This window comes from Notamacropus eugenii, chromosome 1 (genome assembly GCF_028372415.1).
Source record: "Notamacropus eugenii isolate mMacEug1 chromosome 1, mMacEug1.pri_v2, whole genome shotgun sequence".
In the NCBI taxonomy this organism is placed as follows: domain Eukaryota; kingdom Metazoa; phylum Chordata; class Mammalia; order Diprotodontia; family Macropodidae; genus Notamacropus; species Notamacropus eugenii.
The window spans coordinates 57,036,828-57,181,006 of record NC_092872.1 but is presented as its reverse complement, the minus strand read 5'-3'; the positions used below and the strand labels follow the sequence as shown (position 1 = coordinate 57,181,006).

Here is a 144,179-nt window from a genome sequence, read left to right as displayed (position 1 = left end):
CCGCCTCCGAGAGACTGCCTCCCCTCTGCCTACGCCTCTTTAGGCTCCTCCCCCTGCTCCCACCCCGCCCCCGAGAGACTGCCTCCCCTCTGCCTACGCCTCTTTAGGCTCCTCCCCCTGCTCTCACCCCGCCCCCGAGAGACTGCCTCCCCTCTGCCTACGCCTCTTTAGGCTCCTCCCCCTGCTCTCACCCCGCCCCCGAGAGACTGCCTCCCCTCTGCCTACGCCTCTTTAGGCTCCTCCCCCTGCTCCCACCCCGCCCCCAATAGACTGCCTCCCCTCCGCCTACGCCCCTTTAGGCTCCTCCTCCTGCTCTCGCCCCGCCCCTAAGGAAACCGCTCCTCTCGGTCCCGCCCCTTTAGATCCCGCCTCTTCCTGCTCTCGCCCCGCCTCTGGTGGTCTTATGCCCTCTGGTCCCGCGCCTTAGGCTTCTTTCTTTCACCCCGCTACCAGGAGAAAGATTCTTTTGGGTTTTACCAGGAGCGCGGAGGAATCCCCTTCCTTGAATGATAAGCAGGAAAGGATCTCCGAAATCACCTAGTTCTACCCGGCTCTGAACAAGAATCCCTCCCTTTTGTGCTCCCCCCGCCTCCCGGGCGTCTATCCTCGCCAGTGAAAGGGCACGTCGCCCCCTCCCTCCCAGAGCAGCGCGGGCTTCTCTGAGCAGCTTCCACCCCCCCTCGCGTGGGCTCCTCCGGCCCGTCCCGAAGGGTTCCTCCTGCGGCCCCCTCCTGTGAGATCCCTCTCCCCCTAAACTCCGACCTGACCCTCGTACTGCCTGGAGACCGCCCCCAAACTTCCATTTCCTTCCCTCCTTGCGGAGCCGTCTCCGACTCTCCGTGACCCCATTTGGGACCGTCCTCCTGGAGTGGTTTTCCATTTCCTTCTCCAACACATTTTACAGATGAGGAAACTGAGGTCAACAGGATTAAGTGACAGCCAGTGCGTGTCTGAGACCAGAAAGGTGTGTCTGGGCCCAGCACGCGGTGCCCTCAGCCATCTCCTCTCTCTGTAGTTGGGGGAGGGGAGGAGGATCGTGGTAAAAGGCAGTGGTGAAGTGGATGTGGCTTCTCCCCTGGGCCTTCCAACCCCACCCCACCCTCTAAAGCAGGCCTGCCTTCATTCAGGCCTCGCCTCTTCCACCCCTGAGCTGTGCCCAGCTGTGGCCTGGCCTTCTGTCACGGGGCTCTTAAAATAGGGAGGGACATTGAATCAACTGGCAGGACCTTAGAGCTTATCTAATGTATCTGATGATGTCAGCTGTCTGGCGTTTAAAAACAAAAAGGCTGTTGAATTTCTATGATTTTTTTCTCCCAAAACTGATACCCTGATCACTCTAGCCTTGGGAGACACCAGGGCTCCTTAGTGCCAATTCTCCAGACATGTTTATTCCTTGCAAACCTTTTCATCCTTCCTCAAACCTCCCTTTGCTCCCCTCACCCCCGCTTCATCCTCTCAACTGAGAATCTTGCCTCATGTATAGAAAAAGGCCATTCCCAGTGAGTTCTGTCTTCTCCCTCCTTCCTCATCTCAGATGCCCTCTACCGCTATTACCTCCTCTCTTGTCTTACAAGAAGTAACCTTACTCCTTACCAAGGCCCACTCTTTCACCTACAAAAGTCATCCCATTTCTTCCCATCTCCTCTGAAAGATTGCCCCCTCTATCATCCCAACTCTGCCACTTGTCTTCCATCCCTCCCTGTTTATTGGCTCCTTCCCTGGGGCATAAAAACATGCCCCTGCTTCTTCATCCTCTAAACACACTCACTTGATCCATCCATCCCTGATAACTGTTGTCATGTATCTCATCTACCATTTGTGCCTAAAGTAAAAAGGCTATCTATGCACAATATTCCTTTACTTTCTCTCCTCTCTCTCTTCTTGATCTCTTACAATCAGATTTGCTGCCTCCTCATTCCACTGAAACTCCTCTCTCCAAAGTTACTAATGATCTCTTAATTGACAAATCTAATGGCTTTTTCTCAAGCCTCATTCTTCTTGACCTCCCTGTAGCCATTGATACTTGATCACCCTCTTCCCCAACTACCTTTCGGACTTCTCAAACTATATGTCTGGTAGACATCTTAAACTCAACATGCCCCAAACCAAACTCATTATCTTTCCCCCTGAATTTGTTCCCTTTTAACTTCCCTATGGCTATAGAGGGCAACACCATTAAACTCAGTCCCTAAGGCTCACTTCCTAGGTGCCATGCTTGACTTCCAGCTATTACTCCCCATATCCAAACTGTTGCCAATGCCTGTCGGTTTCACTCTGCAATATCTCTCAAGTATGTCTACTTCTCTCTGATACTTTTACCACTTTGGTACAAATCCTCATCACCTCACTCTTGGACTATGGCAATAGCCTGTTGGTGAATCTTCCTGCCCTAAGTCTCTCCCACCCTCCATTCAGCCACTAAAATAGCTTTCCTAAAGCAAAGGCCAGGCCATATCATCTCCTTATGCAATAAACTTCAGTGGTTCCCTGTCACCTCTGGAATCAAATACCAAATCCCTTGTTTGCTATTCAAAGCCCTTCATAACCTAGACATCCCTCTCCTACTTTTCCAGTCTTCTTACACTTTGCTCCCCTGTATATACTTTTTGATCTAGTGACACTGGCCTCCTTGTTGTCCCATGAACAAAACACCCCATGTCTTGTTTCTGGGAATCTTTTTTGTCTGTCCCTCCCCTCTTCTCTGCTTATTGGCTTTGCTGGCTTCCTTCGAAACCCTATCAGAGGGAAACCTTTCTTGATCCTTGTTAATTCTAGTGCTTTCTATTCTGTTATTTCTCTTGTATATAGTTGTTTGCATATCTTCTCCCCCATTAGACTGTGAGCTCCTTGAGGTCAGATATTGTCTTTTTTGCCTCTTTTTGTATCTCCTACTCTTAGCACAGTGCCTGACACATAATAGGTATTTAATAAATCAATTTTGCTTTTTTCAGTGGAGAAGTATGGGTAGTAAGACTAATCACCAGATATATGGGGAAGCTGTGTTGTGAGGAGGAGAGAGTTAAATGTGGTTATTAACCTTAATCTATTCACTTAATGAAGGGCCTTCCCATAGGCCCCCCATTTCATCCTGACCTGTTATTTCTTTTTTCCCCAGCAGCTTTCCCCCAGAATATGGAAAGGGCATTAGAAAAATATTTAATATTTTTAATTTTATGTATTAGAAAATGGGTTTTAAATCCTCCTACATGGTACATATGTTATTTTTCTCTTTCTTTGATGTGAGTCAAAAGGTATGCACACTTTAGTAACTTTGGGGGCATAGTTCCAAATTATTTTTCAGAATGACTAGGCCTATTCACAGCTCTACCAACAGTTAGATTATTATTTCCCCAAAGCTCCTGCAACAGTTGTCATTTTCTCCTTTTGTCACCTTTGCCAGTTTGATTGAGCGTGAACTCTGAAGTTGCTTTGATTTTAAATTCTCTAATTATTCGTGACTTAGAGAATTTTAAAAATATAGCTGTCAATAGCTTAGATTTCTTCTTTTTAAAAATTGTCTGTTAATGTACTTCACCATACCTATTAGATAGTGGCTCTAACTCATATATTTAAGTCAGTTCCTTATATATCTTAGAAATGAGACTTTTATCAGAGAGACTTCCTGCAAAGATTTTCCCCATTTATATTTCCCTTCTAATTTTACTCATTAGATTTGTGTAAAAAAATGTAAAATATTATATAATCAAAATGGTTTATTTTATCTTCTATGACCTCATCATTTGTTTAGTCATGAATCCTTCCCCTGTCCATAGATCTGAATGACCATTCTTTATTCCTTTAATTTGCTTATGATGTGACCTTCTGTGTCCAGATTATATATCCATTTAGAATTAATCTTAGTACATGATATGAAATATTGGTATGAAGAAGAAGAAGAAAGCAATAAAAAGAAAGAGAAGAAAATAAGCTTCAATTCACACTGAATTCCATCAGCTTTCTATCTGGAGATAGACAGCATGTTATATAATGGGTCTTTTGGAATGGTGTTTGGTTATTGTGTTAATCAGAGTTTCTAAGTCTTTTAAGTTTTATTATCTTTATAATGGGGTATTTGGGGTGTTTAGGAGGTCTAGCACTTCCGGCATGAGGACTTGCCGAACCTTTGGTGTCCACTTGGTTCACTTAATTCTCACCTGTGGTTCCAAGAAACCATAGCATGCGCAGTGGCCATACCACTGTAAAATCTTTGCAGACAGGCTAAACCAGGCTAAGCATAACTGGTAGGCCTCAAACCTGTTGGTGAGTTAGGGGGATGTCTATCCCAAGCATGTGAGAAATGGGCAGATGAGAACAATTTGTTGCAATGGCCATGAAGGCAGCTGAAGCAGGCAGTATGTAGGTTTTAGAGTTTGATCAGACATCCAAGATGCCAAGGTCAACCACTGCATCCCAGGCCATCACCAGCCATCTTGATTTTGGTCTTGCCGCTGGGCTTCTTTGACTCTGGAAGAAAGAATGAGGCTGATGACTTTGTTCAGCTTTGACTCACTTCATTCCAATTCACATATAAGTAAAGACATCACCTTGTAACATCATTGGTCATTTTTGGAAATGAAGGACAAACAACAACTTTATATAATCGCTGTTATTGTATTAATTATTCTCCTGGTTCTACTTACTTCATTTTGCATTGGTTCATACAGGTCTCCTGGGTTTTTCTGAAATCATCCCCTTCATCATTTCTTATAATATAATTGTATTCCATTATATCCATATGAACTATAATTTATTCAGCTATTACTCAGTTTCTAATTCTTTCCCATCACAAAAAGAGCTACTACAAATAATTTTGTACATATGGATCCTTTTCCTCTTTCTTGGATCTCTGAGAGGTATAGACCTAGTAACAGTATTGCTAAGTTGAAGGGCATGCTGATTTATTAAAAGCTTTTGGGGCATAGTTCTAAGTTGCTTTCTAGAATGATTGGACTATTACACACTTCCATGATCTGTACCTGTTTTGAACAGAATTCCTCTTTCTAACTCTTCCTGCTAGGATTTGTTGGTAGTAAGGAAAGATTCTAATAATTTGTGTGGATAATTTTATATCCCACAACTTTGTTAAAGTTATTGATTATTTCAATTAATTTTTAGTTTTTTTCTAAGGGTTTTCTAAGCAAATCATCAGATCACCTGCAAAAAAATTATAATTTTCTTTCCTCTTTGCTTATGTTTATTCTCTGGATTTCTCTTTTTTGTCTTACTAATACAACTTTAGCAGTATGTTAATCAGTAGTGGTGATAATGAATTATCCTTGCTTTATCCCTAATCTTACTGGAAAAGCCTCTAACTCCTTTCCATTACATATAATTTTTGCTGTTGGAATTAGATTGTATTTACAATATTAGGAAAAGATCCATTTGTTCCTGTGCTTTTACTTGAAACAGGTTTTGACAAAAACCTTTTTAGCATCTCCTGATATAGTTACATGATTTTTATTGTTTGTATTCTTAATATGATCTATTATATTTATCTTGTGTTGAACTAATCCTACCTTCTTAGTATAAACACAATCTGATCATACTTTATAATTTTTCTAATATTTTGTTATTCCCTACCTCCTAATACTTGATTTAAAATTTGGAGATTGATATTAATATGCTGTTCTGTAGTTTTCTTTCGCTACTTGGTCTCTTCCTGGCTTGGGTATTAAGACTATTTTTGTATCATAGGAGGAGATTTGAAGGGTATCTACTTTTCTTATTACTACAGTTTATGCAGTATTAGAATTACTTGTTCTTTGAATATCACTTGTTAATTTGCTAGGTCCTGGAGTGCTTTTCTTTGGGGGTTAATTTATGGCTTATTTAATTTCTTTCTGATATTGAGTTCTTTAAATAGTCTATTTCTGCTTTTGTTAATCTGGATAGCTTATATTTCTGTAAATAGTTGTCTGTTCTAAAATACCTGTTTTCTTAAAATGTGATTGGGCAAAATAGTTTCTGATAATATACTTTGTTCCTTTTTCTGAGTTCTCCTCTTTCATTATTGATAACAGCAGTTTGTTTTCCTTTCTTTTTATAAACTATATTAACTACCTGTTTATTTTATTTTATTTTTTAAAAAAACAGCTTAGTTGTATTGGTCAATTCAATTATTATCTTTTTGCTCTCAATTTTATTAATTTCATCTTTAATTTTCAGAATTTCTTGGGGGTTCCATGCTCAATTCATAAATTTGTCCTTCCTCTCTTTTGGTGATGAAAGTATTTAGAGATAATTTCCCCCTAAGAATAGTTTTACATTGTACCAAAAGTTTTGATGTGTTGGGTAGCTATTGTCACTTCTTTTGATGAAATTTTCTATTAATTTTTATGATTTGTTATTTGAGCTAGTTCTTTAGAATTAAGTCATTTCACATCCAATCACTTTTCATTTCTTTCCTTAAGGTTCCTTTATTGACCATCATTTTTGTTTCATTGCAGTCAGTAAATTATGTACGAAGCATTTCTGCTTATCTAGATTTTGGAGAGGATTTTATGTCTCAATACATGATCATATTTTGTAAAAGTGTCATACTTTGCATAGAGTGTGCTATTTCTTTTCTATTGCCATTCAGTAATCACCAAAGACCTATCATCACTAATTTTCCTAAAGTTCTGTTTGTGTCCGTAAGTTCTTTCTTGTTCATTGTCCTTTCCTTATCTTTTGTTTAGATTTTTGTAAGTGTGAAAGTAATTCATTAAGATTTCCCATTATTGTAATTTTATTCTCTATTTATCTTGCCAGGTCAGTTAATTTTATTTTTAAATATTTAAGTACTATGCTAGTTGGTTTGCATATACTGAGTAATGATATTGATTCATTATCTATGGTTGCTTATCTCTTTTAATTCTATCTATATCTGAAACCATAATTGCTGCCACTGTTTTTTTTTTCTGAGATCAGCTGATGCATAATAAATTTTGTTTCAACTTCTCATTTCTACTTTATGTTAACCTTTTTTGTTTTAGAAATTTTTTGTAAATGACACATTATCAGATTCTGTTCTCTAATCTGTTCTGCTATACTCTTCCATTGTGGGGGTGAGTTTCTCCCATTCACATTTATGGTTATGATGATTAATTTTCTATTTCCTTCTTGAAATTTTTCTTCTCTTTGCTCCCATCCACTTCTTTGCAAATAAGAATATGGTGGGGGGTGGAGCCAAGATGGTGGAGTAGAAAGACAAAAAAATGCAGGCTCTCCCCACACAGCCCATAAAATACCTGTAGAGAGGGACTCTCAACAAATTTTGGAGCAGCAGAAGTGGAGAACAACAGAGTGGAAGAGGTTTCCAGCACAGGGTGACCTGAAAGGCCCACAGGAAAGGTCAGTTGCACCAGATGTGGAGCTGAGCATGGAGCCCAGCCCAGCCTTGGCCGTGCGGTGCGACGAGACTCTGGGAGGAGGACACCTTGGGAGAAGAATTTCCAGTCACAGCAGGGGGTCCTCAGATCCCTCAAGCCACAGACACCAAAGGTCAGTGACAGGATCTTTTCAGCTGGCCAGGAAGGGAGAAGGGCCTTCCCATAGCTCCGGCCTTTGGCCACATCGGGCAGGCGGCAGCAGATCTCACGGCAGCCCCTACAGCAGCCCAAGACCATTGCTGGATCATAAAAACCCCTGGGGGCACTGAGGGAGCTGGTCTTTGTCTTGCACTGAATGGTGGCCCTGCCCCCACAGCTTGACTGAATCCCACCCCCCCAGTGCTAGCTTGGCGGAACTGGAGGTCAGATGCCTGTGGAGAGGAAACTCTGCTAAGATTTTGGGCACAAAAATCCTTCCCTGCACCCAGACCAGTACATGCTTTATTGTGCCACCTTGGAGGAACTGATATCTTACAGGTCCCCAAAGTATACCCTACTCTTGACAAAGGACCCAAAAGCCAAATAACTGGTTGGGCAAATGCCCAAAAAAGGGAAAAAAAATAAGACCATAGAAGGTTACTTTCTTGCTGAACAGATATCTCCTCCTTTCAGATGAGGAAGAACAATGCTTACTATCAGGGAAAGATGTAAAAGACAAGGCTTCTGTATCCCAAACATCCAAAATAAATATTCAATGGTCTCAGACCATGGAAGAGCTCAAAAAGGATTTTGAAAATCAAGTTAGAGAGGTGGAGGAAAAACTGGGAAGAGAAATGAGAGAGATGAAAGAGAAGTGTGAAAAGCAGGTCAACACCTTGCTAAAGGAGACCCAAAAAAATGCTGAAGAAAATAATACCTTTAAAAATAGGCTAACTCAGTTGGCAAAAGAGGTTCAAAAAGCCAATGAGGAGAAGAATGCTTTCAAAAGCAGAATTAGCCAAATGGAAAAGAAGGTTCAAAAGCTCACTGAAGAAAATAGTTCTTTCAAAATTAGAATGGAACAGATGGAGGCTAATGACTTTATGAGAAACCAAGAAATCACAGAACAAAACCAAAAGGATGAAAAAATAGAAGATAATGTGAAATATCTCATTGGAAAAACAACTGACATGGAAAATAGATCCAGGAGAGACAATTTAAAAATTATGGGACTGCCTGAAAGCCTTGATCAAGAAAAGAGCCTAGACATCATCTTTCATGAAATTATCAAGGAAAACTGCCCTGATATTCTAGAACCAGGGGGCAAAATAAATATTGAAAGAATCCACAGATCACCTCCTGAAAGGAGATCCAAAAAGAGAAACTCCTAGGAACACTGTGGCCAAATTCCAGAGTTCCCAGGTCAAGGAGAAAATATTGGAAGCAGCTAGAAAGAAACAATTCAAGTATTGTGGAAATACAATTAGGATAACACAAGATCTAGCAGCTTCTACATTAAGGGATCGAAGGGTGTGGAATAGGATATTCCAGAGATCAAAGGAACTAGGACTAAAACCAAGAATCACCTACCCAGCAGAAATGAGTATAATACTTTAGGGGAAAAAAAAGGTCTTTCAGTGAAATAGAGGACTTTCAAGCATTCTTGATGAAAAGACCAGAACTGAAAAGAAAATTTGACCTTCAAACACAAGAATCAAGAGAAGCATGAAAAGGTAAACAGCAAAGAGAAATCATAAGGGACTTACTAAAGTTGAACTATTTACATTCCTACATGGAAAGACAATATTTGTAACTCTTGAAACTTTTTTCAGTATCTGGGTAGTTGGTGGGATTGCACACACACACACACACACACACACACACACACACACACGGTGAATTGCATAAGAGATATCTTAAAAAATGAAATTAAGCAGTGAGAGAGAAATATATTGGGAGGAGAAAGGGAGGAAATGGAATGGGGAAAATTATCTCTCAGAAAAGAGGCAAGTTAAAGACTTTTCAATGGAGGGAAAAAGAGGGGAGGTGAGTGAAAAAAACATGAAGCTTATTCTCATCACATTCGACTAAAGGAAGGAGTAAAATGCACACTCATTTTGGTATGAAAACCTATCTTGCAATACAGGAAAGTGGGGGAGAAGGGGATAAGCAGGGTAGGGGAATGATGGAAGGGAGGGCAGTGGGAGGAGGGAGCAATTTGAAGTGAACACTCTTGGGGAGGGACAGGATCAAAAGAGAGAATAGAAGCAATGGGGGGCAGGATAGGATGGAGGGAATTATAGTTAGTCTTACACAACACTACTATTATGGAAGTGATTTGCAAAACTACACAGATATGGTCTATATTGAATTGCCTGCCCTCCCAAAGGGAATGGGTGGGGAGGGAGGGATAGATGGGGAGAAGTTGGAACTCAAAGTTTTAGGAACAACTGTTGAGTATTGTTCTTGCAACTAGGAAATAGAAATACAGGTAATGGGGTATAGAAAGTTTTCTTGCCCTACAGGACAAAAGAGAAGATGGGGATAAGGGAAGGGAGGAATGTCAGAAGAGAGGGCAGATTGGTGACAGGGGCAATTCGAATGCTTGGTGTTTTGGGGTGGGGGGAGGGGAGAAATGGGGAGAAAATTTGGAACCCAAAATTTTGTGGAAATGTGTGTTGAAAAGTTAAATTAAAAAAATTTTAAAAAAAAGAATATGTGGTAAAAGTTAGGAAGATTCGCTGACACTTAAAATCTATAAATACAACAGCCAGTTTCCCTTGTGTTCTAGCTCTTCTCTTCCCTTTGCCTTACCTTAGATATAATGTTTTAACTTATTTCACCTTTCATTTTAATGCCCGTTTCATTTTCCTCTCTCTAATTTTTAAGTTTGTTTTGCTTATGACTATTTCCTTACCTATTCTGTCCTTTCTTTTAGACTTCTCTCTAACCTTCCCTTAACTCTGTCCCCTCCTATTTCTTTTTTTAAATTTACCCTATTTAAATACTGAAATCTCTGTATGTTTTTGTGTGTGCATGTGTAATTGTGTTCAATCTTCCTTTACCTGATTCACCTGAAAGTGAGGTTCATGGAATGCTTGTTGTCCCCACCCACCCTCCATGATTAAATAATCTTCATCTTATGGGCCTCTGTTATGTGACTAATTTCTGTACTCTTTCTTTTCCAGTTTAGTCCCCTGTCCTTCCTTTTTTTTGTAATCTTCTCCTGAGACCATCAAAAGAGAACATAACTACTTACAGGCCTTCAGTCATATTTACCTTTCTCCTTGACTTTTAAAGATAGTAAGGTTTTGAGAAGGTATTGTTCTTTTTATGCCTCTATTAGCATATAAACAGCGTATTCCCACATATTCGTTACCAATAAAACAAATGTGTATGTTTTTCTATTTCTTTTGGTGCCAGTATTTCCATTTTCAAATGTCTACTCATTTCTTTCCTTTTATCAGGATTGCTCACAAATTATCTATTCCATTAAAGGTCCTTTTCCAGCCCACCCCACCAGCCTTATGCAATTATTATAACTCAGTTTTCCTGGATAGGTTATCTATGGTAATAAACCTTTATCTTTTGTTTTTCTGGAATATCATATTCCAAGCTTTTTTCTAAGTAGAAACTGCCAAGTGTTGTGTGATCCTTGCTGTGTGACTCCATGATACTTGAACTCTTTCTTTTTCACTGCTTGTGCTATTTTTTTTTTCTTGGACTCAGAAGCTCTTGATTTTGGCTATTCTGTTTCTAGAAGTTTTCATTTCAAGGTTTCTTTCTGGAGGTAACTGGTAGATTCTTTTCATTTCTACTTTGTCTTGTGATTCGAAGAGTTCTAGGCAGATTTCCATGGTCATTTCTTGAGAAATTGTATTCCAACTTTTTTTTTTCCTAGCTAATCTCTCTTTCTATAAGAAGCTTTTCCCAAGTTTCCCTTCATGCTAGTGCCTTCCTTCTCTAAGACTACCTTCATCCTTCTCTGTGTGTGTCTTCTATGAACCTACATGTTGTCTTTTCTAGCACTTTGAGGGCAAGCTCTGTCTTTGCTTTTCTTTGTCTCCCCAGTTCTTAACAGAGGGTATAGCAAATAGCAAGTGCCTAATATATGTTTATTGACTAATTGATGCTAATTTGAAGTGATCTCTCATTCTTTATCCCTTTAGCAATGCAGTTACCATATTCTGCCTGGTTGTATCTATTCTACTGTGTTTTTGAACTTAAATCTTAATGCTATTTTTAGTTTTCTGGTATTTATTGTATCTTCACAATGATTAAATATTAAGTACTATCAGCTTTGTAAGGGCAGAGATCTCTTACTGTTCTTATAGGGTCTTATAGTGTCTAGCATATCAGTTTGCCATTTAAGGAAAATCAATTTGGTGTGATCTTTATAGTTTTTAAGTATGAAATTCCTGGTTTTATCACCTGTTTTCTAGGTGCCCAGGAATCCCTTTATTTTAAATTTTTTTCTGTTTTATCATGAACTTAACAATTATCAACAAACATGAACATTTCAGTCCAATAAAAAAGATCATTGCATGTGAAATGGAATTTCTTTTACATTGCTGTTGTTTATTTTTTCCACTGCATCATGCCACAAAAGTGCTCTATTGACAACTTATAGAAAAACAGCTTATCCAAAACAATGCAATAATAAAATGGAAGCTTTGAACAAAATGGAGTCAGTTCTGCTGTTGGCAAATTTATTCTGTTATTTTAAAGTAATAAAACTTATTCTTACCACATGGTTCACAGGTTTCACCAGTCTACAAAAGTGGTCCATATTAGAAAAAAGGTTAAGAATGCTTGACATAAATGAAGACAGTACTGAAAGTCAGTTTGACTCTGAATAAGTGAAATGATCAATTTTGGTCTTATAGAATTATGAGAAATATTTCCTGCCTCTTTGAAGAAAGGTAGGAGCGACAAGCTGTATGCTGTACACTCTGACAAAGTTTTTTAAAGCAGTATTTTATTTTTTCAAATTATATGCAAAATCAATTTTAGCATTCATTTTTGGAAAATTTTGAGTTCCAAATTTTTCTCCCTCCTTTTTCTTTAGCTCTTCCTAAAACGGTAAACAGTTTGAAAGAGACCAAAAGGAAAAAACATACACAAAAAAGTGAAAATAACATGCTTTGATCTACAGAGTCCATCAGTTCTTTCTCTGGATGTGAATAGCATTTTCCATCATGAGCTCTTTGTAATTGTCTTAAAGCATTGTATTGCTGAGAAGAGCTAAGTCATTCATAGTTGTTCACTATACAGTGTTGCTGTTACTGTGTATAATGTTTTCCTGGCTTTGCTCATTTCACTGTGAATCAATTCATACAAATCTTTCCAGGTTTTTCTGAAATCCACCTGTTTATCATTTCTTATTGCACAATAGTATTTCATTACATTCATGTGCCACAGCTTGTTTACCCATTCCCTGATTGATGGACATCCCCTCAGTTTCCAATTTTTTGCCACCACAAAAATACCTGTTATAAATATTTTTGTACAAATTGGTCCTTTTCTCTTTTGAAAGAAAACTCTGAGATACAGACTTCATAGTGGTATTGCTGGATTAAAGGATAAGCACAGTTTGGTTGCCCTTTGGGCGTAGTTCCAAATTGCTTTCCAGAATGGTTGGATTAGTTCACAACTCCACTAACAGTACATTAGTGTCCAATTTTCCCATATCTTCTCCAACATTTATCATTTTCTGTTTCTGTCACATTAGCCAATTTGATAGGTATGAGGTGGTACCTCAGATTTGTTTTCATTTGCATTTCTCTAATCAAAAGTGATTTAGAGCATTTTTTCATATGACTGTAGATAGATCTGATTTCTTCATCTGAAAACTGCCTGTTTATATCCTTTGACCATTTATCAGTAGGGGAATGACTTGTATTCTTATAGATTTGACTCAGTTCTCTATATATTTGAGAAATGAAGCCTTTATCAGAGACACTTGCTGTAAAGATTATTTCCCAGCTTTCTGCTTTCCTTCTAATCTTGGTTGCATTGGTTTTGTTTGTGCAAAACCTTTTTAATTTAATATAATCAAAATCATGTGTTTTACATTTTGTAGTGCTCTTTATCTCTTGTTTGGTCATAAATTCCTCCCTTCTCAATAGATTGACAAACAGACTATTCTTTGCTCTCCTAATTTGCTTATAGTATCACCCTTTATGTCTAAATCATATACCCATTTTGATCTTATCTTGGTAGATTGTGTGAGTTGTTGGTCTATACCTTATTTCTGTCATATTGTTTTCTGGTTTTCCCAGAAGTTTTTAGCAAAAAAAGTTCTTATCCCAGAGGCTGGGTTTTTTGTGATTATTAAACACTAGGTTACTATGGTCATTCACTAATGTGTCTTGTGTACCTAATCTATTCCATTGATTCACCATCCTGTTTCTTAGCCAGCACCAGATACTTTTAATGATTACTGCTTTATAATATAGTTTGAGATCTGGTATTGCTAGGCCAACTTCCTTTGCATTTTTTTCATTAATTTCCTTGATATTCTTGACCCTTTGTTCTTCCAGTTGAACTTTGTTGTTATTTTTTAGCTCTATAAAATTTTTTTGGTAGTCTGATTGGTATGACATTAAATAAGTAAATTAGTTTAGGCAGAATTGTCATTTTTATTATATTAGTTTGCCCTATGCATGAGCAATTGATATTTTTCCAGTTGTTTAGATGTGACTTTATTTGTGTGAAAAGTGTTTTGTAATTGTCTTCATATGGTTCCTGGGTTTGTCTTGGGTGGTACTCTCCCAAACATTTTTTCATAGTGCCTGCAATTGTTTTAAGTAGAATTTCTCTTTCTATCTCTTGCTGGTTGTAAATTGAAATGCTGGTGAATTATATAGGTTTATTTTATATCCCTGCAACTTTGCTAAAGTTGTTATATATTCTAAGTAGTTTTTTAGTTGATTATCTAGGATTCTCTACATATACCATCATATCATTTGCAAAGAGTGAAATTTTTTTTACTTTCTTGCCTATTCTAATTCCTTCCATTTATTTTTCTTCTCTAATTGCTAAAGTTAACATTTCTGGTACGATAGTGAGTAATAGTGATGATGATGGGCATCCTTACTTCATTCTCATCATATTGGAAAGGCATCTAGCTTCTTCCCATCACACATAATGCTTGCTAATGGTTTTAGATAGATACTACTTACTATTAAAATTAAAATTACTTAAAAGTAATGCTCCCTTTATTCCTTTGCTCTGTAATGCTTTTAATAGGAATGGGTGCTGTATTTTCTCAGAAGCTTTTTCAGCATCTACTGAGATAATCATATGATTTCTGTTGGTTTTGTTATTGATATGGTCAACTATATTGATAGCTTTCCTAATATTGAACCAATCCTGCATTCCTGGTATAAATCCGACCTGGTTATAGTGTACGATCCTTGTGATATATTGCTGTAATCTTCTTGCTAGTGTTGCATTTAAAATTTTGTCTTAATATTCATTATTTAAGTTGATCTATAGTTTTCTTTCTCTGTTTTTGCTCTTCTTGGTTTAGGTGTCAGCAAGTTATTTGTATTGTAAAAGGAATTTGGTAGGAATCCTTCTTCACCTACTTTTCCCAAATAGTTTATATGGTTTTAAAACTAGTTGTTCTTTAAATATTTGGTAAGCTTCACTTGTGAGTCCATCTGGTCCTGGAAATTTTTTCTTAAGGAGCTCATTTATGGCTTGTTCAATTTCTTTTTCTAAGATAGGGTTATTTAAGTATTCTATTTACTCTTCTGTTAATCTGGGCAATTTATATTTTTGTAAAATAAAGTCATCCATTTCAATTAGATTGTTAGATTTATTGGCATATAATTTGGTAAAATATTTCATAATATTTGCTTTAATTTCCTGTTCATTGGTGTTGATTTCACCTTTTTTATTTTTGATACTGGATGTATGGTTTTCTTCTTTCTTTTTTGGTTTGTCTATCTTGTTCCATAAAACCAACTCCCAATTTTACTTATTAGCTCAATAGTTTTCTTTCAGTTTTATTAATCTTACCTTTGGTTTTCAGGATTTCTAATTTAGTGTTCAATTGGAGATTTTTAATTTGTTTTTTTTCTAGTTCCTTTAGTTGCTTGCCCAATTCATTGAACTGCTTTATTATATTGATGTAAGAATTTGACAAATAAAATTCCCTCTAAGTATTGCATTGACTGCATCCCATAAATTTTGGTATGTTGTCTCATTGTTGCCATTCTCTTAAGGAATTTATTGATTCCATGATTTGTTCTTTGACTCATTTATTCTTTAGAATTAGATTATTTAGTTTCTCATTAATTTTTAATCTATCTTTCCACTGCCCTTTGTTGAATGTAATTTTTATTGCATTATGATCCAAAAAGGATGTATTTAATATTTCTGCCTTTCTACATTTGATTTTGAGATTTTTATGCCCTAATACATGGTCACTTTTTGTGTAACTGCCATGTATAGCTGAGTAAAAGATATATTCTTTTCTGTACCCGTTCAGTTTTCTCCAAAAGATCTGTCTTATCTAACATTTCTAAAAGTCTATTCACGTCCTTAATTTCTTTCCTGTTTATTTTTTGGTTGGATTTATCAAGTTCTGAGAGGAAACAAAAAGAACACCCCTCTATCCCCATATAGTTTTGCTGTCTATTTCTTCCTGTAACTCACTTAACTTCTCCTTTAGGAATCTGGATGCTATACTATTTGGTGCATATATGTTTCCTCCTACTTCTCTGTAAGGTAAGATAGATTTCTATACTCAATTGATTCTAAGTTATTCCCTCTTTGAGCCAATTCTGGTGAAAGTAAGGTTCAGGCAATGCCTACCACCTATTCTCCCATTTTCCCCTCCACTGTAATAGGTCTTTTGCACCTCTTTGTGTGGGTCAGAGATCACCAACTCAAATAAAAATCAGAGACTTCTCAAGGTAGAAGCAAAGCAGCAAGATTTTATTACAATCTCGTGAGAAAGGGCATCTCCTGTCTGATAAGTAATCAGTAGTGTGAGTCAATTACAGAAGGCAAAAATAGGGATTATATAGCCCTAACACAAATCCCATCCCCCTGCTGGCCTTTTATTGCCATTGGCTGGGAGGCAGGTTCACAATCTAAACTCAACAGTCTACCCTGTGAATAGGGGACAAGGAAGCAGTGGAATAACCAATAGGCATTATGTTGATGTGGATATTGATGTGGCAACCCAAGGAGGGGGTTGTGTTATACTGATATAGCAACCCAAGGGGGAAAGAGGGGTTGAGTTATGCTGATATGGCAACCCAAGGGGGGTTGTGTTATGTTGATGTGGCAACCCAAGGTGGGAAGGGTGGAGTTTAAGTCTCCTATTCCCAAAAGTAACATGATTTCTGGGAAACCAAAACTTAGGCCTAACCATCTACTAAAAGCCTTTTGTAAAGCACTGAGAAGTCTTCACTAACTTCATTCCATTTATCTTTAATTTACCCTGTTCTATCTCTCCTTTCCTTCTGCTCCCAATTTAATCCTCTTTCTTAACCTTTAATTAATTTTTTATGCCATTCCCTCAAATTCACCTTATACCTGTACCCTCTGTCTATGTAAACTCCTTCTAACTGCACTATTAGTGATAGAGTTCTTAAGAATTACAAGTATCATCTTCCCATGTTGAGAATAGTTTAACCCTATTGAATCACTTATGTTTTTGCTTTCATTTTTACCTTTTTATACTTCTCTTGAGTCTTTATATTGGAAATCAAATTTTTTTTTGTTCAGGTGTGGTCTTCTCCTTTTGAGAACTTGAAAGCCTTCTGTGTCATTGAATGACCATTTTCTTTCCCTTGAAGGATTTCAATTTCACCTGGTAGGTGATTCTTGGTTATAGTCCTAGCTTCTTTGCCTTCTGGAATATCATGTGTTCTAAGATCTCTGGTTTTTTAATGTTGCAACTGCTAAGTCCTAAGTAATCCTCACTATGGCTCCCCAATATTTGAATTGTTTATTTCTTACTTCTTGTAATATTTTTTCCTTGGCCTGCAAGTTCTGGAATTTGGCTATGATGTTCCTTGGAGTTTTCATTTTGGAATCTCTTTCTGGAAGTGATCAATGGATTCTTTCAATATCTTTTATCCCTCTGGTTCTAGGATGTCAGGGCAGTTTTCTTAGATAATTTCTTTAAGTGTGATCCCCATGTCCTTCTTTTGATTTTAGCTTTCAGGTAGTCCAGTGATTCTTAAATTATCTCTCCTGAATCTATTTTCCAGGTCATTTGTTTTTCCAATGAAGTATTTTACATTTAATTCAGTTTTTTCATTCTTTTGAATTTGTTTGACTGATTCTTGCTGTCTCATAGAGTCATTCGCTTACACTTGCCCAATTCTGAGTTTTAAGGAATTATTTTCCTCAGTTAGCTTTTGTACCTCCTTTTGCATTTGGCAGATTCTGCTTTTTAGAGAGTTGTTTTCCTTTTTCCAAGCTCTTGACTCTTTTTTCATGATTCTCTTGTATCACTCTCATTTCTTTTTCCAATTTTTCTTATTTGATTTTTAAACTCCTTTATGAGCTCTTTCATGAGTTCTTTCCGTACTTGAGACCAATTTTCATTTTTCTTTGGGGTTTTCCTTGCAGGTGTTTTGACATTGTTGTCCTCTTCTGAGTTTGTATCTTGATCTCCTCTGTCATCATAATAACATTCTATGGTCAGAGGTTTTTTGTTTTGTTTTGCTCACTTTTTCCAGCTCTTTTCCTTACTTTTAAATTTGAGCTCTGCTTCTGGGGTGAAAGGGGCATTGTTCTAATCTTCTTGTGCTACAGGTTGCAGGTCCTGACTGCCTAGTGCTACCATGAGGCCTATAGGCGACCCTTGTGCCTGGTGCTGCATTGAGGGGATGGGGGATAGCTGGTGCTGCTGGAGGTTTCAAGGGTCTGGTAGCTTACCTGGTGCTTCCCTGAGACATGTTGAAGGGAATCCTGGTGCTGGTGGCTGCCCATTTGCCCAGGGTTTTACTGAGGCTTGTGGGAGATACTGATATTGGCATTTGCCTGCAGGGCTAACAACCCTCTGTTGGCTTGCTGAGGCAGGGCCTGCTTCTGGCTTACTGAATGCTTCCTGTCCTAGACTGTGCTTCCCTTTCCCCCAAGTGAGACAGATGTTTCTTGCTGACCTTCCAAGTTTCTTGTGCTGGAAGATTGTTTCACCCTATTTTTTTGCTGGTTTTTTATAGTTGTTTAGAAGTAAATATGGGAGAGTTTGGGCAATTTTTTGCCTTTTCTGCTGTCTTGGCTCCCAGAAGTCTCAAAGTTAATTTAAGTTCCTTTTCTCTAATTGTTAGTTATTTAAAGCATTTTTTTCATATAGCTAGAGATAGCTTGAATTTCTTCCCTTTTCATATACTCTGGCCATCTCTAAGTTGAGGAATGGTTTTTAGTCTTCTAAATTTGAATCAGTTCTTTATATATCTGGGAAATGCAAACTTTATCAGAAAAATTTGCTGTAAAAATTTTTTCCCTGTTAACTGTTTCTCTTGTAATCTCTTACAATGGTTTTGTTTGTGTAAAACCTTTTAAATTTGATGTAATCAAAATTTCCCATTTTATCTTCTATGATTCTTCTATCCCTTGTTTGATCATTTCCCCTATTCATAGATCTGAAAGGCTATTTCTTCCATATTCTTCTATTTTTTTTTTAATGACTAGGTCTCCCTATCTCACCAGGCTGGAAATGGGACATCCTCTTACAGGCCTGATTCCATAGCTCCTGGCAGGGGAGCTTTGATCTGCTACATTTCTGACCCATCTAGTTTATCTCCTCCTTAGGAAGCCTGGTGACCTTCATTGTATTGGTATTGTATTTAGTGCCTACACCTGATTGGCTTAGCCAACTGAAACTCTAAATACATGAGTTTGGTCTACCAGCCTCAGCCTTCCCAGTTGCAGGAATTATAGATTTTTGATACCACACCTGGCCTCAAATTTCTTTCTGATATGACCTTTTATGTTTAGATCATATGTCCATTTGGAGCTTATCTTGGTATATCATGTGAGGTGTCTAATCTTCTTTCCAATATACCAGCCTGCCTGCCCTGACATGGCACAGGACTAAATGTTACTAGTTTCACCAATCTCAAGGAGAGAACATAATATATAATAAAATATAATCAACAGCTTTAAAAAATATCTTCTAATTTCCTATATGGAGCTAGGACACTGAGGGCAACTCAGGATCCAAATGAGAACAAAAACACTGCTGTCTCATCTACCCCAAGAAACATATTTGTTGAGGGTCATTCACCTAGGACTAATCCTAGGTAACATAATGAATTGGATGAAACTGTGGTCAGTTTCTCTTACTGAGATCAGGCACCCATTTTCCAGGCTTACCCTGTCCTTTCTAAGGTATCAAATGCTAATATATAAACTCATCTTAGCTAGTGGAAATGTATACTTTAAAAATAGCTTTATAATTTCCCAATATATAGTATTATGTGAAATAATGGTCTAAGGTTCTACAGTGCTTTATGGTTTATAAAGTACTTTCCTCATCTTGGAGTTAGGTAGTAGGACAAATATCATTCCCATCTGATTGATGATACTCAGAGAAGTGATATGCCTTGCTAACATCCATCAGTCAGTAAGTGTCTGAGCCAGAACTTGAAGCTAGATTTCTCTCTATCCTGAGTGCTCATTCCATAGCATCATGCACCTGGTGTTTCATGGACTTTCATTGATTGTCCCTTGGTAGCACCATCAGATTCAAAACCCTAAGTGGAATAGAACATTGGTGTGACCTAGAATCCTAGAAGAGTTGATTTTGCGGGGAGGGGGGCCCAAAAGATAAATCTCTGGCACTAATTTTACCGACTTTATGGCAAAGAGAAGCTCTCTTTCCCTCACAGAACCTCTCCCTGAGTGGCACATCTGGAGCTCTTCACTCTTGCATCCCTTTTGTTCCAGATCTTGTTCTTTTATCCCCAGACTTCTCCACCATCTTTTAGATTCAATCTCTATTCTGTCTTTTCAACCACTCCTAAAAATCTTCCTTTTGGATAGACTCAATGAAGTTGTTAATGATGAGGGCTAGAGAGACGGAGGTACAGGAACTCCAAGACTGGAGATGACTGGAAAAGAATTCACGGACTCAAACATTGTTGAGGTCAAAGTGATAAAAACTATGCTTTTATGCTTTTTTCACTTTTTCCAAAGTGATAAAGACTATGCTTTTTTATGCTTTTCAGGGGGCAAGAGTTCTTAGGGAACCTGCAACCTTAAGAGGGGTACAGGTAAAGTTTATATAGAATATTCTATAGTAAAACATGTGAAATATGCTAATTAGGTGATTTGGGACAGAATTAGGGAGTGATTAAGGAGTGATTAGTTCTTAAAGGAACATGCACTTTTGGTATCCACTGTGCAGGATTTTACCCAGAGTTCATTGAGAAATAGCCCAAGGTGGGGCTACATGGTTTTAGGCCTGAAACATCACGAAGTCAACTAGCAGTCAGACTAAGAAATATCAGCTTGCTCTCAACAATGTCTTGTTAGACAAGATAAATGTAAGGGAGTATACATATGTTTAAGTCTACGATACACATGATTGTTCAGTGAGTAGAAAATGTAATTATGACCCAGTACACAGCCAATTCAGCCAGTATACAGATGGTTCAAACTAATAGATTATATAGGTGCAACTGGCTACTGTATCAGAAAAAGAGATAATGATTGTTGCTAGGGCAGCATGTATCCTTGGGCTGGGGAGAAACTGCCTGGGATAGTGTTTTGAGGCTAGGGAGAAATGTGATTTTTAGAGAGAAATGTGATTTTAGAATTGGGGTCCAAGTACATGCACCCAAGCACCCCATCAGTTAAGATGAGCCATGCCTATCAGATCAGTAGAGTGATGGCTCATCTAGCAATCCTTAATCTCTCCATCTTCTCTTTTGGCCCCTTCTTTCTGCCTCCTAGACACTACTGCTCTTTTTTGATTTCCTCTCTACCTTACCTGTAGTGTTCCTCAATTGACTTCTCCTTGCTCATTAAATATTGTTATCATAAAATCAGTGAACTAATTTCCTCTTTCAGATATGGTTTCTTTCTTCTTCCTCTCTTTTCAAACTCACTTCTGTGACTCATTTAGTATTCAGTTCTTCTTCCCTTTCATTAAACTGCTGCTTATATTTGAGTAGAAGGCCCCTCACAAAAAGTAGAGGGAATGGTTTTGAGTAGGTACTACTCTCAAAATGTAGAGCTCTTGCCTGAAAAGAAAAGAAATGCCCAGGTTTGTAAATGAAGGAAAGAGGAAGTTGGATGTGTGACAGGAGTATTTCATCTCACTTTGGGAAAATCCTTTTAGTGACTGCTTGATGATTAAGGCAGATATCATTATTGAAGTTTCATGAGAAAGGAAAGTTAGGAATTTCCTCAAAGTATCTGTTTTTAATATGCTCATCCCTCATCTACTTCCTGTGAAAGGCAAGTGAGTATGTGTGAGAATATTTGATGTCTTTGTGAATGTGTGGAGAAGGGGAGACACTTTGGTCACAAGCCATTGTTATTTGTTTTGGAGATCTGAAAGGAAGTGAGGAAGTAAGTAGAAAAGAAACCTTCCTAGAGGAGATTCTATAGAGAATCAAATAGAAATTAACTGAAACAATAACTTCACCAAAGTTGCAGGATAGAAAAATAAATCCATATTAATTATCAGAACGTCTGTATATTATCATAAAACCCAGTAGAATAAGATAGAAAATAAACTCTTATTTTAAATTACTATAGAATGCGTATAATACTTGGGAGTCTACCTACCAAGACACACACAGGAGCTGTATGAATAGAACTATAAAACACTGTTTACAGAAATAAAGGCAGACCTAAATGAGGGAAGGAATATTAGCTGCTCATGGGTAGACCGTACCAATATAATGAAAATGACAATACTACCCAAGTTAATATATTCATTAAATGCCATATTGGTCAAATTTCCAAAGGATTACTTTATAGAGTAACAAAATTGATCTGAAGGAACAAAAGGTCAAACATCTCAAAGGAATTAATGCCAAAAGTGGGAAGGAAGGGGGCTTAGTCATACCAGATCTTAATGTATACTACAGAACAGTAATCATTAAGATAATTTGAGATTGGCTAAGAAATAGGTTTTTCAGTGGAACAGATTAGATACATAGCATATACAAGCAAATTAATCTAGTAGTTTGATGTTTGATAAAGCCCCCTCCACCCCACTCCAGCAACTAGGGGTAAAAAATTCACTATTTGACATAAACTGCTGAAAAAATTGGAAAGCAGTTTGTCAGAAATTAGGCTTAGACCAATATCTCATACTATGTACCAAAATTAGCTCAAAATGAATACGTGACTTAGATATAAAAGGTCAGATTATAAACAAATTAGGGAAACAAGTAAGAAATTTCCTTGCAGAGCCATAGTCAGGGAAAGAGTTCAAGGGATGGAGAAGATGGCAAAAGATAAAATAGGTAATTTTGATTACATAAAATTCAAAAGATTTTGCACAAAGCAAAACAATGCAGCTAGAAGGGAGCAGGTAAATGGGGGGAAACTATGATAGGCTTTATTTAATACATATACATATATATGGTATTGATTGAAATTTTTAAGAATAAACTCAGTCTCTCAGTTGATAAATGTTTAAGAGATATGAATTAGTAGGGAGGGAGGGAGAGAAAGAAACAAACAAACAAAGAAAAAGAAAGAGAAGGAAGAGTATTATTACTATGGCTATTTTCATTTTAGAGATGAGGAAACCAAGGTTCGTAGAGGCAAAGTGAGTTGCCTATGGGTACATAAGCAGTAAATATTGGAGCTGAACTAGTTGGAGCCTCTATGACTAGTATTCCCTCCAGTACAACACATTGCATCCAAATCTTCTGCATTTAGGATATAGCTCCAGGACTATCTCCAGCATGAAATCTTACCTGACCAATAAAGTCTACTATGTTGTCTTTCTTCTTTGAACTCCTAAAACACGGTCTGTTCTGTGGAATAGAATTAATCATTCACTGTTTTGCATGTGATTGATTTGCATGTGATTTTTCTTCTTGATGAGATTCTAAGCTCCCTGAGGGCATGGGCATTGTCATCTAGTTCTCTAGGCCTCACATTCCTAACATAGGGCTAGGAAAAGAGTAGGTTTGGGGTAGATTTTGAATTGAAATTCTACCTGCAAAATACTTACTGAGTTGATGCTGGGGGCCATGGTATCTCATTTTGGCAGCTTAGAGCTCAGGCACTGGTAACCTAAACATATCATAACTGTTATCAGATCCCAAAGCAAATGTTATCCCTGCCTACATCCTAGGGCTTCTCATTGGCCCCTTATGTTCCTAGTGCCCTCAAGATGCTTTCTGGTTGTCTGATTCTGTCTCCCCACACTATATACCTACTTTGGCACTCTACTTGTATATGCCTTCCTGAGAAAGGTACCAAGTGCTAGAATTACCCTATGATCTATGACCTCCAGCAGCACCAGCCACCTCCCACCCAATCCTATCAGCACAGCACAAGAATCCCCCATGGGAACAAAATCAGTGTAGTGCCAGGCAAACAGCTAGGCCTGCAGCTCCTGGCACAAGAAACCTGAAATAGTGCCCCTTCCACCCCAGGAGCAGAGAGTAAATTTAAAAGAAAGGAAAAATGCCCAAAACAAATGTTCAAAATAAAACAAAAAAGAATCTGACCATAGAAAGTTCTTGTGGTGACAGAGGAGATCAAGACACAAATTCAGAAGAGGACAACAATGTCAATATATCTATGTGCAAAACCTCAAAGAAAAACAGGAAGTGGTCTTATGCCCAGAAAGAACTTATTGAAGGGTTCAAAAAGGAGCTTTAAAATCAGATAAGGTAAAATGCAAATTGGGTAAAGAAATGAGAATGATGCAAGAGAATTATGAAAAGAGTCAACAGCTTGGAAAAAGAAAATGATGGCTTAAAAAGTAGAATTGGCCAAATGGAAAAGGAGATACAAAAAAAAGTGTCCTTAAAAAGTAGAAGTGGCCAAATTGAAAAGGAGGTTTGAAAGCTGACTGAAGAAAATAACTCCTTAAAAGTTAGAATTGGGTAAGTGGAAGCTACTGATTCTATAAGACATCAAGAATCAAATAAATTCAAAAGAATGAAAAAAATAGAAGAAAATATAAAATATCTCATTGGAAAAACAACTGATCTGGAAAATAGATCCAGGAGAGACAATGTCAGAATCATTAGACAACCTGAAAGCCATAAGCAGAAGGAGCATGTAGACAGCATCTTTCATGAAATTATGAAGGAAAACTGTCCTGATATCCTGGAACCAGAGGGCAAAATAGGTATTGAAAGAATTGACCAATCACGTCAGGAAAGAAATCCTAAAATAAAAACGCTAAAGAACATTATAGCCAAATTACAGAATTATCAGGTCAAGGAAAAAATTACTACAAGTGGCCAAAAAGAGACAATTCAGATATCAGGAAGTAACAATCAGGATTACACAGGACTTAGCAGCTGCACCATTAAAGTATTGGAGGTCATAGAACATGATATTCCAAAAGGCAAAGGAGCTAGGACTACAACCAAGAATCACCTACCCAGCAAAATTAAGTGTTACTTCAATGGAAAAAGTGGCTATTCAATGAAATAGGCTTCAAGTTTTCATAATAAGAAGATCAGAATTGAACAAAAAATTTGATCTCCAATATCAAGACCCAAGAAAAGCCAAAAAACAAAGGTGAGGGGGGAAAAGAACGTAAGGGATTTAATGGAGCAAAATTGTTTACATTCCTGCGTCGGAAGACTATACTTGTAATTCTTAAAAATTGTACCACTAATAGTACAGCTAGAAAAAATGTCCATAGACAGAGGGTAGGGGTATAAGGTGAATTTGAGGAAATGACATAAAAAACATAATTAAGAGATGAGAAAGAGGAGTATACTGGGTGCAGAAGAAAAGGAGAGGTAAAACAGGGTAAATTATTTCACATGAAGAGTCATGAAGAGGGAAGGATGGGAGGGTAGGTGGTAAGCATTGCTTGAACCTTACTCTCATCAGTATTGGCTCAAAGAGGGAATAATATACACAATCAGTTGAATATAGAAATCTGTCTTACCCAAAAAGGGGAGATTAAGTAAGGGATGGGGGGAACTGACAGAAGAGAGGGCAGACTGGGAGAGGCAGTAAACAAACGCAAAACACTGTTGAGAAGGGAAATGGTGAAAGGAAAGAGAGGACAAACGGGGAGAAATAGGATGGAGAGATACATAGTAAATAATCATAGTTGTGAATAGAATGAACTGTTCCATAAAATGGAAGTATATGGCTGAGTGGATTAGAAACCAAAATCCTACAGTATGCTGTTTATAAGAAACACTTGAAGCAGAAAGACATGCATAAAGTAATGGTAAGGGACTGAAGCAGAATCTATTATAATTCAAATATAATTCAATCCTCATCTCAGACATAGCAAAAACAAAACTAGACCAAATTAAAAGAGATAAGGAAGGAAATTGCATCATGCTAAAAGGTTCCATAGACAATGAAGTAGTATCAATACTAAACACATATGCACCAAGTGGTATAGCATCCAGATTCTTAAAGGAGAAGTTAAGTGAGTTATGGATTATGAGATAGAGAATACTATGAAATATAAAATATATAATTTTGATTATATTATATTAAAAAGGTTTTGCACAAACAAAACCAATGCAACCAAGATTAGAAGGAAAGCAGAAATCTGGGAAACAATCTTTACAGCAAGTATCTCTGATAAAAGTCTCATTTCTCAAATATATAGAGCTGAGTCAAAGTCATAAGAATACAAGCCATTTCCCAATTGATAAATGGCCCACAGATATGAACAAGCATGAAACTTATCTATAGGTACATGAAGAAGTGTTCTAAATCATCTTTGAATAGAGAAATGCAAATTAAAACAACTCTGAAGTACCCACCTCACACCTATCAGATTGACTAATATGACAAGGAAAATGATAAATGTTGGAGAGAAGGTGGGAAAATTGGAACACTAATGCACTGTTTTTGAAGTTTGAACTGATACAACTATTCTGGAGAACAATTTGGAACTATGCTCAAAGGGCAACCAAACTGTGCATACCATTTGATCCAGCAATACCACTACTAGGTCTGTATCCCAAAGAGATTCCTTTAAAAAAAGGGGAAAAGATATACATGTGCAAAAATATTTATAGGAGCTCTTTTCATGGTGGCAAAAAATTGGAAATTGAGGGGATATCCATCAATTGGGGAACGGCTGAACAAGCTGTAGTATATGAATGGAATGGAATTCTATTGTGCAATAAGAAATGGTGAACAGATAGTTTTCAGAAAAACCTGAAAAGACTTGTACAAACTGATACAAAATGAAATGAGCAGAACCAGGAAAACACTCTACACAGTATCAACAACATTGTGTGATGATCAACTATGAATGACTCAGCTCTTCTCAGCAACACCATGATCCAAGACAAGTACAAAGGACTCATGAAGGAAAATGCTGTTCCCATCCAGATAAAGAACTGATGGGCTCTGAGTGCCTATGTAAGCATACATTTTTTTACTTATTCTTTTTCATGGTTTAGTTTCCTTTTGATCTGTTCCTTCTTTCACAACTGTGACTAATATGGAAATATGTTTTGCATGATAACATACGTATAACTTATATCAAACTGCCTGCCATTATACTTAGAAAATCAACTTAAAAACTACTTGAAATAATTAACAACTTTAGCAAAGTAGCAGGACATAAAATAAAACCCACATAAATCATTGTCATATCTATATATTATTAACAAAGCCCAGCAGCAAGAGATAGAAAGAGAAATTCCATTTAAAGTAATTGTATAAAATATTTGGGAGTCTACCTGCCAAGACAAACCCAGGAACTATGTGAACACAATTACAAAACACTTTTCACACAAATAGAGTAAGATCTGAATAATTGGAAAAATATCAGTTGCTCATCGGTAGGCTGAACTAATATAATAATATGACAATGCTACCAAAATTAATTTACTTATTCAGTGCAAGCATCAAAACTACTTGGTACTACTGGCTAAGAAATAGAATGTTGGATCAGTGGAATAGATTTGTTACACAAGACACAGTAGTCAATGACTATAGTAATCCACTGGTAAACTCAAAGACCGCAGCTTCTGGGATAAGAACTCACTATTTGACAAAAGCTACTGGGAAAACTAGAAAATGGTATGGCATAAACCAGGCATAGACCAATATCTTACACTGTATACCAAGATAAAGTCAAAATGGGTATATGATTGAGATATGAAGGGCTATATTATAAGCAAAGTAGGAGAGCAAGGAATAGTTTATGTGTCAGATCTACGGAAAATGAATGAATTTATGACCAAATAAGAGATAGAAAAATTATGTAATTTTGATTACATTAAATGAAAAAGGGTTTCCAAGAACAAAGCCAATGCAACCAAGATTAGAAACGAAGCAAAAAGTTGGGAAACAATTTTTGCAGCAGTGTCTCTGACAAAGGCCTCATTTCTATAATATATAAAGAATTGAGTCAAATTTATAAGAATACAAGTCATTCCCCAATTAATAAATGGTCAACAGTCAGCAAATGGTGAACAGGCAGTTTTCAGATGAAGAAATTCAAGGTATCCAGTCATATGAAAAACATTTTCTAAATCACTATTGATTAGAGAAATGCAAATTAAAACAACTCTGAAGTACCATATTACACCATATTACAAGGCTAACATGGCAAAACAGGAAAATGATGAATGTTAGAGAGGATATGGGAAAATTGGAACACTAATGCATTATTAGGGAAATTGTGATCCAGCCAATTCTGGAGAACAATTTGGAACTATGTCCAAAGGGCTATAAAACTGCACACCCACTATTATGTCTATATACCAAAGGGATCATAAAAAAGGGGAAAGGACCCCCATGAACAAAAATATTTTTAGTCACTCTTTGTAGTGGCCAAGAATTGGAAATTGAGGGGATGCCCACCAATTGGGGAATGGCTGAAGAAGCTGTGGTATATGAATGTAATGGAAGATACTATTGTTCCATAAGAAATAATGAGCAGGCAGACTTCAGAAAAACCTGGAAAGACTTACATGAATTGATGCTGAGTGAAGTGAGCAGTACCAGGAAAACATTGCACACGTTGTGTGATAACTAACTTTGATAGACTTAGCTCTTCTCAGCAATGCAAGGATCTAAGACAACTCCAAAAGACTCATAATGGAAAATGCTATCCACATCCAGAGAAAGTACTATGGAGTCTGAATATAAATCGAAGCACACTATTTTCTCTCTCTTTTTTTCTTTCTCTTGGTTTTTCCCTTGTGTTCTAATTCTTCTTTACAACATGACTAATGTGGAAATATGTTTAATATGATTGTACATGTTCCAAAATTGTTTTAAGGAATGGCTCTGTGGGAGGGGCAAAAGGAGCAACACGGAAATATAGGTGATTAAAAAAAAAAGTCTGTTTTTAAGGGAAAAAATGCCTGCCATTTTTGGAAGAGGGGAAAGGAGTGGTAAGGGAGAAAAATCTGGAACTCAAAATCTTGTAAAAATGAATGCTAAAAATTTTCTTGACTTGTAATTGGGAAAAAAATACTATTAAATGACATCCTGAAATAAAACCTGTATTACCTTCCTCAGGGGATTGTTACTGTGTGGAAAGCACTTTGTAGAATCAAAAAATGTCATATAAATGTTAATTATTTTTTTTCTTATTATTATTCCTTTGGCCTATCTATTACCAGTTGGCTAAAATAGCAAGGGTAGTGGTCTCCCTTGCACCTATTGGTTTCTTTCACACTTAATTTACTAGAGGTCACCCTTCCCTAAAATCCTTCATGATATTTTGATACCTATGGAACTGTGATTGATCAGCTGGTGGTTGGGAGGAGGTAGCCAGACCTCTGGCATGATAAAAGAGCTCATATGTTGATGGGAATAGGAGGAGTCTGGTATGCCACTGGTCCTCCCTCTCCTTCCTGTTTTCCTTCCTTTATTTCACAACCTGTCACTTCCCTGTATATCTTTCACTGACCCAGGGCTGGAGATTTCTGTTCCCTTACTGATGCCTGACTGATTGACTCAAACAGCATTGACTTGGTCTTATGGCAAAGACCCTGAGTGACCACCTGCTGCACACCTTGGAGAGCCTGGTGGCCTATGATCTGGAGAGGTTCAAGTTCAAACTACAAAATGCCAAGCTGGATAAAGATAGAGATCGCATTCCCCAAGGCAGGCTTCAAGATGCTACTGGTCCAGTGAAGCTTGCTGCCCTTCTGGTCAACTTTTATGGGGAAAAATATGCTGTGAAGTTGACCTTGCAGGTGTTGCGAGGTATCAACCAAAATTTCCTGTTGGAGGAGCTCAGCAAAGCAACTAACCTAGGTAAGTCTAGCAGCTATGAGAAGCAGCCTCTTTTTTTTTTCCTTCCAAAATAACACTAATGTTTCTTTACATTTCTTTACATCAGACTTTCAAAATACCCTCACATCTGTTATCTAGGAGGTAAGAAACTAGAAAGGGACTTATTTTTAGAACTTAAAACATAGCATGTCAGTGTTAGAAGTCCCTGACACACACAGAAAGTTAAGAACTTTTGCCCTAGAGCATTGTGTGTGTGTGTTCATCCTTCATTGCTACAGAAGACCATGCCATCAGAGAAATGATGACATGACTTGCACTTGACTTTTGTTGTTTTGAGTGAGGGAGGACTGTGCAGGTCACCAGTCTCACTTCTCCTCCAGAGCCATCTGAATCCAGTGACCAGTTATTCATCAGGATGACTGGAGGTGACCCAGGATGAGGCAATTGGGATTAAGTGACTTGCCCAAGGTCACACAGCTAGTGAGTGTCAAGTATCTGAGGTGAGATTTGAACTCAGGTCCTCCTGACTCCTGCATTGGTGGTCTATCCACTGTACCACCTAGCTGCCCGCCCTAGAACATATGTTAGAAGTGGAAGGGAATCTGAAATATAGAATATTAGAGCTAGGAGGAACCTTAGGATATATACCATAGAATATACTATAAAAGGGATCTTATAACATAAACCACAAAATTCTAGAACTAGAAGAGACATTAGAACATAGACCATAAAATGGCAGTGCTGGAAAGGACTTTGGAGAGCATTTTGCAAAAGAGGAAACCATTAAAGTATCAAGTTTACAGAACTGGTTAGTAAAGCTAGGTCTTCTGATCCCTAATCCAACATTCTCTGTACTACAGAGTATACTTTACACTGATCCTTTGAGGCAGTTAGGGCAAGAAACGAATAAGCCTGTTTTATAGACGAGGAAACTGAGAGATGCAGAGCTGGTGACTTGTACAAAGTCCAAAGTTAATAGCTGAACCAGAGTGAAAACCTAACCCATAAGCTGCTTTTTTCATTAGATGAAAGTGCTGGTTTCTCTTCATCACCTCTTGAGTTTCTTCATAGCTGGGTAGTTTTCAAGTGTTCCGCCTTCTCAGAGGCAGAAGGATGATCTCTGGCTGTGTGGAAAGTCTCAGGCCCAGATCATTGTATTTCTGGAAACTTCTTGTTTCGCTTCCTCTTTGGTTTCTCATTTTTTTTCCTTTTGTTCCTGTATACTACCCTACCACACAGTGGATAAAATTCCAGGCCTGCAATCAGGAAGACTCTTCTTCCTGAGTTGAAATTTCAGCCTCTAACATTTGCTATATGAACCTGGGCAAGTCACTTAATCCTATTTGTCTCAGTTTCTTCTTCTATAAAATGAGCTGGAGAAGGACATGGCAAACCACTCCACTATCTTTGCCAAATGGAGTCATAAAGAGTCAGACTTGACAATACCACCCACCCTACTGCTTATCAGTACCTTCCTTCCCCCTTTTCTGAAAACAACCCCATGAATAAGGCAGACATACACAAAGCCCAGCTAGGGAAACTGTATTTGTTCACCAAGTCTAGAGTTCCCATTCCTAAAGGCTGAATGGCCATCCAAGATAGCTGGGATTTTGTATGACTCTTCCACCTTAGCCTTTTCCTTGTCTCATAAAGATCCTTGGTGGAAACTACCAGTCTTCTAGCTACATATTCCGTTCTATACTGAATCCCATGCTCCCTTTTATCACTACTTGTGCCTTGCTATGCTCCTTCTATCACTTCTCATGCCTTGCTATGCTCTAACCCTGGATTACCTCCACTATATACCTATCTTCTCTACTTCTCCTTGCCTACTTATTGCTGGATGCTGCTAGAGAAAGTTATTCAGCTATACTAACTGGATGCACTACAAATTTATGTTATCTAATATCAGTTGACTGTTCATAACTGTATACCAATCCTTTTAACCTTCCACATCTATAAGTAGCAGGTTGTCACTGTTACTTGCCCCTACCTTATATGGACTGGACATCTTCATCACCATGGGAGGGGTTTTCCTCTTGATCCAAGCATAGAAAATTGGAAAGAAAATGGCAAAGGCTCTTCCTCCAATACCATCCCAATTTATCACCTTCCTGCCATATTACTGACTCATTGTTTAGAGAGATTCTGGTATTGAAATTGAAGAAGATAAAAAGAATCAATATTTCTTTTTCTTTCAGCTCCAAGCCCTCAACAAGAGCATTGATCTGGTAAAATAATTCACTTAGAATTTTTTCTTTCCCTTCTATATACTCCCTTCTGGCCCCTCTCTGCTATATTTGAGCAGAGAGACCTATAGATTGGCAATGAAATAGTTAAAAACACTTATCACAATAGCCAACTTTTACTCAGAGTAAAACAAAAAGGTAAACAAACTTTTAAGGAGGAAAGATAAGTTTTGGGAAACAGGTATACAACTTCTCAGAAGGGAGAGAAGGAAAGGAAAGTGCAGAACCATTTGTATCAGTTCTGTAGTCATGGGTAGGTTTCAGTGACCCAGCATCAGGCCTGATACATCTTGTACACGACATGCCCAGAAAGCCCTGGAAGTGGAGCCTGATACTGAGGATATCAAGTCAAGACTGTTTACCTACATGGCTACTAATGTCCTGGCTCCAGCTCTTCTGCTTTCCGGATACTGGCCCCATCCCACCCCCCTACTGCTAGTGCCAGTGAGCTCTAAAATAACTTTAACTACCCACAAGTCCTTTAGCTGAGAGGCTGGAGGTACATCAACCCCTATCTACCAATCTCCAGGTTAGAGCAAATTCTCCAGGGAGATTGAGGAAGAGTGGGGAATGGGGGCAGACCTCTATGCAAAACCAGTAGGCATCTATCTCCAGCATCCTGATCTCTGCTGCAATGCTGAAACAGGTCTTCAGCTCATTGAATATCATAATTCTTGTAATGGAAGCCTTTTCTTTTCAAACCACCTATACCACTTTCCCCCTCTCCTTTTTAGCAAAGGAACTCACCTCTTATTTTACTGGGCAAATTGAGATCATCCATTATGAAGTACCTCTCTCCCCTGTTCCATACCTCAAATCCCTTCAACATCATTTTCCATTCTCTTTCCTTGTTCAAGTGTTTGAGAAGCAGTAGCCTTTTTCCTTGCCCTTCTATGTGTGCCCTTGATCACATCTCCTGGTTTCTCCAGGAATTTGTCCCTTTGATTAGTTTTCTACTCCTGTCTCCACAAGCATCTTTAAGCATCTTAATTGTGTTGGTGCTCCCTAATAGAGGTCTTCAGTCTAGAAGAGGAGTTTTCAGTTTCCTTTCTAGAAGAAATACAGATCTTTCTCCCTGTTCTTTGATTCTTTTCTTTCCTGTGGAAAATTGGCTTGTAAACATGATGAAAGTCAGAATGTTACAGAATATTGTAGCTGCAAAAGAGAGGACAAATGCTATGAGAAATCTGGGAAAATTCCCTTTCAGCTCTGGGAGTCAAGGAAGGTCTTGTGAAGGAAGTGGTACCCAAGTCATACCTTATAGGTTGGGAATAGGGATGGTGGCCATTTAAGTAGCTGATAACAGCTACCCTACCTACTTCACAGGGCTGATAGGAGGACCAAATGAAAAAAAAACTTAAAGTACTCTACAAATACAAGGTATTCTCATTCTAATGCAGTTGTGATTGTGTGAGATGGTACAGATACATTGTATCTTAACAAAGTCAAGTGCAAATCATGTCATCATTTCTGTGATGTCATGGTCTTCTTCGAAAACGAAGGATGACTACAACAACAATTTGAAATTAAGTATTACCAGGACCTCTTCTAGTCCTTCTGGAGACTAGAGAGCTGAAATTCAAATAAATAGCAAGACATTCATAATCTGCAAATTTGGGTTCTAGTTTCAGCTATTACCACTAAGAAAATCTGTGACCATGAGCAGCTCTTCTCTTCTCTGGGTGTTTATTTGTTCCACTTTCAAGTCTTTTCCAGCTCAAATGTTGTGTGATTCTTACTCTAACAAAGTTAGGAGACGAGTGAGCCAGGAATATTTGTCTTAGAATTCTTTAATGAGTAGATAAGAATCAATGAAATTATTATATTGAGCATATGTATATATATATATATATATATACCAAGAAATTTGTATTTCTTTTCTTTTTCTTTTTTTTTTTGGAGGCAATTGGGATTAAGTGACTTGCCCAGGGTCACACAACTAGTAAGTGTCTGAGGCCAAATTTGAACTCTGGTCCTCCTGACTACAGGGCCCATGTTCTATCCATAGCTACCTAGCTTTCCCCTACTTTTTAAAACAAAAGAAATGCAAATAACAACAATAATAGCTTACATAATAAAGCGCTTTTAGAGACACTGTGATATATTAAATATAGGATGCTAATCTTGAAGTCAGGAAGACCTGGATTTAATTGCCACATCTGGCACTTTTTAACTGCATGACCATGGACAAGTCAATTAAACTTCAGGCAAACCTTAGGTAATTCTCTAAAACATATCTACTAAGTTATAAACAGATTGCAGTATGATGTGATGGAAGGGAGTGCCCATACCTTCCAAATCACAGATCCTTATTTAATATTTACGAAGCACTTCTTTCCTCAGAACACCTCTTATTTTTTAAAATACATTTTATTGATATCTTTTGCTTTTTAGATTACCAGAATTTATCCCAGTTTCTTATAACAAAGAGCCACCTCATGTAACAAGTAGTGTTTTTTTTTTAAAGAAGGAAGGAATGAAACAAAAAGAAATCAGCAAAACTGATTAATGTATGGGGAAAAAATCTGAAAATAAATGCAATTTCCCACACCCATGGACCTTTGCAAAATAATAAGGTAGTAGTGAAAGTATTATTATCCCTGTTTTACACATGAGAAAACTGAGGTTTCAAGAGATCTAGTGATTTAATTATGGTTACACAGCTAGTAAGGCAGAGCTGTATTGCCTGTTTTCTGATTCCCACTCTAGTTTTTTTTTTAACTTAATTGAAAGTGTCAGCAAATTGTTTAAAACACTCTAAAAGTCATTTTAACCAAAATTCTTTGCATACCAAAAATTAGGGTGTTGATTACAAATTACTTTTAAAGGTAGAAAATAAAGCAAATAAATTAAATGTATCTGCATGCTTGGTTTAAGAGCAAAATTTAAACTTCATTCTCAAATGTATTTCCCAATTTAGACTTTAGCCAATTTTGACAAGTGGTTCTCTCCCATCTTCTTCCTTTACTCCCAAATCTTCATTTTGAACTTATGAATTTTTAACGATTTGGTATTTGGATATCCTTTCAGAATGTTTGACTCAACAGTGTGTCACAGAAATCTCAAGAAGCTCTCTTTTCTCATGGGAAACGGTATCTAAGAACCTGATCACAGAGAATCCAGCTGCTGATTTGCAGGGCCCAAATGAAGTTGACACAGCTGGGCTTCAGGTTCCAGTACCATCCATCCAATTGTATCCTCACCAAGAATGTCAGAAGAAATCCCAGGAGGAATGGGAAGTTCAGAGGACTTTAAAAGGCTCACATCTGGATGGGGTTCAGGGGAGACAAAGAAACCACACTGTGAATGGACCTCCCCCAAGGACCCAGCTGACAATCCATACTGTTTCTTCAGGAGACGAAGAGCCTTCATCTCCAGAAGATGCTATGACTTTACAGGATGAGAGAGATGGGATTCTAGAAACAAATGTTACCTTAAAGACAGTGGAAACTAGAAATCCAGATGCAACTCTGGTTCCAGAGAACAGCAGTAATGAGAATTCAGAAAGTGCTGTCACTTTAGGGCAAAAAGCAAACAGGAATCAAAAACTCTTTTTCTTGGAAGAGAAGAAAATAGAGAAGCAAGGATTTGGTGCATCTTTGGGAAAGCAAAACCACCCAAATAAAAAGTCCACTGATAATGTCCAAGTCCCTGGGTCCCAGGAGGAAAAGATACCTGGGAATAAGAATACTGCCATGTCTTCAGGAAAGAAAGAACCTAAGGATCCTGGAAACCAGTATTTAAAAGAACCTTGTGAAGGTATTTTTCACAGTATTTATTTTCAGTCCCATAAGTACTATAGTGTTATTTTCTCTTAATAACTTTTCATATCCTTAGAGGAATGCTTTGTAAAATGTTCATCTGATGCAATAACTTTATGCTTTTAAATTATGCTACTTGAGTGCTATTCTTTGAGAAGCCTCTTTGCTCTAAAATTTAGGCTCAGAATCAGAAGCTTACGTTTTTGTTCTGGCTCTGACTGACATTTATTAACTATATAGCAATGGAACATATACATTTTCCTCTCTTAATTTCAATTATCTTATTGATAAAATGAAGGAAATAATACTGGCCTCACAGAGCTCTTGGGAGGAAAGTGCTTTGAGAGAACTGTAAGATGTCTCACAAGTGTTTTGTTGTTGTTGTTACTGACCTCTTTTAGGACAGGAGTGGGGGAGGGGCAAGGTAAGAGGTCTTAAGACAGTGCCTTTCTATTTGGTTCCTAAATGACTTCCCAGGAAATGATGCAGAAAGCTTAGAAAGGTGAAGAGCCAGGGGAGATGAGAGATCATAAGATTATAATTTCATTGTGAGATCCTGATTTAGATCTGGAAATGACCTTAGAGGTCATTGTGTCCAACTATGTCACTTTTACCAAAGAAGAAATTGAGTCCTATTAAGGTAAGTGACTTGATGGAGCTCACATAGGTAACAATTGGCAAAAACTGACTCGAAATCCAGATGAGAGTGAAATCACATGGATGGACAGGCTAGAGAAAGCGTTTGGAACTTGACATACAGAATACAGAGTTGGCGGGGGGGGGGGGGGGGGGGAAGGCCAAGGAATCATAAAATCAAAAAAGTTGTAGAGCTAAAGGGTCATGGAGCCCAACCTATAACCTAATGGTGAACCTCCCTACACCATCCCTACCAAGTGATCATCCAGCCTCCACTTGAAGACCTCCAGTTCTGGAGGACTAATTACAGTCCAGTTGGACAATTCAAATTATTAGGAAACTTGACATTACGTTAAGCTGAAATTTTCCTCTGCAACTTAACTCCAGTTGGCAGAGCTGTGATCAATGAGTGGAAGACAAACAGATCTAATCCCTTTTCCATATGATAACTCTTCAAGTATTTGAAGATAGTGATAAGTCCCCACTTCTGTTTCTCTTCTCCATGGAAAGCATCCTCAGTTCTATCAAATGGCTCGCCTATGGCATGGTTTCCAATTTCTTCACTGTTCTCTAGCTGTACTCCAATTTCTTAATGTTCTTCCTAACCCATAATATCCAGAACTAAACACAAGACACCATATGTGTTTAACCAGTCAAATCTACAACCTTCATTTCCCTCCCTTTGGATGCTTTGCTTCTCTTTCTTCAGCTTTTGGTTCAGATTTCATACTGTTGATTCATATTGATAAAAATACTGGGTATAACAGAACAAAAGACAGATCCCTAGACTTTCCCCTGGTGAATTTCCTCTAGCTGACATCACTCCACTAGTCACCATTCTTGAGTCCAGTCACTCAGCCAGTTTCAAATACATCTAAATGTACCCATCCAGCCCACATTTCTCCACCCTGTCTGTGAAGACATAATGAGAGACATTATTTGGTGCCTTGCTGCAATCTAGGGTAGGCTATTTCCATTATATTTCATGTAACTATCAATTTGGCAAACTATATTAAAAATAAAATCAATTTAGCTTGATGTGATATGTTCTTACTGAGTCCACACTGAATTTTAGTGACATTTGCTTCCATTTTTTAATGATACATCCTAGAATTTTAGCAGAAATTGAGGTCAAGTTCACTAGTTTGATTAATCTACCATCTTTTAAAAATTTAGCTTAACATTTGCCTGTATTTATACTATCTTCCTGCACTCCATGACTTTTCAGACTTCACTTTAAGGCACACATCCATGAGTTCTTTCAGGATACTATACTTTAGTAAGTCTGGGACTAAGGACTTAAATACATTGAGGGCAGTTGGGTACTCTCTCACCATCTTCAATATCATATTACACATTTTTGTTCTTTATTTTCCACTCAACATGTTTTTTTTTTTACTTTTAAAAATTTTGGTTTTTTTAACATTCTTTTCTTCTAAAATTTTGGGTTCCGATTTCTTTCCCTTCCGTCACCCCTCATCCACTCGTTGAGAAGGCAAGCAATATTATATCAATATACATGTGAAATCATGTAAAACATATTTCTACATTAGCCATATTTATAAAAAAAAGCAAGAAAAATAAAGAAAGTGAGAATATTATATATCAGTTTGTACTCAGAGTTCATCAGTTGTCTCTCTGGAAGTGGATAACATTTTTCCCATCATGAATCCTTTGGAATTATCTTGGATCATTATATTGACCAAATAGCTAAGTGTTTCACAGTTGATCATCATTACAATATTGCTGTTACTATGCACAATGATCTCCCAGTTCTTACTTCAGTTTGCATCATTTCTTATAGGTCTTGCCATGTTTTTCTGAAACCCCATCATTTCCCAACAGAATAGTAGGATTCCAAAACAATCATATGCCACAACTTTCGACATACATTCGTTAAACACTCATTATGTGCCAGGCATTCTGCTAAGTTCTGAGGGTACAAAAAAGGGCAAAAATAGCCCCTTGTTCTCCATAAGTAGAAACAAAATAAGAATTGAAGTTATGTTTTTTCACTGTCATCTGTTATTGTTGTTTCATCCATCTAAAGTAGCTGACATGCCATTCTTTGATCCTATCCCTTATTTTACTTTAATTTGGCTCCAGCTTCAGCTTTAAAATATCTTCTTTTAATTGTGTCTTTAAAATTCAGGACAAGGCTTAGTTCACTTTGGTCTTTAGCATTCCTGACATTTGTAGTGGACCGTATCACTTGTATTCTTTTGATTCCCTACCATTGCTTTTATCTTCTGTATATGTCTCTTAAGTTGGTCAGTTATTTCACTGTGCAACTATACAGTTCTCTTTAGACAACCTCCTCTTCCATCCTCATCAAAATGATTTGTTTGTACTGTCATAATTTTGTTTTTGAGACTATCCCATCCGTCTTGTACCAACTTCCCTGGTAGAATTTCAGACCGTGGGATCCAATCTATTGTTTTTCTGGATTCCTTGAAACTCACTCTGCCAAAACATAGGGCACACATTGACTTTTCTTCCTTATCAATCATAAATGCTAAGATGGGGTAGTAACTTCTTCCCAAGACTGTCATTTTTATTTCAGCTCAGAATCAGTTATAGAATATTTCTTTTCATTGCTTTCTCCATATTTTCAAGAATGAAATCAAATTAAAACAGGTCAGTGATTTACAAACTGTTCTGCTTTTAGCCAAAATAAAGCTCTAGAAGATGTTTAAATAGATGAAATTACTCCCACATTACTACATTGTATTGCCATGTTAGGTTTTGGATGTTTCCAGAACTTACGGTCTATTTTGTTCTTCTCGTTGTTGATGTCTAGTGTGCTCCAGACCATCACTATTATTACTATTACCACCTCTAAAGATGGAAGAGATCCTAATAATGATAATAATAATATCTAACATTTATATAGCACTTCAAGGTTTGTAAATACTTTACATATGTTATTTCATTTGATCCTTACAACAACCTTGTGAGGTAGGGGCTAGCATCATCTAGTCCAGCCCCTCCTTTCCATAATGATATCACTTCAGTTTCTTTCTCTGTGGATATCCAAATGCTCTTCACTGTGCTTTCCCCATAAATTACCGGACTTGGGTAATGGTGATCATGTTAGACAGTACTCAGAGAGCTCCGAATCACTGCCCTGAGACGATGATAAGTCACTCATCTCTTCTTCCTGTGACCAAACTTGGATGTCCTCCTCTCCAGGATAATGTGCAGATCCTCATTATTATTCCACTGAATATGAGGAACTACTTCCTCTTCAAGAGACTAGCTCTACTTTCACTATGAGAGCTTCACATCTACAAGACAGCTGAAATTTCTGTGGTCTTTCCTCCTCTGTGTTTCCTCTTCCACCCTAGAACTTACGTAAGTTTGGGTTCTCTTTTGCTTCTTTAGGTTTCTTCCCCTTTTTCTTCCTCTATCAAAGCATTTTTTCTCCCAAGAAACATTTAATTGTTCCTGATAATCTGAAGAGGAGAGACCTTTCATCTTTTCTTTCAGCAGGAAGCAGCTGCTTTTTATGCATAGGCATTTTTTTTTGGTTCTGACAGAAATGCCAACATTTTTGAAGGTCACTTTAATATTCTCCTTGCCTTCTGTATTTGCTGAAAATGAGATCCTCAGTTCTTTTGCTAATTCCTATTGTAGTCTTCTGTAGCAAATATCCTATTTTGCCATGGGAATCCACTCTATTGGGAGGTTCTGTCTCCAGGGTCATCTGAATCAAAGTTTGGTTTTGTTGGGAGGTTTTTTAATAGTAAGCTTTGCCACTTTTTCCTAGTACTTCACACTTTGCCAGGTGCAGTAGACCTACCAACACCTAAATCTACATAGTAAATATGTTTAGCTATTGCCTCCAAGAATGTATTCTTTATGTAAAAAAAAAATTAATACTGTACCCTACACCAAAGAATAATTTGTAAGAAATTATTTTATTTATTTAATATTAATATAAAGGCAAGTCATTTCTAACTTGGAGAGATGTCCAAACTGGTAGAGACCCCTCTGCCCTCTGGCATGACTCTCTGTCCCAAGATTTCAAATAAAATTTATAGGAACCTTGAACAAGGAAAAGATATCTTAAAATGCAGTTTGGGTTAACGTTCCAGAGTTGAGTAATCAAGTCACTCACTATCCTATTCCTCCTGAACCTCACTCTCAGAGTTGAGCAAAGGGACTTCCTCTCTTTCATGTTCTATTAATCTTTTCTTAATGGAAAAAGTCCACCAAAACACTTACTAGCTGTGTAACCCCAGGCAAGCTGCTTAACCCTGTTTGCCTCAGTTCCTCATTTATAAAATGATTTGAGGAAGGACATGGCAAATCAGTCGAGTATCTTTTCCAAGAAAATCCCAAATGGGATGAAGAAGAGTCAGACATGACTGAAAGGACTCAGCAATAATAAAAGAAGGGATTTCCCTTAGATGGGTCAGATATTCAGTAACTTCAGGGCTGGAGAAAGCAATGATGTAAGTAAGAAAAGAGCTCTTTGTTTAAAAGTTTAGTATCAACATTAATTCATTTCTCTAAAGAGTCCCCACTCCCCACTTTTTTTTATCTTAACTCACCTTCCAAGGGATTTTTCCTAGGGGTCTGGAAAGGGATTTACAGAAAAAAATTTTTTTTAAAAAATTTCTAAAGAAACTCAAAAGGAGGCTTTTAATATACTTTCACAATTCCCCATTTGTGCTTCTCACACAATTATTTGAAGTATAATCTGTATTTATTAATTAAAGAATTTCAATTGCATAACTGACTAATCAATAGCAAAATATGTTATTTTAACTAGTCCAAAATATGGAGTTTTCTGTGTTCTGCTTTTTTGAATGCAGCAAAACAAGAGATGACAAAGACTCTTCTTAATGCTCTAATATAGTATATACTACATGGCATAATAGGATTAGATCATTGCTTCAAATTGAGATACAGAAACCACTCTAGATGGAGATAAAGCTCAATATTCAAACATACTTGTGTCTGTAGCTAGCCCTTTAATTTCTGAACAATAGTCAGACAGCTTTGCAGATTAATAATTGTTCCCTGGGATCAAGGTAATCCAGTTTAAAGGCAATTGGAACTTCATTCTGCTACTCAGCTGACCGATAGATAGTCTGATCTCCTTAGTCATAGCTACTCCAGAAGATTCTGAATCTGTATACCGATTGTTCTAGTAGAGTTCTAACTCTCATCCAGAGAGTGTATTTGCTATTTGTTGAATTCAATGAATCCTACAAAGGACTATAACTACCCCCTCATCTCTGAATTTTGTATGCATTGTAAATGGATGGCTGTAAAGGTCCACTGATTTCCATGCCAAAAAGGCATTGATCCTGGCATTATTCTAGAACCAATTACTATGAAACAACAAGACTCTTTTGGGGGTTTACAAACTTCTGAGGGTCCTGAGTTAGGCCTCAGATTCTCTTCATGGGACCATAGAAGGTCTACTCTTAGTGGCTATGCTCCCAAATTGAAATTTTCCAATCATAACCCCATGGCTATAGATCAGAAGAATTCTTAAGGCCCAGCCAGCCTTGTTGAGTGAGATCACAATATATGACCCATAGCTGGTCATTCAAGAAATTCTGGGCCTTAGAGCCCAGAGCATTGTCCAACCCATCAGAGTATTCCTGCCTATTAGATAATCTCATTAACTAATGAGGAGAGTTCTCATGTGGTTTTCCTACTCATAAATTTTGGTGGCTCCTTATCTACTCCAGGATCAAATATAAAAATCCTTTGTTTGGTGTTCAAAGCTCTTCCTAATCTGGGCTGTTCCTACCTTTTTAGTCTTGTTACAACTTACCTCCAAGTAATCTGCTAAGTACTTGGCCTTCTTAAGATTCTTTGTACAAGTCCCTCCATCTCTCAGTTCCAGACGTTTTCCCTGGCTTTCACGCATGTTTAGAACTTTCTACTTTCTCCTCCGCTTCCTGGCTCCCTTGGCTCCTTTCAAGTCCCATCTTTTACAAGAAGCCTTTCTTGATACCATTAATGCTGGTGTCTTCTCTCTGTTGATTATCTCTAACTTACTCTGTGTATATCTAGTTTGTAAATAGCTCTTTGCATGTTGTCTCCCCCTGTGAGACTTAGTTTCTTGAGAGGCTGTTTTTTTTTTTTTGCCTTTCTCTATAGCCCTACTGTTTGGCACAGTGCCTGGCACATATCATGTGTTTAATAGATGTTCATTAACTATCTGACTGGCACTTTTTCCAAACTGACCTAGAGCTGATTCAGTTAGGCTCCTGTCCATAATAACAGTGGTTTTTCTTATTGTGCCAATTTCTCATCTCTTTCTGGGCCTTTATGTACTCCAGACTGAAATTTTAGTGTTGATTTTATCCAGAATTGTCCAGTTAAAATTGGATTAGCTTTTCTTGGTGGCAAAAGCACTCAGGTACTAGTTCGTTTTAATCAGATTATATAAATAAGACAGTTATAGTCTTAGAGCAGTAAGAATATTGGGCAGCAATTGTTAAAGAACATTATAAAGTCATTATAAAATCACTAGTGAAGCAATATTACCTTCTTTCCTAATTTAAAGCCTATAATAACATATCCTCAGAACAAGGGAGCCAAAACCCAGGCTATGTAAATTACCTTACAAAATTCTGTGCTATCAATATGAGGAACAGGAGGAGCATCAGAGTTAACAATTTGTGTGTCAGGCGCTATATAGCAAGAATTCTCTTATTAAGAACAGTTAATTCCGTGAAGTAATCACTATTCAAAGTTATGATTTTGTAAAATATGGTAATGCATTCCAACATAATGGAAATATGCAGTATGAATTTGAAATAGTGATCATTTCATGAGATTCATTATTCACATTAATCAGACCAAGCTGTATAGACGTTTTATGTGTCAGTATGCACATTGAACAAATACCTTCTTGAAGAATACATTTCTGGCCCCTGAGGTAAGAAGCATCATTAAATGCAGCTAGCTGTTCCACACAATATATTTTACAATCCCAGTTAAAGATTTCACAGTTAAAGTTTGCCAAGCCTAGAGGCCTGTATTGGGCTACCCGAGTCTTCCTTACCTCACCTCCCGAGGTCTTCGGCTGGCCACGCCGGATGCACGTATGAGAGAAAGGACGTTCCAGAGTCAAACAGGGGTTGAGCTTTATTACAGGGTTTCGGTTACAAGTGCAGGGGGATCTTCTTTCTTAGGACGAAGAGGGGGAGATTTCCTAAGGAGGCTAAGCTTAAGGGATTGGAAGTAGAAGTACAAGCGGGGAGAGAGGGGGAGGGGAGAGAGGAAAGAAAAGAAACGGAGCCCTACTTTTCTCTTTGGCTCCACACGTGCTAAGAGAGCTTTTAGGCTTCCTCAATCCTACTTAACCTTTAGCCACACAGTTTGCATCTCAATACCATGCTGTTAGGTAACTAGGTGTGCTCCAATCCGGGATGACCTCGAGGGCAGGGAGACTCCACCCATCAGGTATCTCCGGGGGAGAGGCGGAAATACCTGAGCTAGCCGAGCTAGCTCAGTCTGACCTTCTCGAATCCCCGCTGTTCATGGAGGGCCTCGTAAGACTCTAAGATTTAGAAGTCCCACTTTTACCTGCCCGAGACTGTCCACACGGAATTGAGCTTCCAGTCCCAACAAAAGTTGACGTTCATTACATTCCCAGTTAAAGTTCTTTCCAGAAAGACATTCGTTAGGAATTGATGTGTAGCATTTTGTCTTAGAGATAACAGACATTCTATCAGAAGATACAGTCTCTGTGTTCTAGAATGGCACATTTTCTTCTTTGGACCAGGAAAAGTTCATTAGTGTAGTCACCCTGCTCCTTTGTCTCCAGCTCCATAGAAGGGAATATTAATTTACACTGGGATATGCATGATCTCAGTATTGAAGATCTTGACTTCGTGCAGTTGTTTGGTGGTTTACAACAATCTGGTTATAAAAGTTTTTCAGTAGTTTTCATTGTGACTGCCCTATAGCAGTGAAACTTCAAATTCATCCGAAAAACATACATACTATGACAAGAACATGTTCATCATTATAGCACTTACTCTTTTGGAAAAAATCAACTTATATGAAACGAAAGAAAAAGAGCATTCTGTATGTTTCTCTTGTGCTTAACAGGTAGCATCTATATAGTCCTTTTGAGGTTTTAAAAACATTTTATCCTCACAATAGTCTTGAGAAGTGGATGCCACTATTATTACCCATATTTCACAGATAAGGACACTGAGGCTTAGAATAATTAAGTACTGATAGGATCATAGTGCTAAGTTCCTATGGCCAGATCTATACTTAGTCTCTAAGTCCAGTGTTCTATCTACTGAGCCATCCAGATGCCTCTTTGTCTCAGTTTGAATTCCTAATAGATGAGGCAGATATAATAACTATTGGAAAAAAATATCAACCATTTTTTTCAACCAAAATTTGTACTGTAGCAACAATAGCAATTTACACAAACTCCCCGCTTTGCTTAAATGTACTATGCCAATCACTGGGGCAAAGTGTGGCTCATTTCTAGAGACTGGCTAACAGAAACTGAGAAGGAAAATTAAGTCATAATTGCTCTGCTATAGGAGTGAAAAGATACAGATTTTGGCTGTGGAGTCAGCCTAGATCTTCTTTTTCTAAATTGCTTGGCCACTTCCAGGATGGCTTTAGATTGTATTTCTGAAAAATCCCTCTATGTAGGCTTTATGCAGTCTTCAAAGAGGTCAAAGATAATTCATGGCCTGATTTTTCTGTTCCATTTATTATTATTCTTTGAAACTCTCCTGAACTATCTCCTGGGAACAAGTTGATATTCACTTAGGAAGGGGTCATCTGGTTGACAAACACTTCCAACTTTCCAAATCTGCCTTACTAATTACCAAATTCAAATGAACACTTGGACAGACCAGAATATACACACTGGAATACTCTGGATTGTTGTTAACCAAAAGTGCACTCTGTATTCCAAAGGCTCTGACTATGAAATAGTACTGATTCATAAATCTATCACATCATTTTGATTAAGAAAGATCTAATCTAATTTTGCAAACAAATCATACTGTGTATAATTCCAAAATTAAAAGTATTTATATGTAATAGTTTCCAAAGTCACAATGTTAAACACATATAGACTTAACACTAACCTAAGATGATCTCATGGACTTAGAATATAATAAACAAAGCTTATTGCTAGTCTAATATTCCAAACGAATGTATCTCTAAATCAGCTACATGGAAAAACCATTTCATTTCTTTATGAATTTTGACATTCTATACTAGTTGTATTCAGAAAAATTATCATTTTGGTTCTCATAGCTACAAAGGTATGGCACCAGCATTTCCTATTCAGAACATAACTCAGCTATGCTGTAAATAATAGTTATTCCAAATTAATCTATCCATTACAGTATAAATCCAAATTTTAAATTGTTCAGTGTTAAAACTTGCTAGATGATTCTAACTACATTTCCATATCAATAAGAATTCCAAAATCTATACCATCAATCTTGGAAATCAATAGCAGAAGTTAACTCCAACTCCTCAAGGAAGAACTTAAGCATTTCTTTAAATAGAGTTTCACAGTTTTTACCCATGGAAACCTTACTATTCTCTTATCTTAGTTTATCTCCAAAATTCTTTTAAACTAGCGCTGCTTTCTGAAATCAGGGGATTCCTTTCCTTGCATTTTTTAAAATAAGCCCTTGCTGGAGATTCTGATGGCTGGCAAAAATGAGGACACTGTATTGGAAACCAAAAATTGAAGTTACTAGTCTGTGTTCTAGTTAAGTTAATACTATTTTAAACAAAGTTACATTTTGAAAATTTTCAACTTTTAAGAATACCTTTACATATTCCTCATTGACTACTAATTGAGTAAGTCTATAATGTGTCAGTATAAACTATTTCTAATTTTCTTGGAACATACCCATTTCAAAAGTAACATTACTATTGATTAGATTACTCTGTCCCACGTGAGAGGTGGAAAATAAGAAGGGTCAGGATGAGAAGATAAATACAGAATGGAAAAGGAGATGGATGGTGGAATGTGATGCATAATCTTGTCTCCTCTGGCGTCAGCTAGATTTTGTAGAGTAGCTAAGTTTGCACTCACTTAGTCACCAATTAAGATGACTTAGTTCCAAGGTGGCAGTTCCAAAGCAGAGTAGAATAACTTCTCCAGGGACTAGTAGAGTAGATTCTAGAAGTCTTGTGTTTAGGGTATTGGTGCAGATAGGGAGAAGTGAGGCTGCAGAGGTAGCAGATCAAATGGCAAGATGGATGACTGAAAAAAATAGGAAGCACCTCATTATATGACATAATAATAACCTTTGGTTCTTTGGCTACACAAATGCCCAGGTGTCCAATAGAATGTGAAAAAAGGTCATGTTATATCAAGGGCCTAGGCCCAGGTAGCCCAATATTCAACTCTGATAGTAGCACATTGGGATGTGCTGTAAGGGAGTGTGGGTATCTTCCTCAAAGGTTGAAGGTGTCCTTCAAAATCCCAGCTTCCCTTAATAACCCTCTGTGGTTTGTTATACATAAATTTATCTTTTAAATCTGTCTGTATGTTCAGCCTGTATCAGATATTAGGACAATGAGCTCCAGAAGTTTGACTATTGATATGTGCAGTAGGAACTTCTTTTTATTTGTTCTAAACTTACTTCTTTCAAGCTTTAACATTCACATTCTTCTGGTCTATATTTGGCCAGCAAATCTGTGTTTACCTTATTCATAACTTTCATGATTTGATTTATTTTTTTTGTCTAGACTTCTGACTTTATTATTATAGGGGAACTCCCAGTGAGAAAGCTCCTTCTACCAATGCAAAGAATAACTGTTCTGCAACTTATAGTCTTAGAGAGTTGCCTATATCATTGAGAGTTTAAATGATTTTCCAAGGGCCACACATCAAGTAGGGGAACTTGCACCCGGGTCTTCATGACATAGACTACTATATAGAGCTAGCTCTCTATCCATGACATCATGCTATCTCTCTCCATAATTTTATAAATCTTGACCTATAGGAAGATTCACAGACTTTGAGAGAGAGAGAGAGAACGAAAGAGAGAGAGAGAGAGAGAGAGAGAGAGAGAGAGAGAGAGAGAGAGAGAGAATGCTCATTTAGTTCAGGAGTTCATGACTGGTAGAGATTTCAAGGTATTTGTGAACTTGGATAGGAAAAAAAATCCATCTTTATTTTTACTTAACCTTTAACAAATTTAGCACTTCCTTTAATTATGAATGTAGATGATAATTTTGAGGAGAGGTCATGGGTTTTACCAGACTAGTAAAGAGAGCCATGAAATAAAAATGAGAAAGAAGCCCTGATTAAAGCAAACCATTCATTTTTATAGATTTAGTAAACTCAGGCCTAGAGAGGAAGCCAAGGTGCTTCTTGTCTAAGTAGCTGATATGATTGAGTTAGCTGCAAAGTCAGCACCAGTTTGTTTTTGTGGCTGTTATGACTGTTCAGTTATTTTACCTAAACTTTGTTGCCTCATCTCTTTTCTCAGCTTTCATGTTTCTAGATTGTAAATATCTTGTCTTTTTCATCTGTTCTCATCTCCTATAGCATCATAGACAATAGAAGTCAGAGTTAGAAGGAACCTTAAGAACTTGAAATGTGAGACCTGGAAAGGACACTGGAGTGTAACAAGTAGAAAGTTTGAGCTGACAAGGACATTAGAATATAGACTACAGGTGTCAGAGCTGGAAGAGACTTAGAACATAGTGAAAAAGGGCTATCTTTCAAGTCAGACAACCTGGGTTCAAAACCTGGCTCTTTTATTACTTGTTTGACTTTGGACAAGTCACTTCATTAACCTCTTTGACCCTTTAGTTCCTGATTTGTAAAGTTAAGTTGGCCTAGGAGTTCGTAACCTAGGGTTAAATATTTTAATTATTGTATTTAAATATAGTTGGTCTCCTTTATAATTTTGTATTTTATTTTATACATTTTAAAATATTATTCTGAGAAGAGGTCCATAGGTCTCACCAGATTGCTAAAGGGGTCCATAACACAAAAGTGTTTAGAAACCTCTGGGATAGATGATCTCTAAGGGTGTTTACTAGTTCCAAATCCCATGATGCTACAAACATGGACCATGGAATATTAGAGCTAGGAGAAAACTTAAGGAGAAAACAGCAGTTCCTATAGCCCTTGGATCTACTTCTTTCAGATGAAGTGACCCTGAGCAAGACTCCCATCAAAGCCTTCAACATCATGAAGATCACAAATGCCCCTGTCAGGGCAGTGTCGCTGAGGAGAATGCAGGAGTCATGTTCCATATGTCAGGATATGGTGGGAGAACCATCGAGAAGTTCCTGTACACACCACATCAGATATCATCGCAATGTTGGGCATAACGTCTGTCTCCAATGCCAGGCCATGTTTCCTAAGAATTTCCAACACAGCAAGAGCCTAGGAAACATACCCACTAACTTCCAGGAGCCAGTGCTAAGCCCTGGATCCATACCTTGTTGTGAATACCACCCAAAGCAGCTCCAACTGCTTTTCTGCAAAGATCATGGAAAAACCATTTGTCTCAGCTGCAGTATGTCCTTGGAGCACAAAGGTCACCGAATACTCTCCATAGAGGAGGCTGCTCAAAACTACAAGGTAGGAACCTCTACAAGGTTGGATAACCTTCCACATAGTTAGCTGGGTCCTGGACACCCACTAGATGGATGTTTGTGGGGTGAGTGTGTGTATGGCAAGTGGATATTTATCCTTTTTTTTTTTCTGCAACCACTTTGGAAAAGGGCCTAATATTCCAGTTAGTGACTGAATAGAGCTGACCCTCAGCAAATCTGGGGAATAGGTCAAGCTTGTCTTTGGTGCTCTCCCACCTTCCTTTTTAAAAAATATTTATTTTATTTTTAAAAATTAATGAGCACTTATTTTGTCTCTCTCCTATCTCCCTTCCTCCACTAGAAAAAAAAAAGAAAAAAAATTCTTGATCATGATCTGTACTTCGACCCACCAATTCTTTAGGAATGTTATTTAAGTCTCCAATTATTTCTAATTTATTCATTAATTATTCTAATTATTTCTTCAAAGACTTTTCAAAAAATAAAACTTTATTTTTTATTTATCGATCATCTATTTTGCCTTCCTCCCACTCTGAAAAAATTCTTGTAACAAATATACCTTCTATACTGGCCATGCATGTTGAAAATATGTGTCTCATTTTATTCTGGTTAATTAGTCCATTATTTCTGTGTCAGAAGATAGCATTCATTATTAGTGTTCTGGGATCATTGCTAGTTATTACATTGATCAGAGTTCTTAAGTCTTTCAGAATGATTTAGTTTGACAATATTATTGTTATAATATAACTTGTCCTGATTTTGTTGACATTACTCTGCATTGCTCCATATCAGTCTTCTCAGATGTCTCTGAAACCACTCCTTTCATGATTTCTTATAGAACAATAGTATTCTATTACATGAACATATTACTTTCCCTTTAGAATCACAGAACATAGGATGTTCTAAAGTGGAAGGGAATTTACAAATGGGAAACATAGAATGTTACAATTAGAAGGGAGCTTAGAATCTAGAATAGTAGAACATAGAATATTAACATTAGAACGGAACTTAGAATTCCTTTAATATAGCACTGTCACTATATATTTGAGGAAAATGAAGCCCCAGGAACATAATTGATTTACCCATAGTCCCTAAGCTAATGGGTAGTAGAACCAGTACTAAATCCTAGGTCCCCTGGCTTTTAGCCCAAGGCTCATCCTATTACATCATATTTTCTCCCTTTATTTTTGTGGCTGTTCTGTTGCAACACTGCATCTCCTAACTTCCCCATAGCTACCTAGATCACATGGTTTGGGCACCACCATACATATCTAGAAGTGTCACATTCTCCAAACTTATTCTCCCTTATAAACTCTGATACTTCCCCATTTGTAATTAAAATGTTTGATGGCTATCTCTAAGAAATCAAGTAGAAAGGATTTATGGAATTTTGACTATATGCTTAGCATAGTGGTATATGTAAGAGAAATATGGAATATAGTCTTTTCCCTCATGGAGCTCATCATTTCAATCAGGAGACAAAAACAACAAACACAAAACAATTAGAGAACAACACAGGACAATCTATAATCAAATGCCAAGTTGTATAAATGCAGAGTACAAGTGTGATAGATCAGAAAAGGGAGAAGAAAAGATCAGAGTATGCAAATTTACTTGAGGTGGTAAATAGAGCTAGGATTTATATTGGTAGACAGTGTTGTGGTGGAGAGGGAAATACACCCCATGCCTTAACAGTAGAGCAATCAGGGACACAGAGTGGAATGAGAATGACCTGTGCTGAGGACAGTGAGGAGACCTCTAACTGAAAAAAGGGTATATTGAGAAGCAGTGGACAATCAGGTTGGACAAGCTTATGGCAACCATATGAATACAGCTACATAACATGCTTTACACAAATAAAGATGGGTCTAAATAATTGGAGAAATATTGATTGCTTATGGGTAGGTTGAGCCAATGTAAGAAAAATTACCTTACTGACTTAATTTACTTATTCATACCAATCAAACTACCAAATGATTACTTTTCAGAAATAGCAAAAAATAATAATGAAACTTATCTGGAGAAACAGAAAGTTACAAATCTAAAAGGAGATAATGAAAAAATGGAAAAAAGGGGACCTAATAGTACCAGATCTTACACTGTATCCTACAAATCAGCAGTCATCAAATCAATTTATACTGGTTAAGAAATAGAGAGGTCAATCATTGGAAAAGCAAATAAGCAAATAGCCTCATGTTTTATGTACTCAAAGATACTAACTACTGGGACAGGAACCCACTATTCACCAAAAACTGTTGGGAAAACTGGAAAGCAGTGTGGCGGAAACTAGGTGTAAACCAACATCTCACCCCACATGCCAGAATAAATTCCAAATAGACTTAGACATGAAGGGAGAAATCATAAAGTAGAGAAGCAAAAAGGAAATAACCTGTCAGATCTATGGATATAAAAAGAATTCATGACCAAATAAAGAGGGTCACAGAAGATAAAATGGACATTTTGATTACATAAAATTAAAAGATTTTTGTACAAATAAAACCAAAGCAGCTAAAATTAGAACAAACTGGGACTCAATTATAAATTATAGAAGGTCTTAAAAGGCAGGTATAGAAATTTGGATATGATGAATAAGCAGTGGGGAACATGAGATGAACTATTCCACGCTCAGGTCCTAATGACTGACAACAACTTGGTATACCACTGTTCCCTTGACCAGCAAGGTCTAAAAGAGAGCAGTGACACTAATTGGGTGTCAGAATAGGTTGGAGGGGCAGATTGTTTGCTGTAAGAGCCTTCTGGCTGCCCCTCAAGTCATATTCCATAGGTGGCTGCTCACCCTTCCTTTATACTAAGACCACCCCTTCCCTCAAATAATTGAGCAAATGCCTTTTTCCCTTTTAGGGTAGATGTGCCCTAGATATATTGAACCTTTGAGGAATGCCCTCTGGAATCTTTGAAAACCTGTATCATATTCTTAAGGATTTCATCTAGAGAAAACAGCATAGATTGTGCCAAGGTAGGATTGTAGAGATGGCATGGTATTGTAGAAAGAAACGTGAATTGATAGTCAGAAGACCTAGGTTTGAATCCTGGCTTTGCCACTTACTGGTCATGTGATTTTGGACAATTCACCTGATCTCTCCGAGTCTCAATTTTGTCATCTGTCAAGTGGGCATAATAATACTTGGACTTCCTACCTTACAATGATGTTGGAAGTGAGTACTCTGTACTTAGTAAGGCAGTACGGAAATAGTCAATTCAACAAATCTTTCAGTCCAACATATACTAAATACCTACCATGCACAATACTCAAATGAAATAAGATACAGTCCTTACATAGTTTAATAGAACTTAATAAAAACAAATACATAAATACCCACAATAAAAATTATAATGTTGTTAATCAAATGCTATGAGAAATTGGAAGACGGAAGAGATAACTTCTGCCTTGGAAGGTCAGGAAAGGCTTCATGCAGGAGCTTGGCACTAAAGATGGACTTTGAAGGAAGCAAAAGACTTTAATTGGTGGAGATGAAGTGGAGGTGGAGAACAATTCCAGGCATATGGGACAGTGCTCAAAGACAAGGAGGTGGAAACAGATCCAGCAAGATTGGAATACAGCTTGTTTGCTTTGGTAGGAACACAGAGGGGTAAAGGAGAGTGATATTAGACAATACTGAAACAGTAGATGAGTCAGATTCCAGAGGGTGTTTAAAACCAGGGTAAGGGGTTTGTAGTTTTATTTGGTAAGTAATCAAGACACACTAAAAGTTTTCGAGTGGGGAAGTGAAGGGTTTTGATTTGTATATTGGAAAAATTAGGAAGTTTTGTGAAGTATGACTTTTATTGGTTATGAATTCTAGACTCTTGCCCTTAAGTTATCCAAAAACCCATCTCTGGATATTTCTAAGAACAGAACTTGAGGTCAGTGCAGTCCAGCATGGAGGCAGAGGAATGAATGGGAGCAGTGTTTCCTGATTGTTGCTAAAGTACCACATATTTTTTGACGAGTTCATACAACTTCTTAACACAACTTCTCCTTATTTCTTAAAACATACTTAAAAAAACTAAATCCTTATTATTCCTTCATATTCTTCCCAGGCCCTGTCTCTCTCAGGATGACTTGGTGGGAAAAGAACTAGATTTAAAGCAAGAGGAGCTGGAATCTGGTTCTGGCCCAGCCAATTAATGTCTATGTGACTTAACCTTTCTGGGTCTGTTTCCTTATATGGAAAATAAGGGATCTGTACCAGATAACCTGTAAGGGCCCTTTCTAACCAGCCATCCTTCTCTTTGGTTCCTAGTCCTTCATCTTTTTCCTTTCTATAAAAACTTTTGCCCTTATCTTTATCTTTCAAGGGTCATTCCCACTCACCCTACTCCCCTATCATGGCATATATTTTGTCCTAGGTCCCTTGGGCCTAGTGGGTCTTGGGCTATTGTGGACTTGACAGTCTTAATCTTTGCTCCACTAATACATTATATGAAATGATTGCTTTGGCATTGATCTGCTTAGGGCCTCACATATTGAAGATATGTCCTTATCCCTGCTTATTTAAGTGGCACCTATATATATTGCAGCAAGTTAAGGAGTAAGGCCTTTATTCTGATCCTTGACATTTTAAAAAATTCAAACCAGGAACAACTTCAGAGCCGTCTGGAGCATCTTAAGAAAGTAAGAGAAATAGCTGAAGAGAAGAAATCACAAGGAAATGAGACGATGGCAGCCTTCCTGGTAAGGATAGTGACATCCTGCAGACACTACTCTCTGGGGAACTACAGGAAGAGAAGTTTGCTACTGGATCAGCATAGGACTAGGGCCTGAGCACTCCTGAGACTCTCGATTCCTGGGGAAATAGAAAGAGCTTAGAAATTTAAATGGCTTTCACTGGTGGTCAAGAAGGATGGGGAAAACTGCTAAAAGTGGCTTCTTTTCCTTTTAGTTATCCCTTCCACATCTCAGGGGTTAGGAGCATGGTGCCCTGACAATTTGCAAAATCCTCAAAAAAAAATGTGACCCTCCTTTTGTACCAGACAAGAAGTCTGATTTTTTTTTTCATTTTCTTTTTATAGGGTATTTACAGTACGTTATTGTAAAATTTGGGTTAAAAATTTAGTCATAGTTTCTTGTCATCTCTTGGCCTTGGAGTGTCACCTGCAGCTTCCACAAAACTCCCCCCAAATTCCCATTTAATTTCTTATGCTGACCTGCAATATATCAAAACCTCAGTAGGGAAAGTCTTGATGTGGAAGGAATTACTATATATTATCATCAAGTGGATGGATCACTCAGAATGATGGAGTGAGCCATGAGAACTCTATTCGTTAATGGCTAGGAAGTTCATGGTGTCACTGCATTCTTGTGGTCTACCCTAGCTTTACCCAAGAGACTTCCTATAGGAATAGGGAGGGCAATGAAAGAATTTAGACCCCTCCCATCCCTTCCTCCTGCCCCCACAGATATAGCATGTGTACATACAAGGTGTTCCAATAAAATGTTTAATAAGGTGGCTCTTTGAAAAAGAAATGCGCACATAACCCAAGTTTAACCTGCATTTTTCACATTTTCTTTATTACTTTCTTAAGTCTACACAACCAGCAAAATAATAAATCAAGCTCTGATTTATAGTGTTTGTTGATTTCTGAGATATTTCTCACAAATGAAAAGGAGTCAGCTCCAGTAATCACTGTATATTTTGTTTTGCTTTTTCATTTTATTTTTTAACAAGCATTTATTTTCTCTTCCTCTCAGACCCACCTCCACTAAGAAGGAAAAAACTCCCACCAAAATCCTTGTAATATGTGTAGTCAAATAAAACAAATTCCCATATCCATATCCAAAAAGACCCTGAGGGAAGAGACAGAACTACCCTTAGGCCCATCCAGAGGAATGAGAATTCTTAGTACATATCCAGAGTTCCTCTAAACTTTATGGGCTTCCACTAAACCATAGTGATGGGGAAATGAATCCAGTGGCCATCCTCACAGGGAAAGTCTCAAGGGGGTAATGTCCCCGAGCTATTCCTAACATACTTGACGCCCTGTCCTCCTAATCCTGTTGCTTCCAGAGCAAGACAGAAACTCAGAAGCGGCAGATTACGTCCCGTATGATGCAGCTGCATCAGTTTTTAGGGGAGCAAGAGCAACTCTTCCTGGCCTGTGTGGAAGAACTAGACAGAACCATCTTCAGGAGCAAGGCAGAATACATCACCAAAGCATCCCAGGAAATCTCTCTTCTCGATGAGCTGATGGGGGAACTGGAAGAAAAACATAGACAGCCAGCATGGGAACTCCTGCAGGTGAAAACGAGTGACCCCTTCAATAGAGAAGGGCCCCATCACAATGGGGGCCCAGTGTGCTCATCATTTCAATGTATGCTATATTCAGATCAGGGTATCAGTATCCTAGGTTCCTTCTGTGCCCCTGAGTTCCTGCCCTGTCCTGAAGCCTAGGTAATTTCCAGTGCCCCCTAGCATGTACATGGAGAAAAACTCAGCATACCTGTGCCACTTGAAAAGTTCAGGTAAAACCTCTGAGAGACTTCATTTATGTGTAAGACTCCTCGTGAGCTCAGATAATTTTCCAGGCATTTCCCAACACATTCAGATCTCTTTAAAGAAGGAGGTCATAAGGCCCAGTGAGAATTGGTTATTCAACATGATCTCCTCCCTCCTATTTTATTAGCAACTTACACTCATATGGCCATTTAAAGTTTTGTATTTAATTCAACAGAAGCTTCAAGGAACCAACCCACTTTTTTGTTCTGTGGGGAAGGAACCTAACAGTGGGAAGAAACCATTTGAAAACTCCCCAAGGGCCATCAAATCATCTTTGCTAATTTCTACATGTTCCAGCTGATGTTCAAGGTTAGGTTAATGTCAGGCATAATTTGCCAAATGTTCGGTGTAAATGAAAGCTCATAAATGTCCTTGCTATTGGTCCCTTTGACCCAATGGATTGACTTTCCTGGATCAATCAGTAAAGGTAAAACTGCAAAACAGAATGATTATTGACAATTCATGGGGGCACTTTGATTTACACTGAGCCAAATTTTCTCCAGCTAATGTCATTTGTTTTTGCTTATTGTTTAACATTAGCTATAACACACATACATACTGGTCTGAATAGAGACTCATTCTCTCCTCCCCTAAAATTAGATCTCTTTGAAAGGAAAAAAAAATGTAGATCTATATTGTAAAATAACAGTGAATACAGGCCCCATGCAGGTTTTACACAAAATGGAGGGTAGAAAGTGTGGCCTGTATCTGAGCCAAAATGATACATATCAAGATGTGCCATGTAGAACAACAGTCTTAAGATGTCTGAAATGGCAGCAACCTTGGGCATGGCTCCTTTACCCCAATAAACAAAGAGCTCACTCTATTATATTTGAAATGAACTGTCAGGATTTAGAACCTGAATGAGTTTCCTTCAAGGGTTGTTAAAGTGAAAGAGGAGGATTAGGTTTAGAATTACCCCAAGTTTCCTCCGCTGGAACTTTTATAGCAAAGCCCTGGAAAATGTTGAGGGCATTAGTATCAGGCTTGAGCCAGTAGCACTTGTAGGAGGGGTTGCTGAAGCAGAAGAGGGTGGTGGCAGGTGTGGGAATCCCAGCCTGTAGCTGAGCATGTCAAATCAAGACTTTACTAAGAGTAAAAAGTAGCTCTAGAGCAAGACTGACAGACTGTTTCCCTTTTTCTCTCCTAGGACATCAGAGTCACCCTGATGAGGTAATTACACAGTTCACAAAACACACACACACACACACACACACACACACACACACACACACACACACACATGTGCTCCCATGCACTCACACAAAAGTGCTGAGAAGAGCCTGAACTTTTAGTAAGGCCCAGCTCCTCAGGCTTTGTAACATAGAACCTTCTATTTTGGATCCCATTTGCTTTGGGGATATCTTATATTCCCTTCTTTCCAATGGGTAGGTATTTCCTTGAACCTCCAGTATGATCTGAATAGTTCCTCCCAGAGGAAGTGAGATGACTCTGGCTCAGGAAAGAAGACCACACCATCTATTAATGACAGCTGTCTCTCTGGGATTCTTGGAAGCAATACCCTTTCTAATCAGTTTCTTGGTCTCAGGGTAGTTCTTAGGGACAGGCACCCTCCCTCTAGCTGTGTCCTTCCTAATCCATGGAGACAGAAATGCCAGACCAGTGTGCCCAATGACTGCCCTGTCCTGATCCTGGTGCATCTGTGGTTCATTCCACAAACATTCATGAAATGTTCACTATGTGTTAATACAATGTTGGGAGCTGGAGAAAAGAGGAGGATAAATAAGACGTGATTGCTGCCTTCAGGGAACTTGCCATCTAATAGGGGAGATTAGACATGTATACAAGTTCCAAATTAAAATATATACAAATTAAATGCACAAATATAAAATTAAACCACAAATATTAAACAACAAATTAAATATACAAATTAAAATCTGTTAAGTACACAGGAAAAGTAGCAAATATTGTTAGACCAGGAAAGATGACTTTTGAGAGTTTCAAGGAAGGTTTCACAGAGTTGTTGATTTTTGAACTGGGCCTTAAAAGATGGAGAGGATGCTTAGAGGGGAAGATCCCTAGGAACTTGGGACTGAAGGGTCAGGGAAAAGTCATTGATAATCTGGAGAGGGGTCAGAGAAATTCAGCCAGGATAATCAAGAGCATCAAGTTCATACCACAAGAGGTTCCAGTGAAGGAACTTGGCATGTTTAACATGGAGAAAAGAAGATTGGAGTGGGAGTAGGGGATAATGGTAGCTGTTTTGAGGTATTTGTAGGGCTGTCATGTGGCATATGGATTAGCCTTGTTCTGTTTGGTCTCAGAGTGCAGAAGTTGGAGCAATGGGTAGAAGTTACAAAGAAGTATGTTTAAGTTTAACATAAAGAAAAACTTTTCAACAAGGAGAGCTGTCCAAGTTTGGAATGGGCTGCAACTGGAGGCAGTGCATTTCCCTCACTGGAGATCTTCCAGCAAAAGGAGAGTGACCACTTATTGCATATGTTATCAAAGGGATTTGGTAGGGGATTGGACTGTATGGCTACTGAGGTCTCTTCCAAACTTCTGCTGTGTTAATTCTTGATTATAAGCTCAGAATTTGTGAAGGACGAATGGAGTTCAAGGACTTGGGGGCTGATCAGGAAGGGTAGGATTTTCATAAAGGACAGGGGACATTATTTCCCTTTCTCTGAGGATTCCATATAGAAAGAAGGGAGTTCCCTACTAGAGCTTAGAATGAGGCCAAAAGGTAATGTGGCATTTGCCTGATGTACTAGGTGTATTGAGAAGTAGCACTGGTCTGCATCCCTACATAGATGTCAGTTGGGAGTTTGCTTGGCCTCCACTCCTCCACTTGGCCTCCACTCTTCCACTTGGCCTCAACTCCTATAGGAAATTTGTGAAGTGAGACGAGCTTTCTCCCAAGCATTGCCTTCACTGTGACATTCACCATTCTTTGTTGTCTGTTGTATCTGCAGGGCAGAATGGGTGACTTTCCCTAAGGAGTGGGCTATGTCTCCTGAGTTGAAAGAGAAAATTCATGTACTCTTCTGGAAATCAGAGAGTGTGCAGAAGAGCATGAGGCGGTTCATAGGTTTGTATATAAAATTCTTTGGTATATAGAGAAATTGGAAACAGAGTATAGCCATCTCATACCCGAATTAGATAGCAGAATTCAATATCTTTATCTTGGTCCCTTCTTCCATCTTTCAATAACACTATTAATTTCCACCTGAAATATCCCTTGCAAGCAGTCATAAGGACTCATATCATTTCATTTTTCTTCTAGAGAATCTGCAATCAGAAATGGAAACATTCAAAAGTGAGTATCTGGATCTGTTCACCTGAAGAGGAAGGGAATAGTTTTATATTGTTTCAAAAGTGCTAATTTCTCGTGAGTTATCTAGAGAGAGAAACTGAGGGGGAAAAAGGACTATTTCCTAGTAGAAATCCCCAAAAGTTCACTTGTAGGAGCCTCTCTTTTTGTTTCCCTTCAGCTATGTTGCTACTGCTAGGTAGACTTGGAGTTTCCTAAATAAACCAGGCATGTTTTCAAGGAATCACCCTGACCTTGGGACCATCAATCTCTTCCCCCTAGTTTCTTTGGTTAGGTTCTGTAAGTTTTCTCCTAATACTTTTGTCATTTGATAAAACTTGATAATGTTCTCTCTGCTTTTCCCAAACTCTCCTTTATTTAGCTTGTTCCCACCCTAAGCCCAGGTCAAGAGTCAGGTTAAATCTAGGGAAGAGAAAAGCATGTACCAATTGTAGGAATTTATGAAAATCCTGAGAATCCACTATGGTGGGGAGGTTCCTAAAATTCATTAAGTTCCTTGTTTCATTGTAGAGGTCAGAACAGAGAGTTAGATCTTAGCTTAGACACTCAGATTCTTTCTCATTCTTTTTATCTGTTCAGTTTTACAGCTGACAGAAGTCCAGTTACATACAGGTAAGTGGCTAAGATCAGACATCTTCAGAGCAGCAGAAAACCTAACTCAGGGTTCTTTACTCTGAGGCCTCAAAAGAACAGATCCTAGTTTCAGAGGTTGGAAAAGGCATGTATTTAAGTTAAGCAAAGTTTGAAAACTTCATACATAGTCCTTGCATTAACACACAGTAATCTGTTCACTGAATTCTCTAAGCCTACACTACAATATATGTAACAACACAAAATAAATACCTGTGGGCCATGGAGAAAAGAATTTTCTAATATACATACACATCCACACAAATATATATGTTTATATACATACACACACATATATCATATATTTGTATAAAATTGTTCCACATATTCCCTTATACATTATTGTATCCTGGGGAGCTGCCAACTTTGCTTCCCCTTGTCTTACCTTTTCCCAAAGCTTATTGGGTAGGGGGTGGAGATACCATTGACTTCTCACTGGTTATTTGGATTTTTATTGTAGTTAATGTAACTCTGGACCCAGAAACAGCTCATCCCAAACTTATCATATCTGATGATCAGAAAAGTGTGAGACTTGGGAAGAAATGTCAAAAGTTGCCTAATAACCCACAAAGATTTGATAATTCGCTCATCGTTCTGGGATCTCCAAGTTTTGTCTCAGGAAAACGGTATTGGCAGGTATATGTGGGAGACAAGACTATGTGGATATTGGGAGTTTGCAAAAATTCTGTGAACAGGAAGGGGAGCACGGCCTTTTCACCAGGAAATGGGTATTGGTTGGTAATGATGAAGAAAAAGAATGACTACAGTGCCTCCACCATTCCACCAACCCCTCTTTCTTTAGGGGAGCCCCCCAGATGTGTGGGAATTTTCCTAGACTGTGAAGCTGGAGATATTTCCTTTTACAATGTGACTGCCAAATCCCACATCTATACCTTCTCTTTCTCTGGTTCATCCTCTGATCCTCTCCGACCTGTCTTCAGCCCTGGTATGCTTGATAAAGGCAAAAACACAGATCCTCTGACCATCTGTCCAGGGAGTTCATAGAATGAAAAAACTTTAGTATCCATGCTATTGAACATGAACCCACTCTGGAGATCTCATGCTCTCTATAACGTTTTATACCTCATCTAAGAAGGAAACAAATATATTTTCCTTTTTATTATAGTTATCACTCTGCCTTCTTTTAGTCCTCCTACTACATGATAAACTCTTTGTGGGAAGGAGCTGTCCTATTCATCTCTGTATTCCTCACAGAATTGGGAATAAAGACTTGTAAATAGTAGGTAGGGGAATAAATGTTTGTTGAATGAATGACCAGCCTCAGTTTCTTTTGACAGTGATCTAGCTGTGATAACACACATGTATATATTACACACACACACACACACACACACACACACACACACATAACAGCTATGACAATGTAAATCAAACGAACAACCACAAAACTATCAAAAGTGAACGCTGTGAAATTATGAAGAAAAAATATAGGGAAGTACTCTTTTGCAGAGGGGCATTTTCCCCTGAGGATTTCTTCAGCTATTTGCCAGGAATTTGGTACATGGTATAATTATAATTATTGTTTTTATGATTTATTCTTTGAACTATTTATTATTTTGGATTTCTTTGTTAAGTCTCCATTTGGGTATGTATCTTTTATTTGTGCTGCATGAACTATTTACCCTTCTATTGTGTTGTAACATGTAAAGGATACTAAGTTTACTATTTATATCTTGTTATGTTTATTTGCAGTATCCCTATGCCCTAATACATTACCAATTTTTGTAAAAGTTCCATTTGGTTCTTGAAAATATTTATATTCTTTAGAACTACCACTTAGAAGAACCATATATTTTAGCTCGTCTTTCCAGAAACTTATTGAATTCTGTATTTTCCCTTTTGTTTATCTTTTCGTTGAATCTGTCCAAAACTGAAACATTAAAATCTCTAGCTATTATCATATTAATGTTTATATTTTCTTTATTAATTTAAAGCATGTGGAGCATATCAGTTTAACAGTGATACTGGTTTACCTATGGTTTCTTTCAGTATAATGTAGTTTCCTTATTTATATCTTTTTCTGTTGTGAATTTTTGTTTTTGTTTTGCTTAATAGTGATTGCAGTTCCTACTTTTTTAGACTTACCTGATACACAGTAAATTTTGTTCCAGCTTCTCTTTTTATTTTTTGCTTTTAAAGTGTATTTCTTATAAGCAACGTATTTTGAGGTTTTGTTTTCTTATCCAATCCGTCTCTCTTTTATTTTGATAGGTTTTTTAACATTAAATGTTATGGTAGTTAGGTTTAGATTTTCTTCTATTTTCTCTAATAATATTTTTCTGAATTATGTTTCTTTTTTTACTCTTTATCTTTAGAGACAGTTCTTTCTGTCTTCTATTAATCGTGCTTAATCTACTTTAAGGCAATCTTATTCCCACAGGTTTGCTTGCCCTCTTTTTAAGCCCTCACACCTTCCATTTATCAACTTTTTCTCTAGTTTTAAAGTTTTATTTAATTTGGTGATTCCTTTTATTGATTTCTCTAATTCTCCTTTTTTTCCTCTAAGTTAAGTATTCTGAATGGGTGTTGCCTCAGTCAAACTGAGACCTGGGAAAGATCTTTGCTTTAAAAGGTCAAAGTTTCCCACTGTATTCAGGGTCATCTCTATATCTTGATTTATACTTGCCACTGGACCCAGATGACTCTGAAGGAAGAGATGAGGCTGGTGATTTTGCACAGCCCTCCCTCACTTAAATCCAATTGACTTGGAAGTCATAATATCTTCTTCCTAATGTAACAGTCCTCTTCCAGACTGAAGGACAAATAACAAATACTCAAGTAAAATCCCTCTTCTCCTTCCCTTCAGCTTTTTTTATTTTTTTTCATTTTTTTGAGCCTTTTTCCCTTGTTCTCTTCATAATTCTCCGCTTTTTCTGCCTATGCTAGACTTTTATTGTTTGATTCATGGTCCATATATCTATTTGATCTTTTCCTAATTTTGTATTTCTCATGGAATTCAAGCTTCTGAATTTTGAGTTCACTCTTCTACACAGTTCCTGCATTGTTATCTTGTAGATTTTGACTGGGCTCCTCCTTCCAGTCTTTTCCTGTTTTGCCTCATTTAGAAGTGGCAATTCCTGCAGGAGATAGAAAGGAAAGAAATATTTCTCCATTGTAGAAATTTTCCTTTTTCCCTGATTGTGCCTTTCATTACTCCTCTTCCCTCTCCAGTATAATTTTCCTCATAGGCCATGAAATATCTCAGGTTTCATGCCCTTCTATCCTTTTGGAAATCAGTTATCCCAGGAGTTCTGATTTTTCTTCTTCTGAGGCAATTTACTGTTCATGGAGGCACAACACTCTGTGAGAGGTATTGGCATTTCTGAGCATTGAATCATTTCAGATAATACTCATTGGAAGGTCCATATCTTCCATTACAGATTATCTCTCTCCCCACCATGGAAATGGTCTTCAGTGGGATATCCTCCCACCACTGAATTTTCCTTTTAATCCCTCCTTGTTCTGCTTCATCCATTCTCCTCTTCTTCCAGAGAGCTACAGTATTATTTTTTTTAACTATTTCTCACTGATTTAAAAAAATTATTATTATTTATTTAGTATTTTATTTCCCCCAAATTACATGAAAAGACAATTTTAACATTTTTATTTAAAATTTTGAGTTCCAAATTCTGTCCCTCTCTTCTTGCCGCCTCATTGAGAAAGCAAGCAATTTAATATAGATTATACGTGTAGTCATGCAAAACATATTTCCATATTAGTCATGCTGCAAATGAAAACATAGACCAGAAATAAAACTCAAGAAAAATAAAGTGGCAAAAAGTATGTGTTGATGTATATTCTGACTCCATCAGCTTTCTCTGGGGGTGGATAGCATTTTTCATCATAAGTCCTTCAGAATTGTCTTGGACCTGCTGGTCAAGAACTGGAAATCGAGGGAATGCCCATTGGGGAGTGGCTGAACAAGTAAGTTGTGATATGTGAATATAATGGAATACTACCGGGCTATAGGAAATGATGAACAAGCAGACTTCAGAAAAACCTGGCAAGACTTATATGAACTGATGCTAAGTGAAATGAGCAGAAACAGGAGAACTATGCATAGTAACAGCCATAGAATATAAGGACTGTTTCTGATAGACTTAGCCCTTCACAGTAATGCAAGGACCTAAAACATTCCCAAAGGACTCTTGATGGAAAATGCTGTCCACATCCAGAGAAAGAATTATGGAATCAGAATGCAGAATGAAGCAGACTATTTTCTCTTGTGTTATGTTATGTTTTGTTTTGTTTTTTCTCCTGGTTCTTCCCATTCATTTTAATTCTTCTATGCAACATGACTAATGTGAAAATGTGTTTAATAGGAATGTGTGTGTAGAACCCATATAAGACTGCACACCATCTTAGGGAGGGAGGAGAAAATTTAAAACTTATGGAAATGATTGTTAAAAACTGAAAACAAATAAATTAATTAAATAAAAAAACAAAGAGAAAAAGAATTGTCTTGGATCATTGAATTGCTGAGAATAGCTAAGTCATTCACAGTGGATCATCTTATAATTTGTTGTTACTCTCCTGGTTCTATTAATTTCACTTTACATTAGTTCATGTACTATTTACCATTGATTAACATGCATCATACACTGTTGTCTATCTTTCCCCTGTCCTATCTCCTTTTAGACAGCCTCGTGTTTTGCACATTAGTCTCACAAAAAAACACTGATTCACCCGTAGGAAGAATGTTGGGAGACTTTATCTATAGTCTACCTATTCATCATTTCCACAAAAGTTTTGTTTTCACTCGTCTCCTGTATTTTGTAGAAAGATATCTCTTAATAGTCTCTGTGTTACTGTTTTGTTATTGTTGTTAATCCTATAGTTATTTTTTAGTTTTAAAAATAATTTTTCTAGGATAATTTATTGTCTGTGACCTCTTTAGTTGCTTTATTTGCCTTTCTTGTGTTTCTGTTTTCAGGAGTGCTTGCAAAGCAAATAATTTCCTCATATCTGAGTTTGTTGTTGTTTTTGTTGTTATTTTTTGGTAGGAATACTTCAAAAGCTTCTAATTTATTGGAAGACCATCCTTTTCCAAAGATGATTAGTCTCAGGTTTTCAGAGTAGGTCACCTTGTGTTGTATCTAGTGTTCTTTTGCTTTGGGAAATATATTATTCCATTACTTTTTGTGATATCTGGTGAGTACAAAAGTCTTCTGTTATTTTAATTTCTTTTTCTTTATACTTAAAGATATTTTTGCTCATCACTTGCAGAATTTATTGTTTGTTGTTGGAATTATTAAATTAAACTGCTGTGTTTTGGAGTTTGCAGAATAGATTTTGTTTCTTTTTGTTTGTATGTGATCTGTGGATTCTTTTCATTGGCATTTTGTTTTCTGTGTTCAGATGTTCTGGATAGTTTTCTTGTATTACTTCTTGCATTATAATATTCAGAATATGTTTTTTACTTGTCCTATTCTTCCAGGAGACCGAGAATCCTTAAGCTGTCTCTATGCAACCAATGTTCAAGATCAAAACATTTAACTAGTAGAGAAATCACAATCCTTTTAACATTATTGCTTTTTGTTTCTCTTTTTTCAGATTGTCTTTTACTTTTGTGTATTTATATTTCTAATAAGTAGTTCTCCTTTTGTTTCTTTGGTAAGACTTGCCACTGTGGATTCAATCTTTTCTATTCTGCCAATTATTTCTGCTATGTAGGCCACACATCCTATTTTCATAATTTTTATTTGTCTTAAATCATTCAGGAACATCCTGCTGGGGTTCCATATCCTGTTGGAAATCTATAGGGTCCTCTGCCTCATTTGACATTGATTCATATTCCTTTGTCTTGTAACATTTATTCAGAAATATTTGAACTTGCTGGATGACTTCTTCCCTTTTGTTGTTAACATCTTTTTTCATGATCTATATGCTTGTGCTCAAGATTTATAACTGTTTTATTCCTCCTGAAACACTTGGTTATTTCAATGTTTTTCCTTATATTCCCCTTTTGTTCATTTTCTGAGTCCTTCCCCTTTGATAGCAGATTTCTCGATGATCACACATCGAAGCTATCTTGGCCTTCTTCCATGCTAGGGAGTTCACTTTTCACTAGCCTTAATTTGTGCCCCAGATTACTTCTGGAGGTGGTGGTGGTGGCATATAACTGACCTTACCTGGATGTCAGTCACTTTTACTTCAAGCCTTGTGGAACCCATGGACATGTGGGCATATTGGCCTTGTTCCTTAGTTCTCTGGCTCAGCTCTGCTGCAGAGTAATTTACATGTTGTCACTCAGGAAAAGGATGCTTCCATTTTTCTATTCCTCCATCTCCTGATCACATAGTGGTTGGGTAAAATTGAATTTTTAGTTTGTTGCTACAGAATGGTAGGGTTATGGCAGAGGCAGGGGGTGTGCTGACAGATACTATAGCAGCAACAAGGAAATTGCTCAGTGGACTTCAAATAACAAACCTGTGCATCCCATTGTGCAGTCCTGCCAGAATATGGGAGTTGTTTTGGGAGGGATGCTAAATGAGTGAGTTAAAGATTAAGGATGTCTTCTTTACTGAACTCATCATTTTCTTTTTTGACAGTCTTTTAGAAATTATTTTAATATCTTTAAAATTACATGTAAAAACAATTATAATAGTAGTTTTTTTCTCATCTTGAGTTTCAAATTCTCTCCTTCTCTTCCTCTCCTCCCTCTTGATTGAGAAGGCAAGTAATTTGATATTGGTTATACTTGTGCAGTCACAAAAAGCATATTTACATATTAGCCACATTGTGAAAGAAAACACAGATAAAAAACATAAAAATAAAAAATAAAGAAAAAAGAAAGAAAGCATAAAATAATATGCCATTATCTGCATTTGGACTCCATCAGTTCTTTCTCTGGAGGTGGATAGCATTTTTTATTATAAGTCCTTCAGAATTTTCTTAGATCTTTGTATTGCTGAGAATAGTGAAGTCATTCACAGCTGATCATAGTACATAGTACAATATTGCTGTTACTATGTCCAATGTTCTCCTGGTTCTGCTCATTTCACTTTGCATCAATTCATATAAGTCTTTCCAAGTTTTTCTGAAAGTGTCCTGCTCATCATTTATTAGTATGTAGTGTTCCATTACAATCATATTCCACAACTTGTTCAGCCATTCCCCAATGAATGGGCATCCCCTCAATTTCTAATTCTTTGCCACCACAGAACAAACTGCTGCAAATATTTTTCTACAGATAGGTCCTTTTCCTTTTTAAAAAACTGCACAGTTGTATAGCCCTTTGGGTATAGTTCCAAATTACTTTCCAGAGTTGTTAGATTAGTACACAATTCTACCAACAATGCATTAGTGTCCCATTTTCCCACACCTCCTCCAACATTTGTCATTTTCATTTTTTTTGTCCTATTAGTCAATCTCTTTGATCCATATTCTGTTGCATCTCAGCTTCAGAGGCTGTACTGAGTGCACAATCATCTGTGAACAAAAAAGCTGTTCACCAACTGTCCCTCCACTTTAATCTTGGATTGTAGCCTTTTCATGTTAAATAATTTACCATCAATCTATCAGCTTGTTCATATCCTTTGACCTTTTATCAATTGGGGAATGACTTGTATTCTTATAAATTTGACTCAGTCTTCCAAATATTTGAGAAATGAGACCTCTGTCAGAGAAATTTGATGTAAATTTCCCCCAACTCCCACACACAAGTTTCCTGCTTTCCTCTTAATCTTGACTACATTGATTTTGCTTGTGCAAAACCTATGAGCTATGCTGTGCAGGCTTACCCAAAATGAACAAGTCATAGTGGAGAGTGCTGACAAAAAATCATTGGAGAAGGAAATGGCAAAGCACTTTTGTATCTTTGCTAAGAAAATCCCATGACAGTACTAAAATGATAAAGGAGATGACATTAGAAGACGAGCTCCTCAAATCAGAACGTACCCAATATGCTACTAGGTAGAAAGAGTAAAGGACAGCTACAAGTAACTCCAGTGCTAATGAAGTTGCTAAGCCAAAGCTGAAAGGAAGCTCAACCACAGATACAGCTGGTAATGAAAGGAAAGTCTGATGCTGTAAAGATCAGTATTGCACAGGAACCTGGAATGTAAGATCTATGAACCAAGGTAAGTTGGATGTGGTCAAACAGGAGATGGAAAGATTAAACATTGACATCTTGTGTGTTAGTGAACTTAAATGGAGAGGAATGGATGAATTTAACTCAGATGATCATGACATACACTACTATGGGCAAGAATTTCTTAAAGAAATGGAGTAGCCCTAAAATAAAAGGGTGAGAAAAGCAGTACTGCGGTAAAATCTCAAAAATGATGAAATAATATCTGTTTAAATGCAAGGCAAACCATTCAACATCACAGTAATACAAGTCTGTGAGCCATCTCCAGTCGTCCTGATGAATATCAGGCTGCTGGATACAGATGGCTCAGGAGACGAAAGTGAAGGTGGTGACCTTGCACATCCCTCCCTCACTCAAATCAGTGTCAATTGCAAATAATGTCATCATCTTGATGTCATGGTCCTCTTTGAGAAAGAAAGACCCCCTCCTTTTTCTTCTTTTCCCTCCTTCTCCTCATCTTCATTCCCCTTCTACTCCTCTTCCAAAAGCTCACTGAAGAAAATAATTCCTTAAAATTTAGAATGGAGCCAATAGAAGCTAATGACTTTATGAGAAATCAAACAAAACCAAAAGAATGAAAAAATAGAAGACAATGTGAAATATCTCATTGGAAAAACAATTGACCTGGAAAATAGATCCAGAAGAGATAATTTTAAAATTATTGATCTACCTGAAAACATGATAAAAAAAGAGCCTAGGCATCATCTTCCAAGGAATTATCAAGGAAAACTTCCCTGATATTCTAGAACCAGAAGGTAAAAGAGAAATGGAAAGAATTCATTAATCACCTCCTGAAAGAGACTCCAAAAGGAAAACTCCTAGGAATATTGTAATCAAATTCCTGAGTTCCCAGATCAAGAAGAGAATATTACAAGCAGCCAGAAAGAAACAATTCAAGTATTGTGAAAACACAATCAGGATAACAAAGGATTTAGCAGCTTCTACACTAAGAGAATGAAGAACTTGAAATATGATATTCCAGAGGTCAAAGGAGTTAGGATTAAAACCAAGAATCACCTACCCAGCAAAACTGAGTATAATACTTCAGGGGAAAATATGGAATTTCAATGAAATAGAGGACCTCCAAACATTCCTGTTGAAAAGACCAGAGTTGAATAGAAAATTAAAAGGTAAACAGGAAAGAGAAGCCATAAGGAATTCTTTAAGCTGAACTGTTTACGTTCCTACACAGAAAGATGGTATTTGTAACTTATGAGATCTTTTCAGTATTAGGGTAGTTAGAGGGAATATATATCAGTTAATAGTTAAAGAAATTCAGAAGTTCAACAGCAAGAGATAGAAAGAGAAATCCCATTTAAAGTTAGGGTAGACAGTATAAAATACTTAGGAGTCTACCTGCCAAAACAAACCCAGGGACTATATGAACACAATTACAAGACACTTTTTGCACAAATAAAGTCAGATTTAAGTAAGTGGAAAAACATTAGTTGCTCATGGGTAGGCCGTGCTAATATAATAAAAATGACAATTCTACCCAAATTAATATACTTATTTAGTGCCATACCAATTAAACTATCAGACAATTACTTTCTAGAGCTGGATAAAATAATATCAAAATTCATTTGGAAAAACAAAAGGTCCAGAATATCAAAGGGACTAATGAAAAGAAATGCTTGGGAAGGTGGCCTAGCGCTACCAGACCTTAAACTGTACTATAAAGCAGCAATTATCAAAACCACTTGGTATTGGCTAAGAAACAGAGAGGTAGACAAGTGGAATAGACTTGGCACTCAAGATGCAGTAGGCAAGGAATATAGCAACCTTCTGTTTGATAAACCCAAGGACCCCAGCTTCTGGGATAAGAACTCATTGTTTGACAAAAATTGCTGGGAAAACTGGATAACAGTGTGGCGGAAATTAGGCATAGACCCATACCTGGCACCGTACACAAGAATAAAGTCCAAATGGGTACATGATTTAGGTATAAAGATTGATACCATGAATAAACTGGAGAAGCAAGGAATAGTGTATTTATCAGATCTATGGAGAAGGGAAGAATTCTTTACTAAAGGAGAGATAGAATGCATTATGAAATGCAAAATGGATAACTTTGAGTACATTAAACTGAGAAGTTTTTGCACAACCAAACCCAATGCAACCAAAATCCGGAGGGATGTAGTAAATTGGGAAAAAATTTTTACAGCTAAGCTCGGGGATAAAGGCCTCATTTCTAGAATATATAGAGAACTGACCCAAATGTATAATCATACAAGTCATTCCCCAATTGATAAATGGTCAAAGGATATGAACAGGCAATTTTCAGAGGAAGAAATTAAAGCTATCTATAATCATATGAAAAAATGCTCTAAATCACTATTGGTTAGAGAGATGCAAATCAAAACAACTCTGAGGTACCACATCACACCTATAAGATTGGCAAACATGACAGAACAAGAAAATGATAAATGCTGGAGAGGATGTGGGAGAGTTGGAACACTAATTCATTGTTGGTGGAGCTGTGAGCGCATCCAACCATTCTGGAGAGCAATTTGGAACTATGCCCAAAGGGCTACAAAAATGTGCATACCCTTTGACCCAGCAATATCGCTACTAGGACTATATCCCCAAGAGATCATAAAAATGGGAAAGGGTCCCACATGTACAAAAATATTTATAGCAGCACTCTATGTAGTTGCCAAAAACTGGAAGTCAAGGGGATGTCCATCAATTGGGGAATGGCTGAATAAATTATGGTATATGAATGTAATGGAGTACTATTGTGCCATAAGAAATGATGAACAAGAAGACTTCAGAGAGGCCTGGAAGGACTTATATGACCTGATGCTGAGTGAAAGGAGCAGAACCAGGAGAACTTTATGCACAGCAACAACCACAGTGTGTGAGAGTTTTTTCTGGTAGACTTAGATTTTTGTAATAACACAAGAACTTCTGAAAAAAAAAAAAATCCCAATGGTGGACCTCAAGGCAAAATGCCTTCCACACTCAGAGAGAGAAATATGGAAGTCACTCACATAATGTAGCAGATCATGTTTGTGTATGTGTATCTGTTTGTGTATCATGTTCTGATTTGTAATACGGATTCTTTCATTTATCTTAGTCTGACTACATAGCATGACTATAGTGAAAATATACTCAATAGGAAAGTATATGTAGAATCTATACAGAATTGTATGCAGTCGTGGGGAGGGAGGGAGGTAGTGGGGGGTGGGTGGGGAGGGATAAAATCGCAATTGTATGGCAGTGATTGTTAAACATTAAAAAAATAAAAAAATTAAAAAAAAAAGAAATTCAGGCTATTTATTGGAAGGTCAAATACTGAGGCTGAAGTTTAAAACTTTGGTCACATAATGAGGAAATAGGATTCATTGGAAAAGATCTTGATGCTGGGAAAGATTGAAAGGAAAAGAAGACAGCAGAGGATGAGACAGACAGATAGTATCATGGAAACAATGTCATGAACTTGGACACACTTCAGAAGATAGTGAAGGATAGAAGGGCCTGGTATATTATAATTCATGGGTCATGAAGAGTCAGATATGACTGAATAACAACAAAATAAAAATTTTCCACTTTACATCCCATGATGCTCTCCCTTATCTGATCATGAATTCTTCTCATCCATAGATCTGAGAAGTAAACTATTCCATGCTCCCCTAATTTGCTTATGTATCATCCTTTATGTCTACATCATGTACCCATTTTGATCTTATTTTGGTATATGGTGTAAGATGTTGGTCTATACCTAGTTCCTACCAAATTACTTTCTAGTTTTCTCAGCAGTTTTTATCAAACAGTAAGTTCTTGTCCCAAAAGCTGGAATCTTTGCATTGTACACCTAATCTATTCCACTGATCCACATCTCTATCTCTTAGCCAGTACCAGATTGTTTTGATGATCACCACTTTGTAACACACTTTGACATCAGGCGTGGCTAGGTTGCCTTCCTTCACATCTTTTTTTCATCAGTTCTGTTGATATTCTTGACTTTTTGTTCTTCTAAATGAATTCTGTTATTATTTTATCTAGCTCTATAAAATAATTTCTTGATAGTTTGATTGGTATGGCACTGTATAAGTAAATTAGTTTAGGTAGAATTGTCATTTTTGTTATATTGGCTCAGCCTACCAGGAGCAATTAATATTTGTCTAATTGTTCAGATCTGATTTTATTCACATGAAAAGTGTTTTGCAGTCATGTTCATATAGTTCCTGGCTTTGTCTTGGTAGGTAGACTCCCAAGTATTTTATATTGTCAATAGTTATTTTAAATGGATTTTTTTTTCTGATCCTTTTTTGAATGTAATTTTATTCTGCTATGATACAAAAAGGATGCATTTAATATTTCTTCTTTTCTGTGGTAGTGAGGTTTTTGTGCCCTAATAGATGGTTAGTTTTTGTGTAAGTGCCAGGTACATCTGAGAAAAACATATATTCCTTTCTATTCCCATTCAATTTTCTCCAAAGGTCTATCATATCTAAAAATTTCTAAAATTCTATTCAGCTTAATTTCTTTCTTGTTTATCTTTTGGTTAGACTTATCTAGTTCTGAAAGGGAAAAGTTGAGGTCCTCTTCTAGTCAGCTTTATTGTCTATTACCTCCTGTAACTTATTTAACTTTCCTTTTAAGAATTTGGATGCTATACCATTTGGTGCATATGTTTGGTATTGATATTACTTCATTGTCTATAGTGCCTATTAGTAAGACATTGTTTCCTTGCTTATCTCTTTTAATTAGGTATATCTTTCTTTTTGCTTTGTCTGAGATTGGTACCTTTACTTTTTTTTTCACTTCATCTGAAACATAATAGATTCTGCTCCTGCCCCTTCTCTTTACTCTGTTTATTTCAAGTGTATTTCTTGTAAACAACTATATGTAAACAACATGGTGTCAGATTCTGGTTTTTAATCCACTCCTGTTTTATGAATGAGTTCATCACATTCACATTCACAGTTATAATTAATAACTACTCCCCCCACCAATTTATCCTTCTCTCTCTTCCTTCACCCCGTCCCTTCTTGAAAGTGTTGGACTTCTAACCATCACCTACCCCAATCTGCTCTCACTTCTATCAGCTATCCTTTCTTTAGTTCCCCTCTCTTCCTACTTCTCTGTAGAGTAAGAGAGATTTCTATACCCAAATGAACGTGAATGTTATTCTGTCTTTCAGTCAATTTCAATAAGAGTAAGGTTCAAGGGTGGCCCACTCATTTTCCCCTCCACTGTAAAAGATCTTTTGCACATCTTTTATGTAAGATAATTTACCTCATTCTACTTCTTCTTTCCCCCTTCTACCATACATCCTTCTGTCTTACCCCCCAATTTTTTTTGGATATCATCCCACCACAGTCAAGTCACATCCATGCCCTCTGTCTCTGTATACTCCTTCCAACTGCCCTAATAATGATAAAGTTCATAGGAATTATAAGTATGAACTTCTCATGTAGGATTATAAACAATTTAACCTTAGTGAATCCCTTATGATTTCTCATTCCTTTTACTTTTTTATGCTTATTTTGGGTCTTGTATTTGAAAGCCAAATTTTCTACTTAGCTCTGGTCTTCTCATCTGGAATGCTTGAAAGTCTTCTATTTCACTAAATGTCCATATTTTCCCCTGAATACACAGTTTGGCTAGGAATGCAATTCTTGGTTGTAATCCTAGCTCCTTTGCTCTCTGGAATTTCATATTCCAAGTCCTTCAGTCTTTTAAGGTAGAAGCTGCTAACTCCTATGTTATCCTGACTGTGGCTCCTTGATATTTGAATTGTTTCTTTTGGCTGCCTGTGCTGTTTTCTCCTTGAACTGAGAGTTCTGGAATTTGGTTATAATATTCCTAGAAGTTTTCATTTTGGGATCTCTTTCAGGAAGTGATAGGTGGATTCTTTGAATTTCTATTTTACCTTCTAGTTTTAAGATATCGGGGCACTGATTGATAATTTCTTGAAAGATGCTGTCTGGGCTCTTTTTTTTATCTTGGCTTTCAGATAGTCCAATAATTCTTAAATTATCTCTACTGGATCTTTTTTCCAAGTTCAGTTTTTTTCCCCAATGAGATATATTACATTTTTCTTTATTTTTTCATTCTTTTAATTTTATTTTATTGATTTTTGATGTCTCACAGAATCATTAGCTTCCACTTGCCCAATTCCAATTTTTAAGGAATTATTTTCTTCAGTTAGCTTTTTCACATGGCCAATTCTACTTTTTAAGAAGTTTTCTTCAGTGGATTTTTGCACCTCCTTTCCCATTTGACCAGCTTTATTTTGTATTACCTTTTCCATTTGGCCAGTTCTACTTTTTAAGGACTTGTTTTCTTCAGTGAATTTTTGTCCATTTTTTTGTGCTTCCTTTACCAATCTGTTGACTCTTTTTTCATAATTCTCTTTTATAACTCTCATTTCTTTTCCAAATTTGTCTTCTCTCTTGATTTTTTAAATACTTTTTGAGTTCTTTCAGGAAGACTTTTTGGGCCTCAGATAAATTAATATTTCTCTTTGAGGTTTCTCATGTAGGCATACTGACATTGTTATCCTCCTTTGAATTTGTCTTTTAGTCTTCCTTGCCACCATAGGAGTTTTTGGGTTTTGTTCATTTTCCAGTCTATTTTATGACTTTCAAAGTTAAGTTGGGCTCCTGGAGCACAGGGGACAGTGGTCCATGCTTCTTGCATCTGGGGCAGGGTCCTGGTCACTGACTTGCCATGTGCCAGAGCCTCTGGGGCTGGTGGCTTACTTGTTGTACTGGGATCACTTGACCTTGTTATAGTCACTAGCTTGCTTCACTGGGACCTCACAGCTGGGCTGTTGTGCTGTTGGCCTGTTACCTAGGACCACAGGGTCTTAATTGCTTATATGTACTTGGTGTAGGGGCCTCCTGCTGTCCTGCCCAGACATCACCTGCATTTGGCTTCACTTCCCTTTAACCTAAGTGAGACAGACCTTTCATGCAGTCCTTCTAAGTTATCTTGAGCGGTTTTGCCTCACCTTCTGTGGGTTCTGTTGCTCTAGAACTCATTTTTGGCTTGATTTAAAGTTGTTTTGAGGGAAACTGGGGAGAGCTCATGTAACTTCCTGCCTTTTTTTCACCATCTTGGCTCTGCCTCCAACTTTATGTTAAAGTTGGCTTTGATCCTGGAGTGGAGAGGACATTGTTCTAAGCTTCAATGTTTGGGGTTTTTTTGTTTTTATTTTTATTTATTTTTTGGAGTGCTATTTTCAGAGCTAGTTCTGAGAGTCTGTAAATTTTCATTTCTTCCAAGATGGTATGATCTAAGAAGAGGTACAGTCACTGCTCTCCTGATTTGTGCTATGGATTTCAAGCACTCTTTTCCACCTTGAAATGAAGACCAGGGTTCCCCTCCCTGTGGCTGCATGCTGTGGTCTGCTAGTGCTCCTCCTTGCCAGAGGACTGTGACCTGGGCCTGAGCTGACCCCTTTATGAGTGATAAAACAATCCTGCACCCTGTGCTAGCAAATGGTTCTTATAATCTCCTTCTGACCAGTTGTCTAACACCCTTACTGTCTGTTGATTGAAAGCTCCAAAAGTCACTGTCACAGATTCAGTCATCCCTAAGGCCTGCTGCTGGTTTGCTTGGTCTCTCTTGCTGTTGGATTGCTGGAGCTCAGCTTGTACTATACTGCACTCCATTCTTTCCCATGAGACAGACCTTTCCTGTTGATCTTCTAAGTTGTCTTGGGATGGAAATCTTTTTCACCCTGTCATTTTGTTGGTTCTGCTGGTCCAGAATTCATTTTGGGGTATTATTTTAAAGTTGTTTGAAGGGGAATTTGGGAGAGTTCAGGTGAGTCCTTTCCTTTATTCTGTCATCTTGGCTCCTCCCCCTTTGATAGACTCAGGAACTCTGATCAACACAATCACCAACCACAATTCCAGAGGGATCAAGATGTAACATACTACCCACCTCCTGATACAGAGGTGAGGGACTCTGAGTGTAGATTGAAACATATGTTGGCAGCCTGGTCAATGTGGAAATTTTTTTTGCTTGAATATACACATATGTAACAGAGATTTTGTTTTTCTTCCTTTGCTAATGTGGAAGAGAGATGAAAAAATTTAATGAAAAAATCTATTAGGTTGCTATCATTAAGATTATTAGTGTTTTAACCTTTAGAGGCAGCTATAATTGTTTTCCTCTTGCAAATAATTGTAATTTTGAAGAGGTTTGAAAGATTGTGAGGATCAGAGAAAATATCTAGTCCTCCATCTTGTTTGCCATGGGACCTAGAAGTCCCATCTAGCTTTCTTTAAATTGCTTTTCAGTTCCTTTGCATCTTGGTAGGCAACACTGCTTATAATTGTCTACCATTCCCCTCCACAAAATTTTACAGATAAATTTCTATTCCAAACTGATATTCTCCTTGTTCTGCTTAAAAAGGAGATCAACTGCTTAGCAATGATATTTTTAGGTTTCTTTTGTTTCATTATGACTATAGATTTTTCACAGATTTCTGTGCAAGACTATTATAATCAGTAACAAGAATTATTCTATCCTTCACTTTCCTATTTCTGGAGTGTTGATGTTGTTTTAATTGCATCTTTTTTTCTTCTCTAAATTTTTAGTTTCTTTTCTAGTTTTGCAATAATTTTGATTTTTGTTCTAATAGTGGTCTGACTGTACACAGATAGATGGTTGAAGAATGACTCATATCATCAAGAGTCATTTTCTTTCTGTCAAAATTTAATTGACTGCATTTTTGTGTTTTTGGTATTCTCCACTGCCAGCACTAAGAATAAAAAGGCAGAAAATATAGTCCCTGACCACAAGAAGCTTACTATACTTATTGGTAATGAGATACATCATGCTCTTAACAAGGTCCTTGATGGTGGTTCTTTATCGTATTGATTCCCCCAGGAATGTGGTAGAGTTTTTTGTTTGTTCGTTTGTTTCTATTATTTGATATGGTAAGGGTAGTCCAAAAGGTTTTCACTTAGGTTCTCACATTATCATAGTTTGCATTTCCGTTATATGGGAACCTCCAGGAATTAGGTAAATTATGCAATTTAAAATAAATTATACCAGAGATCTGATTCCTAAGGTTTAAACAGTAAGCTAACAGACTCATCCCCCTCATTAACCTTCTTCCAATTCAGAAAGACCTCCATCCAGAACTCAATATCCCATTCTTCCCCAGAATAGAGCCCTATCCTAAACCTCTGAGACGTGTCATGTTTGCCTGTCAGTTTAACATTGCCACCACCCTAATAGTGAACTTCTACACTTGGCTGTCAGGTAACTGTTTGTGGTCTGTCACCAATGTTTCCTGTAACAGTGGGGTGTGATGTGAGCCAAATTATTTTCGTTTTTTGGCTTGAAACCATTAAAATCTTTCCTGCACCTGCTCCTTTTTTCCCCAAACCATTTTTCCTTCTGAGAGTTAAAAACCAGCCTACCCTCTAGTTCTGTATATTTTTCACTAACTTATCCTGCTCCAGGCAGCAAACATCATCTTTTCAACATCTTTATCATCACTGAAGGATTGCTCTGCATCTCATAGTATTTTAGAGAACAGTTTTGTGAATTTGCCAGCTTTGTGTCATGACAAATCACAGACTAGTCTTTCAACACAAAATGGGGAGATTCCCCTTTTCCTGCTTGTTCTTATAGCAAATACCTGCCAAGTTGCTTTATTTGAATCATGCTTGAAGCTCCAAATGTGTCAGGTTAGTCATCTTTGGGTTTCAAGGTTTTAGTAAAGGGAATTACAGCAACATTCACTACTGGAGATCCAACAGAGCTGGACTTTAGGCAAAGCAAAAGGATATGGGATAGGATAACATCAACTGGGTAGGCACAGTGGGTCCAAGGATTCCAGCTCTCCACTACGGTCATCTTACCACCCCTGCCAGTACGCTACCACTGAACTATCATCCTACATACCACACACCCAGTCTGGAGCTCCAAACCTCAACCTCTGCATCTTGGACCCCCAAAATCCATGTACCCAGAGTCTAGGGAATTTGATCCACTGCAGAATTCTGCCCTAGGGGCCAGCCCAGTTGTTTAGTGACTGAATAGGATTAGCCCACTATATCCACTACTGCCTTTAGACACCTTCACATCCTATACTAGTTGTGTGACTCACACTAGCTAGGTGGCTAGCAGAGTGCTGAAGCTAGCTATGTAAATACGAGCAGTTATCATGGGCAAACTTGTTTACTCACTGCCCAACTAGCACTTTAAACTGTGTTACAAGCCGTGTCACAGGAAGCCCGTATACCTGCATTGTTCTGAATGTAGGACTTCCCTTTTAAAATGGAGTCTTCTTAAAAGGAACATGTGTTTCTCTAAGTATCTAGATTTACGGATCAGATATATATATACATACATACATATATACATATACATATATATATACATATACATATATATATACGTCTGTGCATTCACCCATTCATTTCTTGAGTTGCGCTGTGAAATAACGTACACGTGCACACGGGTTTTCTGCGATACTAGAGATCCTCTGACAGTACAGGAGAGGAGGGCTGTCATTACTGCCCCGCGAAGCTGGCGAGGGCACGCAGACGGGACCTGTTTTAAACGGATCCTTCGCCCTCCGGGTTGCTCTCCCGGGTGGCAAGGGCCGAACTCTTACGGAGGACGGAGTCCGCCCGCGGCCCAGAAGGGAGGTCACTAAAAAACAAGACGGAGACTGCGCAGACGCTGCGCCTACTCCCTTCGTCCCTTCCTGTTCTAACCCCGGTGAAAACTCCGCCAGCACCACGTCCCCCCACACCCGGCTTCTCAGTAGAAACAGAGGGACGATGCCCTCACGTCAGAGGTTAAACTTCATTTCCTGCCCTGTCTCCGCCCCACACGGCCCACGCGTGGGTGGGGAGGGAGCCGGAACTCCATTTCCCGGAAGCCTTTACGCGAGTCTGCAGCCTCCAACTCCCGGCATGCAGCTGCTTCAGCCCTTCATGGGACTCCACTTGTCTCCCGGCTCTCCTTCGAAAGGTCGCTGGTAGATGGCACGGCACTTGGGGTCTGCTGGTCAGCTCGCCTGCGCCGCCGACCTTGGCGGCTCCGCCGCTTCGCGACTCGAGTTCCTGGCTCCGAGCGCCGCTCCGAGCGGGGAGACCAGACATCCGAAGTGGAAACGAGGCACCGGGAGTGACGCCACGGCTCGCTGAGGTTTCGCCGTCTTCTAGAAAACACGCGTCACCGCCGCCATCGCCGCGGGACAGCTGCCTCAACCAATAGATGGGGAGGGTTCTTCCGCGCGGGCGCGAAACCGGACCAATCGCGGGCGAGGAGCGGTGGGCTTTTCCCATCTAGTTCTATTTCCTGGTCTCTTCTGCAATACCTGATTCCCCCGACCCTAGAGGTGAGTGGACTTGTGGGCTGCGGCCCCTCCCTCATTCCGTCTGGTCTCCTCCGGCCGGAGTCTCGGGACGCCGAGGCCGGCCAGGGTGGAGGAAGCTGCCGGCCGGGTGATCCCCGGGGAGGGAGAAGCCGCTGGGCGGGGCTGAGCTGGGGAGTGCTGGACAGGGCCAGGCTAACAGGCTAAGGGCAGCGGAGCGCGAGGCTGGGCTGATGTCGGGCCGATGGGGCATCGGGAGCGCCCGGGGGGAGACCTGGGAGGACCGCCGCGGTCGGGCCTGCGCCCTGAGCCGCAGCCGAGCCCTGACATGCGCCGTGAGGCGCGGCCCCTTGGCGGCCGCTCCGGAGACCCCGGCATCCGCACGCCCCTCAGCCCCGGGCACCCCGGGAGTGGAAGGGACACAAAAGGGCCGCTCGCGGGGGTCCAGAGAAGAGGGACACATTGCGCCGGCCTTTGAGAGGGCGTAGTGTGCGAGAACTTCCGCTCGAGGAGAAGGTTCAAAGGTCAGGCAGAGCCACCTGACTCATTGATTCTCCTAAACTGAAGTCACGTCCTGGTCTAATTGTGAGACTCAGCTTGTAGACCTTCATTTCTTTACTATTAAAAGATATATTGAGTTCAATGAGACCTTCAGAAATTATACGATGAAGTCGTTGGGGTTTTTTTTGGAATTCGAGAAGCGAGGAAATGACTTGTCCAAGACCATGCGTAAATGAGTTTGGGGTCAAGCTGGGACTTGAACTCCTGGACCAGCTCTTTTTGTGGCACTCTCCCCTATGGCAATCTTGGGAGGCTTGCTTACCTCAGTCATTCTTAACAGCTCAACATTGAAAGACACGCCCAGTCTCCGAGGTTAAGTGAATCCCCGCTCCACTCCCATCCAAGTTCACAGAATGGACCCTCAGGCTAAAAACCAACAAGCTCGATCCACCAGCCTTCTCTAGACCTTAGCTCCCAGTCTAATGCACTTCAACATTATTCTTTATTCTTATTGCTCATAATTAAACCTCATTTGTCAGTCTTCGCCTTTATGACCCTCTCAAGTATCTGGCACCTAATGATGTTTTCTGTTGCCTTGACGGTGACATTACGTTTTTTGGTTTCTTCGTTTCTACAGCCATTCCTTTTCTATATCTTTTGATGCCTTTCTTTCTGTAAGTGTTCACTATGGTTATGTCTTTTGCTTTCTCTAGCTCCAGAGCTGCTTGTAAGCTGCTTGAGGGTAGAGGGTAGAGCCTTTTGATTTCAAGGCATATATTAGCTACTTTAACATAATAGTACTTGTTGAATTCTTGGGTATTTTCTGTCTTCTCACTAAGGTAATCTTATCTACTTCTGTGGCTTCAATTATCCTCTCTGCAGGCAACATTGAACTCTCCAACTCTTCCAACCTCCAGAATACCATACTTACATTTTCATCTGCCTTCTAGATTTTTCTATTTCAAAATTTTGTTAGCACATCAAGCTCAATAAATTGCAAACTGAACTCTGTTCTCCCTTAACCTTATCTTGCTTTCCTGTATCTGTCAACAAATATACCACCATTCATCCCAGTAACTTATCATAGCAGTTTACAGAGTATCTTTGACTCTTTTCTGCCTCACATTTGGTCAGTTGCCAAGCGCTGTCATTCCTCCAAAATAACTGGTGAATTAATTCTTATCATTTATTGTAATGCTAGTTCATCCTTAATCTTGACTATTGCAGTGATCTTCTAACACGTTCTTCAGATGCCAGTATATCCTACATATGCTTCCAGGTTAATATTTCTAAAGCACAAATAATCTAATCTGATCATTTTACTGCTCAAAAACTTTGATGGATTCTTATTGCCTACCAAGTAAAGTAAACAAAAAAAAGCTTTGTTCTTGTATTTAAGACCTAACACGGTAGATCTTAAGTCTACCTTTCCAATCTTATCTGAATGCTGTGTATTCTGCCATTTTGTATTTTCCACTTGAGTCATGCTGAACTAATTGCAGCCTCCCAGATTTACTCCCAAATTCCTTCTACCTCTATTTCTTTGCTCCTTCTGTTCCCCTCAATGTCCATTTTTTGACAGGTTAACTCATAGTTCAAGGCTTAATTTATAGATCCTGTATCTGAATCATGCACTTGAAGATTGTGTGAAAATATTACATTTCCTTTACCTAATCTCATAGCAGTTTATGCATTCTACACTTTAGTGTATTGGAGAATATGGTCAGGAAGAAGAAATAAAAGAGGTCAGAGGCTTGTAAACTACCTCAACCCTGCTATCCCATGAATACTTTTCTCAAGAAAAGATGTTATATATAGTGATCACTAAGTACCATCACAACAAAGTGAAGTTGACTTCATGTATTGGGAAACAACTAGTTACTAATATAGGAATTATTTTCAAATCAGTGGTATTTGTACTGTAATTGAGTTGTTAAAACAGATCAAAATCAATGTTAAATGTGAACATATAGAGTAACACTAAAAGAATTTTAGTCTGACCAACAAGTTGTTGACACTGAAAAATAAGAAGTGGATAAAGAAACAGATACCACCTAGCTTGTCACTCTTTTCTTAGAAGTTTGATAAAAAGCAGTCATCACAATGAGGAAACCAAAAAAAGCCAAGAAGCTACCTCAGCCAGCAAATACTCTACTTTTAATGACATACAGCGGCTAAAGGAAATGCTGATTAAGAACATAAATACATTCACAAAATATAATGAAGGGTGATGGAAGATTATGAGCAGTATCTCCTAAAATAGTACTGGAGTGAGGATAGGTGTGCAAAATGCATGGTAGAGAATCGGTTAAATCAGCCCTGGAAGTAAGATGAGTAGATGAAAAAGATACATCAATTTCTTTACAGCAAACTATTTTCTCTTTCAGTAACATTGGGATATTTAGCCTGGAGAGAAGCTTTAGATGAACCAAGCCTTGACACATGAAAAATTGTCATTAGACTGAAGTAGTATCATTGAGTAGAAGCTGAAGAGAGGCAACTTTAGGCTTACATTTTTAATAACTGACGTTGCCCCAAATTGGAATGAGCAGCCTTGGAGGTAGCAGCAGTTATTTTCCCTTACTGGAGATATTTAAGCAGAAGCTGGATGAACACTTTGGGGCTGGGGGAAGAAGGGTATAGAGTGCATTCATAATTTAGGTAAAGATTGAATTAGATGACCTTTGAAAACTCTATGATTCTAATATTTGTCACATTTGGATGATAATATCTGTTTCATGTGCTGCATGAAAAAATCAGAAATAGTACTAAAGAAAACAGATAGGAAGACCAAGACCAGACTTCCATTTAGGACATGACAACATTTTGGAGGATTGATTCTAAAGATCTCTGAAAAAGATCTTAGGGGGAAAAAAATAGATCAGGCATGATGGATAAAAGAACCTGTTTCAGAGTCAGGAAGACCTAGATTCAAGTTTTACATGTGTTGCCTAGTGGTTGTGTGACTCTGGACAGTTTCATCATTGTTCTAGGCAATTCTGTGAGGCTACACATTGCAGAATAGTTACTCCTCTTCCTTGGTAGAGGGAATTTCTTCTCTGGCAGTTTCCTGCATGGAATCCTCTACAAAAGATTAGAGAAAAGTTTGTAAATAATATTGAGGACAACCTACGTTAACATATGAGGAAGAAGCAGCAAGTAAGCTTTTGTAAATGATAATCTTTAGAGACCACATCTTTATAGTCACACAATTGAGTGAAAGGTAGAAAAAATACAGAGTCTCTTGGTTATGTTACTGTAAAAAAAAGCATTTGATTCAACTGATCCAAGTGCTCCTTAAAAGTTCTCCAACAAAATGTCTCCTATGTACATGTAAAAATCATAAGATTCTTGAAAGACAATAGAAAGAAACTTTATTCTCCATGATTATTATCATGCCAGGCATAAAACTGGAAAATAAGCTCACTAAAGGTATTTGCCACTGTCATGAAAGACATCTAGTTTAGAATCCAAGGGGAAGGATGCAAATGATGAAGTCTTCCAAATGTTCCAGTTCGCAAATAACATTGTTTTGATGTTATCAAGCCTCACAACATTGCAAAGCCTACTAAATGAGATTCATGATTATTCAAAAGAAAAACAGAAACCAGGTGGATAAAGAATGCTTATTCTCTAGACTGAAATCTATGTAGTTGGTTGGAAAATACATTGAACCAATCCATTAGTACATATGTTTTGGAAAAACACTTAAGATGGTCAATAATCTAATTTTATTATCTGTCTACATACTATCATGACTCTCCCACTAAGATTATAAATTCTTTGAGGATAAGGACTGTGCTTCATCTAGCACAGTGTATTAAACACATGGGACCTAATATTTGTTGAATTTCAAGTAGCACTGTGATCATGGTTGGGCAGGTGATACTTACACACCTGGTGAAGTGTTTTTTTCTCTCAATTCAACTCAAGACACAAATACATCGTAAAGAACTAACCTCTATTAGTTAATTAGCCTCTGTTACTAAAACCTCAAATCTTTTCTCTGACTTTTGAACAAAAATGAAGAAGTTAAGTTGATGTTTCAAAAGTTTTGCCCATCTCTGATACTTTTAATTATGTTTTTCCATAATTTCCCATTTTACATGACTCCACCAGATTCAGCTTTGCTTTCTGTTGTTGGGTTCTTTGTTCAGCTTTATTCTAGAGATATGAGGGAATGTGGGGGTATGATTCACAGGGAGTAAGATTTGTATAGCCCTAGGTGGTGCAATGCTGGGCCTAGAATCAGGAAGACCTGAATTTAAACCTGAACATTTACTAGTTATGTGACCCCAGGCAAGTCACTCAGCTTCTCTTTGCCTCAGTTTCTTCAACTGTAAAATGGGGATAATCATAGTACCTATCTCCTAGTGTTGTTGTGAGAATCAAATGGGATAACATTTGTAAAGTGATATACATTAGGTACTCAGTAAATGCTTGTTTTCTTGTTTCCTTAAGATAGTTATATTGTCTTCTCTCTTTCCTTAGGGCTCTGTGTGGCATAGTCATCTAGCAGAAGTCAAGATCCTGTTTGAAAGGGCCTTCCTTCAGACAAGATATTTAATATACAGCTGAAATTGTGGAAAATCTGAGACTGACAATGGCTGCAGAAGCGGTCCTAACACCTCCAAAGCAAGCAGGGTCCCTTATACTGAAACTGGTGCCAGGCCCTAAAATGGGTCAGGATGCTCTTCAGGAATCTGCTGTTCCTCCCAAGACCATCCACCAGTTGGTACTGGAGCACTTCTTTACCTTTCTGCCAGAGAAGAACCAGTCCCAAAACCATAAGACTGGCAAGGAAGACACCATAATCTTAGTGAAGGATGTTACTTCAACTCTGCAGAACAGAGGTAAGAAACAATTTTCTGAGGAGAAAGGCAGAATCTTACCACCAATTTCTCCCCCAAAAAATGTGAGCGGTAGGGAGCAATAGACATTCCTTTGCCTAGGATAGTGGATATTGTTTAATTGATTTTTCTTTCTTTCCTCCCTCTGCCAAGTCTCAGTAATCACGAGAGTAATTATGTCCTTGAATTAAAGGGAGTATGAAGGTGATAGTCCCACTGAACTCGGCTTTGGTCAAATCACATTTAGAGTAGTGAATGTAGAGAGTAACTGGGAAGAGCAGGAGATTTAAAGTCAATTAATTTAAAGATGAGTTGAAAGAATTGAGGATGTTTAGCCTGGAGAGAAGCTTTAGATGAACCAAGCCTTGACACATGAAAAATTGTCATTAGACTGAAGTAGTATCATTGAGTAGAAGCTGAAGAGAGGCAACTTTAGGCTTACATTTTTAATAACTGACGTTGCCCCAAATTGGAATGAGCAGCCTTGGAGGTAGCAGCAGTTATTTTCCCTTACTGGAGATATTTAAGCAGAAGCTGGATGAACACTTTGGGGCTGGGGGAAGAAGGGTATAGAGTGTATTCATAATTTAGGTAAAGATTGAATTAGATGACCTTTGAAAACTCTATGATTCTAATATTTGTTGCCTTGGTTTCTAAAGAAGGGTGATGCTGCTAAGTCTGATACAGAAGGGGAGGGGGCAGCTTAGCCCTAGGGACTGAGGGAGAATCTGAACTCTGATAATTTAGAGTCTGAGTATTGTCTTCATTACTACTTTGTCTCCTCTCAGCTCATCCTGCTTCCTGGGTGACTATATTTCCCAAGGATAGGCGTGTCCATAAACGGGAGGTGGGGCCCCAGACCTTTCCATCTGAACTTCAGGTAAGCTGCACTTTAATCTTTCTCTTGAGTGGAGCCTTCTCCTTTCTTTTTGAGAGCTTTTCTGCCCAGAAAACCTGATTCCAACAACTACATGTTTAGCTTTCAGGATGAAACTGAGTGGGCTTATGCTAGACATTCTGTTCAAGCTACTTCTTCACTGCTCCCATCCCTGACTGCTTATCTTTATGTCTCTGATATGTTTCCATCTATGCTATATTGATAATAATACTCAAAAGTTTGTTTTATCTCAATTATAGCTTTCTTCTCTTACCTTAATATCTCTCATCAAGGAAATTAGGACCATCTCAGAGAAAATAAGTACTAATTGAGAAGTCTGTCGTTGTTTCAGGAGCCTTTGGTATTTGAAGATCTAAATGTATATCACTCCCAAGAGGAGTATGTGGGCCTGGATCTTGCTCAGAGGTCCCCCTTCTCTAGGAATCATGGAGAGGAGGATGTTGGTGACATGGTCTTAGAAGGTAAGAATTTCTTCAATTTTGGGAACTGTGGGGTGTCATAACAGAAAGATACTTTAGAGACTATCTTGTCCAACCGCCTCATTTTTTGTAAAGAAATTGAGACTCAGAAATAAAAAGACCTAGCACCTGAGGTCCCCTTGCTAGTGTTAGACCTGAGACTAGAATTCAGACCTCCCAAATCAGTGCCTTTTCGTTATAGCAACACAGTCTCCCGGAATCCTAAGATACCTGAATAATTTCACACTCAACTCTGCTGTTTTGTGAAAGTATCATCTTTCTTTAGTTCTTGAGTCGTTGGAAGAGTATCTGCTTTACATTTGTGCACACAGTCCTTTACACCTTCTACTCCCTCTAGAGGACACGTTGAACTTAATTTGTTATTTAGAAGAGACATTTTCAGATTTGAGAAACTATTGAGTTATTGTCCCCCTAGATAGAAATCATCCACTACCAGTTAACACTTTGGGTTGATATGTTACAGAATCGTATCAGAAATACTAATGGTAACAAAAACTAATGGAAAATTTTAGGCAGACTGTTCCTAAAGACATCAGTTTGTGAACTCTGTGGTATCTGCAAGTTTACAGATTATAATTAGATTAATTTACTGACACTCCATAAACTTTGGGAATATTTTTCTTGAGCTCAGTTCTGCTTGTTTCATAACTTCTATTCCTTGGCATTAGTCCTTTTTGCAGCAGCAAACAGGTCTGCTGCTTTTGTATAGTCGCCCTTCAGTTATATCAACATATTTTGTCTCTTCTTATTGGTCTCCTGGCTAAACAACCTGCTTTCTTCAAGTTTCTGTTATGAGATGGTTTCGAGAACTCCTAATCACTTTTCTTCAAACATGTTCTTGTTTGTCAATATCCTGTTGAGGTACCTAGGCATGTGAACCACAGTGTTCTAGAGTTGGCTTAATCATTACAAGATATAATGGAAGTGTTTTTTACTACATTCTGATGGAGTCTACGTTAATGTTGTGTTTTAAAAAGTATTAGCACAGTATACTGCTGGCTCTCACCCAACTTGTGGTGAACTAAAAGACTAATAATGGAAATTAAAATCTAATTGACTTCTGAGTTCAAGTCACCAGGCCTGGTTACATTCTAAGGTGCTAATCTAATGTGCAGATGTGATTTCTCCATTACTATGTGGTAATCTTTGAAAAATCATGGAATAGGAGAGATGGCAGAAGACTAGAGAAAAGTGAATGGTTTTTTTTTTGTTGTTTTTCTTTTTTTTTTGGCTTTCTGAAGGGGAAAGGAAGTAGGCTGGTGAATTTGATTTCAATTCCTAGAAAAATTATGGAACACATTATTGAAGGGATGTTTTGCAAGCATTCAGAAAAGGAGGCAATGATGATTCAACATTGGCACCTCCTCCCACATACCTCCCAGAAAAACCCAAACTGACCTGATTTCCTTTTTGATGAGATTACTGGACTAATAAATAAAAACTGAACATACTTGCATTTTGGGAAGCAATTTGAAAAACTTTTTCATGATACCTCCCACAGATAAGATAGAGAGATACGAGCTAGGTAATAGTTCGGTTTTATATGTTAGTCTGGGAGAGATAACTAACACAATGAATGAGAGAGTCAAGATGCAAAAAAGACTTAGAATAGCAATTTCCATACTTTTTGTTTTTAGGATCCCTTTACACACTTAAAAACTATTGAGGATCCCTCCTGAAATAACTTTTGTTTATGAGGGTTATAGCTGTTGATATTTACCATACTAAAAATTAAAATGTCTTAGTATTGTTATTAAAATAGTTTTCATTTTGTGGAAGTCCTGAAAGGATGTTGAGAGCCTCCAACATGTTTTATGCTTTGAGAACCTTTGTTCTAGAACAGTAGTCTGAATATAAAAATTGGAAGGATAAGTGCAATTGAATTTTTTAATCCAAGTACAGAATAGAGAAGACATGACTAAAACTTCGTATGGAAAGAGATCTCAGATTTGGTGGACTGTTAATTCAATATGAGCTGAATATGGTTGAAAAATCTGATGTATTCTTAGGCTATATTAATGAAGGTATAGTATCCTTTTTTTACTCCACCCTGATCAGACTATCCGTCTGGAGTATCAGATTCATTTTTGAGCGTTGTATTTTAGGAAGAATATTGATAAGCTGGAATCCAGATATATGAGATGATAAGGAGCCTGGAAACCATGCCTAAGAGGATGATTGAAGGAAATCTGGAGGGACATAATAGATTTCTTCATGTATCTCTCATGGGAAAGAGGTATTTGATTTGTTTGATCCTAGAGGGCAGAATCTGAAGCAGTGTGTGGAAGTTGCTAAGAGACACATTTTGGTTCGATGTAAATTAAAAACTTAAGAGCTATGTGAACTGCTACAGGAGACATTTTGAGTCCCCTTCACTGGAGATTTCAGGAATAAATTAGATGACGGCTTGTTAGTTCTATGATAGAGGATATTTCTGGTCATGTAGGAATAGATTTTCTCGAAGGTCTCTTCCAGATCTGAGAGTCTGATTCTGTGAATGATGGATGCAGTGTACGTTTGGAGGACAAGTCTAGTTGTGCCATAGCTTTTTTGTTGGGTAGTATTGTGAAGAAAGGGATTAAAAAGGTAAATTGAGTAGAGGTTTGATGTACTCTTGCCTGTCAAATAATGTCTTAGCTCCTTAACTTGGAATTCAAGACCTTTTACATTCTTTCTCCTTATTGTCCCAGTGTGCTCTTAATCAAATCATTCAACTTACCATTCCTCCAAAATGTCTTCTACTTTTCTGCCTGTCTGCCTTTGTTCATACCATGTTCTTCTTTAGTGTCTTTATGTATATCTCTGCCTTTTGATACTTTATCTATCTTTGATGAGAATGTTCCTGTATGACACCTTCCCTGATAATCCCCTCTCTGAAAGTGATCCCCTTCCTCCTTTCAAGCCTCATGAAGCTTTGTACCTCTTTTAGTAAACTTTGATACTCAGATCTGTCATAGAATTCTAGAACTGGAATTAGAACACAATTGTCTTTATGTAGTATTTACTTACTTTTCCCCCATAAGGTAATAAGCTTCTTGAAGTCAGACCACTGTGTTTTTTTCATCTTTGTATCCTTTACATCGTCTACATCTAATCTTTAATAAGTGTGGGCTGAATTGAACTTATTAAGATTGAATGATAAGAGTAGTGTTATCAAATGATCCCTGGCAGGATTTTGCACAGGAGATTCAGGAGAGAAACTGAAGGCAGGGAGTGTAATGTGGTTACTGTTGTTGTGATCTTTGAACCAGGTGGTGAACTGGACTAGCATGGTGACAGGATGCATATGTAAAGGATGGGTTTGAAGGATGTCATTAAGAAAAACATCAATAGAACTTGCTTTTTGGAAGTAAATAAAAAGAATCAAAGATGATGCCAAGGTTTGACTGTGATTGGACTAGGAAAATGGTTCCTTTGACAGAAATAGGAAAATTAAGAAGAGGAGCTAGGTTAGGAAGAAAGGGTCAATTCAGTTCAGCAAACATTAATTAGGTACCCACTGTGTACTAGGTATTAGGGATGTTGTTCTTTCTTTGTACTCAGATAGGACCATTAGCATCATGATGTTGGGGTCTGGGATACAAAGTCAAAGAATGAATCAACCTCTAACTTACATTCTGTTAAGAATTAAAACATGTCCATAGATAAGTAAAACCTATGTAATTCCAAAAAATATGGCACTAATTTGCAGATTAAGTTCATGTTAAAAATGTAATTTTAAATTATTATAAAACATCCAGGTCAGGATACTCAGTAGGCATTTGAATATCTACAGCTAGAATTGGGTAGTGAGGTCAAAATTAGAGATGTAACTTTACCATTCATTTGTGTAGAGGTGATAGTTGAAATGGTGGAACTCAGTGGCATCATTGGAGAAAAAACTGTAGAGAAAAGAATAAAAAGGCTAGAAACTGAGTCAATGAGTACTGTCATGTGGGAGGTCGAAAGAAGGTGGAGAACAACCAGTTGAGGCAAAAAGAAAATCTAAGAATTTTTATCCTTTTCTTCCAATCCTGACTTAGTAGGTGTTGTGATGTCATATCTGCCATCCAAAGCATTTATTGAGTGCCCCATTGCTTGTACAGATGCTCTTGCCCTCTGATATAAACACGATGACCTGGACTTAAAATGTTGAGGACATACAGGCAGAATAAAAACATTATACTAATTAATGTTTTTTCTAACATACTTAGGTTGAGAGTTAAATACATGCTGGGTTTTAGAGGCAGGGGCTAGTACGTAATTGGGATGGAGATCAAAAAGAGTAGCGTTACAAATTTGTCATGAGAATTGTTTGATGAGAGAATGCTGGGAAAGTGCTTTGCACACCTTCAGGTGCTGTTTGGATGTTGGTGATAATAATGTTATTTAAGTTTCAGGTTCACATTGGGCAGCAATTCTGAAGTCTTCTGTTCGGAGAGAGTTTGCTTTTGTTCATTTCTACAGGTTGCTATTTGATAAGCAATATAGAAATTTGAGTTAGTCTTGGTTTTTGAAGAGTGACTGGTAGAGTAAATTAATTTCTGGCCCCCTAAGCAACATTTGTACATACGCTCATTCCAGCCTGCCATCCCCAGAAACATCATCACTGTGCTGTCTCAGAATTGGAATAGACATTAGTAGTCATCTAATCCGACCTATTCCTCAACAAGGATCTTCTTTACATTCTCTAACAAGTAGTTGTCCAGCTCCTGCTTGAAGGCCTCTAGTGAGGGTAGACCAACTACTTCTCAACCCATTCTATTTTTGAAAAGTTCCAATTGTTAGAAAATTTTTCCTTGCATCAAGCCTGTTACAATCTCTACAACTTTATCCCTTTTTAAATTTTGATGTTGGGGAAGACTCATTGTTAAGCAAACTCTCTTTCTATCCCACTCCTGCCTCCTAAGTAACAGAAAAACTGCTTCAATAATATAGTACTTGACACAGTTCTCCATGTATTTGGTAGGCATTCAATAAATGATAGTCATACCTAACCCTGTGATGCATGGCTTCTTCAACTGAGAGCTCCATCTTCAATGGTAGGAAAGCCACATTCAGTTCAGGATGTGTTGTTAATTTTTTTGGTTTTTAGGGGGAAGGAAAGTTAGATTGGTTAGCCTTGCTCCGTAAGTTCCTGCCCTTTTCCTCTATGATTATTAGATGAGAACTGTATCTAACCTATTTCAAGTAGTTGAGGAAGTAGTAATCTTTCTCCCTGATTTCTTGTTCCAAAGCAACCAAAATGTTGTAAAATGCCTAACTCTGGCACAAGACTGGAAGGCAGATAGCTAAAGAGGGTATGTGAGAGATCTTACAAGATTATGTGGGGAAAACAAGGATTTCCATGGATTCATTGTGAGTCAGTGAGAGTCAGCAGCATGGTATGATAGCCATAAAGGCTAATGCAATTTAGGCTGTGTGAATGAGTGTCCAAGAGGAGGGAAGTAATGGTGCTAGTCAGACCACATCTATAGTAGTATGCTCATTTCTGACTCTCATTTTAGGAGTATTCATAAGCAGCAGTATGTGCAGAAGTGGGTGACCGTATTGATAGTAAGGGGATTAGAAACCATACCGTATGAAGACTGCTTTAGAGAGCTGGGTATATTTAATGTAGAGAACACTTGGAGAACATGAGTTTGTATAACCAAAGAGTTGTTAGTTTTGTTTTTTTTTTTTTTGCCTCCAATCTCCCTTTTTTTTTTTAAATTTTTTTCATTAACAACTGATTTTCCTTTTCACATTGGTCATGTCCAAAAATACACGTCTCGTTCTATACCTTCTCTTCTCAGGAAAATTCATAGCGTGGTTCATCATTTGGAACTCTGCTTGGTCATTGTGTTGGTTAGAATTCTTAAATCTCTTACGGTTGTTTGTTTTTACAGTGTTGTTATTGTGTAACTTTTTCTACTTGTTCTACTCATTCATCTTTCCAGGTTTTACTGAAACCATCTCTTCACTTTTTATGGCAAAATAATATTCTGTCACATCCATCCACAATTTGTTCAACCATTCCCCAGTTAACAGGCACTCTTTAGTTTCATGTTTTTTGTTACTACAAAAAGAATTTCTATAAATATTTTTGTACATATGAATCCTTTTCCTTTTTATTCTTTATTTCTTCAAGGCATAGTCCTACTAGTGTTACTACTACTAAGTCAAAGAGTATAGACAGATTAGTGACTTTTGGGATATAGTTTACAGTTGTTTTCCAGAATGGCTGGACCAATTGATAGCTCAATAATCAGTGTATCAATGTGCCTGTCTTCCCACATCACCAACATCTGACATTTTCCTTTTTTGTCCATTTGGCCAATTTTATAGATATGAGGAAAAACCCTCAATTACTTTAATTTCCATTCCTCTAATCATTAATGATTTGGATCATTTTTTTATATAGTTGTGATGACTTGGATTTCTTCCTATGTGAACTGCCTATTCATTTGCTTTGATCATTATTAATTGGCATCAGCCTTGGAAATGAGACCTTAAACTTGCTGCAAATATTTTTCCCATTTGCCTGCTTCCTTTTGAAAAATTAAATTTCAGGCAGGTAGGTGGCGCAGTGGATAGAGCACCCGCCCTAGAGTCAGGAGGACCTGAGTTCAAATATGACTCAGATACTTGACATTTACTAGTTCTGTGACCCTGGACAAGTCACTTTGCCTCACCAAAAGAAAAATTTCATTTTTTTTTAAAGGATTAGGCATTTCTTTTTTCACTTTCTCCTCCCTATTAGGGAAAAAACAACAAGTTTAAAAACCATTGTAACAAGTAAGCACAGTCAGGCAATAAAACAAATTCCCAAATGTCCAAAAGTATCTTTTTTCATTTTGCTTATTATTAGTCCATCCACCTCTGTGTCTGGAGGTGAGTGGCATTCATCATTAATTCTCTGGAATCATAGTTGATCATTTCATTGATTAGATTGAATTCTTCCCAGGTTTCCCAGAAGCAGTCCCCTCTTATAGTACAACAGTATTCCATCAGTTTATATACTTAATCTTTTCAGCCACTCCCCAGCTGATGATCATTTCCTCAGTTTCCAGTTCTTTGCCATTACAAAAAAGCTGTTATAAAGAGGACCTTTTGATATGATCTCTTTTGGGAGTATAGTTTCTGTAGTGGTATTGCATCAGAGGGTATGCATGGCTTAGCACCTTGATGGTCACAGCTCCAAATTGTTTTCTGTGATAACTGTGGAAAGTAACCCAGGTTGTACATCAGTTTCCTACAGTCTCTTCATCATTTATCATTTTCCTTTGTTGATGTGAAGGGCCTGAAGGTGAACATCAGAAGTGTTTTCATTTGTATTTCCCTAATTATTAGTGATTTGGAGCATTTTAAAAAATATGACTGCTGATAGCTTGGATTTCTTCCCCTGAAAGGGAAGAAATTCCTAACTTTTAACCATTTAATAAGGCAATGGCTCATATAAATTTAAATTATTTCCTTATATATGTGTTAGAAATGCGATCCTTATCAGAGAAGCTTTCTGCAAATATTTTTCACCAGTTAACTGTTTCCATTCAAATTTCTAGTTTCATTGGATAATTTGTGCAAAAACCTTTTAATTTTTCTAATTCATATTGTCCATTTTATCTCATGTGATCCTCTCTATCCCTTATTTAGTTGTGAATTCTTCTCCTAGTTATAGGTCCAAGAGAATTTTTTTCCTTGCTCCTATAATTTTATAAATGATATCGCTCTTTATTTTTAAGTCATGTACTCATTTGGAACTTATGTTGGTATATGGTATGAGATGCTGCTTTGTATCTAGTTTCTCTTGTTCTGCCTTCTAGTTTTTCCAGGAGTTTTTGTCAAATAATTATTTAGTTCTTACCCTAGTAACTAGGGGTTTCTGGATTTATCAAAAACTAGATCACTGTGTTCATTTGCTTCCAGATGTTATATAACTTAATGTGTTCCATTGATCATCCTTTCTCTTAATCAGTACCAAATCAGTAGAACAACCCTTTCCCTTCTAGCTTTGAAATGAAAGGCATCGTTTAGTCCAGATTTAAAGTGAGACTTCTGTTCTACACCTTGGCAATTTGAAAGATGGGCTCCAGGGTGGTCCAGAAAGGAAGAATTTATTTATTACATGCTTACTGTGTGTCAGGCACTGAGCTAAATGCTTCACAAATATCTCATTTGATCCTTCCAACAACCCTGGAAAGTAGATTCTCTTACTCTCATTTTACTGAGGAAACTGAGCTAGATAGTTTATAACTTACCGAAAGTCACACAGTTTGTAAGTATCTGAGGCCAGATTTGAACTCAGGTCTTCTTGATAAGAAGTCCAGCTTTCTGTCCTCTATACCAGGGCTTCTTAAAGTTTTTCTACTTGTGACCCCTTCAGTGCTTCTTAAACTTATTTTTTTAACCCAAATTTAAGACATTAAGGTCCTTTTTGATACTAATTCTGTTTTCCATTGTGTTGGCCATTCCTTCTAGCTTCGTGCAAAATTTCATAACACAAATAACACTTATACCTTCATCCAAGTAATTGTTAAAAATGTTGAGTAGTATAAAGCTGGGTATAAATCTCTGGTTCTTTCCATTAGGAACTCTGTTCCAAAATGACATGAACTTATTGTGACTGCTTTTTTGATTCTCTTGTTAAACAAGTACTAATTCTAACAACTATACTATTATCTAATAACTAGATAATCTATGTCTCTGCATCCTGTCTACAAAGATAGCATGAGAGTTGATCAAGTGCTTTACTGAAATTGAAGTATTCTATGCTTATATAGTGTTACTCCAACTTCCCAGAGTATAACCATATCAGAAAAAGAAATGAAGTTAAACTGGCATGATCCATTCTTGAAGAGCCCATCTTGGCTCTTACTGATTACCACTCTCCCTTTCTAAATACTCAGAACCATCCCTTTAATAATGCTTTCTAGAAGTTTTCAGGAATTAAGCCAGGGTCATTGCTTTTTGCTTATGCATTCCATTTTCTTCCCTGTTTTTGAAAATTGAGATATTTGTTCTGCTGGAACGTCACTTTATTTTGTACAAGTCATGCAGTGGAGAAGCACTGGATTTAGAGTCAGAGGACCAGAGTTAAAATCCTGGTTACTCCCTGGATGATCTTCTGTGAGTCATTTAACCTCTCAGGCCACACTTCTCTCTCCCCTCTCTAAATGAGGGTGCTACAGTAGATAACTTCTGAGTTTACTTTCAGCTCTAAAACCTGTGATCTGTAGGGAAGTCCTCGTCCTTTTGGATTGTATTTGAAATGTTCTCCATGACAGTGGCTGACCTCTGGTTAGCATGTCTTCCTACTTTGTTCTTCGTTCCATGTTCGTGATCAGAGGATCATCAAACAAAGCTATGCCTTTGTCTTAACTTAAAGGAAATTTTGTATAAGTTTTGTATTTCCAGCGCAGGTAATTTGTGAGAGGAGAATCCTTTAAGGAAATATTTTGTTCTATGGTAGTCAAACAGTAAACACTACATATAAACAATATAACAACGTTATATTCGTTACATCTTTTCGTCAGTTTTGGGAAGACTAGGCATGTGGCCTATCTGACTGTAGGAAACGAGTTATAGAGGCCTGCCCTGATCTCTTAAACCTTCATCAAAGATGTTCTCAAAGTGTGTAGATTATTTGCAAGAGAAACGTTATGAGAAAGTTGGTATCAGTCGGTAATGATTTATATTGCCTTTTTTTTTTTTAGGAGGGGTAATAAAAAGGATTGAATTTTTCTCCCAAGTCTTTGGTATTCTTCCCTCTTTCATGTGTCATAAAAATTTATCCTTTACAGATTTTTTTTCATATTTTACAGATCTCTTTTATGGTCTGTTGTCTCTGATTTTGTCATTAAGTGCCCTTGTGATAACTACTCAGTTGGATCTCAAAACATGCTTTCTTTGAAGTGATTTTTCCCCTTGCTACTTCTTATTGTTTTATGAAATGATGATAATGCTATTAATCTTCCACTAGTACATTTTGCAGACTAATGTATATTCTAAATTGCTGTTTCTTTTGTCTGCCATATTTATTTCCATTTGAAAAAGAGATCAAGAGTTTCTTAGCTAAGGAAGTTTGTCTATTTCTAGGTTTTTCTTGTTGCAATTGATTTACATCGGCTAAACTTATTTGGAAAGTGGTGACAGTCTGTCAGTGACAGTTCTTTTATCCATTTTTCTGTTTTGTTATCAACAGCTTCATTCAGAACATCAGACAGGAGTTGCCTCAGTTGTATGCCACATCTCATTTTTATTCTAACTTGGAAGTGATTTTAGTCTTTACTTTAATGAGTCAGTAATCTGTCTGATTGTATTCAGATAGCTAATCCTGAAATGATTTCCCACATCTGTAATCAGGCATTTCTTGACTGTTAAAATATAGTCAGTTAAAAAACAAACACTTCTTTAGTGCTTGCCAAGTTGAGCACTTCTAACTTTTCTCAAGCAAAGGATTTGTAATATTTAGAGATAAGACTTATTGTGGTCTACTGGTCTTTGACTTTTCTTGTTTTTTACTCCTGAATCATATTTTTCCAATGTATTTTTCATTTTCTTCCCCAATATGTTTGCTTTGAAGTTACTTAGGATTCCTCATTGCTTTGAAGTTACTTAGTATTAAATGTCCATGCAGATTTAATTTGGAGAGTCCTAATTGAATTCTTAATAGAATTTCTCTTATCTTTTAATCTTCTGCAGTGGATATTGGTACATAAACTGAAATTATTTTCTTGGTGATCGAAAACATCTGTTGTTCCTAAGGTCTTCACTTTCTTGCCAACGATTTTATAAGCCCTTATAATGTTTTGTAGTAGGTTTCCTTTTGGCGACGTGTCCCCGCATGAATTATCAGAGTTGTATAGTGGGTTACGAAGTTTGAAAGTCTCAGCAAATTCTCTATCACATTCTGAACATGGTCTCTGAGGAGCTATCTGCCTTGTCTGTTGTAAAAAGTCATATCAGATAGCTGCCTTAGTATATCCCTAAGCAGAGTGTCACAAACTCTTACTATTTCTTCTTCCTCTGACCTTTCCTGGATGACTTAGCTCCATTTGCAACTTTGGGATCCATCTGAACATTCCAGTCTTTTAACGAATTCATCTGATTACTCTGTAAAATGGAATGAGAAACTACTTTGTACTTTGTGCACATGTATTCCTTGACATTAGCAGAAGGCGAGCAGCCTGGTGATCACTTTAGAATTTCCTTTGCTCTTGTGTTACAAGTGAAAATTTCTGTCTTGTTGGTTGCACCTATGACAGATTTACCTGAGGAACTACTGTAGCAAACAACCTGTTGGCCATGTTTGTTCATCTTGTCTTGATAAATTTTAAATTAGGAAAATTTAAGGAATCCTAGGCAGAAGTCCTACAACTAACTCTATAGATGGAAAAATTTCCTACAGGATTCCTTAACCACTGGCTTCTTGACAAGAATAAGAACTAGGTATAAACAGTAAAGGGACAATCACAATATGATAACATCAGTTTAATACAGTATGGGGAAAAATACTTTTCTCCCTGTTTGTCTTATAAAACATGGATTCCAGATCTCCAAACCTAGAGATTGCTAACATTGAAGCTCCTCATGGATAAAAATTGTCTTCTATAACTTTTCTTTAAAATAAAACATTTTCTTTAAAGCTTTACCATGAACATCAATGCACCCAACTAAGATGGCTTAGTAATACTAATTTCATTTCATTGCATAAAGTATAGTAGTTTTCAGTGACTATCTCTTAAGTTCTCATGAGTATTTTTTTCCTTTCTGTTCTTTAATGCTCTGTACGATATAAGTGTCAATATGTGCTTGTTGAATAAATTAATGGTGACAAATGAGATGAAGAAAAATAAATCTTCAAATTCTCTCAGTCTCTTTCCTATCTTGGTCAGGGTAATTTTTTTTTCTAGTTTTTCACTCAAATTAAGTAATGAAGTGCTGTATAAATTTAGCTATTATTATTTTCAGCCCTCAGATTTTCCACAAGTCCTTATGGAGCTCCTTGATTTGTAGTCTTCAAGTCAGTAACAACCTAGGGCATACATTTTGGTATTTCCTCTTATATTTTTTCCACTAAGCTTAAGAGGATATATTATGTGAATTCTATCTTTGTCTCAACAGTAGATTGCAGTGAGAATAAGGAAGATGACCATCAGCCAGAAAATCCAGAAGATGTAGAACATCATGAAATGTCATCAGGTTACTGTGAAAGGGATGGTTCCCAGATTTTTAAGCAGGCAAAAGACTATGAGAAGCGTCCAGAGAGCCATGAAGAAAAAAGACTAAATACCTCAATCCCACAAGAAAAGAGATTTAAAAGTCTTTTAATTACTGTTGAAAATGATGCCCCATTAGAGGACCTTTCAAAATATGTGGACATGAGTATTCTTGCACTTTCTCAGAATCGAAGAACACGAAGATTTTATACATGTCCACAATGTGGAAAACATTTTACTGAAAGTTCCTACCTTATTTCCCATCAGAGAACACATACTGGAGAAAAACCTTATGATTGTATTCACTGTGGGAAAAGCTTCAATCATAAAACAAATCTTAATAAGCATGAACGAATTCACACCGGAGAGAAACCGTATACGTGCTCTCAATGTGGAAAAAACTTTCGTCAGAACTCTCACCGGAGTCGCCATGAAGTAATTCATGTGAAGGAAAAACTCCTTAAATGTCAAGAATGTGGGAAAAGCTTCTTAGGAGATGAAGAATTCTTGCTTCATCAAGAAACCCATGAAGAAGAGAGGCCCTATAGATGTAGTAGATGTGGGAGAAGATTTAGTCGACAATCAAACTGTACCAGACATGAAAAAGCTCACTTCATACCTAAACCACAAAAGCAGGTGTTGTCGAGTTAATCATTCAGACCTTGTTTACCTTGATATGATTCTCCCTGTGGTGACCCTCTAAATGCTAAGAATGTAAGAAAAATTATTTGAAACTCTGAACTCACATAGTGAAATTTTGTTAATAGTCCAAATGAGATAAATATCTAACCATTACAGCTCAGGCATTATTTACTCTTTGAAGAATGTATAAGGAAAAAAAAACTGTATGAATGGGCCAAGCCTTTGTAGACTAAGGACTAAGGATAATTTCCATTTAAAGCAATGCAAAGAGAACTGTAAAGTCTCCAAATTTCTCTTTCAAGAAAAATTTTCCTCTGTATTTTTCTGTGTATCTACAGATTTGTCTTAGGAGTGACCAGAGCGAAGGCTTAGTATGAACCTATTACTAATATAGTTGTATTCTGCTTTCCTCTACATGAAAAACGGCTTTAAAATATGGCAATATAAAAATGAATCAAATATAATGGACACATGCTATACACTTGTCAAAGTCTTGGATATAGTGAACCAGCAACTCTTATTAAGTCTGTTAGATAAGTAAATGACTAAAAACTTGAAATTCTGAAAGGAAAATTTCACTTTAGACAAAGAACCACCATGGATTAACGTAAAGGGTCTACAAAGTGGATCATTCCCATTTGGATTACACCTAAGTGCAGTTTCTGGTCATGTATAGCTTTTACCATTTCAGTACAATATTTGTATTCTGTGACTTATTTTGAATATTCATGTTTTATCAGAAAAATGCCATTTTTCTTCTGATGTGATTAAAAATAAGTTTTCTGCATTCTTATTTTTGTCTATAACAGGTCTTTTCTTTTCCCATTAGCACCTATCTCAGTATTTCATTATGGAAATTGAGCTGATAATGATACACAGCAATTTAGTATACAAAAAGAAGTTCATGTGCAATGGGAAAACAACTTGGAATACTGATAGTTGGTCCTTAGTGTAACCTTTGTATGAGAAGTTGTGAGTGTATACATGATTCAGTCCAGTAAATATTTATTGAGCACTTACTACATGCAAGACACTGTCCTAGGTACTGGGGATATAAAGACAAAATAAAACCAAGACAGTCTGCCCTCACAGAACCTTTATTCTATTGGGGGATACAGCATGTATATAAATATGTAAAAACAAGGTAATTTGAGAAGTGAGAGAACACTAAATTTAGAGGGTGATCAAGGAAGACTGTAGAGTTAGAGGATTTGGCACCCAACCTAAGTTTTAAGGAAAGATGAGGAATCTAATAAGCAAAGGTGAAGAAGGAGAACTTTCCTGACATAGGATACAGTTTGTGCAAAGGTACAGAAAAAAAAGATAGAGCTCCCTGTCATCTAGTTTGTTGGAAAGGTCAGTTGGGACCAGACTAGAGGGACTTCAACACCAAGCTGAGGAGCTTGTTTTTTTATTTCTTTTTTGGCATAAGAGACATTAAGAAACCCATTAAAGGGCTTTGAGTAGGGGAGTAACATAGTCTAACTTATTTTAGAATATTATTTTGGCATCTTTGTGAATGATAGATGCAAAAAAGCAGAAACCAGGAAACCAATTAAAAGTCTTTTAGAATACTTTGGGAAAGAGATGGTTAGGACACTGAATTTGAGAAGTTTAGATGGAGATGACCAAGTAGAAATTGATGTGACAAGTTCAAGAAAGAAATTAGGTGAGATGTGTTCATTTGGGTCATTTGAATACATGATAATTAAACTCCTGGAACCTGATGAGACAATGTTAAAAGGGAGATAAAAGAAAGTAGGGTTTTGGACACTGCCTTAGATGATATCCAGCTTAACTTCAGTCTTACTTCCCTAATGCATTCAAATTTCCCCTATCTGTAAAGAAGTCTCACTTCATCCCACCATCTTTACTAGATATCATTCTCTGTCCTTCCATTTTCAGCAAAACTTTCTGAAAAAGCAGTCTATATTTAATACTTTTCTTTCTGTCTTCTTTGTAATATGACTTGTAACCTCCCCAAAGTCACCAGTGATCTCTTAATTGCCAAATTTAATAGCCTCTTCTCAAATTCTAATCCTTGATCTTTCTGCATTTGACACTTGACCACTTCTCCTCCTGGATACTTTTTTCTCTCCAATTTTTCATGGCACAGCTCTCTTGGATTCTCTTGGCCGCTCCTCAGTTTTCTTTGCTGGATTATCATCTATGTCAAGACCACCAAGTCTGGGTATCCTCCAAGCTGTGTTGTGGACCTTCTATTTTCTTTATACTCTATTTCATCTGGTGACTTCATCAGTTCCTATGGGTTTCATTATTATCTCTATACATATTACTCTCTATGATTCTAAACCTAGCCTATTCACTAATTCCACATCACAAACTGCCTGTTAGACATTTCAAACTGAATGTCCTGTAGGCATCTCAAACTTAATATTTCCAAAACATTTCATTATTCTTCCCCCTTCTGTCAGCAAACATGTCCCTTTTCCACGTTTCCTTATTGCTGTCAAAGGTATCACCATCTTTCAGTCACCTAAGTTCACAAACTTAAGTCCTTCCTCTTATTCATATTCAGTCAGTTGTCAACATCTTGTCATTTCTAGGTCTGTAAAATCTCTAGCATCCATACTGTTTTGTCCACTTTCCACCACCCTAGTTCAAGCTTTGATCCAATCCATTCTTCACAAATGCCACTGATTATCCTAAAGCATAGGTCTAATCAAGTCACCTCTACCCCTAGTAAACTCCATTGACTTTTTTCCTATAGGATCAAATATAAACCAATTGATATCTAACATTTTTTAATAAAAAAAATTTACTTTCAGTTTTCTACGATCACTTCCATAAATCTTAGATTTTTCTCCCCCTGTCCCCTCCTTCCCTGAGACAGCATACAACCTTATATGGGTTCTACACATACATTCTTACTAAATACATGATATTTAACATTTTTTACAACCTGGCCCCTTCCTACCTTCTTACAAATTTTTCCCCCTCTCTTATGTTCTATCCATATTCTGCCTCACAATGCTCTGTTCCCTGTCTTTATGTCTTGATATTGGTGGAGTCTACTACCTGGAATGCTTTCCCTTCTCAACTCTGCTTTTTGGAGTCTTTGGTTTCCTTCAGGATGTAGCTCAAATATTATCTTCTATGCAAGGCCTTTCCTGATTGCCTTAGGTGCTAGTGCCTTCTCTTCCAAGATTATCTTGTACATGCTATGTCCCCCAATAGAATAAAAAATTCCTTGACCAGAGGGACTGTTTTGCTTTTTTCTTTGTAACCTCACCACCTGGTTCATTATAGGTATTCAATAAATGCTTATTGATCGATTGATTGTTAATTGAAAATTTTTAAAAGATAGCAATCCACTAAAAATTGGGAGAGTTAATATTCCTCTTGTAACTTGACAAATGTAACCAAGATAAATATAAAGATTATTACTGACTTGAATAAATTAATTGGAAAGTCTACTTAAATTTCTGATAAAGATGACTTTGTGAAAGATTTCAGCCAAACGCAGCTTCCCTGGAAAATATCCCAGAAAAGATTAAAGAGAATGTCATAAAGCAAAGATTTGATAAGATCAGAAAAAAACTAGTAAGCTCCTCTACCCAGTCCAGGACTACAAAAGAAGATGGCACAGAATGTTCTTGAAGCCAGTGGAATCTCCGTACCATCAGAGCTGCAGCAGAGTACAAAGCCAACACTCAGTAGGTGACTTCCCTAGGTGAAGGGGCAGAGGTACATGGAAAGCATATGCTATAGGGTCCTCTAGGATCCTATAGCTCCATCTCCAGTGACCTGTTTGAGAAGGTAAAAACACCTCTTCGTTCTTGCCCAAGGAGATTAAATAAGACAAATGCTTATACTGCAGAATCCTTGGGGTCTGAAGCAATAATTTCTGATACTTAAGACTGACCTGGGCCACATTAGGATAAAAAGTGGGATCCTAGTCGGTGGCTGGGAAAGGAGACAAATGAGATAGAGGCAAATATACATATTGGGCCAACAGGAAACAGATGCCAGGGACTGAGGCTGAAGCCTGAGCTTGGTCTTCTTTAGGCTTGGCTCTTTGTCACAAGCCAGATTTGCAAAAGGAAGACAAGTTGCAGTGTTGTAAGAAGGAAAACCAGAAACCACATGGAGAGCTATAGCAGGGCAATGGCCATAATGTTACTGCATCATAGCACCTTGGCATGTTCACCTCATCCAAGAATGTGGGTAAGGGTAAAACTTGCTCCTGATGTTGAATTCCAATCTAAGAAGTGAGGCTAAAGACATGAGTAAACAGGAGAAAACTTTACCACGAAGAAATACTGTAGAATGAGGAAGATAGCAGATTAGGCACTTTCCCCAGTTCCCTTTAACTGTCTAGTACTCCCACCAAAAAAGAATTATGCCCAAGTGTCTAACAATTATAGTTGCATAAACAGAACAAAGAAAACCCCAACCAAGTAAAAATACTTATGAATTTACACGAGAGAACTCGTATTTAAAGCAATAACTCAGTACCTTTCCCCTACCAGCACCCAGACTTGTGGTAGAGACACAGGCCAACATACAGACTTGTACTGGGGGATCATTAGGAGACTTCCCTCCCTCCATTGTAGGGATTATTAGCACAGTTTCTCTGTTCTCTAAAATAAGAGGCAGACTGACATCGCAGCTTAGGGGATGGTAGGAAAGGACTAAAAATGCAAAACCTTTTGGCTGGAGCCCAGCCCTAGGAAAGGGAACTTGTCTTGGACTGCAAGCACTCTTTCCTGAACATCCTCTTCCCCTTTGCTCCATCCCACAAAAATCAGTAGATAATACAGTGCAGCTGAAGAAAGAAAGGAGAGCCCAGAGAGGAATTAGGTGAGGGAGTCAGTTCTGCCCTACGAAGATGTATACTCAGGGTAGGGAAACAGGCTGGCAAAACCTATATCTCCTGACATTTAGGGGCAGAGGCAGCCTTGTGACTTTGCAAAAGGTGAAGATTCAAAAAATGATGGATGGGGGGAGGTGGAAACTTTTTAAAAAATGAAATATTATAGAAAATCACTTAATAAAAACTCGAGAGCACAAGCAAATAAATCAGCTTAGAGTATCTTAAGCCAGAAGGAAGGATGAATACTAAATCCTGAAAGAAGAGTAAACAAATGCCTGTCAAAATGCAAAATTTTGTGGGCTCACATGAGAGCATGGAACAAGAAGAAACTAGTACAGTGGATAACAGTGCTGGGCCTGGAGACAGGAAGATCTGAGTTCAAATCCAACCTCAGACACTTAACTAGCTATATGACCCTTGGCAAGTCAATTAAACTGTGCCTCAGTTTTCTTAACTATAAAATAGGAATAATAATAGCACCTATGTTACAGATGTTGCGAGGTTAAAATGAAATAATGCAAGTAAAGCACCTAAGAAATTAAGAGTAAGTATAGTTCAGAATTTATAGCTTTAAGTGCAGAATTTAGATACTAAGCAGTTTAGAAAATGTTGAATTCAAGATTAGGAGCCTAAAAAAGGGAAAGAGATTAACCAGTTGAAAACAAAACAAAAACTGGAGCGGAAGTAAAAGGCAGCAATGTAAAATACACATTAATGTGATTTGACTTAGAAGAAAAGATGCATAGCAATAGCTTAAGTATCAAAGATCTCCCAAAGGAACATGACAAAAAATGAACACCACAATGTAGCAAATAATGCAAGAAAACTTCGAGAATTTTTAAATGCAGAAAATAAAAACATCAATTTCAAGAATCAGCTTATCTTCAGAAAAAAAATTTGTGTTTTAAACTCCAAGTCAGTGATTAAATTTAATAATTTCCATTACTAACAGCAAATCCTTCAAATAGAAGAAATATATTTATAAAGGAAAGGAAATTTGAATGACACAAGATTATTCAACAGGCACAAGAAATTGCTGAAGAGAATGGAATACCATATTCTGAAAAGCAAAGGAACTCAAACTCCAAATACAAAGCAATATGCTTTGCAAACCTGAACTTATCAATAAAAAGAAATGAACATCCAACAAAAGAGGGGGGCACTTAAAGAGTTTCTGGAGAAAAAAAATTAAGCAAGATATTCAATTTACAAATGGCCCAAACCATAGAAGCAAAAGGAATATAATGGGATAAGAGAGCCAAAGAAGAATTGAGTAACTCCGCAAAAAACAGAGTTCGCAACAAATATAAGTAATGCCTCAGATAAAGGAATAATATGGCCAGAAGGATTCAAGACATATAAAGTAAGACCTTTCAAAAAGTGAAATTAGACCTATTGAAGAAAAAAATAGGAAGAAACAGCTTAGGACTCCCACCATTCCTCACTCCCTTTGCGTACAGGCTTCTCTTACTATTGCCTGATTGTTTTCCCTGCTTTTCTTACCAGTGCCCTCTTGGTAACCAGGAGGCAGACACAGAGGTAGCCTTACTGAGGAGGAGTGACTGGTGAAATCTCATGGAGGTAAAAGTGTCTTGGAGCGGGGCTATGGATGGATCAGATCAATGTGCAACCATGATGGAGGTGAGGGGTAGGGGTGGGTTTCTGGCAGGCAGAGAATGATGGTGTCTTCCGTTACTTTGCCCTCCAGTCTTAGCACCTGTCTAGAACACTAGTGCACTGGTCACCAGGTCACCCCCTCCTGTGGTCTTGCCATGTTATTTTACAAACAGTCTTGTCAGCCTCTATCAATGAATATTCCTCCTTTATATTGTAAGCTTGGCCACAATAAGTTGCCAGAGATGTTTTCAACTAAGGATTTGGTTTCTGGTTGCTGAAACTGGATGGGAAAACAAAGTTCTGTAATGGAATGAAATTATCATCTTTTGTTTCACCTAGTACAGACACTAGAAAAGTTAATGGGACCAAAGTTACAGTTAAATTAAAGACCAAATATAAATGGTGTGAGCATGGTCTTTAACAAAAAAAAAAAAAAATTGGAACATTGATTACACCGGGAACTTAAACTGCAATTGAAGATTAGATTTGCCAATGTTTGAAGCTGACATTTAACAATACCTTTTCACCAAATAGTTAAGAAAAGTGGTAAAAATAAATCTGCTCACAAATGGAAGTATACAAACCTTGACTGTAATACTGACTTTGATTTTTGCTGGACTTACAGTTCAGATCTTCTGTTTTTGGCTACAAAGGCCAGCTTGCTGGTTCCTAGATGACCTTAGTGGAATGACTGCAAAGGGTTACAGGACTAGAGCCTTCCAGCTGCACCCTATTGTCAATGATGGAACAGAATTTAGAGGTTCAGTTTATTAGAAACTATATGATGATCTTGATACTTCTATAAATCAGTTTGGACATCAAGTACCACCTGCATTCATTTTGATGTTGCAGTTAATTTCAAATGTATTCCATGGCTTCTATTTCTGCAAAAGTCACTGTTCTAGTTTAATTGTTGAGGGCCATACACAGACTCTGAGGCCCAGGGTGAGAGTTATGCTGTCTGCCTTGATAGATGGAAAGAACTTTTATGCTGGAGGTCACAAACTTGGGCTTGCTTTACAGTTGGAAGCTTAGTACCTCTGAAGGAACTTTTAAGGAAGAGATAGCAGTAGATTTGGCCATAAAATATATTTCCAATGTGACTTGCTGACTTTTTTTTTCTAAGAGAGATGATTGAAATAAGAGATGAGCCAAACAAAAATTGTATTTTACAGAGTTATTTGTTAGTTGGTTTCTAGTTAAATTGGTTATCTAGTTACCAGTGCTGCAGTAGTGCAGTTACTTATACATTATTTAAATGTATTTTACTGTTAAATTGCTACCCATCTATAATGAAATAGACCTATTTGAAAACTGCAATTGTGTGCATGCTTGTTTTTATTCCTTTCAATATTTTATATTGCCAGTTGATGAGATGAATCTGTGGACATTTTGAGATGAGATACAAAATTTTGTTAATTCACTTTCATTAGAGATACTTTTTTTTGGTATCCTAGAATAGTACAGTTTATGAATAAAATATTATAGTTGTGTCTCCATTTATTTTCAGAGTTAAAGCTTGTATAATTAGAGTAAAATGAGTTAATTTACAAGCATTCCCTTTGGACTCCTTATCTACCCTATAATTAATTTTCCACAAGCTCTTCATATCTGGTTTTAAAATCTCAGGCTTTAAAAAAATAAAATATGAGGATATGTAAGAAAAAAGAAACAACTTAGAAGATGGACAAACTTAATTAGCTTGAACACTGAAATAGAATGGAGCAAACAACCATGATTTGATGAAACAAGAAATATTACAACCAAGTCGAAAGACAAGTTGTAGAGAAATAAAACCCCAGACACCCTGAAATTCATGACTAAATGAAAAACTTTGATACCATTTTATAGAAATGTGGTCATGCTAGCAGAATAGCAGGAAGAAGTACAGCTTATCTCCCTCACCAAACTCTACAATGATCTAGAAAATGTTCGAGACCAAATTTTGATAGGGAAGTCCAAGAAAAAGTCACATTGCGTCATTTTCCAGTCCAGCATAGTTAAGGAATAAAGGTCTATGAATACTAGGGATGGACACTGGGGGTAGAATCTGACCAGCATTCATGCAGAGCATTGTAGCACACAGAAAATGAAAGCCGAGACTGGGTACTGGGAGGTAGAAAGAGATAAGAGTAGATTCCTGAACTAGTGCAGAATGTAGGTATGGGTGCCATTTCGAAACTGTTGCCCAGTACCCAGTTCTGAGTCAAACTAAGGAAGAAATCTGCAAATAGGGGTGGTAGAGAGCAGCAGAAGCAAAGAACAAGTTTGAAAGCAAACAGTAAGTATGTGACTCTGATCTCAGGATCAAAGTGGACACTCAGCTATAGACTCCAGCCAGTAATGAAAGCTTACAGTGACATGACCAGGATAGGAATATCAGCCTAAAGGAGAACCTGCAGTTCAGTAACTCAGTACTCCCACAAGTCAGAGCCAACCCAGAAGTGGTTGACTGTAGCAGCATACTATTGAAATCCCTACCAGGAACAAGCCAACATTCCCAAATCTGGCTCAGAAACTTGTAGGGCTCAGAATAGGAAGCCAGTAAGTAGTCTGCCCCCAGAGTAACGGATATAGGGCAGAAACTTAAGCCAGACATTCACCACGCCCAGAAGTATGCAGAGCCCAACACCAACATAAAAACTAAAGTAAAACAGTAGATTGGAAGAATAAGCAACCACAATTCCAAAGGATTCATGATGAAACCTGTCCACCTTCAAATAGAGAGCAGATGTACTTAGCAGATCAAACCACTTTTTCTCTCCCTCCCTTCTTCCCTCTTTTTTCCTTCCTTTTCCTTTTTTTGGATATGGGTAATGTGAAAGTTTGTTTTGCATGTATATTTCTAATGTATCATTTTTCTTGTCTTCTCAAGAAATGGGAGAGGGGAAAGAGGGAGGGAATTTGAAACAAAATAAATTGAATTTAACAATTAATTGGAAAATAGTCAATCCTAAAGTATGGATGAGTCAAAAAATAAGTAATGGGAACAATAATTTCTTTAAAGATGATGATAATAATGGTTCGACATACCAAAATTCTTAGGATGTAGCCAAAGAAGTACTTTGACATTTTATATCTCCAAACCTTAAATTAATATTATCTCTGTTCTGTTTTATTTTGATGTTTTGCTACACATTTCCCAATTATGTTTTAATCTGGTTCAGGCCACACTTTAGAATTTACAGGTGTGACACCTCTGATCTAAACATGTTCATCAATAAAGTAAATAATAAAAAAGAAAGAGATGATCTAAGAATTGAGCACTGTCCTAAGCACTATACAGATATCTCATTTGATTTTCACTACAACTCTTATGAGTCTGGTGCTATTATTCCCATTTTACAGTGGAAAAAATTGAGGCAGCTTTAAGTGACTTGCCTAGGATCACACAGCTAGTACTTATCTGAGGCCAGATTTGAACACAGACCTTTCTGACTCCAGGCCCAGCACTCTATCCGTTGCACCCCTTAACTGCCTTTATGCCCAAAGAAGATCAAAGAAAGAAAAGCTACTCTTTTTGTAGTGGAGAAGAATTGAAAATTAAGGAAAGATCCATCAATTGGGGAGTGGGTGGAAAAAATTTTGGTATATAAATGAAATAATAATGTTGTGGTGTATGATATGAAGAACTGAGTGAAACCTGGGAAGAATTGTATGAGCTGTTGCAGAGTGAAGTAAGTTTCAGGAACCAGGAAAACAATGTATACTGTAACACTAATCTAAAAAGCAATTTTGAAAACCTTAATAATTCTGATCACAGTGATTTAACCATGATTCCAGAAAACCAGCAATGAAGAATGTTTCCCACTTCCTAACAGGCAGAACGTATGCTAATAATGCAGAATGAAACACATTTTTGGACATGAACAACGTAGGAATTTGTTTTGTTTCGCTATGCTTATTTGTTACAGTGGTTTGGGGTTTTTTTTTTCCCTCAGTGGAGGAAGAGGTAGAAGGAAGAAAAGAAAATGCTTGAACATTTTAAAAAAATTTTAAAAATGCATATGATGACTGTAGAGAAGCATACAAAGGCTTCCGTGAGCTGATGCAAAGTGAAGTAAACAGAGCCAAGAAAGTTATACAGTGATGATAATGTGTATGGAAATACACATGGAAATACAAAATAATCACAAATGAATATTTCAAAATTACAACTTTTTTTCCTGGTAGGTAATATATCACCACCCACTGATTTGGAGAGGTGGGAGAGAAGGATTTCATAGATAAGGACTATTGCATTGCATATATGGTCAGGTTTTTTGTGTGTGATCATTTTTGCTAATTTTCCTTTCTTCTTTAAACATAATTGTTATATTGAATGACCAAAAGGAAGAGAGTAAGGTAATATAGGAGGAAATTAGACAATATAACAAAAGACATTTTTTAAAAATTCACTGGAGGAACAAAAGTACACAAATTGGAAAGATAATGAGAAAAAGTGGGAAAGACAGCAGTCTAAAAGGACAAGATCTCAAGCTTCAATACCAAGTTTTAATCCTCAAAATTATTTGTTACTAATTAAAAAATAGAAAAGGTGACCAGTGGAACACATTGGGTATACAAAATCCAGAAGCAATTGTGTTTTAATAAACTTGAAGGCTCCAACCCTTTGGGTAAAAAATTTACTTAAAAAATACTTAGAAAAATGAAAAGCAGTTTGGCAGAGATTAAATCAACATCTCACACCATATTCAAGATATGTAGGGAATACAAATGGGACTCCCTACACAGCTGCCTAAACAAGAGACAAGCCATGCATCTCCCACATATTTGTTTTGGCAAAAGACTACTAGCTTCACACAACCAAATAATAATCAAGAAATTCAAGGAGAAATTACTGTGATTTCCATCCCAGAACTTCCTCTCTATGTCAGCTAGAACCTCCCAGACAATTTTTTAACACTGTGCTTCATCTGCAGTCTTATCAGGAACTAACCTCTTCCATGTAGTTCCCTTTCTCCCAGTGGTGAGTTCCTCTAGGTTCCTCCATTTTGGGGAGGGGGGGAGCAGGTCAGCCAACCTTCATCTTCTATCTGTGTTTTTGACTTTCTAGACTTCTAACCCATGTTCCAGATGTTATACTTTTGTTCTTTCCCTATCTCCTTTTTAGTTCCCTTTTGCCTATTGTATTCCCACGTTAGAATATAAGCCCCTTGAAGACAGGGACTTGTCTTTTTTGCTTGTATTTATATTCCCCAGCATTCAACAAAGTGCCTTTGACTTAGTGCTTAATAAGTACTTGTTGCCTAGGAAAGGAGGCACCAGCAAAGTCATCAGCAGTTGGAGTCAGACCTCATCACAAAGCCCAAGTGCTTAGGAGATGAATGAATGAAAGAAAATCTGGCATCATGAAACAATTATTGCAAATTTAGACTTCTTCAAAGTAATTTCATTATAACTGCAAACCCTCAAAAGAAAAAAAATGGTTTTCTTAAAGCAAGAATTTTTAAATGAATTTTAAAACTCCCAAGGAAAGAATTGAAAGGAGAATAAGTAGCTTAGAAGAGAAAATGCTAAGTTTTATCTCAGAAACTCCCTGAAAATTAGAATAGATCAAACAAAATATTGTAATGCCTATGAGACAGCAAGATCAAAGCATCAAAGATTAAAGCAAAATCAAAAGATTGAAGAAAATAGAAGAAAACTTTAAAATCATTGGACTCCTTGAAAATGATTTTTCTTTAAAAAAAAAAAAGCCTAAACATGTGGGACAGAGCTAAGATGGCACATTATTGGCAGCCATTCTGCTGAACTATCCCACCATTCCCCTTTAAACAATTTTAAAATAATGACTCAAATCATATCTTGGAGTAGCAGAACCAACAAAAAGTTGGGATGAGATTTTTTTCCAGCCTAAGAAAACTTAAGAGGTGAGCAAGAGAAGTTTGTGGCATCAGGGTATAGGCCTATCTGGAGCTCACACACATAGAACAGTAGCAACAGTTTGCAGTCTAGAAGGACAAGATCTCAAACTATAATACCAAACTATGATCCTCAAAATTATTTGTTGCTAATTTTAAAAATAGAAGAGTTGACCTGTGCAACAGATTAGGTATACAAGATCCAGAAGTAATTAAACACAGTAGCATTGTGGTTAATAAACTTGAAGATTCCAACTATTTGGGTAAGAATTCACTATTCAAAAAAAAAAACCTTAGAAAAATGAAAAGCAGTTTGGCAGAGATTAATTTAAATCAGCATCTCACACCATATTTAAGATATATAGGAAATACAAATGGGACTCAGTAGAAGCAGCTTAGTTCTCAGCCTAAAGATGGTATAGGAGTCAGACAACTAGTAGAAAGTGATTACAGGGCACCCTTTGCTGGCACTAGGTACAGGCTCTGATGGACAACTCTGTTGCTCATACACAATTCTGGGTTGCAGTTGCAGGGTGGAGAGAGTGTTGGTAGTCAGTCACAATGGAACAGGGCCAAGGGTCCATTCTGAGTAAAGACTAGAGTGCAGATTAGGAGAGCAGTGACTATAACTTTCCTGGATCAGACCATTCTGGAAGTATGAGGAACTAGCAGAGGTTCCCCATTCCTGAACTAGCTCTGGAAACAGTAACATGAAAAAGCCAAAAGTCTTGAGTGTCTTCTCACCCCTAGTTAAGCAGAGCCCAACTTTAATATAAAATCTAAAGTCAAGAAATAGATTGGGAAAATGAATAAAAAAACAACGAAAAAGTTTACCATTAAAAGTTACTATAGTGGCAGGAAAGACCAAACTCAGGAGACAACAACATGAAAATAGCTACCCAAAAAGCCTCAAAGAAAACTGCTAATTGGGTCCAAACCCAACAAGAATTCATGGAAGCATTAAAGAGATAGGAGTGGTAGAGGAAATATATGGGAAAAGAAATGGGAACAATTCAAGAAAATTATGACAAGATAATTAACAGCTTGGTTAAAGAGGCACACGCGCACATGCACACACATACAAGATCCTCTAAAGAAAATAACACTTTTAAAAGAATTGGCCAGATGGGAAAGGTAATACAAAAGTTCACAGAAGAAAAAGACACCTTAGAAAGCAGAACTGGCCAAATGGAAGAAGAAGTAAAAATATCTCAATGAAGAAAACAATTCCTTAAAAATTAGAATTGGGCAAATGAAAGCTAATGACTCCATGAGACAGCAAGAAACAATAAAACAAAGTCAAAAGAGTGAAAAAAGAAAAGAAAATTTGAACTATTTAATCAGAAATCAATTGACCTGGAAAATAGATTGAAGAGAGATAATTTAAGAATTATTAAACTACCTGAAAGTCATGATCAAAGCAACAGCCATATTTTAAGAAATTATCAAGGAAAACTGTCCTGATGTCTTAGATTCAGAGGGTAACGTAGAAATTGAAAGAATCCATTGATCTCCTGAAAGAGATTCCAAAATAAAAGCTCAAAGGAATATTCTAGCCAAGTTCTAGGGCTCCCAGATCAAAAAGAAAATATTCCAAGCAGCCAGAAAGAAATAATTCAAATATTGTGCAGCCACAGTCAGAATCCCACAAGATTTAGCAGCTTTTCCATTAAATGGGTGGAAGAATATGATATTCCAGAAGGTAAAGGAGCTAGGATTACCAAAAACAACAGCAACAAAAAACAGTAACCTACCTAGCAAAACTGAGTATAATCTTTCAGGGGAGAAATACACATTTAATGAAATCGAGAACTTCTAAGCATTCCTAAGGAAAACACAGCTAAATAGAAATTTTGATGCTCAAGCACAAGACTCAAGAAACCCAAAAAAGATAAACATGAAAGAGTACTCAAAAGGGAGTTAATAAAGTTAAACTGTTTACATTCCTATATCAGAAGGTGATACATGTAACTCCTAAGAATTTTACCATTATTAGGACTGTTAAAAGGAGTTGACATGGAAAGAGTGTGTCGATTATGTTGGTATGATCTCCAAAAAAATTGAAGTGGTAAGAAAGAGGGATGCAATGGAGAAGGAACGAGAGGTAGAATGGGAATTTTTTCTCACATAAAAGGTGCACGAGAAGAGCTTTTACAAAGGAGGGGAAAATAGAGAGGGGGTGGCAAATAATGCTTGAGCCTCACTCTCAATGAAATTATTTTAAACAAGGAAGACTATATATACACAGTTATATAGAAAGATGTAACTTACCCAATAGGGAAATAGGAGAAGAGGATTTTTAAAAAGGGGATGATAAAGGAAAGGGCGTATTAAGGGAGGCAGCAGTCAGAAGCAAAATAGACTTGAAGAAGGATAGGATAAAAAGAGGAAGAAACAAGAAAATAGGGTGGAGACAAATACACAATAATCATAACTGAATGTGAATGAGATGAACAAAGCCATTAAACAAAAGCAGAAAACAGAGTGGATTAGAAACCAGAATTCAACAATATGTTGTTTGCAAGAGACACTTTTGAAACAAAAATACACATGGAGTTAAAGGGCTTAAGCAGAAACTAATAGGCTTCTGCTGAATTAAAAAAAAGCAGTGGTAGCACATGATCTCACTTGATATCATGAAAGCCTGCAGAATTGATCAGATGACAAAACAAAAGCAAAAATAGACCTAATTAAAAGAGATCAGGGAAACTATATTGTGTTAAAAGGTACCAAAGACAATGAAGTAGTAGCAAAAAGTTTTACAGCAAGTTTCTATGATAAAGGTGTCATTTCTCAAATATATAATGAGTATAGAACTGGGTCAAAATTTCTTTTAAAAAATAGCCATTCCTCAATTGATAAGTGGTCAAAGGATGTAAATACACAGTTTTTAGAAGTCAAAACTACCTCTAGTTATTTGAAAAAATGCTCTAAATTGATTAGAGAAATGCAAATTAAAACAAATCTGAAGTACCACCTTACACCTATCAGAAATGACAAATGCTGGAGAGGTATCAGGGAAAAATAGTTACACTAATGCATTGTTGGTGGAGTAGTGAACTTGTCTAATCATTCTGGAAAAAAAATTGGAACTATGACTAAAGTATTATAAAACTGTGCATATTCTTTGACCCAGAAATATTACTACTAGATCTGTATCCCAAAGACATCATAGAAAAAGGAAAAGGACTATGTGTAAAAAAAAAAAAATGTAGCAACTTTTTTTTTGTGGTGGTAAAGAACTGGAAATTGGGGGAATGCTCATCAATTGGGGAGTGGATGAACAAGTTGTGGTATATGATTGTGATGGAATGCTATTGTACTATAAGAAATGACAAGGGGGTGGTTTTAGAAAAAAAAGAATGACAAGAACTATATGAACTGATGCAAAATGAAGTGAGAAGAACCAGAAGATCATTGTGCATAGTAGCCGCAATGATGTAATGATTGGTTGTGAAAGACTTGGCTACCCTGATTCCAAACAATTCCAAACAATACAACAATTCCAAAGGACTAATGATGAAAAGGAACTGATGAACTCTGAATGCAAATTGGAAGTATAATTTTCTCAACTTCTTTTTCATGCTTTTAAAAAATATGGCTAATATAGAAATGTGTTTTTGCATGATTTCACATGTATAATTGATGTTGCTTGCCTTCTCAGTGAATGTGGGAGGGGATGCAAGGGAGGGAGAGAATTAAAAGAAAAGAATATTTAAAAGTAAATAATAAAATGTTGTTTTTTAATAAAATAAAAGCCTGAACACAATTTGTTGAAAAATTATAATAAAAACTGCCCAAATATATTAGAACTAGAAAGCAAAATAAAAATTAAAAGAATCCACCAGAAAGAAACCAAAAAACACCAAAACTTCAGGCATTCAGAAAATAAGTAGTTTAAGTAGAGAGAACATAATCAAGATCACACCTGGCAGCTTCCATGAAAACAGAGATCTTGGGATACAATATTTAAAAAATTAAAAGAGGCTTACAACCAATAACTTACCTTTTAAGGTGGAGTCTAATCCTGTAAAGGAAAAGGTGAAACTTTAATGGATTAGAGGACTTTGGATTATTTTAATGAAGAGCTAAGTAAGAATGTTGAAATACAAATACAAGAGTACAGAGACACCTAGGAAGGTTTCTCAAAATATATTTGAGTAATTGATTGTTGCATTTGTCCTTTGTTCTCAAAGAGGACCATGACATCAAGATGATGACATGACTTGCAGTTGACTGATTTCAGTGAGGAAGGGCTGTGCAAGGTCACCAACCTCAATTTCTTCTCCTGAGCCATCTAGGTTCAGTGGCCTGACATTTATCAGAACAACTGGAGATGACCCAGGATGCAATGTGAGACCCTGGCCCTTTCAGGTTAAGGTTTTATCACATTCTCACTTTGAGTGAAGTACACCCATTCGATGAATAGACTTCTTTAAGTTACTCAAGTGATGGCTTCTTTAATTTAAAAAAAAAAATCAAACTGGGAGGGGAAGACCCTCAAGGTTCTTGGGTAAAAGAGAAGCAATTACTATTTAGTTGTTACATTCGCTCTGTGCTAGGTAGGTGGGGATTTGTCCAGTCTATGAGCTCCAGAGTGAATTGGGTTTAAAACTCGCTCTTTGAGCAAGAGATGTAACCAGTAAACCCAAAGAATAAAAGCAGCTTTTGGTCATGGAGTAGACTTTCCCCTGAGTAGAACACTAGAGGAAAAAGAGAAGAGGAGAGGACAGGAGAGGGAAGAAGCTGCTATTCACTCACAGGTTGTGTTTGTTGACATGACTTGCAGTTGACTTTCATTTGAGTGAAGAAGGGCTGTGCAAGGTCACCAAGCTCACGTTCTTCTCCTCTGAGTAATTGATAGATGTAAGGTGATGTCATGCTAACATTCTAATGGAGAAAAAGAAGTGACTCTTCAACATCTTAATTTCTTCAAAGAGTACTGAGAAAATAGGTAGGTTGGTTCTGTTCTCAAGGAGTAAGAGGAGGGTCATTGTAATATATCAGGGTAGAAAAGGCAAGGAAGAAGAGAATGGAATTTGCTATTTTTCTTAATTGGGGTGTGTGAGATTACACAAATGAAGAGATAGGTGTAGGGATAATGGACACCAAATAAGCCTTACTCTTCACTGGTTAAAGGTTTGAACATGCCTGCCCTCATAAAGTTTGGTGTAGAAATGCACAAAACTCAGTAAGGAAACAGATGAGGATGGGGAGGATGGGGAAGTGGAAGGTTGATAGGAATAGATAATACTGGGAGGAAATAGGAAGAAGCAAAGCAAACTTCCTGATCCTGAAGCAGAGGATTAAAAGGGGAAGAATAAAACACAATGCAAAGAATTAGAATTTAAGGTGATGCCTTAGTTCACACCTCAGAAAATTAAAGAATTGCTAAACAAATGTGGTCTATGAATATAATGGAATACTATTGCCCTGTAAGAAATTATGAAAGAGATAGTTTCAGAGAATCCTGGGAAGTATGGACTGATAGAGAATGAAGTGAGCAGAACCAGAAGAGCAATTTATACAATCAAGAATAACACCTTGAGGTGGGCGCAGCCAAGATGGCAGAGTAGAAAGACACATATACTCTAGCACTTCCCCCACAATCCACAAAATACCTGTAAAAATTGACTCTCAACAAAGTCTAGAGCAGCAGAAGCCACAGAACAACAGAGTGAAAGAGATTTCCAGCCAAAGGTAACCCAGAAGGCCAACAGGAAAGGTCTATCTCATGGGATGCTGAGTGGAGTGGAGCACAGCCCTGGCCACATGGCACTGGGAGGAACAGGACCTGAACAGACCTCCGGGAAGAGTTCCTAGCAGGGAAGGTCCCAGATACCTCAACCCACAAGCAACAAAGAAAGCTCCAAAGGTCAGTGGGGGAGGGCTTTCCTAGCTGGGCGAGAGGGAACAGGGTTTCTCCAACAATAGCCCCAGGTGACAGCAGAGGCCACAACAGCAGACTGTGGGCAGCTATGGAGGCCAGGAAGCAACCTGGATCCATTGTTCAGGCAGCTCAGCTTAAAGCCTCTAGCAGTAGGGAGCAGCTGATCTAAACCCCAGTCCTGAGTGATGGCCCCACCCCCACAAGAAAATAAGACAATAGAAGGTTACTTTCTTGGTGAATAGGTGTCTCCTCCCATCCTTTTGGATGAGGAAGAACAAGGCTTACTGTCACAGGAAGTTAAGACTCTTGCCTCCAGGGCCTCCAAAGTGAACTTAAACTGAAGTTAGGCAATAGAAGAGCTTGAAAAGTGAGTTAGCAGCTTGCTAAAGGAGAACCAAAAAAATGCTGAGGAAAATAACACCTTTAAAAAGAGGCTAACTCAATTGGAAAAAGAGGTCCAAAAAGCCAGTGAGGAGAAGGAGGCATTAAAAAGCAGAATTAGCCAAATGGAGAAGGTTCAAAAGCTCACTGAACAAAATAGTTCTTTGAAAGAGAGAATTAAGTTCAGGGAAATGAATGACTATGAGATAAACCAAGCAGTTAGAAAACAAAACCAAAAGTTTGAAAAAATAGAAGATAATATGAAAAATCTTATTGGAAAAACAACTAACTTGGAAAATAGATCCAAGAGAGACAATTTAAAAATTATGGGACTACCTGAAAGCCATGATTAAAAAAAGAGCCTAGACATTATCTTCCATGAAATTATCAAGGAAAACTGTCCTGATATTTTAGAACCAGAGGGCAAATAAATATTCAAAAAATTCACCAATCATCTCCTGAAAGAGACCTGAAAAGAGAAACTCCTAGGAATATTGTGACCAAATTTCAGAGTTCCAAGGTCAAGGAGAAAATACTGCAAGCAGCTAGAAAGAAACAATTTGAGTATTGTGGAAATACAATCAGGATAACACAGGATCTGGCAGCTTCAACATTAAGGGATCAAAGGGCTTGGAAAAGAATATTCCAGAAGTCAAAGGAATGGGATTAAAACCAAGAATCACCTACCCAGCAAAACTGAATATAATACTTTAAGGGAATAAATGGTCATTCAATGATATAGAGGACTTTCAAGCATCCATATTGAGGAAAAGACCAGAACTATGTAGAAAATTTGACTTTCCAACACAAGAATCAAAAGAAGCATGAAAAGGTAAACAGGAAAGAGAAATCATAAAAGACTTTCTAAAGCTGAACTATTTACATTCCTACATGGAAAGAAAATATTTATAAGTCTTGAGACTTTTCTCAGTATTTGGGTAGGTAGAGGGATTGTACATACAAACACACACACACACAGTATAGGCTATGTTGAATCAGAAGAGATGATATCCACAAAAGAAAGATAAAATAGAAATTAAGGGGTAAGGGAGGAAAATATTGGGAGGAGAAAGGAGAAATGGAGTGGGGCAGACTATAACTCATAAAAGAGATAAAGAAAAATCTTGTTCAATGGAGGAGAAATGGGAGAAGGGGAGAGGGTGAAAAGTGAAGCTACTCCCTTCACATATGGCTTAAGGAGGGAATAATATGCTCACTAAATTTGGTATGAAAATATCTTACACTACAGAAAAGTAGGGGAGGAGGGGACAAGTGGGGTGAGGGGGATGATAGAAGGGAGGACAAATGGGAGAAGAGAGTAACTAGAAATAAACACTTTTGGGAAGGGACAAGGTCAAATGAAGGAATAAAAAAATAAGGAGGGATAGAGTAGGATAGTTGGTATTATACAACATGATTATTACGGAAGTCTTGCAAAATGACACATATATAGCCTGTATTGAATTGCATGCCTTCTCAGTGGGGATAGGGAGGGAGGGAGGGAAAGAAGGTGGAATTCAAAGTATTAGAAACTAATGTTGAGAATTATTATTGCATATAACCAGGAAATAAGAAACACAAGTAATGGGGTATAGAAAATTATCTTGCTCTACAAGGAAAGAGAGAAGATGGGGATAAGGGAAGGGTGGGGTGTGATAGAAGGGAGGGCTCATTGAGGGAAAGGGTAATCAGAATGCAAGGTATTAGGGGGTGGCAGGAGGGGACAGATGGGGAGAAAAATTGGACAGGTTACAAAGTGACGTAAAAGCAATTAGTATTAAAACAATTGACAATTAATTACTGAGACTAAATCAGAGACATCTTTAGTTTGGGGAAATGAATTTTAGTCTAAGTCTCCTAGAGGCAGGTAACTTTGGGTAAAATTTGGCATTGATGGAAAAGTTAAGGTTTTAATGGTAAATTTGATTTTATGATTGTTATTTAAGCAGGAACTCGAACAAGTATAGAAAGGCATGTAAGCCACTTAAGACTTGCCTCAAAAGATGTTCCTTAGCCAATGTGAAATTATAGTCATATCTGAAACCTGGTTATTGGAACTTTAAGATGCTGTGGGACTATTAAGTGACTGTTCTTCTGCATAGCAACAAAGGTGGTCTGAGCCTTCAATCCACGATGTCAGTAAGCCTGTGAGATGCTGGTATGAACTGAAAAAGGTGATCTCATGGGAAGGGTGGGAGAGCGGCTGTTCTGCCTGGGCTGAGGTAGGATTCTCCTGACTCAATTTCTCCACTGACACCTGGCAGACTCTAAGGCTCACTGAATGCAAGTTGACAATCTACTCCTGCCCGGAACTGACATAAAATTGGGGAGATATTTTTTTCCTGCAATGTCCCTACTCTTAGAGGCAATTTCCTGTAGTCAAAAGGTTTGTAAACTTAATAGCAGATCTATTAAATTATAGATTGTTGGTAGGGGAACATCTGAGGTCAAGTCTAAAATTAAGCTATTAGGCTTAGGACTTTAGGCCAACAACAATAAGTTAGGGTCCTTTAATTCTTAGTAATAGTCTGGAGACAATTAGGTCAAGGGCTTACGAAGTTAGCACATACAGTTATTGTGTCTCAAGCTCATAGGACCTTGGCCATTGGGTGAAGACAATTGACACCACACAGGAAACATCTAGTGAGGGACTAAGCCAATCTGTCATACCCATTTGGTCCTATATGAAAGGTAAGAGGGAAGGGGGAATGTTTCCCCATCATTCCCATATTGACCATATAGCAGTGAAAGCTTAGATACTGGACCAGTAGAAGACATTGCAAGGAGTTAAGAACAAAAATCCATACTCCAGACTGACACAAATAAAGATTGAGAGAGGAAGCAGCTTCAAGAAGTTTGCCCTGACAAATAAGATTCATCCTGTGAGAGGACTAGATCCTGGGAGCCCAGCAAAATAACACTGCATCCAAAGGGGCCTGAATGAATGAATGAGGAGAGAAAGGACTTCCTGGCCTTGAGATACCAGGTATTGTGTCACCTTTGCCACACATGTCTACCATATGTCTCTACCCTTGTACTTCAAGTTTGACCCCATTCTTCCAATGAATATTGCGTGTGTGTGCGTGTGTATGTGTGTTTGTATGTAAGAATCTCCCCAAAAGTATATCTAATCTTATTATGGTAGTGGCTAGCACTCAAATGACATAAACTTACATAAAATTATTCTAATTCTATATTATAAGTACATGGAAGGTCCAAAAAGAATCATGAAAGACTAAAGAAGGGGGTGATTACTTTCAGCTGGTGGGTCAGAGAAGGCTTCAGGGAGACTTGAGCTGTACATTAAAGGATTTCAAGAGGTAGAAAAGAGAAGAGAGGAAGGAAATCATTATTCCAAGTATAAGGATCATTGTTGGAGGGTAGTGGTGTCAGCAGCTATCTCAGTAGTACCAGGAATGCCCAGTGCCCACAGATGGTGAGGTAATTGAACTCTTCGTTAGAAAGAGACTCAGGGGACCCCTGTGTTAGCACTGAGTGCTGAATCAGGTACAATCTGACAATTCCATTGCCTATTACCCCCTTCCAGGTCACGGTTTCAGGATTGAAAGGAGCACTTGCAGTCACAAGGGAGTAAAAACCTTTCTGGGTACTGGCAGAAGTTCCAGGGATGAGAGGAATTGTGGTTACAAGAGAACAGTGGCCCTACCTGGCTAAGGACCAGAGCACAATTCACGAGGGCACTGAACAGACTACTCCCCAGACTACCATGGAAGCACCAAAAACTTTCAGGCCCACAGATATAACTATGAAAACAGTAGGGCATAAAAGTAGTATATCTTTGTCTCAACCGTATATGGCACCTTCAAAAAAACTGACCATGTATTAGGGCATAAAAACTGCAAATACACAAAAGCAGAAATATTGAACACACTCTTTTCAGACCATAATGCAACAAAAATTACATTCAACAAAGGGCCTTGGAAGCAGAGATTAAATATTAATTGGAAACAGAATAATCAAATCCTAAAGAGTGAATGAGTCAAAGAACAAATAACAGAAATAATAGTTTATTAAGATAATGATGAGATAACATACCAAAGTTTATGGGATGTAGCCAAAGAAGTATGTAGGGGAACACATGTATTTCTAAATGCTTATCCACAATAAAAGAAAGAATGAGAAGACCAATGAATGGGGCATTCGATGTCCCCTCCAAAAAAAAAATAGGAACAAATTTTAAATCCCGAATTAAACATCAAAATAGAAATCCTGAAAATCAAAGGAGAGATTAATAAAATTGAAAGTTAAAAAATCCCATTGAGCTAATAAATAAAACTAGGAGCTGTTTTCTTTAAACACAATAGAATAGACAAAACATTGGTTACTTTGATTTTTTAAAAAAGAAGAAAACAAAATTACTAGTATCAAAAATGAAAAAGGTGAATACACAGTCCGTGAAAGTGAAATTAAAACAATTATTAGGAGCTATTTTGCCCAATTATATACCAATAAAATTGACATCCTAAATGAAATGGCTGAATGTTTACAAATATATCAATTACTGGGACAGCTAGGTGGCACAGTGAATAGAACCCCGCTCCTGGAGTCAGGAGGACCTGAGTTCAATCCTGGCTTCAGACACTCGATACTTACTAGCTATGTGATCTTGGGCAAGTCACTTAACCCCAATTGCCTTGCCTTTCCTCCTCAATTAAAAAAATACAAAACCACCCCACAATTTCTCAGATTAATAGAAAAGGGATAGAATATTTAAATAACCCTATCTTAGAAAAAGAAATTTAACAACTCATAAATGAGCTCCCTAAAGAAAAACATCCAAGACCAGACGGATTTATGAATGAATTCTACCAAACATTTAAAGGACAATTCCAATATTAGATAAACTATTTGAAAAAAACTGGTAAAGGAGTCCTATCAAATTCTTTCTATGACACAAATATGATTTTGATACCTAAACCAGAAAAACATAGAAAGAAAACTATAGACCAATTTTCCTAATGAATATTGATGTAAAAATTTTAAATAAAATACTAGCAATGAAATTTCAGCAATATATCACAAAAATTATACACTATAACTGGGCTGGATTTATTCCAGGAATGCAGGGATGGCTTATTATTAGGAAAACTATAAGTATAATTAACCAAAACAATAACAAAAACAATAAAAATTACATCAATAGATACAGAAAAAGCTTTTGGCAAAATACAACACCTATTCCCATTATAAACACTAGAAAGCATAGGGATAAGTGGAGTTTTTCTTAAAATGATAAATAGTATCTATCTAAAACTAAGAGCAAGCATTATCTATAATGGAGACAAAACTAGAAATCTTTTCAATACGATTAGGGATGAAGCAAGGTGATCCATCACCATTATTATCCAATATTTTACTAGAAATGCTAGCTGTAGCAACACAACAAGAAAAAGAAATTGAAAAATAAGATTAGGCAATGAGGAAACAAAACTCACTTTATTGTTGATGATATGCTGGTATATATAGAGAACCCTAGAGAATCAACTAAAAATCAATTGAAACAATTAATAACTTTAGCAGAGTGCCAGGATATAAAATAAACCCACATAAATCATCAGCATTTCTATATATCACCAACAAAACCCAGCAGGATTTCATTGACTCAAAAGAATCAGTGAAAAAATGTGAAGGAAAGTGACCCAGCAAGTACGAGATTCCAAGCCATATTATAAAGTGGTAATCGTTAAAACAATCTAGTCCTTGGCTGAGAAACAAAATGGAATATCAGTGGAGGTACACAATACATAGTAGTAATAACCATAGTAATCTAGTACTTGATAAACTCAAAGACCCAAGCTTTTGGGGTAAGAACTTACAATTTGACAAAAATTGAGAAGAAAACTAGAAAGCAATTTGGCAAAAACTAGCCATAGACTAATTAAAATGATAAAAGATGGTTTTCAAAAGAGGCAGAGGAATTAGAGACCAAAATGCCAAATTCACTGGATTTATGGAGAATGGGAATTCCAGAAAATTCCAGAAAAAGGAATTCCAGAAAAACATCTACTTCTGCTTCATTGATGACACTGCAGCTTTTGACTGTGGATCACAAGAATATATGGTAAATCCTCAAAGGGATAGGAGTGCCATACCATCTACTTTGTTTCTTGAGAAATGTATATGTTGGTCAAGAAGCAACATCTATAATCAAACATGAAACAACTGATTGATTTAAGAGTGGAAAAGTACAATAAAGCTACATATTGTGCTCTTATTTAACTGCTATGCAGCGTTTTGTTGTTATTATTCAGTTGTGTCAGATTCCTTGTGACCCCATTTGGGATTTTCTTGGCAAAGATACTGGAATGGTTTGCCATTTCTTTCTCCAGCTCATTTTACAGATGAGGAGAATGAGGCAAACAGGCTTATGTGACTTGCCCAACATCATACAGCTAGTAAGTGTCTGAGGTCAGCCTAGAACTCAGGAAGATGAGCTTCCTGATGCCAGGCGCAGCACTCTATTCACTGTGCCACTTAGCTGCCCCATAAGCAGAGTATATCATGAAAAATCCAGGCCTGATGAATCAAAAGCTGGAATTAAGGTTGCTGGGAGAAATATTAACAATCTCAGATATGTAGACAATACCACTCTGATGGCAGAAACTGAAAAAGGATTAAGAAGCCTCTTGATGAGGTTGAAAGAGATAATTGTAAAAGCTGACTTGAAGCTTAACATAAAAAAAAAACCATAAAACTAAGATCTTGGCAGTTGGTATCATTACTTCTTGGCAAATGGAGGGAGAAGAAATGGAAATAGTGTCAGATTTTATATTTTGGGGGCTCAAAGATTACTGCAGATGATGACTGTAGCCATGAAATTAAAAGATGCTTGCTCCATGGAAGGAAAGGTATGGCAAATCTCGACAATGTACTAAAAAGCAGATATCACCTTGCTGACAAAGGTCTATATAATCAAAGCTTTGGTTTTTTTAGTAGTGATGTATGACTGTGAGACTTAGACTACAAGGAAAGTTGAGTGTCACAGAATTGATGCTTTCAAATGGTGGTACTGGAGAAGGCATTTGAGAGTCCCTTGGACACAGCAAAGAGATCAAATCAGTTAATACTTAAATTGATTCAGACTATTCACTGGAAGGTCAAATACTGAAGCTGAAGCTTAAATACTTTGACCACATAATGAGAAGACAGGACTCATTGGAAAAGACCCTGATGTTGGAAAAGATTGAAGTCAAAAAAAGGAAAATAACAAATGATGGAGGGGATGTGGAAAAATAGGTACACTGATGCATTGTTGGTGGAATTGTAAACTGGTCCAACCATGCTGAAGAACAATTTAGAGATAGGCCAAAGTGCTATAAAACTGCATGCCAGTTGACCTAGCAATACCACTATTACATCTGTTTTTCAAAGAGATCAAGGAATAGCAACCACAACCCTCTCTCCCATGAGCAAGCTGTACCTGGTTGGTTGTTTGTTCTCTATTGCTTTCTATCACCTTCTCCCTTTTTCCCTCCTTCTCTCCCCCTTTTCCTCTCTCCTCCTCTCTTTCCCTCTCCCTCCTATGGTCAACCAGGTACTTCAGGCAGTTGGCAGTCATGTGTCCTTGTCTTCTTGTTCCTGGAATGCAGTCCGTTCTTTAGGATCCCTGCTGAATTTCTGTCTGAAGAGCTGGGTCCCATTTTATCTGTCAGATAAGAACATCCTGAAGTTATCCTTATATGTGGACAACTTGTTAACAGATACAGTGAGGAAGGTGAGGAACCCGGACAATCTGTTTTGAAAATACATTGGCCAGAACAAGGCAAACTGTGCATCATCATACCCCAAGTTTTTTTGTGATTGCTGGGATACGTACGTCACTCATGATTCTCCATCTGTGAGGAGGACACACTGCAGCAGGAGGAAGCACGAAGAGAATGTGAGAGACTATTATCAAAAATGGATGGAAGAACAAGTCCAGAGCCTGACTGATAAAACAATCACTGAATTCCAGCAAGAATTTCTCCCAACCTATTCTCAGCTCCTCCACTAGGAGGGCCTATGATCCCATCTGTTCACCCTAGCATGATGGTCCCACACCCCGCCTCCTGGAATGAGGCCTGTGAGGCTGCCTCCTGGCATGAGAATGCCCATGGGAGGCCACATGCCTATGATGCCTGGCCCTCCAATGATGAGGCCCCTTCCTCATCCTGTGATGGTTCCCACTCACCCAGCAATGCCCAGACCAGACAGATAAAATGGAGAAAATATAAAGAAACCCATTTCTCAGTTTTCTGTTCTTTGTTGTATTTCACCAGAACATCATGGTGCTGAGTCTCAGACATGAGTTTTTCCCTCCCTTCCCCTTTTAAAATGTTGTCACTCTTTTATATTACTGTCACTTTCCCATGATCCCCCCCCCCATGTTGTTCCCTCCCTCCTCCATTGTATCCCTCCCTCCCCTGTGATAAATAAGCACAGTAGGGAAAAAAAAGCCAACACATTGGATGTATCTAAAATTTATTCCTCATTCTGTACCTGTAATTTAACATCTCTCTGCCAAAGGAAAGGAAGCATATTTCACCAGTCCTCTGAAGTCACAGTTGCATAATGTGTTGATCAGAGTTTTGAAGGCTATCTGCGTTGTTGTGGTTGTTGTGTAAATTGTTTTCTTGTTTCTGCTTACTTTGCCTCTTCCATTAACTACATACAGGCTTTTTCCACATTTCTCTGACTTCTTCATATTCATTTCTTATAGCACAGTGACTGTCCATTGCTTTCATGTCCCATATGTTGTTCCTCTGATGTTTCTCAATTGATGAATATTGTTTGCTTGCACTTCTTTGCTACTAAAAAAAGTGCTGTTATAAATATTTTTGTATATATGGGATCTTTCCCTCTATCTTTGCCCTTCTTGGGTTATATGCCAGCAGTGGTATCACTGAATCAAAGATAGGTGTATTTTAGTGACTTTTTAGCATAATTCCAAATCATTTTCCAGAACTGTTGAACAAATTCACAGCTCCACCAAAAGTGCATTAGTGTGCCTGTATTTCCACAGTCCTTCCAGCTTTGACCATTTTCATCTTTTGTCATCTTTCTCAATTTTATGGGTGTAAAGTGAAGCTTCAGGATTGTTTTTAGGGAGTTAGAGCATTTTGCCAGAAATGTTGCTAGCTTGCAGTTTTTCTTTTTGCAAACTGCCCCAGGGGTAGTTTCCAAACATGTAAGAAGATTTCCCACTTCCCGTTAAAGAAGAAACAATTTAAAAAAGGAAGAGTGGGGTTTATATTTGTATCATGGTATATAAAAATAAAAGTATTGACTGTTTTAGCATTTAAAAAAAGAAATCAAGGAATAAGGGAAAGCATCCATATGTACAAAACTATTTATAGCAGCTCTTTTTGTGGTGGCAAATATTTGAAATCTGAGGGGATGCCCATCAGTTGGGGAATGACTGAACAAATTGTAGTATATGATGTTGTACTGTAAGAAAGGAGGAAGGAGATGGTTTCAGAAAAACCTGGAAAGATTTATATGACCTGATGAATAAAAAAGCAAAATTAAGAAAATATTGTGCACAGTACTACCAATATTGTAACAATGGTCAATTGTGAAAGATCTAGTAGCTGAACAGTAGGATGATTCACAACCATTCAAAAGGACTTGTGATTGTTTAAAAAAACATTGCTATTTACCTCCAGAGAGATAACTGATGGACTCTGAGTGCAGACTGAAGAATATTTCTTTCAATTTATTTTTCTTGCTCCCCCCATCTCCCAAATATGGCTAATGTGGCTATGTGTTTTGCATAGTTGCATGTGTTTATTGCGTATTGCATTCTTGCCTTTGTAATGGGTGGAGAAAGGAGAGAGAGAGAAAATTTGGAAATGAAATTTTAAAAAAAATGTAAACACACAAAAGTATAAAGGGGCATCTTATAGGGTGGGAAAGAGTAGGATATCAAGGGAAACCTCAAGTACTCCAGTTTACATATATTGACTGTGTAAAGAAATAGAGACTGTGTAAAGGGGAATAATATACAATAAAGTATAGAAAGTTAGGTTGAGGGCAGATTGTGGAAATTGTAAAATGTCAGACTAGGGGAATTTATTTTATTCTATAAGAAAAGTGAGGGCATTGAAGGTGTTTCTAACAGACAATATGATGTAGCGCATGGAGTGCTTTACTTAAGAGTCGGGAAAATGCGCATTCAAAGCCCACCAAGAGCTATCTATGATCAAGAGCAAACAACCTCTCTGAACCTCAGTTTTCTCATCTACAAAATGGGGATAATAACTGTGAGGACCTACTCTGTAAGGCTATTGAGAAACTCAAATGATATACACTATCTAAAACACTGCGGAAACGTTGAAGTGCCAGATAAATGTTAGAAATCATTATCTGCTTAGAATCCCTTGAGGCTGTGAGTGGGGGAAGGGGGAAATTAGCACCAAGGGCCAAGGTACTAACTTCATTTTTCTCTCCACATCCTTAGAAATTTTAGAGCTGGAAGGAACCTTAAAGGTACAATCCTCCTTTATGTCAAAGGAGGGAACTGTGACTAGGAATATGAAATGCCTTGGACAAGCTTGGTTGAAATAGGACTCAAAGCCAGCTCTTTCCACAATCCCTACGCTCCTGGCTCCAACAACTGGAATTATCTGGGGTGGGATTCGACACATCCAGCATCCGGGGTGGGGACACATCCTCGGCTGTAGGCTCGGAGTACTTGATTTCTGAGTATGGAATCCAAAAGTTGTGCAGAATCTCGACCAGGGACTCAAAACAGACCTCCGCGAACCGGGACCTAATCTGGCCTCCCACCCTGGAGGGGCGGGCGCCTTTTGGAACCCGCCCCAGGGGAGGGACCAAGGATTTGAAGATGGAATTTACCCGCCCGCGGCCGCAACCCCCCCTCTGGAGTGCCGAGGCCGGGACCAAATTCTCGTAAGAGGTGTGCATGCCCCAGAGAGAAGCGGGAGGACATGAGGGGTCCCCGAGGCTGTGCTGGCGAGACCGAGCGGCCGGCCCCGAGGGGTCGGGGGTGTAAACTTGCCCAGCGGGATGAACACTCTTTCCTGGCCCTGCCCCCACGTCCATCTTTTTCCTGCGCTTCTTTTGTCCCCGGGGCCAATTAGAAACTTGAGGCAGCTTCCTGGCTCCAGAAGTGGCGCCCGGGCCGGGGACCCTGGGGCCGGCAGAGTGCCCGGGCTCCGGGGCTCCGCTCCTTTCCCTGCTTCCCCTGGCCTGGTGCCTTCCACTCCGCTTCCACCACGCCCCCTTCTCAGGACTCCCCAGCCTCAGTATTGTTCCCAACTCCTAGCCCCCCACGCCCAGCGCCCGCCTCAGGGTTGGGGGAGGGTGGTGAAAGGAAAGCTCAGCCAGAAAGGGGATCTCTTCCCGCCACTCGGCCCCTCTCAAATGCCCTGCGAATCCTGCAGCTTCCCGGCTGGTCCTTCTGCTAACCCGGCTTCTGACTACCCTGGGCAACTGGAGAAGAGATTGCAGGTGAGAGAATGGCCTGGGATGTGGGGAACGACTTGGGAGGGTCGGGGCCCCAGGGGATCTCCCCCATCCCAAAGGAGCAGCCCGATGGAGCGGGCTTGGGGTGGGGTGCGGTGAAGGCGGGCTCCTTCACTCGCCTCTTGGTCCTCAGGTCACGCAGAGTAATCGGGAAGATCGAAGATGAGCTGGGCCTTCCTGACGAGGTTGCTGGAGGCTGTGACCCAGCATTCCACCCTGGTGGGGAAACTCTGGCTGTCCGTGCTGGTTGTGTTCCGCCTGGTGCTGCTGGCGGTGGGCGGGGAGGCCATTTACCGTGACGAACTGAGCGGATTCGTGTGTAACACCCGGCAGCCAGGCTGCCAAAATGTTTGCTACGACGCCTTCGCGCCCCTCTCCCATGTACGCTTCTGGGTGTTCCAGATCATCCTGGTCACTGCCCCCACCGTGTTCTATCTGGGCTATGCCGTGCACCATTTGTCCCGGCGCCAGATGACCCAGAAGCAAGAAGAGGAAGAGAAGGAACCCATGATCAAAGAGAAACCCAAGAAGTCCCCTGAGGATGGAGCCCACGATGGTCGCAGGAGGATCCGTAGGGACGGGCTCCTGGGGGCCTATGTTGGGCAGTTGCTGGTTCGATCTGCCTTAGAGGTGGCCTTTCTATTCGGCCAATACCTGCTCTATGGCCTGGAAGTGCCTCCCTCCTATATCTGCCAGCGCAGCCCTTGCCCTCACACGGTGGACTGCTTTGTGTCTCGTCCCACAGAGAAGACCATCTTCCTGCTGATCATGTATGCAGTCAGTGGTCTCTGCCTCCTGCTCAACCTGATTGAGTTGTTGCACCTGGGCCTGGGAAGCATCAAGAATGGAGGCTACAGTTCTGCCCCACCTCCCCATTCCAAGGGTCTCAAGCTGGAACTGGAGCAAATGCAGAAACAGCTGCATCTGGTCCAGAAGCAAATGGACATGGCATTGCATCTGGGCACACCTGTGGCAACAGCATCTGATTGTTCGGGTCGGCTTCCAACCTGCAGTATCTCCACTCAGCAAAACCGACACAATCAAGCCCAGAAAGAGACCCGGCTCTCCAAGACAGGTATGTAGGAATAATCTGACCTGAATCTCAGGCCAGGACCCTCTTCCTTCCTGTGAATCGGAATAAGTTTTTGTCTCAGTGCTTTTCAGGGTTGGCCTGGTGCTCCCACCCTTAGGACTTAAAGCCATTCAAAGTGCTTTTCTTGAAACTACCTTAGGCTGGTTTCTCCCAATGACTACAGTATAAAGCTTGGGTTGGACTCAAGAATTTAAATACCATCTCCTTCACTTACTACTTGCAAATTATTTAGATTCCCTAGGCTCCAGTTTGGTTACCTACACAAGGAAAGGATTGGACCAGATGACCTCAGCAGACTCTACCAGTTCTAAATCTGTGATCCTGTTTTTCTACAGTATAGATGATAACTAACCCTGGAGTGGTTGAAGTTTAGCACATAACTTGTAAGCGGTGGAGGTGAAACACAAATCCGGTGTTTCCTGTCTCCAAGTTGGCCCTCCAGCTGGCTGCTTCTTCCAAATAGAGCTCCACCTACTCAGTCCTGTCCCCACCCCCTCTCCTGCTTCTCATCTCACCATCTGTTCTTTTTCATGCAATGCTAGTTCCTTAATTACGATTTGGGTCCTTCATGTACCCTTCCCACCCCCTCCATCTAATATTGTGCACTGAATATAGGAATAGTTAAAATTCCCATTTAGGCAGCCCAATGGTGGCATTTTGGTTCTTGACGTCAGAAGACCTGGATTTGGATCCTATCACTCACCTCGTGTGAACTTAACCAATTCTTTCTTCTTCTCAGAATCTGTTTCCTGTGAATTGGAGATAATAGTATTTCCACAGAATTTTTGTGAGGAATGCACTTTGTAAACCAGAAAGCATCATTTGCTATTGTTACCAAAAATTTCTTGCAAAGAACCTCTGTGAAGTAGGTGATGCGAGTTGTACTGTTCCCATTTTACAGATGGTTACTGTTGCTCAGATCGGTAAAGTAACTTGCTCAGGCTCATGGAGCTGGAAGAGAGCAGAAGAAAATAGAAACTATGTCTCCGAAGGACAGGTTTAATATTCCCTTCTCCATTTAGGCCCTGTTGTTAAATGACGTCCACAATCCCCATTCATTTTTCCTCTCTAAGACGGAATATAAGGCTTTTTAAGCAATTCAGGAACCTCGGTCTCTATGAGAAAGTTATATAGGCGCAGCCCTTCCTGGGTATGGTGTTGTTACTGTTATCTTATTCTCCACAGAGCTGTGACCTACAGGAGATGTTTGTTGTTCACCTGCCATTGGATCTCCACACATGAGGAGAAATGAGAGCTTTGGGATCCAGAGGATCAAGGGCCTGAGAATCTCCCCCCACAAAAGCTTTATATTTTAAAATAATTTTTGTACCCTTTGAGATATATAGGTATGTGTGTATATACACATAGCCACAAGGAAGGTGGAGGATAGGCCATCAAAGCCTGTAATTCTCCTTAGAGATCATTCTCTCCATCTTCACTCTGATGTTCCTCCATCTCTCCCTTCCCCTTCCCTTCCCCCCACAACCTAGAACACTGACTTTACTGGACAGTGAACCTGGAAACTTGAAACCTAGATACTTGAAATTTTGATCATCTCAGGGACTTACCCTCCAAGTGCCATTTGGCATTGAAGCCTGAAAACTTTACCAATAAAGACTTATTTTGTTCTGTCCAGAGTTTCTTTCATTACTAGGTCTAGGGGTGGTTGGAGAGTGAGTGAATCACAACAAAAGCCATCATAAAGTGACAGACTGGGCTCAGTGGACCTGAGTGAAATATTGAAGTTTGAAGAAGCTTGCTAAGTGGGGGCTCTTTGCCCTTCTGTTCACTTTAGGTAGTACTGATACTTTCTGGCTACTCAGAGCCAGCCCCATGGGTACCTACTAAGTCCTTCCTTTCTGAAGTACTATCCCTTGCTTCAATGGTACTCCTCCCTCTTCATGATTACACAGATCTGGCAAGAAAGCTACAGCAGAATGAATAAGAGAGAGGAAAAGCTGAGTCTCAGATTTGCCACTTGCTAGATTTTTTACCTCAAGTATGTTTTCTCATCAGTAAAGTAAGAGATGATGAGAATTATGTATGCCATGCTTACTTTATAGAGTATCTATGATGATCAAATGAGAATATGTTTACAATGCTTTATAAACCACATATTAGCTATTATAAGAAATACATTTTCTCCTCAAGAAGGATGGGCCTAATAATAATTTCTTAGGAGAAATAATAATTACTTATATTTCTATGTATCTCATCAGATGGGTAGTTATGCATGGATTTCTGTCTTTCCTTGGAGGGAGTTAACATATAGATAAGATCACAGATCCCTTGGAGTATTGGTATATATTTTTGTATCACTGTACAATTAGAAAATGCTTTTTATATATTTTCTTATTTCGTCATCAGTTTACAAAATACACACATTTCATCATGACTTTGCAAAATATGTCCTATATACATTTATCCAATTTAAAATGAGAGACTAAGGGAGAATCAGTGACTGGCATAAGATGACAAAGGTGGTAAGCCCAGATCCTAATTCTTCAAACTGTCCTGTGGCTATGTCTATTTCTCAATTTAAATTAATTGCAAATTAAGGTGTGAATTATTGACACCTGTCTTTTACCAATGGTGACCATTTTATAAGGACTTCTGAATTCATGGGAGGAGACCACTGATAAATCAACAAACATTTCTTTAGCCTTTACCATGTGTCAGGAATTGTGCTAAATACTGAAACTACAAAAAAGAAAATTAGAAAAGTCTGCCCTCAATGATCTAACATTTTAATGGGGAAAGGGGGTTTATGTGTACATAAATAGGCATGCACAAGAAACAAATAGAGCAGATGGCAGAGGGACCAATTAGATTGCCTGTTCAGTCATTTTTCAGTCAGTTCTGACTCTTTGTGACCCCATTTGGAGTTTTCGTGGCAGAGACACTGGAGTGGTTTTCCATTTCCTTGTCCAGCTCATTTTACAGATGAACTGACTCAAGTAGGGTAAGTGACTTGCCCAGGATCACATAACTAGTCTGAGGCCAAATTTGAACTCAGGAAAATGAATCTTCCTGACTCGAGGCTCAGCACTTCATCCACTGCACCATCTAGTTGCAGAAGATACAAATAAAATGGCAAAGAGACTTGAGGTAGAGTCTAATTAGTAGGCTATTGCAATAATTCTGTAAGAGATGTTAAGGTCTGAATTTGGATGGTGGCTGTGAGTACAGAGACAGGGATGGATATATAAGAAAGTTATTTTGGAGATAGCAATGGAAAGCTTTAGAAACTGATTGACTATTTGGGGTGATTTGGGATGAGAATGTGGAATTGAGAATGACAATAAGGTTATGAACCTGGGGTGACTGAAAGGGCTGTGGTATAATCTATAGCCATAGAGAAGTTCAGTTGAGGAATGGGTTTGGGGAAAAAGATAATGAGCTCTGTTTTGGATGTGTTGAGTTAGAGATGCCTATGAGACATCTGGTTTGAAAGACCAATAGACAATTGACAATGTGGGACTAGAACACAGGAGAGAGTCTAGGGCTGGAGTTTGGAGGTTATCTTCATAGAGATAATAATTGAACCTATGGGAACTTATGAATCATCAAATGAGAAGAGAATGAAGGACAGGGAGGAGGAATCAAGGACTCCAAAGTGTAAACCTGAGTGATGGGGATAGTAATTTGGACTTCAATAGAGAAAACGTGATGAGCTGTTTTTGAAGGGAAAACGCTGAATTTTGTTAGGACATTCAGATGGAAGTGTCCAGAGGACAATTGGATATATAGGACTGTACCTCAAGAGAAAGGCTAGAATTAACCTACAAACTTTTGACTCATGGTGTTTTGGAAAATATGCTGGTCCAATGACCTGAGGCAGTTAATAGCATGGTGGATAGAGTGTTGGGCTTAGTGTTTGAACACCAAGCGTTTGAACAACTTACTGTGAGTGTCTTAGTTAGCTTTGTGGCTCTAAGCAAGTCATTCAATCTCTTAGATTCTGTTTCCACATCTGTAAAATAGAGATATTGCATCTACTTTATAGAGTTATGAGAATCGCAAGAAACAAAATAGGGTAAAGCACTTTGCAAACCTTAAAATTCTATATGAGTGCAGCCATTAATAATAAGTTCTACAGGAAGTTATTTTCTTTGATCTAGACTTCCTTTGTAAAATAAGGGGGTTATTTTAGAATCTCTAAGGTACTTTTCAGCAAAAAGAGTCTATAGTTTTATTTCCACAAGTCTGGAATTTCATAAAGACAAAATAGCATGAACATATTGCAGGCAGATTTTTATAAAAGATTTTTCTGGTTCCTTAAATCATGTAATCCCTAAATTGCACTCAAGTTCCAGAGCTCCTCCCCCTGTTCTTCTCCTGGACTCATACAGGCCAACTGTGACTCTGCCATTTTCCTCTCTTTAAAGAAGGAGGCTCTATAGGCTAATGAATAATTCATCCCATTACTTGACAAACTGTCAAGTAAAACATACTTGCTGTAATGAGTAGTATTTCCTTCTAGAATAATGTAAGATAAGAGTTGGAAGGGACCTTTAAAGGTTCTATTCCCTTTCACTCATCTTAACAATGGGAAAACAGGTTAAGGGATCTGGCTAATGTCACAGTGCACCAGAATCACAGTATATTTGGTGTGGATTCTGATGAATTCATAGCCATTTGAACAATGGGGACTTGTAAACTTTTTTCCACTTCAAAAAGATAATGTTTGAGGAGGGATTTGAGACTGGTGATTGAATAAGAAAAATCTTATTAATACATCCATATCAATTTGGAAGAGGATCTCAAGTGAAATGTCTCAGTGATCTGTTCTTGGTTCTGTGCTGTCCAATGTTTTTATCAGTGAGTTGGATGAAGATATCAGTGGACTTAGCCAATCATTCAACCAATAAGCATTTATTAAGTTCCTACTATGGGCTAGGCAAAAGAAAACCCCTGCTCTCAAGGAGCTCACAATCTAATTAAGGAGACAACATGAAAATAACTATGTACAAACAGATTATATATAAAATTAGTTGAAATAATCAACAGAAGATTAACAAATTTACAGATGATATAAAGCTATGGAGCTATCTGTTGGATGATGAGATCCAGAAAGATCTTGGAAAACTGGATTACTGGAATGAATATAATAATAATCTTATTTCACTTACCTTGTCATACATACCTTCTCTCGTTTGATCCTCATAACAACTCTGAGGTGTTAGTTATTCCTACACCCATTTTACATATAAAGAAATTGAGGCTGAGAGTGGTTAAGTGATTTTCAGCTTAGTTCAGTTTCAACAATGAAATCTCAAGCGTCTTCAAAAGTTCCAGGCATTGGGGATATAAGACAAATTTAAAAAATACCTATCTTAAAAAGGATATAACATGTATACAAGTAAATAATATGAGGCATATAAAGTAAAAACAAAATAATTTTGGAGAGGAGCATGAACAATTGGGATAATCATAGGATCATAAACTTAGAGCTAAAAAATTCTCATATAAGAGGTGGCACCTGGGTTGAGCTTTGAAGGGAGCTGGGAATTCAGAGAAGCAAAATGAGGGGTAGAGATGCAAAGGCATGGAAGTGAGGAGATAAGACGTCATTTTGGGAACAGAAAGAAAGCCAATTTGGCTGAAACAGTGAGTAAGAGGGAGTAATATGAAATAATTCTTGGAAGATAATCTGGGTAAGATTCTAAAGAGTAATATATGCCAAATAGAAGAATTTTTATTTGATCCGAGAGGCAACAAGATAATACTGAAACTAATAAAGTAGGCGAGTGATATAATCAGACCTGTGCTTTAGGAATATCAGCCTCCTAGTCCTATGGAAGATGAATTTAAAAGGATTAGATTTTGTGATGTAGCTAAAACATTACTTAGGGAAAATTTATATCCCTAAATGCTTTCATCAATAAAGAGAGAAAGAGCAGATCAATGAATTGGACACACACACACACACAAAAAAAGCAACCTCAGAAAACCAAAAAATTAAACATCTCCAATTAAACACCAGAATAGAAATGCTGGGAGTCAGAGACTAACAAAATTAAAAGTAAAAAAGCATTGAATTAATAAATTAAACTAGAAGCTATTTTTAAAAATATATAATAGAATAGCAAACCATTTGCTAACTTGATATAAAAAAAGGAAAAAAAACTAAATTCCTAGTAACAACAAAGAATAAGATGAATTCACAATCAATGAAAAAGGAAATAAAGAAATCACAGAAAACATTCTGCCCCATTATATACCAATAAAACTGACAATATAAGTGGAATGGATGAATATTTACAAAACTATAACATGCCCAGATTAACAAAGCAGGAAGCTATATGATATATGATAGCATACTTATGTTATAAATTAGGTACTATAAATATATATATTTATATATAATAAATACCTTATAATTATATATGATATAATAATGTAATAGAAGACTTAAGCCTATTTTAGAAAAAGTAATTGAACAAGCTGTAAATGAACTCCAAAACAAAACATAAACCAAACAAACTCAAGACCAAATGAATTTATAAGCAAAATCTATCATATTTGAAGAATAATTCCAGTGCATAAACTTTTTGGAACAATAATAAAGGACAGGATCCTGCAAAACTATTTCTATGGATGCAGATATGGTCTTGATACCTAAAACTGGTAGATTCAAAACAGAAAGAAAACTTTTAGAGCAGTATCCCTAACAATTTTTGATATATAATTTTAAATAAAATAATGTCAAGGAGATACACACAGTTCCACAAAGATTACATAGCATGACCAAACTGGATTTATACCAAGAATGCAGGGCCAGTTCAATATTAGGAAAACTATAAGCATAATTGGCTATACTAATACTAAGAACAACAAAAACCATAATTATGTCAACAGATGGAGAAAGAGCTTTGAATATGATACAATGTGCATTCATGCTAGAAACCCTACAAAGCACAGAAATAAGTGTATCTTTCTTTAATTTGATAAGTAGTATCTATCTAAATCCAAGAGCCAGTATTATCTGTAATGGGAATAAACTACAGGCTATTGCAGCAAGAACAAGGGTAAAATAAGGATGTCCATTATCCCCCTTACTATTTAATATAATCCAAGAAATGTTACCTATAGCGATACGACAAGAAAAAGAAATTGAGAGAAAAAGCATAGGCAAAGCAGAAACAAAATTATCACTTTTTGCAGGTAACATGTTGATTTACTTAAAGAACTCTGCAGGGTAGTTGTGGGGGGAGCCATCAACCAAGATAGTAGGGTAGCAAAAAGACATATACTAAGCTTTCTCCTACTCCTACAACTTCTCCAAATAGTTCTAGAAAATGCAGAATTCTAATTGGGAATCTAAGGCAAAAAAAATCTCAGTGAATCATTTTTTCATCTCAATAGCACAGGGAGACAGAGAGATGTGCGGACACTAGGGCTGGTATTCAGCAAAGAACAACCACTGAGAACTCCAGGGCAGGGAGAGTCTGTACACCTGAGGAAGGAGTCTCAGATCTACCACAGAGAAACTAAAATATGTGCATGAAGCACGAACAGGTGCCAACTGGTAGTTTTGTGACTCATTACCCAATTCCAGCTCCTAGATCCAGGGCACACTGAGGAGGGGACCTGTACTTAGGGATAGTGTTTCAGGTAAGGAGTGGTGATAGGTCCTTGAATAGCCCCTGACGATGTCATTAAGAGCAACTGTAATGAAATTGTGAATAACTGATGATGTGCACCACAAAAACATCTCTTCTTTGGAGTGTCTATGCTTGTGGTTTTGAGAAGTTTTCCACTCTTCAGCAGAAGACTATCATCCCTTGCATTAAAGATCCAGAACGTAATTTTGACTCTTGGAGACTATATGGAAGCAATATGTCACACCTCATTCAGCGACACCAATGTTAGAAATGAAATGCAAAAACTGCAGACTGAAATTACAGATATTGTTGGAACACTAGGCTAAATGTTTTTATATGCTAAACAGTAGATATCTTTCTCCAGAATGGATCAAGATATTCATCTTAGATAAAGCCAATGAAATGACAAGTTCCCAGTTTAAGGATGAAATCGATGAGATTTTCTAGAAATGAAGTATAAGTACTCAAGTTGTGTTACTTTTCATCACAATGCCAACTGATGTGTTAGAACTAACCAAAAAATTCATGAGATCTTGTTTATATTTTAGTAGAGAAGGAAGAATTGACCTTTGTGGGGAGGGGGAAATCAAATGATCCTCGATGAATTTGAGAGGAATAGAAGCTGGATATTCTCTGAGACACTGACCATTACATGAGCTCTTGTTTTTCTGAAAACAAGAGGAAAAGCTAAAAATCAAAAATAAAAATGCATGCCAGGATGTCAGTTTCTGCTTTGCATGGTGACATGAACCAGAAGGAACAAGATATTATCATGAGGGATTTCAGATCAGGGCCAAGCCCACTTTCAATCACTACTCCTTGAAATTAATGTGCATCAAATGTCTTTGGTTATAAACTATGACATATCTTCCAATTGTGAAAATTATATTCACAGATTTTGCAGAGATGGTTGTTGGAGGAGGAAAGGTATAAATTTTGTTACTGAAGAAGACATCCCTAGGTTGAGCTTGTTTTGAATGTAGTATTCACTATCATTGAATTGCTGATTAACAATATGCCTTGTGCTTCTTTCTTTGGGAATATTGAATCTTGTCTCAGTGCTCAAAAATACAGATTTTTTGATAGCAAAGCAGCTTTAATGATGGCCTCTAGTCATGTGTTGCAGAAAAAACAATACAACCTGAGAAATTATGCTTCATTTCTGTAAAATCTTGTAGATTTGATCTTTAAACCCACAACTCACTCTTTCCTCTGCTTCATCCAAGACAAACATCTTGATCCAATTTGGAAAAAGATAATCTCCTGTGGAACATATCAAATACTTACGCTGGAGTTCAAACAATACTGGGTGGTGTCTCAGCTATTTAAACAAGAGCTCTTGGCTTTCTATTTTACTTAGATTGTTGAGATTGAATCTCTATTATACATTTTTCTCCTAGTTCTGTAGAAATGGCATGTTAAATGTTCTTTATCATTTAATAATTCACTTGTGGACTAAAAGATATAAGTGCAGTACAAAACTAGCCAATTATGTTAAACTTTGTTGTGTTCGTCAGTAAACTGGTTAGGAAAGGGTTTTTCAAATGGACTAATTTTTAAATTTTTAAAAGAAGACAGTTGAATATGTTTTATCTGGTGTTGTGTTTTTTGATTAGTGCTAACTAGATCCGGTTGGTAAGTCCCAGCAAATAATCATAAACTAGATAAAGCTAAAACCCAGTAAAACTGCCATATTACATGCTTTAGTGAAGTTTGAATGTTTGATAAATTATTCATATATTAATAAAGAAAACTGTTCATATCCTTTGACCATTTATCAATTGAAAGATGGCTCTGATTCTCATAAATTCAAATCAGTTATTTATATATCATGGAAATGAGTTTTATTGGAGAAACTTGCTGCAAATCAATATGAATGGTCAAAAATGCTTTAAAAAATTGTGATCTTAGACTGCTTTGAGCAGTATGATATCCAGAAGAAGGAGGGTGATAACCTCATTATACTCTACCCTGGTTGGCCCAAATCTGGAATATTGCATTCCTTTCTGGGTGACACGTTTGAGGAAGTATATTGATAAGACAATAGGTGCACCATGGTGTAGTGCGGTGACATCAAACTCAAATGGTATATAATTTTCCCTGCCAGCTACATATTGACTTAGAAAACCATATATTAGCATTAACTATCTTCTACTATATTTTTATTTTTGTTAAATATTTCCCAGTTACACTTTCATCTGGTTCTAGCCCCATTCAAGAGTGTTGGGTCATGTGTTTGACACCTCTGATATAGGACTGAATGCTGGGCTTGGAATCAAGAAGACCCATGTCCAAAATCCCAAAATCTTTTTCACTTAATTATGTGACCTCGAGCAAGTAATTTAAGTTCTGTGCATTTCAAGTAATGCTCTCAAAATTATCCACTAAATCATAAATAGGTTGTGATCTTTATTAGTGGAGGGAGATCTCACACTAGGATTTCTCTCTTCCACACTAAGAAAACCGTAAGTCCTATGAACATTATAGTATTGATCCTCATGCGACATGGGCTCAAGGTCCCTCATCACCTTAGTTACCTTCCTTAGAACACTCTCTATCTCATCATTGTTTTTAAACTATGGTACCTAAAACTGAGCACAGTACTCTACTTGTCTGATGCTGACAAAGTATGGTGAGACTATTATCTCTCCATTTCTAGAAGATACGGCCTCAATGTAACCCAAGATCACTTTATTATTTTTTTGGTTGCTATATTACACTGCTGACTCATATTGATCATGCAGTCCACAAAGAACACAAGATTTTTTCAGAACAACTTCTCTCTCACCATGCCTCCTCTATCTATTTGTGAAGTTATTTTTTAACACCTGAGACTTTATATTCGCCTCTATTGAATTTGATCTTATGAGATCCAATCAAATATTCTAGCATGTTAAGATGCCTTTGGATTCTAACTCTATTATTGAATATGTTAGCTATTCCTTCCAGATTTGTATCATCTGCAAATATGATGAGTAGGTCACCTGTGCCTTTATCCAGGTCATTGATAAAAGTGTGGAACAGCACAGGGTCAAGTATAGACCCCTGGATCCTTTCTGCCATGTGGACATTGAACCATTGGGGTGTCCAGAAGAGGGCAACTAGGAAGATGAAGAACCTTGAGTCAGATGAAAATTGGTCCTAAGAAATGGGATTTTTTGGTATGAAAAAACAAATATTTACGTAAGACATGACAGCTGTTTTCCAGGATTAAAAGGGTTATTGTGGAGGAGGGAGCAGACTTATTGTTTGGCCCCAGAGGACAAAAACAGGAACAGATTTAGTCTTGACATCAGGGAAAATAAGTTCCTAACAATATGAATTGAACAAATTGAATTGTGGAATGAGCTGCCCCCAATGATGGTGGAAACCTTCAAGCACAGACTGAATTACCATTTGAGGGCTGTTGTAGTGAGGATTCTGTGGTGGACTAAATGGTCACTGAAGTCCCTTCTAACCTAATTCGTATATTATGTGATTCTGTGAAGTATTAATGAGCTGGACTGTGTGCAAAGGATGTTCAAGGTGCTGAGATCGTGTCACATGAGGATTGGTTGAAGGAAGTAGGTAAGGATATCTAGCCCTGAGAAGACTTAAGATATACATGATAATATTCAAGATAAAAACAATTGAAGGATGGTCATATGGACGAGGGAAGAATCTGGTTCTGTTTTCCTCCTTCAGAGAGAACTAGGAAATTGCAGAAAAACAGATTAATGGAAAGATACAAGGAGAGAATTAACTAATCAGGATCCTACCAATTAGGGCTACCCAAAGTGGAATGGGCTTCTCAGAATGCAAAGTGTTCCTGTCACAGCTTGAAGAAAGCAGAGATTGGATGACCATTTGTTGTGTATGTTACATAGGGACTCCTGTTCTGGTAAATGTGGGTCTTGACTCAATAATCATTTAAGTGCTTAGTAGGAACTGTGATAAGTGAGGAGAAGAAGCGTTATAGTAGGCATGGGAAAAAGTCTGTGTAAAAACATTTAAACAGGAGAAAGGGTGTGATATGACTCTGATAGTATAAAGATTCACTTCTGTTTTGTTTTCCCTCAAAGGATACAAAGCTATCTCCAACATATGGTTGGACCCTGCCTTTCTTCATGCAGTTTCCTGGTCACCTGAGGACATAAAAAGTTCTACCCAAGTGGATGGTCCTGCCCTGTGCTCCAGGTTCATTTCCATATGGATACCAGTATCTATAGAAGCTAAAAGTAATGTATCCCTGTTGCATATACTTGCTCTGTTGGGACTAAGTAAACTTCCTTTAATTACCTATTCAATAATTTAAGTGTGCTTCATTTTGTCCCTAAACTAGATGTGAACTAACAGGGCAATGATGTCTTTACCTCATCCCCAACCAATCCAGTCAGTAAACATTTATCAAGCACCTATTACATGCCAGCAGGCACTGCACTAAATTCCAAGGATACAAAAATAGGCAAAGACAAGTCTCTGTCCTCCAGGAGCTTATAATCTAGTAATGTAAAAATGCCACAAATATCTCACTTGACCCTTATAACAACCTTGTGAGGTAGGTGCTCTTATTATTTCCATTTCATGCATGAGGGCACTGAGGCAGACAATGGTTAAGTGATTCTTCCACTATCACATTAGCTAACCAGTGTTTGAAGTAGGATTCAAACAGATCTTTCTGATTCCAGGTCTAGTACTCTGTTCACTGCTCCATCTAGCTGCCTCAGCATTTGGAAACACTAAGTGGGGCAGTTTGATGAGAAGATGTGGTGTGTGGAGCAAAGTAAAGTGCAGTAAGACTGGAAAGGTAGATTGCAAATAAATTGTTGAAGATTTTCAATGGCAAACATAGGAGTTTATATTTTATTCTAGAGGTTACTGTGAGCTACTACAGTTTCTTCAGCAAGGAAGTAACATGATAGAACTATGCTTTAGGTACATCAACTGGCAGCTCTTTGGAGGACAGATTGTGGAGGGAGGAGACTGGGGTCAGAGGGACCCCGGTCCCTTCCAATTATAAGATTCTATGAGATTGTGATTTCAACAAGTAGTCTCATTCATGTAGCATCGCTACATGTGCATTAGCAGTAACTAGCTACACTAATCCTATCAGTGTAATGTATGTGTATCACTAAACTTGACCTTAGCCTCAATAGACATAGAAGAGTTCACTAAATTGTATGGTGAACATGTACTTGAGGAGATCACAGGATCAGATCAGTGAAAGGTGGTGTAGCCCTAGAAGGCTTCCATCAGTAAAGGGACTTTAAATTGAATAGGAAGAGGTAGACAGGATTTAGATAGGTAAATTAGAGTAGGGAGATCAAGTGACAAACTAGGTTGTTTCTAGAGACTGTCTTCTTTTTAATATTCTGGCTCCAGTCTGAGATCCAGGAAACTGGTAATTCATGAGAAAGAATTCTCTCATGGATTTTACAGTGCCACAGAATTAGCACTGACTATGGAAACTGAGGTCTTAAGTATTAATCCCAAGTCCAACTTTGCTACTTGACCATAAGCAACCTCTCCACTCTGATTCTCAGGGCTGTTTTGTTTTTGTTGGTTTTTTTTTTTTTTAAATCTCTAGCATAAGGCATTAAATTGGGATAGCTAGTTGGCATTGCTGTTAGAGTACTGGGCTTGGAATCAGGAAGACTCATCTTCACGAGTTCAAATCTGGCCTCAGACACTTTCCAGCTGTGTGACCCTGGGCAAGTCATTTAACTCTGCCTCAGTTTCTCATCTATAAAAAATGAGCTGCAAAAGGAAATGGAAAACCACTCTAGTATCTTTGCCAAGAAAATCCCAAATGAAGATCTCACAGAATCTGACCTGTTTGAAACTACTCAACAACATTAGGAAATTGGACTAGATAATCTCTATGACCCTTTCCATCTCTACAATCCATTGGCAGACCAACAATTAGTGTTCCTCAGAGTGGATATGGCCAAATGCTACAGGCAGAACTGGATGCTTTGTCTATTATTAAAGGAGCCAGCATTACTGGAGAGGCCCTTCTTTTCCAAGATGAAAGATTAGAAACAAAGAGACCTTCCCTTCCTGACATAGTATTTTGCTTATACCTCTCTGATGTTATTAAATTTTACTTTGGATTAATCTTCTAACTTCCTGGTAAACTCTAGGCTCCCCAAGGGCTGGGGCTGTATGTTATCTAAACTTTGTAAGGCTCCCGGCACCTGGCATGGATATCTGCTAACAGGAGTCCTTAAATAGATGTCAAATTGAATTGTTGAAAGAAGAAAGTATGAGATTCTCAAAGGGAGATTTTAGGAAAACAGGACCACTTTCCATTTATTGGAAAGAGGAATAAAATGGAGAAAGGAAGTGGTATGTAATGCTATCCTACAAGATTTATGGACTGGAAAATACTTTCTTTCACACCTAAAATCTCTTTTGATCTGTCACAGCAGTTCTCCGAGAGGCAGTGATGGAGTAGTGATGGTTTTCAAAGTGTGGTTTGGGGATCTCCTTTTCAGGGGGTCAGTGAGGCCAAAATTATTTTCATAATGCTAAAGATATTTTAATTTCTACTGTAACAAATATTGATAGATATAAATCATATAAACAACAATTTTTTAAAGACTAAATATTTTAAGACAAACTAAAAAGTTTAAGAAACACAGCAGTGAATATTTGTGAATGTGTAGGGGATTGATGCCAATAGTGGAGAGATAACCATAGATAGCTGGCCTTCTTAAAGTCAGGACTCCCTGGGTTTAAGGCCTACCTGAAGAGTACTGGTTCTGTGACCCTAGGCAAGGCATTTATTAGATTTAGTGCTATAGTCAGCTCTCTAAGGTTCTATATTGCAGAATTAATACTGATATGCTTTGATAAATGGAATTTCTTCACGTGGGAATTCCATATATTGGGTGAAATAACATGTCTCGTTCCCCCCCCCCCAAAATAGATTTGTGAAGTAGGCATGCAGACATTATCTTCTTTTGCCAAATTTAAGTTAATTGTCTATCTAATGTGTACAGTCACAAAGCTGGGAACTGGATGAGATAAGAACAAGCATTACAGTTCTCCTTATAAACTAGGAGGGTGATATAATACATATGTTAGCTATAAGGCATATAATGTATATGGTGCACTTTTAGAACATTTTAAGTCCATAAGGTCCATGGAAGGAATGATTACT

The 144,179-nt window shown here is 37.8% G+C and overlaps 3 protein-coding genes, 1 long non-coding RNA gene and 3 pseudogenes across 10 annotated transcripts; 6 read left to right on the top strand and 1 right to left on the bottom strand.

Annotated features, from left to right (window-relative positions):
* Positions 1 to 26,133: 26,133 nt before the first annotated feature.
* MEFV (MEFV innate immunity regulator, pyrin) lies at positions 26,134 to 61,218 on the top strand. Its single transcript, XM_072634635.1, has 10 exons — positions 26,134 to 29,681; positions 34,940 to 35,668; positions 48,441 to 48,880; positions 53,453 to 53,548; positions 54,882 to 55,112; positions 56,521 to 56,543; positions 58,307 to 58,422; positions 58,618 to 58,650; positions 59,245 to 59,277; positions 59,756 to 61,218. Exons 1-10 carry the CDS (start codon positions 29,402 to 29,404, stop codon positions 60,298 to 60,300), a joined length of 2,526 nt encoding a protein of 841 aa, XP_072490736.1. The 5' UTR covers positions 26,134 to 29,401; the 3' UTR covers positions 60,301 to 61,218.
* On the bottom strand, positions 54,985 to 88,397 carry LOC140520819 (uncharacterized). 2 transcript variants are annotated; one of them, XR_011972660.1, is made up of 6 exons: positions 88,158 to 88,397; positions 85,213 to 85,445; positions 60,189 to 60,281; positions 58,485 to 58,622; positions 55,315 to 55,423; positions 54,985 to 55,070 (listed from the first exon to the last, which is right to left on the bottom strand). It is a non-coding gene; the product is annotated as an uncharacterized lncRNA (long non-coding RNA). The 2 variants fall into 2 exon arrangements; XR_011972659.1 differs by lacking the exon at positions 85,213 to 85,445 and having other exon boundaries at positions 88,158 to 88,394.
* ZNF200 (zinc finger protein 200) lies at positions 78,647 to 99,052 on the top strand. 2 transcript variants are annotated; one of them, XM_072634889.1, is made up of 5 exons: positions 78,647 to 78,734; positions 83,703 to 84,064; positions 84,850 to 84,941; positions 85,291 to 85,420; positions 97,526 to 99,052. In XM_072634889.1, exons 2-5 carry the CDS (start codon positions 83,815 to 83,817, stop codon positions 98,266 to 98,268), a joined length of 1,215 nt encoding a protein of 404 aa, XP_072490990.1. In that variant the 5' UTR covers positions 78,647 to 78,734; positions 83,703 to 83,814; the 3' UTR covers positions 98,269 to 99,052. The 2 variants fall into 2 exon arrangements, with proteins under 2 accessions (XP_072490990.1, XP_072490980.1); XM_072634879.1 differs by having other exon boundaries at positions 97,523 to 99,052.
* Positions 99,053 to 99,165: 113 nt separating this feature from the next.
* LOC140520768 (non-selective voltage-gated ion channel VDAC2-like) lies at positions 99,166 to 106,936 on the top strand (annotated as a pseudogene).
* A 15,826-nt stretch (positions 106,937 to 122,762) lies between these two features.
* LOC140501838 (U1 small nuclear ribonucleoprotein C-like) lies at positions 122,763 to 125,066 on the top strand (annotated as a pseudogene).
* Positions 125,067 to 127,675: 2,609 nt separating this feature from the next.
* LOC140520740 (gap junction gamma-1 protein-like) lies at positions 127,676 to 141,357 on the top strand. 5 transcript variants are annotated; one of them, XM_072634925.1, is made up of 4 exons: positions 127,676 to 127,766; positions 128,254 to 128,320; positions 128,469 to 129,410; positions 141,097 to 141,357. In XM_072634925.1, the coding sequence occupies exons 3-4, from the start codon at positions 128,498 to 128,500 to the stop codon at positions 141,327 to 141,329; spliced, it is 1,146 nt and encodes a 381-aa protein (XP_072491026.1). In that variant the 5' UTR covers positions 127,676 to 127,766; positions 128,254 to 128,320; positions 128,469 to 128,497; the 3' UTR covers positions 141,330 to 141,357. The 5 variants fall into 5 exon arrangements, with proteins under 5 accessions (XP_072491026.1, XP_072491046.1, XP_072491016.1 ...); XM_072634945.1 differs by lacking the exon at positions 141,097 to 141,357 and adding an exon at positions 130,614 to 131,061 and having other exon boundaries at positions 127,677 to 127,766; XM_072634915.1 differs by lacking the exon at positions 127,676 to 127,766 and having other exon boundaries at positions 127,797 to 128,320.
* On the top strand, positions 134,967 to 138,295 carry LOC140528967 (eukaryotic initiation factor 4A-II pseudogene; annotated as a pseudogene).
* Positions 141,358 to 144,179: the final 2,822 nt, after the last annotated feature.

Coding starts and splice junctions, on each gene's coding strand:
- MEFV (XM_072634635.1), top strand. CDS start 29,402: ATGGCAAAGACCCTGAGTGACCACCTGCTGCACACCTTGGAGAGCCTG. Junction 29,682..34,939: donor CAGCAAAGCAACTAACCTAG/GTAAGTCTAGCA, acceptor ATATCCTTTCAG/AATGTTTGACTCAACAGTGT. Junction 56,544..58,306: donor ATCAGAGTCACCCTGATGAG/GTAATTACACAG, acceptor TTGTATCTGCAG/GGCAGAATGGGTGACTTTCC.
- ZNF200 (XM_072634879.1), top strand. CDS start 83,815: ATGGCTGCAGAAGCGGTCCTAACACCTCCAAAGCAAGCAGGGTCCCTT. Junction 84,065..84,849: donor TTCAACTCTGCAGAACAGAG/GTAAGAAACAAT, acceptor GTCTCCTCTCAG/CTCATCCTGCTTCCTGGGTG. Junction 85,421..97,522: donor TGGTGACATGGTCTTAGAAG/GTAAGAATTTCT, acceptor TTGTCTCAACAG/TAGATTGCAGTGAGAATAAG.
- LOC140520740 (XM_072634925.1), top strand. CDS start 128,498: ATGAGCTGGGCCTTCCTGACGAGGTTGCTGGAGGCTGTGACCCAGCAT. Junction 129,411..141,096: donor GACCCGGCTCTCCAAGACAG/GTATGTAGGAAT, acceptor TTTCCCTCAAAG/GATACAAAGCTATCTCCAAC.